The sequence below is a fragment of the Anguilla anguilla genome, chromosome 2, assembly GCF_013347855.1.
Source record: "Anguilla anguilla isolate fAngAng1 chromosome 2, fAngAng1.pri, whole genome shotgun sequence".
In the NCBI taxonomy this organism is placed as follows: domain Eukaryota; kingdom Metazoa; phylum Chordata; class Actinopteri; order Anguilliformes; family Anguillidae; genus Anguilla; species Anguilla anguilla.
Window position 1 is genome coordinate 59,741,683 of NC_049202.1, and position 144,179 is coordinate 59,885,861.

At 39.9% G+C, this 144,179-nt stretch overlaps 7 protein-coding genes and 1 long non-coding RNA gene across 15 annotated transcripts in view; 4 read left to right on the top strand and 4 right to left on the bottom strand.

Annotated features, from left to right (window-relative positions):
- Positions 1-1,558: 1,558 nt before the first annotated feature.
- Positions 1,559-22,508, bottom strand: LOC118219860 (trichohyalin-like). Its single transcript, XM_035403351.1, has 8 exons — positions 22,202-22,508; positions 20,083-20,133; positions 15,998-16,171; positions 9,321-9,425; positions 4,829-4,933; positions 4,285-4,504; positions 4,056-4,110; positions 1,559-3,662 (listed from the first exon to the last, which is right to left on the bottom strand). Exons 2-8 carry the CDS (start codon positions 20,091-20,093, stop codon positions 2,701-2,703), a joined length of 1,632 nt encoding a protein of 543 aa, XP_035259242.1. The 5' UTR covers positions 20,094-20,133; positions 22,202-22,508; the 3' UTR covers positions 1,559-2,700.
- An 8,775-nt stretch (positions 22,509-31,283) lies between these two features.
- LOC118219872 (vicilin-like seed storage protein At2g18540) lies at positions 31,284-38,673 on the bottom strand. 3 transcript variants are annotated; one of them, XM_035403376.1, is made up of 8 exons: positions 38,419-38,673; positions 37,352-37,442; positions 37,111-37,245; positions 36,816-36,912; positions 35,919-35,985; positions 35,453-35,509; positions 34,696-34,776; positions 33,192-33,321 (listed from the first exon to the last, which is right to left on the bottom strand). In XM_035403376.1, exons 2-7 carry the CDS (start codon positions 37,431-37,433, stop codon positions 34,750-34,752), a joined length of 465 nt encoding a protein of 154 aa, XP_035259267.1. In that variant the 5' UTR covers positions 37,434-37,442; positions 38,419-38,673; the 3' UTR covers positions 33,192-33,321; positions 34,696-34,749. The 3 variants fall into 3 exon arrangements, with proteins under 3 accessions (XP_035259266.1, XP_035259267.1, XP_035259268.1); XM_035403377.1 differs by lacking the exon at positions 38,419-38,673 and adding an exon at positions 38,046-38,362; XM_035403375.1 differs by lacking the exons at positions 34,696-34,776; positions 35,453-35,509; positions 35,919-35,985; ... (2 more) ...; positions 37,352-37,442; positions 38,419-38,673 and adding an exon at positions 33,999-34,193 and having other exon boundaries at positions 31,284-33,321.
- Positions 38,674-39,296: 623 nt separating this feature from the next.
- LOC118219854 (uromodulin-like) lies at positions 39,297-56,150 on the bottom strand. 3 transcript variants are annotated; one of them, XM_035403334.1, is made up of 14 exons: positions 56,005-56,149; positions 50,342-50,428; positions 49,075-49,163; positions 47,802-48,656; positions 46,915-47,001; positions 46,505-46,819; positions 44,846-45,160; positions 44,181-44,377; positions 43,795-43,949; positions 42,930-43,178; positions 42,335-42,494; positions 41,544-41,610; positions 41,001-41,039; positions 39,297-40,011 (listed from the first exon to the last, which is right to left on the bottom strand). In XM_035403334.1, the coding sequence occupies exons 3-14, from the start codon at positions 49,133-49,135 to the stop codon at positions 39,995-39,997; spliced, it is 2,517 nt and encodes an 838-aa protein (XP_035259225.1). In that variant the 5' UTR covers positions 49,136-49,163; positions 50,342-50,428; positions 56,005-56,149; the 3' UTR covers positions 39,297-39,994. The 3 variants fall into 3 exon arrangements, with proteins under 3 accessions (XP_035259225.1, XP_035259227.1, XP_035259226.1); XM_035403336.1 differs by lacking the exon at positions 50,342-50,428 and having other exon boundaries at positions 56,005-56,150; XM_035403335.1 differs by lacking the exon at positions 56,005-56,149 and having other exon boundaries at positions 50,331-50,449.
- A 4,988-nt stretch (positions 56,151-61,138) lies between these two features.
- Positions 61,139-68,398, top strand: urad (ureidoimidazoline (2-oxo-4-hydroxy-4-carboxy-5-) decarboxylase). Its single transcript, XM_035403378.1, has 2 exons — positions 61,139-61,570; positions 63,851-68,398. Exons 1-2 carry the CDS (start codon positions 61,396-61,398, stop codon positions 64,225-64,227), a joined length of 552 nt encoding a protein of 183 aa, XP_035259269.1. The 5' UTR covers positions 61,139-61,395; the 3' UTR covers positions 64,228-68,398.
- A 3,005-nt stretch (positions 68,399-71,403) lies between these two features.
- Positions 71,404-89,984, top strand: LOC118219856 (deleted in malignant brain tumors 1 protein-like). Of its 4 annotated transcripts, XM_035403339.1 has the most exons (15): positions 71,404-71,501; positions 71,616-71,720; positions 73,695-74,009; positions 74,390-74,704; positions 75,336-75,650; positions 78,788-78,967; positions 82,399-82,713; positions 82,972-83,007; positions 83,458-83,669; positions 85,498-85,652; positions 86,429-86,677; positions 87,654-87,813; positions 88,683-88,749; positions 88,898-88,935; positions 89,904-89,984. In XM_035403339.1, exons 2-14 carry the CDS (start codon positions 71,657-71,659, stop codon positions 88,924-88,926), a joined length of 2,412 nt encoding a protein of 803 aa, XP_035259230.1. In that variant the 5' UTR covers positions 71,404-71,501; positions 71,616-71,656; the 3' UTR covers positions 88,927-88,935; positions 89,904-89,984. The 4 variants fall into 4 exon arrangements, with proteins under 4 accessions (XP_035259230.1, XP_035259232.1, XP_035259234.1 ...); XM_035403341.1 differs by lacking the exon at positions 82,972-83,007; XM_035403343.1 differs by lacking the exon at positions 75,336-75,650.
- A 10,213-nt stretch (positions 89,985-100,197) lies between these two features.
- LOC118219871 (CD209 antigen-like protein C) lies at positions 100,198-113,598 on the top strand. Its single transcript, XM_035403373.1, has 7 exons — positions 100,198-100,477; positions 101,504-101,602; positions 101,889-101,978; positions 111,502-111,564; positions 111,860-111,999; positions 112,581-112,684; positions 113,031-113,598. Exons 1-7 carry the CDS (start codon positions 100,411-100,413, stop codon positions 113,155-113,157), a joined length of 690 nt encoding a protein of 229 aa, XP_035259264.1. The 5' UTR covers positions 100,198-100,410; the 3' UTR covers positions 113,158-113,598.
- A 2,729-nt stretch (positions 113,599-116,327) lies between these two features.
- LOC118219883 lies at positions 116,328-118,569 on the top strand. Its single transcript, XR_004763870.1, has 3 exons — positions 116,328-116,649; positions 117,687-117,785; positions 118,073-118,569. It is a non-coding gene; the product is annotated as an uncharacterized LOC118219883 (long non-coding RNA).
- Positions 118,570-120,780: 2,211 nt separating this feature from the next.
- The window catches only part of LOC118220377 (deleted in malignant brain tumors 1 protein-like), a 60,374-nt gene continuing 36,975 nt past the window's right edge, over positions 120,781-144,179 (bottom strand). Inside the window, exons 25-40 of the mRNA XM_035404244.1 lie at positions 143,660-143,839; positions 142,107-142,421; positions 140,973-141,152; positions 139,421-139,735; positions 138,287-138,466; positions 136,170-136,484; positions 133,755-133,934; positions 132,202-132,516; positions 131,068-131,247; positions 129,516-129,830; positions 128,382-128,561; positions 126,830-127,144; positions 125,696-125,875; positions 124,144-124,458; positions 121,752-121,889; positions 120,781-121,143 (exon numbers count right to left, since the gene is read on the bottom strand). Coding sequence (XP_035260135.1) covers positions 120,800-121,143; positions 121,752-121,889; positions 124,144-124,458; positions 125,696-125,875; positions 126,830-127,144; positions 128,382-128,561; positions 129,516-129,830; positions 131,068-131,247; positions 132,202-132,516; positions 133,755-133,934; positions 136,170-136,484; positions 138,287-138,466; positions 139,421-139,735; positions 140,973-141,152; positions 142,107-142,421; positions 143,660-143,839 — 3,947 coding nt within the window. The 3' untranslated portion in view covers positions 120,781-120,799. The remainder of the gene's footprint in view (positions 121,144-121,751; positions 121,890-124,143; positions 124,459-125,695; positions 125,876-126,829; positions 127,145-128,381; positions 128,562-129,515; positions 129,831-131,067; positions 131,248-132,201; positions 132,517-133,754; positions 133,935-136,169; positions 136,485-138,286; positions 138,467-139,420; positions 139,736-140,972; positions 141,153-142,106; positions 142,422-143,659; positions 143,840-144,179) is intronic.

Consider the following 144,179-nt stretch of genomic DNA (forward strand, 5'->3'; position numbering starts at 1 on the left):
TTAGAGTAATTAGAAGATGTATCATTTTTACAATCTCCCGACCACTGCTAGCCTTTTTGAATGCTAGTAATAATATGCTAATTACAATATATTGTTGTAAGCATAGATATACGGGAAAAAAAAGTATCTGAACTTCATTTGATGAGTCTGGAACTTTATTGGTGTTGTTCACTATCTGCTAACTTATACAAATGAACCTGTGAGTAGATCAGAATATTCTATCTATATTGATAATGTGGACGATTCTGTATGGCAAAGGAGTGTTTCGCTCAGACTCAAAGGCTCAGAGGCTGTTTTAGTGGGAGAGAATATTATTTTATTTGCCACAAACTATGGGAGGTCACATGCAATGAGACATTCATCAATCCATCCATCCATTATCTATACCTGCTTATCCTGGGCAGGGTGGTTGGGGGTGCTAGAGCCTATCCCAGCGTGCATTGGGCGAGAGGCAGGAATACACCCTAGACAGGCCGCAGGGCGTTACTAAAACATTTATTGACAATTACCACAGGTCCTTCTTGACATCATGCAGGACCTGGACTCAATGGCTCAGAGCTCGGTATTAAATTGCACTCCCCCAATTAAATCTGCACATAGGTACTGATGGAAATGTTTAGATTAATATAAGCCCATACTGCAATGCAGTTGATTTATTGTACTGTTGCTGATGCTTAATACATACGATACGAACCCCACACAATGTAGTCTGAAGTCATTCATGGATTTACCTTTACAGTCACTTCAAAGAAATTCCTTTTCCTGTTTTGAAATCCTGTTTATGCAAAGTGAAACCACTGTATATTAAATTTTTCTGTGATATTTCATCAGTGGTCAGTGATCCATTTTCATACATTCTATATTACTTCTAACAACACAGTCCCTGAAGGGTTTTTTCATGGACTATTAAACTGAGCAAGAATGAATGTTTGCAAGTGGAACTTAAGTGTGGTTCCTGTCTTTTTTCTGGGTTATCTTCATTGCAGGGACGAAGAAATTACTGGTCTGATAAGCTTGCAACAAATAAATTTGAATGTCCAAATGAGTAAGTCATGTGTTGTCATTATGTTTGCTGGACAGTCATTATGGTACCACCATGCCATTGAGTTGAGTGTGTGTGTGTCCTTTTATTTGTCCTCTATGAAACCAGGAATTCAGTTAAAAAATAAAATAAAATAAACATTTTTTCCTGAGACCTGGCCATGCCAGCAGATCCGTAGTTCTGCTCCACGAAGAATCAAAATCACTCAAAAGTGGAATCCAGTTAAGCTGGTTTCAACGGGCCGCCATCTTTCCCCCGTGGCTGCGGCGGCTTGGTATCTTCAAATTCCAAGGAACCACACACTCCATTTTGGCTACAGGTCAGTGCCCGATCAGTGTTTAAAAGTTAACACCTTCAAAACCCTTTCTCATCTCTAGAAAAACAGAGTGTACAAAACAGTGTGTGTGTATGCGTGTGTGTGTGCGTTTATGTATGTGTGTGTGTGCGTATGTGAGTGTGTGTGAGTATGTTATTTTATAAAAAAAATACAAATATTATTTTTCTGACTGTCAAAGGTCAATAAAAAATCTTTTAGAGACTCTTCACTCATAATGCAGCAATAGTCCACCCCCACAGTTGGGCAAGAACTTTCATGGCACTTTAACATGAGGTCAATAGAACGGCATAATATACCCAATACCCTTTACAAATCAGATACCCATATATTTACCAGTAGACGTTTTATTTTTACCCATATCCATATGTCACCAACACCCACATTTTTACATGATTTTCTGTACTTGAACCTGTAATACATGTTTAGCACAACAGAGAAAAATATACTCATGCAATGGTTAAGTAAATTGTGAGTGATAATATCGTCAGGCAATGGGGGCCAGGACCCAAATGCAGAGTGCGGAAAAACTCAAGGAACTCTAAAACGCAAATCCATTACATTACATTACAGGCATTTGGCAGACGCTCTTATCCAGAGCGACGTACAACAAAGTGTATAACCATAACCAGGAACAAGTATGACGAAACCCCTAGAGAGAAGTACCGGTCCAAGTGCAGGGAACAACCGCATAGTTCAACTTGGACCCTGAAGGTTAAACTGATTAACACTAACAACGAGAACGGCAGCAACGCAGTCTACGGAAAAAATACAAGTAGTCGTTAAGACAGTTAATGCACCTAAGTCACCTACGAAACAGCTGCCTAGTTACAACCCTAAGCTTACAGTCATTTACAGGGGGGTAGGGAGGGATGGGGAGAGGTGCAGCCTGAAGAGGTGAGTCTTCAGTCTTCTTTTGAACTGAACTTAGAAATCCAAACAAAGACTTTATTTTGCAACAAATAACAAAAGCTGAGCCTTTGTTCTGGCTCCTGCCTCCTTTCCCTCTATTCCTCCCTTATCTTTAGCCGCGTTTCCACCCAAAGTACCCAGAAATTTCAGTCCCAGGAACTACTTTTCAAGGAACTAAAGGGTTCCTTCAGCCCACTTGTTGTCTGCGTTTCCACCGCGGTCTAAAGTCCCGCGACAATTAGGCAAATTAGTCCGCTGACGTATGAAAAAGCGACGCCGTCGTCGGTCCATCAAGGTTCCTAGTTCCTGGGGAAAGTTCCTGCGGTGGAAACGTGGCTTTTCTCTCAAGTTCCTCCCTCCATTTCTCCATCTCTACTCTGAGCCTTTGTTCTGGCTCCTGCCTCCATTCCCTCTATTCCTTCCTTATCTTTCTCTCAAGTTCCTCCCTCCATTTCTCCATCTCTGCTCTGAGACTTTGCTCTAGCTCCTGCCTCCTTTCCCTCTCTTCCTCCCTTATCTTTCTCTCAAGTTCCTCCATCTCTGCTCTGAGACTTTTCTCTAGCTCCTGCCTCCTTTCCCTCTCTTCCTCCCTTATTTTTCTCTCGAGTTCCTCCATCTCTGCTCTGATCTTTCTCTCTAGATTCTCCATCTGCATTTCCTGCCATGCTTTAATCTCTTTCTCAGACTCTTCCAGCATATTTTCAGCATCCTGCAAATTCAACATGCCTGGATCTGGAAGTTTGAAGAACTTTTTCAAAAAAGATTTTTGTACCTTGTATCTCATTTTTATAGCGCTCATTTGTACCCTTCTCAAAGCCTCCATCCTCTTTTCTCTGTTCCTTCTCTCAGCCTGCTCCCTCTGTACTCGTTCCATTTCCGAGCTCGGGTACTGGTCCGGGTGCGGGCTCCAGTCCTGGTCCGGGTCCGGGCTCAGGTCCTGGTCCGGGTCCGGGCTCAGGTCCTGGAGGATCGAGTCCGGGAGCGAGGGCAGGCGCGGGCGCGGGCGCGGGCGCCTGTGCCTGTACTGGTCCGGGTGCGGGCGCGGGCACTGGAGCGTTGAGGGGAACTCAACTGTCCAGAGCAGGCAGCCCCTGCTGGACTCTGGACTGGGCAGGTGGCCCCCGCTGGACTCTGGTCTGGGCTGCAGACTCTCTTCTTCTGCATTGATATATCTCTCTAGCTTCCTCCTCTTTATCTTCTCTTCCTCTCCGATCTTCCTCTCAGTCTCCTCCATCCTTCTCTCTTCCCCTGCCTCTGCACTATGTGCCTCACACTCTGAAGTTCCAGATACAGGGGAAAACCCCCCATTAAACTCCCGTTTCCCCAGGACGGTGTTTCCAGTTGCACTCTTTCTCGCAGGTCTCCTTCCAGTCTCTGTGGAAAAATCCAGTCCTTACAATGCAGGAGTCATTCACCATATTTCACAACTGAGATTAAAGTGGCCTGTGGCTGTACATTTCTGCAATCATACTTTCAGACTATGGAACATCCTGCCTGAACAATTTCAGTTCAATTTAGTAAATTAATTAAAAGTAATCCCTTTAGAGTTGTTGAACACATTTCTGTCCTGCATATGTAAATAAAATATGTAATCTCAATGTTGTAAAAAGGGCCCAAAAATGTATTTATGGGATAGTTCAAATTTTTGGGGTATCTTGATATTTCAGTTTTAGTGTAACATAGTCATGTTAGCTAGTACTTCATAGCTACGCTTACACATAATAAAGTGTGTTCCCTGATTTTTTTCTTATGGCAGACAATACTTACTCCATTCTTGTTTCCAACTATTTTGGCGCAGAGCTTGAGCATCAGTCACAGATGACTGCAGTAAAATACAGAAACACATACATTCACCATGGCCACTAGAGACTAGTTACATGAATACCACTGGTAAAGAGGAGTGACTGGGTTTGAACAGATAAATCTACAAATCAGGTGAATGTGTGACTACCTGACAGGCACAGACACCTTCAGGAGAATAAGTGAGGTCTCTTACCTGTGTCTCACCCTGCTCTGTCTCCACAGAGACTGAAAAGTGTTTTGCCTCTTCCTGCTGGCAGTACAAGTTGTCAGTGATGTCCACTAGTTTATGCTCCTGCAGTTCAAATTCAGTGTAATGGTCTCTGATGTGGACTTCACAGTATAAGGCAGAGCAAGTCAGACAGGACTTCACAGCTCTGACCCTTCCATCACTACAGACATCACAGGGCTGGTATCTGTCAATGATGAGAGTAAATTGTTTAGTAGTAAATATAAAAGTTGTGACCTATGAATATATGAAATGAGGGCGCCCACCAGTGATCATTTAAACTAGATTTGAAGTTGCCTGTCTAATGATATGTGAGCTAATAAACGGAAAAGCCAAGTGGTGCAAGCCTGCAGTTATACAGTCTGTGCCTACATGGAATAAATCTTTATATTATCTGATTTATACATGGAATATTTAATGTGTATAGTAACTGTGGTACCTAATTTAACTTCAATAGATTCTTAATTAAGCAGAGCCACATCACACGCTAGACCAGGTACAGTGACCTCACCTTGATTCCATGGGCTGAGTCCTAAAATTTGGAGGATCATGAAGACTGGTAAGGCTGGTCTGCATTGACAAAACACTGGATACAGGTGAGACAGATCCCCGTACCCTGAGAGGAGCATATGAATATGAACTGCAAAAACTAAATAGTTTAAAAATTCTCAATTCAAAGATCAGATAAATAGAGATTTACTTAAAAATCCCACATCTTGTTCCCAGCTCCAGCTTGTTTCCTGCTAGTGGCTTTTCAGTGGTTTAGGGTTTAATTTGATGCATTTGCCTCTGCGGTAGAGGTTACGCGGGCCAGAGGGAAATGCTTGTTTGGTTCTGACATTAGGTGGCAGCAGAGCGTAATTTTTCACAAAAGAATTGCTTCCATCATTTTGCATTGTACTTGACATCACGCTGCCTTGCATTTCGGGTGATTCGCTATCTTTAGATGAATGCTTAGCTCTGTGATTTGGAGATCACATTTATATTTGGTAAAAATAAAGCCCTGGCTAATATTGGGCTGGTATCAGTGTAGCTGTCATTCAAATATTTGCATGGATTCGGTAACTCTCTTGCCATATTATAACAGTTTGCAATGTAAAACCCATGCAAGACCCTAATAGGGAGGTCAAACCCGTTTTCGCAATTTTTCAGAACTGGTACTGTTTAATCAAATAACAACATATAAATAGCTAACTTGTCAGAAAATATCAGCCATTTTCTTTAATACAATTTAAAAAATAAGCCGCTTCCCTCTTCCTGTGTAATCACTCTAGTTGCAGAAGGAGGTGGCACATACTGCCCACAATGTAATCGCAGGCGTTCCACACACAAACATAAAACAAAATTGGCATCTGGGCTCACTTTAACAGGTCATTTAAAATGTAAATATATATTACATATAAAGCTATTATATTGTTTCATAAATACACTCACAGTTCAACAATGTAACTTTTTAACTTTAGAAATGATTATGCTAATTTGACTTTGTTTACAAGCATTTATGCCTGCACTGAAACCAATGGGGACATTGTAAAAAAAATCTAACCTCAATGAAGGCATTATTACACATTTCGCTACAAGAAAAACTCACCGTGAAATGTTTTACATGTTATTCGGTTACTATGTTAAGCTGCCAGTATCCGGAGGGACATAGAATTTCATTGAATTTGCGGATCAAAATTGGTTTGTAGGCAGGTGAACAAAATTTGGGCTGGTTTGGGATCAATTTGGCGGTTTTCAAACATTATACATTTTATAGGCTAAAATGGAGAAGGGGCTCACATTGGTCTTTGCCTGGGGCCTCCAAATCACTAAAACTGCCCCTGTCCATAGGTCTACCATGTGGAACAGGCCTGAAACATTTTAGTTTCACAAATGGATGTTTTCTTAATTACGGTGAAAAGGGAGCTGTGAGTCTGGTCAATTTGAGTCCCTGACTGGAATTGAATTTTGACAGCTTGGAGCCGCTAGGTTTAAAACTGAGACATTTTGGCACTTAGTGTTTTGAGAGTACATATTTCATTAAATGTCGCATCCCATAACAATATATTTGATAAAATGCACTCAGTATATTAGTTTTACGAATACCACAAAATATTGGTTCATGTTGCTGAAGAAAAACAAATTGGACAAAATGATGATGTCTTTCCCTCAAATTATTACGTGCTGAGGGAAGCGGCTCATTTTCAACATCGTATTTAAGCAAATAACTTATTTTCTGGCAAGTCAAATTTATATACTGTAATTTAATTATCCTGCAACATTTACAAAAACCAGCAAGAAAACTTGAACATCTTAGCACAGAAGTTTCCTGGCTTCAGAGAACGCGAGATAGGGATGTTGAGCATTGAGTGAGTTAATGAACTCCTGAGGAAGCCCAGACAGTTCTTCTACATCCAATGACATTTCATTTAAAAGACACTTTTGTTTTATATACCCATGCACTTTTTTACTGCAATTTTTTGTAATGGCTTTGTCTATAAACTGTGGCGTGTGCCAATGGTCCCTAATTAGCATTCTCATAAAAGGGCATGACTGCAGGGCTGTGTGCGCACACAGAAATCACGCACAGAAATTGAAAAGAAAAGTTGAGAGAAGTCAAGAATGCCCAAACGAAAATCTAAAGACGATGGAGTACCGAATGCCAAACGTAAGAAAAACTTCAGTAGTTCTGAAGTGAAGGTACTGCTGCAGGAAGTGAAGAGCAAACGACCTGTCATATTTAGTAGCGTCAGTAGTGGATATAAAATAACACAAAAAAAAAGATGCATGGGATGCTATTACTCGTTCAGTGAATGCTGTATCCGGAGAAGGTCGCGCAACTGATGAAGTAAAAAAAAAATGGTTTGATGTCAAATCTGAGGCAAAAAAAAAATGCTGGTGGGAGTGGGCGCAAGGAATTGCGTGTTATGCATTCAACCTACAAAGCGCTTCTCGTCACATTAGTACCGCTAATTAAATCAACCGGCAGTAAACTGCATCAGAGTAAACCCGTCGCTGCACAAAAAAATGTATTTCCAGTCATTATGGTGTCACCCCCCTAGTGACGCCTCTGAATAAGTGTTCTCTTTTTAAACATGTCCATGTGTTTAAAAAGTGTTACCTAAGTGCTTAGTTTGTATTCAAAATTTAAACATTTTCTTTTGCAGTATAGACCAAACATTGCATAATTGAAACCCCCAAAAATAAAAGGTCACTGGTTTGATTTTTATCATTTATTTACAGATGAACTTCCGCTGAGGCAACCACCCTCTGAGGTAGAACCTGGCACCTTAATGCTTTGTAAAATAATGAAAATAATTATAAAAAAATATTATGAATGATAAAAATATTATTGTAATTTAAATCCTATAATATTATACAACTGTAGAATTGAAGAAAACGCAATAACCAATTATTTTGCACAAACATGTCAGCACTCAAATGTGCGTAAGTGTGCGCTTGAGTGTGCGTAGATTATGTTCTTACCTAAGAACAAATCCCAAATAAGAAAACATTGGTGAATGTCAGAATCTTCGTGAAAACTGTGTAAGTGGGTTTTAAGAATAAAATTCTTCTTAAGAATGGTTGGTGAATGAGGCCCATTACCAGGTAGAATGGCAGATTAATTCAAGTAACAGATGGTTTTAGCTGTTAATAGCCTAGACATATTGAACTTTAAGAACATGCAATGAATGGAACAAACAGTGTGACAATGAAGAGAAAAATGCTTAGTTTATGGTAGACAAACCAGATATATACACAGCTTTGTTAACCCCTTTACACACATGCCAAATCTGGTCAATCCTTGCCCATTTAGGGAGTTTATTTAAAGCTCTAGAGACTTGAAAAATGCCTTAAATGAAGCAAGACATTTGTACAATTTACAATACTAAATTAGATGAGTTTATATCCATAATTCAGGAAGAAATAAATTGCCACAAATGCAATTGTCTAGGCAAAATTCAAAAATGAATTTTCTATTTTTAGTTTGCAATGAAATACTGAGAGATCCCATATATACAACAGGTTAAACTATATATGTCCTGGATCAATAACTCCGTGACCAGAAGTGAATAAAATCTAAGGGTGGATATGTAGAACTACAAAACATCTATGAAGCAAAAAGCAAGCAGTATACCCAGTGTCTCCAAATCTAAATTATGCACTGCTGTAAATCACAACATAATCGTGTACTTACAAAGCGCTGTCTATAAGTCTATTTAAACTTACAGAATCTAGGCCTGCCATTAAAAGCATTAGGCCAAGTTACAAGAAACAATATTGGCCATCTTAGCTCACACAAATAGCGAAACAAGCTGTATTCAGAAACAATGCTGCCCAATGTTTCACAAATTATTGAAAGTAACTTGGCCCTGTGTTTCTTCATGAAACCATCTGAAGAGAAAATGGTCAATCAAACTTTGTGTCACATCTAAGTGTCAAATAACAAAAATTATCTTATGGAATTTTTCTGTAGTGTTCTCCAGAATTATTTGCACCCTCACAAACTCACAACTAACACTTTAATGTTTATCATGCATTTTCAATGCTTAGCGATATGACCAAATTATATAATCTTATTGTGAAACCATTGCACAGAGAGAAAACATTAATTTAAGATAAAAAAACATTGTTATTATGAAAACTGGTTCATCACAATGATTGCCACTCTTGCACTTTGTCCACCCTTCCTACAACATAATACGTACAAGTTATTAATGCATCTATGCACTTGTGAACTGAGGATGACTACTAGTGACCTATGAGTTAAAACTGTGTGTGCATTGACTTGTAATGGAATTCTATACACAAATTTATTTATCATTTATTGCAAGCTTGGATTCTTCAAGCCAAAGAGTCAAAGCATCAGTCAGTGCTAATAATGTGCAAACAGGGAAACATTTTTAAATATTCAATGTATAAATAAGCAAATATAATGTCTACAGTACTTGATTTAACTTAAGTTGAATCTTAGTTGAGCAGACCCATGTCACACTGTAAAGCAAATACATTAACCTCACCTTGATTCCATGGGCTGAGTCCTTAAATTTGGATGATCATGATGATTGGAATGGCTGGTCTGCATTGACAAAACACTGGATACAGGTGAGATAGGTCTCTCCACCCTAGAATAAGCATATGAACATAAACTGCCAAAATCTTAACTGGCTCAAAAAAGTGCTTCTTGAAACATACATTATGCATAACTTAGTGCAGAACATTTAGCAGTAATATAAAATCACTCGTTGAGGTGTAATTGTTGTTTACCCTCAGGAAGATTTTACAAATTCTTCTCATCGACATGGCTAAAGTGAAATTTGGCCTTGCTGCCATGAATTTGGTGAGTGGGTCAAAAGAGGAAGAAGCATAAAGTCTAGCCAGGATACATACAGTACAAACGTGAAGATGTACGTATTACTACTTGTAACATTTCAATCATTTTAAGTTGTCATATTTTTTATATAGTTATATCTGCACTGGTCATAAGAGATAACCGTCAGCCTTTGCTATTGATGCTCAGCTCATATGCAATGGGGGCTAAAAAACTGTTAGTACAGAGGCAATTGTTAGCATAGCCGAGAAGTGTTATCGTAGTGGTTTATAGTTGCCTGCTTTGTTAAAATTCAAAGAATTCACAATGAAACGGAGTGCCTTTCAAGAGGTTTGGGCTATTCCCAAATGTGGACATTTCACATACTGTAGTGTAAGCCTTCATAGGTGGCTCAGTCAAGTATTATGTTTGCTACCATAACATAACGACCTACAGCTGCAGTTTCTTGCTGCAATTACTAATATTGAATATAAACAAAAGACGCAATTTATGCTGTAGTCTGCCAATGTATAAATAAATAATACGGTCCATTTGAAGACAATTTCGGGTGAGTTCGTTCAGTCTTTAAATCCGTCATTATGCTGAGAGAAATCGTATTCTCAATTTCATCTCTAAATTGACTGTAAGCTTAGGGTTGTAACTAAGTAGTTGTTTTGTAGGTGACTTAGTCTTAACTCGTCTTAACTATTGCTTCTATTTTTGCATAGACTGCGTTGTTGCTGTTCTTGTTTGTGTTAGCGTTAATCAGTTTAACCTAAAGGGTCCAAGTTGAACTATGCGGTTGATCCCTGCACTTGGAACGGTACTTCTCTCTAGGGTTTTCGACACACGTTTCTGATTTTAATTATACACTTTGTTGTACATCGCTCTGGATAAGAGCGTCTGCCAAATGCCTGTAATGTAGTGTTATGTAATATTTCGTAGCAACAAGATAAACCCGACATTAGCCCTAAAATATGCCAATGCAGCAGTGACAACGCTGCTCACTGAATAACGAAATAAACGAGACAATTATTTTTTTAATTATACCATGTCATTCTACAGTCAATATCTGGGACTAAACATTGAATAAATAAACAATCTTACCATTGGTTTTACGCATAGAGATGTCCCTTTTGTGAATGAGTGGTCATATATTGTCTTGGACAATCCGTTTGAGAAATATATGTGCATCTGTGACGCCTGTGTCTGCTATCTTCAATAATAGCTGTGCGTAATCCCACACCTGTTGCTTACGGCGTTGTCGCCCTTTTCAGTGCAATTTGGCTTGATTGACAATTCATTTATTCCGTAGGTGAGAGTATAAGCTTTCTAACGATGTATAACATGTCTGGTTTTGCTTTTGGAATAGCGTTTTATAGGTCAGCGTAACCGAAAATTTTCTCATCTGCCAATGTCTAAATAAATTAAACGGTAGGCTGCTCTGTGCGTAGGTCGCGACTTGATATCTTGTCTTTTGTTTCGTTTTTCTCTATGTCGTATTTATTATTTGAAATGTGTATTTATGTGTTATTATTCTATCTGTCTCTGTGGCGCTCTGAAATGTGCATTCTCTGCTAAGCTGAGCAATGGATTGGAATATGTGTCTGACGTAGTGTTGCACGGTATACCAAAACTTCAGCACTTTCTCGGTACTTAAAAAAAAAAAAAAGAAACGGTTTGGTATTAGAATATTCCGACGTTCGGTAGTTTTGAGTCAAATGTAAAAGCCAGAGAAAATTGTCTCCCGCATTACTGATTGAGAGGATGAAGTGTAATTTGTCAGAATCTTCGCTAGATGGCAGTAGCAACTAAGTTTGCCAAGTGAGGTGACCTGCGCTTGTGCATTCACTTCCCTGATACAGCGCAAGCTTCCACTCAGTTGACTTCAGTAGCAATAGGTGTTCTAATTTGTAAATATTTTATTATAGGAAGATGCTGTATTGTTATTAGAATATGCTCTTTTTAGATCTATTTAAAAGTGAAAGAGCTGTTTAAAGATTATTTAGTTTACAATAGTTACATTTCTGAAATTTATTTAATATATTTTTCTATTGTTTAGTGTTGTAACACGATAGGCCTATGCTTATTAATATGTTGAACAGGCTTCAACTTAAAGGTTGTTCATAAACCAGGTTTTTAATAAACTGTGAATTCGTAAATGAGGTTAACCCTTTTGGACATTAGGTTTCTGATCTATGAAGGTATTTTCAGTATTGTTAGGTACCGAATATTGAATCAATATTGTTTCAGTATTGAGTATCGTGATACTAAACCCGGTATCGGTATGACAGTCAAAATTTTGGAATCGTGACAACGCTAGTGTGACGCCTTTTTTAGTTACAGCATGGAAGCGCTGCAGCTGTACATACACGCCGGGCCATATATGTGTTACGACATCCCATCTAAGTGTTACGACATAGTAAAGGCCTTTACGGGAAGCAGCCAGGACACATCTATGGCGACGCAACTAAGTCATCCAACAGCATCTCTTAGCACAAAATTGGCCATAAGTCATCAATATTTTATACGATCATCATGATATTCAGTAGATATGTTGGGTGACGGCATATGATCATGAGGACAAAGCCTTTTTAAAATCGCTCCATAGGGGGTGCGATGGTGCCAATGCTTGGACCCCTCCCAACGCCGCTTGCGGCTTTAATTTCTAATTATATCTGTATCTATCTGATGATGCATCCGGCGCTGTGAGAGACGGCAGCCTTTCCAGTTGCTCCACAGCACCGTGTTTGTTTTGTTCAGTTTTTGCTATTACTGCTATTTCTTTTTATTTTAAAATTTTATCGTAAGTTTTCTGTTATCTTTGCTATCCCTGCTCGTCTCTGTAGTGTGTTTTTTTCTATATCCTGTGGATATGTGTAACCTATCAACACATCCAAGAACCAGCTCGCTTGTGTATTCAAGAGAGGAACTGCTGGCTCTGAAGATGTCGCAAGCCGGAGTAAGACACCACATTCCGGCATAACTAAGGAGGAAATACTGAGGTTGCAAGGCTGGCGCGAAGGTTAAGGCTAGGCTAACGGACAAGCGAAGGCGTTTTAAACCATCGATCCCCTCCATAATGATGGGGAATGTTAACGCACTGGCGAATAAGATGGACGAGTTGTCAGCGCTCATCAACCACCAGCGGATTTATCGGGAGAGCAGCTTGTTTCTCTTCACGGAGACGTGGCTAACCTGCTGCACACCAGATACTAACGTGGACTTGCCGGGTTTCAGCTCAGTGAGAGCCGACAGAGACACGAAAGCCTGCGGAAAAAGCAAAGGTGGGGGTCTCATTTTATACATTAACAACCGATGGTGTAACCCAGGACATGTTAATACGAAGGTGATCTTATGTTGCCGGGATCTAGAGCTGCTAGCTGTTAGCCTGCGGCCATACTATCTACCGAGGGAGTTCAGTCACGTGATTGCCATCTGTGTTTACATTCCTCCGAGAGCTGACGCAGCCACTGCCTGTGAGAAGATACATTCAATCACAGCTAGGCTGCAGACACAACATCCAGAGGCGTTTATCGCCATTTCAGGTGACTTTAATCATGTCACCCTGGAATCCACACTGACTGCATTCCACCAGTTTGTGGATTGTCCCACAAGGAACAACAGGACAATAGACATACTTTATGCTAATGTGAGAGAGGCATACAGGGCCACCCCCCTCCCCCCACTGGGGAAATCTGACCACAACCTGGTTTACCTGCAGCCACAGTACACCCCCCTGGTGAAAAGACAACCAGCCACAAAACACACTTGTAGGAGATGGTCTCCTGAAGTGGAGGATGCCCTAAGAGACTGTTTTGAAACCACGGACTGGAGTGTGCTACAGAGTTCGCATGGAGAGGACATAGAGGGACTGACACACTGCCTGGCGGATTACCTTAATTTCTGTATGGATGTGGTTGCCCCTGCTAAAGCTGTGCGCTGTTTCCCTAATAATAAACCTTGGGTAACACGTGAGGTGAAAGCGGTCCTCAACAAGAAGAAGGTGGCCTTCAAAAATGGGGACAAGGAGGCAATAAAGTCAGCACAACGCGAACTGAAGCTGTGCCTGAGGGAGGCGAAAGAGAGCTACAGAGGGAAGGTGGAGCAGAGACTGCAGGCAAACAACATGAGGGAGGTCTGGGATGGTGTGAGAACCCTCACAGGCTACAAAGCGAAGAGCAGTGTAGAGGGGGGGACAGTGGAGAAGGCGAACAAGCTCAACAATTTTTTCAACCGGTTCGACCGGTCCCCTCCACCCATCCCCCACCCCCCTCTAACCAACTCCAGAGCTGACCCCTCTTCCCTGCCCCCCTCCCATCCCCCTCCCTGCATCACTGCGGACCAGGTCAGGAGTGAACTGAGGAAGGTTCGCCCCAGGAAAGCAGCTGGCCCGGACAGGGTGTGTCCCAGGCTGTTAAAGACCTGCGCCGCTGAACTGGGGGAGCCTCTACAGTACGTCTTCAACCTCAGTTTACAACTAGGGAGAGTGCCCACCCTGTGGAAGACATCCTGCATCGTTCCGGTTCCGAAAAAGAACCGGCCAAGTGAGATTAATGACTACAGACCGGTGGCACTCACATCACACATCATGAAGACACTGGAGAGGCTCTTCCTCAACCTCCTCAGGCCTCAGGTGCAGCATGCTCAGGACCCGCTACAGTTTGCATATCGGACAGAAGTTGGGGTGGAGGATGCTATCCTCTACCTCCTGCATCAGGCTTACTCGCATCTGGACAAGGGAAGTGGCACGGTCAGGATTTTGTTTCTGGACTTCTTGAGTGCCTTCAATACCATCCAGCCCCTTTTGCTTCAAGACAAACTGGCTAGGATACGAGTGGACCCCCACTTGGTGTCATGGATTACCAACTACCTCACAGACCGGTCACAGTATGTCAGGTTGAAGGACATCACATCTGACACTGTGGTCAGCAGCACAGGAGCACCCCAAGGGACTGTGCTGGCTCCTCTACTCTTCACCCTATACACTTCGGACTTCAGCTATAACTCTGAGTTGTGTCACATTCAGAAGTTTGCTGATGACGGCCATCATGGGGTGTATTAGGGGAGAACGGGAGGAGGAGTATAGGAGTCTGGTGAGGGACTTTGTCATCTGGTGCCACCCTAATCACCTGCAGCTCAACACCTCAAAAACAAAAGAACTGGTCATAGACTTTGGAAAGTCCAGACCACGCCCCCAACCAGTCCAAATTGAGGGGGTTGAAGTTGAGGCTGTGGGCAGCTACAGGTACCTAGGGCTGGTGTTGGATGACAAGTTGGACTGGTCCAACAACACTGACAATCTCTATAAGAAGGGCCAAAGCAGAGGCTGCGATCGTTTAACGTCTGCAGGAAACTCCTGTGGATGTTTTACCAGTCGGTAATAGCCAGCGTCCTGTTCTATGCTGTAGTGTGCTGGGGGGGCAGCACATCAAAGAGGGACTCCTCCGATCAGGTGGGCCGGCTCTGTGGTCGGCGTGAAGCTGGACTCCCTGGTGACAGTGGCGGAAAAGAGGACACTAGAAAAACTGCTGGCAATTCTGGACAATACCAGCCATCCCCTGCACACTGTCATCAGCAACCAGAGAAGTATGTTCAGCGACAGGCTGCTGCTCCCGAGGATCAACACGAACAGACTGAAAAATTCCTTTGTTCCCCGTGCCATCAGACTGTACAACTCCAAAGTTGGAGGGAGAGGAGGGGGTGGGGGAGGATAGGTTAGGTCTGAGGTCTGAGGAAGTAGAGTTAGGCCTGATCACCTGAACATCATCACACTGAACAGTCTCATTATTTATTGTTTACTACCTATTTAATTAAACTGGAACAACCGCTGCTACTATACTACTAGTTAATTAATTAAACTGACACAACCGCTGCTATTTTATATAACCGCTGCTACTTTATTCTTTATTTATTTTCTTTATTTATTTTATGTATATCGTTACTATCTCTATGTTTGATGTGTGATGTTTAACTTGTTAACTTTTTAACTTATGGTGCTGTACTCACTGGAAACCTGAATTTCCCTAAGGGAACTTCCCTACGGGATCAATAAAGTTTTTATCCATCTATCTATCTATCTTTCTGTCAAGGCATTATCTGTATAGTTAGAATAATGTAATTCCTGTGTCCGCGTGTTTCCTCTGGGTACTCCGGTTTCCTCCCACAGTCGAAAGACATGCAGGTTAGGTTAACTGGACAGTGTAAATTTCCCCTAGGTACGAGTGTGTGAGTGAATGGTGTGTGGGTTCTGTGATGGATTGGCTACCTGCCCAGGCCGTATTCCTGTCTTTCACCCAATGCATGCTGGGACTGGCTCCAGCACCCCCTGTGACCCTGACCAGGAATAAGCAGGTTAGATAATTGATGGATGAATGGGTTTCTCACCCATTGTTCACAAAGTCTGTGGCTTCATCATTTGTTTTCTTTTCAGAGTCCTTTTCATCCTCCTCTTCCTCCATATTGTTCTCAGAGTTTGTGGCCTCCCCCCGTCCATTCAAAGATTGGTTCTTTTTATGGAGAGTAGTAGTAGTTCCTGGAAGGTACTCTGGCAATGACTCACTGGTAATGAAAAAGCACAGGCTTATTTTTCCATTTTTACCCATACAATTACAATTACAATATGGTATTTAGCAGATGGAATACATTAGTTACTGAACACATAAAAAAAGACTGGAACTTTTCCAGCCATTAATGAATGCGACATTGTGATCCAGCAAATAGTCAATGGGCCGCAGGTAAAACACAGGTAACACAGTCTTGCTTCAGCCAACTACACAGCCTTCAGAAAGTTTACATTGTTGTCAAATGTGCATGTGTGTGTGTGTGTGTGTGTGTGTATGTGGGTGTGTTCCACCTTAAAGGAGTACCATGGTGGTTGAACGTGACACTTCCCAGTTGTCTTCAGGCAACAACAAAACAAATGTGCATAATTTTTTTATTCTTCAGTCATTTCAATGTACTTTAAAACATATTTTTCTAAGCCTAAATTTCCCACTATAAAAATTCACCCGAACCGTCTGGGCGTGGTAATGAGAACTGTCAGTTAGCTATGATTGACAGACCGTTCCCCGTTACCATAGCTACCCCCATGATACGCGCTCTCTTTGGGAGACTGAATTTTCACAAGCTAGCTAGCTTAGTAGTATATCAAGTATCGATAGATAGCTAAGGTAAGGACGTTGACTTGTATACAGTTACAATTTTTGCTATCTAGCTAGCCAAGTTAAGATAAAAGCACAACTATAACGTCCTCATAAAAGCGAACTAGCAAGCTAACGTTATCGATAACATTGCCTTATGAAAGCAAACCTCCTAGCTAGCTAACGTTAGCTAGCTAGCTAAATGAATATAACCAGAAATAATCTAAAGGAACTCTAATTTAAGTGAACCTAACGTTAGTCAAATATTTGCATTGTCTGAACAGCAGGACGGTGTGTCCTGTCAGATTTCTTTACGGGGCGTGGAAATAGGAGTGGTTACTGTATTCGTGACGTAGAAAAATGACAACTTTCTCAACCGGTTGAAAATGGGACGATGAATTTAAAACGCATATTTCTCCAAAAATACAGAACGGACATATTTAATACTTTGCTCATTGTGTTTCTTCAATGCCTCTTGTGCAAATAGCACATAAAACAGAGAAAGTGTGAAAATCACCATGGTACTCCTTTAAAGGTGCTGTTTCATGCCACCGGCTTCATTCAGGGTGCCGAAATGTAAAGGATGTTTGAACATGGATACCAGATTTGACAAAATGTTAACTAGCTAATGAAAAAGTTAAATAAGTTAAATTAATAAAGTTAAATATCCAGATTCACTGTCTTTTGTATTGTTGTGTCTGTGGCTAATTTAGCACAGCAACTGAAAATTTACAGCATGGCTAGCTTGTTAGCTAATGTAAATAGCCAGCACAAGCTGGCTAGCTTTCAGGGTAGTGAGCTAAACATATTCACCAACCACATTTCAAAGACCGCCCTCACATCATGAACTTGCAGCAGAAGCATGTCTCATGTTTGTGTTATGTATATAGAATGAGAGGTGCATCGGACTGAATTTTGTGATTATATGTAAAGAACCTTGACAGTGATTCCAAAAAGATAGCTGCATCTGATCCAGTCATGTGTAGGCAATCCTCAGCAGTGCAGTGTTGCATACATAAACATCTATCCTGAATCTCCTGTATAACTGCTGCAAAGTCACATACCTCCTGCCCCCTAATGGTATGGATGAGGGCATCCAGAGAATGGTAATAAAGCAAATATCCACAATTTAATAAAAAATGGGCCACAAACATGATGCAAATTCAAGGTCAGCGCTTGCAAAAGACTCCTTTCTGGCCAACAACGTCATTCATACCAGGGCAATAAAAAGCATTACATTAAATGGAGCCTCCCCATCACTTATTACACAGTAACCCAAATCATAAAACTTTTTTTTGTACTTTACTGATCTAATTTATTTTTGCGATATTTTCAACTCAATCCAACAAGAATCCATCTAGAACATGGCTGGTTGATCTGACCACCTCAAGTTCTCTTAATTTCTCAGCATGTGTTCCACTTTATATTGTGTCTGACTGAGGCTCTCAGCTCATCTCTAGGTTTTGGAAGGCCTTTGCCCGCTTGATGAAAAAACACAGGGCCAAGTTACTTGAAATAATTTAGGAAACATTGGGTAGCAGCATTGCCTTGGAATACAGCACATTTAATTTGTGTTAGCTATGATAGGCAATATTGTTTCTTGTAACTTGGCATAATTTTGATATCAGCACTTTTAATGGCAGGCCTAGATTTTGAAAGTCGTAATGACTTCTAGTGCTTTGTATATGTGAGTAACTTGGCATTTTTGTATGTTGAGAACATGTTTTTCTTCAGATATCTTTTTTTTTTGCACCATGTTTGTTTTGAGATAACAGTAATGCATATAAATGTAGACTATGAGAGGTATGCATACACATACATACATGCAAACACACATACATTGTAGCCAGTCCCAGATCTAGACTGCTGTGATTGAAAGGCAGACAAGTGATTTAGGGGGGAGGGGGCAAATTTATCACATAATTCGTGATTAATACTGTTTTTAAGGGCATACCTGCCCTATATTGAGTTGCAAAAACATGATTTGCTATTTGGAGGAGCAAGCCACAATACATGGTCAAAATTATGTGGACATCCCTTCTAATTAGTTGGTTCGGCCACATCAGCCATTGCTAACAGGTACATAAAATCAAGCATACAGCCATGCAATCTCTATTGACAAACATTGGCAGTAGAATGGATCACACAGAAGTGACTTTCAATGTGGCACTCTCATAGAATGCCACCTTTCCATCAAGTCCGTTTGTATAATTTATGCCCTGCTAGCGCTGCCTAGGTCAAATGTAAGTGCTGTTACTGTGAAGTGGAAACGTCTAGGAGCAACAACAGCTTATCCGCGAAGCTGTAGGCCACACAAGCTCACAGAAGGCAACCCCCAAGTGCTGAAGCATGTAGTGCATAAAAACCGTCTGTCCTAGGTGTCAACACTCACTAAAGAGTTCCATACTCCCTTTGGAAGCAACATCAGCAAAAGACCTGTTTGTCGGGAGCTTTGTGAAATTGGTGTCCATGGCCGAGCAGCCGCACACAAGCCTAGGATCACCACGTGCAAAGCCAAGCATCGACTAGAGAGGTGTAAAGCACACCGTCATTTGACTCTGAAGTAGCGGAAATACGGTCTCAATACCTCTGAAGGGAAATTTTAATGCTGCAGCATACAATGACATTCTAGAGAATTGTGTGCTTCCAACTTTTTGGCAGCAGTTTGGGGAAGGCCCTTCTGTTTCAGCATAACAATGTCCCTGTGCAAAAAGTGAGGTCCAAAAAGAAATGGTTTTGTCGAGTTCGGTGTGGAAGAATTTGACTGGCCTGCAAAGAGCCTTGACCTCAATCCCATCCAGCACCTTTGGGATCAATTGGAAAGCCAACTGTGAGCCAGGCCTAACCAACTAATCAACGTCCAACCTCACTAATGCTCTTCTGGCTGAATGGAAGCAAATCCTTGCAGCATTGCTACAGTATCTAGTATAAAGTCTAACCAGAAGAGTGGAGATTATTATAGCGCAAAGGGTGGGCAAACTCCATATTAATGCCCATAATTGTGGATGAGATGTTGGATTTCAGGTGTCCACATACCTTTGGCCATGTATATATACCTGACATCCGACATCTCATCTAAAATTATTTTAGAATGAACACAAAATACGCCAAGTATTTATTCTCCATGCTGCATGAATAAATATTTTACCAGTTTTGATTTCACCATTCTGAACCTGAGTTATACAGCCAGTGCAAACAGGGTATAAATCCTTAAACATTCCACACATAATCAGCAAATATAATGCGTATAGTAATTGTGGTACTTGATTTAACTTAATTTTTAGTTGTGCAGAGCCACATCACTCTGTAGACACGGGTTAGTGGTCTCACCTTGATTCCATGGGCTCAGACTCCTTGTGGCTCACTCTTGGAATAATCAGTCTGCAATGACAGAAAATAGGACACATATAAGTCAGATCTCATCACCCTGGAAGGAACACATGAATTCAACAGAACTGAAAAAAATGTACTGTTCCAAAAATCACAAAACACCTCTTTCAGTTTACTGACAAATCTCACTGTATTTTGAAATTATGTTTTGCCCTGTTAAATAATAGCCAGTGCACCCCACAGTATACATGATGATGTCAAACGGAAAACATGCACTGTCTGAGCACAAATGTGTCAGTAGATCCAAATGAAATGTTCAACTGATATCTTGAATGTAGCTGTCAAACATAACCAAAACTGTCATGGAAGTTGGTGCTCATGAAGTGGTAGACCATAATTCATTTTCTTTTATTACAGTGCATGTTTGCATGGGTCAGCACTATGGGTCCAACAACACGCCTCCAGCGCAGCCGTGTTGAATTAGGCATGAACAATCGAATCAAGTCGATGCACCAATCAAAAAACAGTACTCGCTAGAGCCCGCCCTCCCAACTTCGATGGGTGAAAGTGACGTTTTTAATTTCAAACCCTATTTCATGTCGCACACGTAGTGTCATTGAAATAAATAAAAGTGGCGGTTTTAATTTTAAGCCTTATTTCATGTCGCATGTAGCGTCATTGAAATAAATAAATAAATAAACAGGGACGTTTCGTACCACATTGAATGATTTACCCTCACATTTCATGATGTATTTATTTATTTATGCTCACATTTCATAATGTATTTATTTAATTTTGTCCGAAATTTAATCCATAGTAGTATTTTGTTCCCGCATTCAAAATATGTGGTTTGTTAAAATATTTTACGTTTCGGTCGTGAGCTATTGAGGCCGGAATCCGAATATCCCCAATATCAATATCCCGCAATCCGAAAAACACTTCCGGTAAATATAAATTAATAAATAATTATAATGTACCTATAGCCAAAACAGACTTTTGGCAATATCTCCCGAAATATTGAACTCTCCTGCCGTTTGTTGAAGACAAAGAGATGGACTAATTCTGCGTATTTAACCTGAAATACGTAGTTCAAACTCGATGCATCCACCTAAAAAGAGCGTGTTACATTTTACCCCGCGTAAAGTTTTGCCCCGCTGTCCCCGATCTACAACAAGTATATTTAGTACATTTTTTGTAACTGTAGGCTACTTAAATTATAATACACCTGTCGCTCCAAATGTATTTCATTCTATTTAATAATAAATTTGATGATTTTATATGTATTGCATTGGATAAAACTGCATTACCGTTCATCAGTTTTACAAAGAGAACACTTCCTCCACCACAGTTTCTCCCTCGCTCAATCCCGAACTACCGTCTTGCTACTACTGGTCAGCGCTCGGTACACGTTTACCCAGCGTGCCGTTCGCTGTAGACTCCGCACCAATCAGAAGCCAGAACACAGTGTTGTCAGGCAGCATTTCGATTTACAGGTTGTTAAACAGCTTCTAGCACTGCAGAAAAGTGTAAAAAGTAATAACGCTGAGGGATCTTTGTCGAACATCATAATCACATTAATATTCACCGGAATATTACAAACCACTGAATTTGATATAGTAATGCTTCACGAACTTATCAGAAAAAATAAAGCAATAATTAACCTACCACTTCTTTTAAATAAATAATGCATTTACACATAGCCTAATCTTGGAACCCCTTTCAACTGTTAGAATTGTTCTGTACTGAAACGGCATCGTTTAAAGACAAATTTTGTTAATTTTTTGGTTTTAGTTTTAAATAAACGTTTATCACAGTTTAAATTCCGCCCAAATGTATTTCATTCTGCTTAATAACAATTCTGTTTAATAATACATTTACTGATTTTATATTTATTGCATTGGATAAACTGCATTACCTTTCATCAGTTTTATAAACAGAACACTTCTTCCACCACAGTATCGTTTAAAGACAAATATTGTTAATATTTTGGTTTAGTTTTAAATAAACGTTTATCACAGTTTAAATTCCGCCCAAATGTATTTCATTCTGCTTAAGAACAATTCTGTTTAATAATACATTTACTGATTTTATATTTATTGCATTGGATAAACTGCATTACCTTTCATCAGTTTTATAAACAGAACACTTCCTCCACCACAGTTTCTCCCTCGCCTAATCCCGAACTATCGTCTCGCTACTTCTGGTCAGCGCTCGGCACACGTTTACCCAGCGTGCCGTTCGCTGTAGACTCCGCACCAATCAGAAGCCAGAACACAGTGTTGTCAGGCAGCATTTCGATTTACAGGTTGTTAAACAGCTTCTAGCACTGCAGAAAAGTGTAAAAAGTAATAACGGTGAGGGATCTTTGTCGAACATCATAATCACATTAATATTCACCGGAATATTACAAACCACTGAATTTGATATAGTAATGCTTAACTAATTTATCAGAAAAAATAAAGCAATAATTAACCTACCACTTCTAAATACAAAATACATTTACACATAGGCTAATCTTAGAACCCCGTTCAACTGTTAGGAAAATTTGTCTGCCACTGAAACGGCATCGTTTAAAGACAAATATTGATAATTTCATGACAAAGTAGATACGTCGTTGCAATCAAGCTCAAAGATCAGTAAGCATTGTCTGAGGCCACCTGGGACTGAGTTCTAATTTAGCAACGCAACCAAGGCATACCGTCTTGGCAAGAATACCTCACAGATGGAGTTGAAATTCCTTTCAAAACAAATATTATGTGCAAAACATAGGCTATGCCTAACTGACTGATTCATCTTATGACTTATGATGTGAGTTGTCAGCTGACAAGGTTAGATTTTCTTTGTGCAAGCCACATGAATGCACATACTTCTGCCATTTCATATGTGGGCAGATTCTACATTCCATCCATGTCGCAATCCTTCCTCTCAACCAATGAAGTAGGCAGTATGGGTGCGGTGTCCTGCCGCACCCAGATCAACAAGTAAAGAACTGAGTGATGTAGGCTACAACATGTTACATGCTGTAGTCTACCAAAACTAACTTTAATAAATTTAAACGGACACACGGTAACCCTGTTTTATTTGTAATGCAAATTTCGAAATGAGCGAAAATGCTACATTTCTCCAAGGGCACAGTGACAGATCATCCAGTGAGTTACAGATGAAAATCAAAATAACATCCCAGAAGAACATCCAAATATCTACATGCCTCTCTAGCCTCAGCTAAGGTCAGTATTCATGATGCCAGAATAAGAAAGAGTGCTATATTTGAATAATTAGACAGAACACTGGTTGCACGCTACTCAGTCTTGCTTTTATTGTTGTAGTAAATACCTCCCAACGCCATGCCCATTAAGCAGATGCCATGTAATTACAACATTCAACAATCACTAACAATATCCGACATTACGGGGAAAGCTTAGCGCATTAGAATAATATTGAATAATGAAATTATATAACTGAACAAAGCATCTTATGAACTGATACAAGAAGAGAGAGTTAATTTTTGAATTAATGGGAAAGCAGCAAGGCGCAAACCCCTGCTAACCAAAAGAAACATCAATGCTCATCTCACATTTTCATAAAAATTCTTATGTAGAATGTCTAAAAGTTTAGTCATCTGTCCTCGAGCTGAAGCAGAAGCGTAATTGGGTTATGCAGAAAGTCAGTTAGCCAAAAACACAAAACAAGTCCACTTCTGTATGGCTGAAAACAAACAAAGTTGAAGTTTTGTAGTCAAATTCCTGACTTGAACCCAACAGAGATGCTGTGGTAGCACCTCACACAAGCAATTTTTCCAAACAAGGCACATAAAGGTCAATTGAGTTTTTCTAACTTTGTGCATGGGGGTTTCCATTTGGATGAAGTCAAAGCAAAAGTTTCTTTGAAATAGAACAGTACATAAATAGGTGAGGATTGGCCAGATTTGTTATCTGTACAAACAGGGTTTAAAATGAACTTTCATTTTCTCTTAATCCAGATTTTCATGCACACGCAGATACGCACACACACAATCACACTTGTTGAGAGACGTTGCTCACTAGTGCCACTGTGGCTGGCTCCAGTATAGGTGTTTCAGCCACCCATTTCAATGTTAATGTTAATGTTAACAAATACACTCAAAATACAAAGTCAATCTTTTTTTTTTTACCATGAATCAGGAACAGTTTGTGTCACTGACGGGTCACTGTATTTAATGCAATTAGTGGACAACCAGACTTGCCATATAAGTGTCCCCGTTTTCCCATCAGTGCAGTCTCTGGCTCCAATTTGTATAACACGGCAGCGCCCAAACTGAAATTCCTGGGCTTCAAAACATGTTTCACCAAGCCCATGGAGAAACAATGGATGACGTAACAGTGACTTTGTCCATATTTTTTCTACAGTCTATGATGGTACAGGCTGGTAGGCTTGCAAGAAGACTGCAGTGAACTAGAAGGGAGATTATGATGGCCTGGACAAGTATTTGGGTAGAATGTCATGTAGGACGAACCTGTAGGCTCGTCATTTAATCCATTTCCCAAGTCTCTGTGATGCTCACTTTTGGAGTGATAGGTTTGAACAATTAAGTTGCTTTCTGTGTCTTAATTTCATTCTTAATACACATTCTCACACTCACACTCTGTAACTGCTTCCCATTGTTAGAGACAAATGGCCACAAATAGAGTTCAATCACCTGTTTCACGGTACAGGCAACTGCATCTGTAATTTTTGCGGCCAATTAAGGTAGGCTACACAGTGTTGGTAAGACATTTTCTATTTTGATGTAACTGATTTTTGTTTTTAAAAAAAAATAAAATGTGCAAAGCATAACTGCCTGACTAGTTTGTGACCATAGATATGCCATCAGCTGAAACGACCTGCTTTTCATTATGCAGCCGCTACACATAGCCTACTTCTGCTATTTCGTACACATTCAAAATGCTCACAGCATTTTCAAATGGATTGTTTTCACTCAAAAAACTCATCTGTCGGCTGCTCAATTCTGTTTTTGCCACCTACACGCTTCCTTCTCTTTATTTCAGAGCTCGATTAATGTTTTATTTGGTGTAAATATTTGGGTGTCATTGTTATTATTATTATTGCACCTGTATGCTGTAAACTATGCAAAATATCCAGTGTGCCCAGTGCACCAAGAGGGTGTGTTGCACCTGGCTACATACATGGTATGTTGTTTGCCATCCAACATTCCTTCTTCTCACGCAATGACACGGATGTATGGGTGCAGGAGGTGTGGCAAATGGACAGAAAAAATCCAAGAAAACTGAAACACATATAGAAATTTTACTAGATTTATTGATAAAACATAGCACATAACATGATGGAAGACTTTTGAGTTTGCAATATTGATTTTTATGGCCTTGGGTAAGAAATGCACTTCAAATAAACACAAGAGACCACACAAAAACAATAACTATACACAAAATAATCATATCAGAATTTAGCTATGCCACTGCTCAATACAGTTTCTGTCCAACATGAGCTTAGCCCATGGAGTATATAATAGCCTATGGCTTAGCCACTGCAGACAGTTTATATTATCTCATAAAAAAACACGTTTTCAATGTACAAAAATGCCAAGTTACTCACACAAGACATACACCATCTATAACTCATTCATTCAGACTGCCAAAATCCAGGCCTGCCATTAAAAGTATTGATATCAAAATGACGCCAAGTTACGGTACTACAAACAATATAAGCTATCTTGCCTCACCGAAATTGAATAAGATGTATTCCAAAGCAATGCTACCCAATATTTCCTCAATTCGTTCAAGTCACTTGAAGCCTGGCTTCCAGCTCAAATCCTCCCGCCTGTTCCAGAGCCAGCAAGACGCTCTTTCCACTGCCTCCCCCAACCTGCGAGCAGCTGTCTTCCTTCCCTTCCTGCTATTTCCAGAGCTGTGAGGGTCTTCCACACAGACCGCGCTGGGAAACCCCTGCAGCCATCCTCAACTGGAAACCCTGCCACCCTTTGTCCCTGCATTGTTGGACCAGGTCCTGGTACTTGGTGGCTTTCCTCTCCGAGGCTGCAAGACAGAATATTCTATTTTCCTGCATTATAAATTGGAGTTCAGCAGCATACAGTAGACTCCAGATAAGGTACAGTAGAGGTCAAAAGTTTACATGCACCTTTCACAACTCCACACACTTCATGTTACTATACATTTCCTGTTAAGTCAATTAGGGTATCTACTATATTTTCATAAGAGGTCATTTCAAAATAATAGCTAGGAGACAGATTTATTTCAGCTTTTATTACATTACATTACAGGCATTTGGCAGACGCTCTTATCCAGAGTGACGTACAACAAAGTGTATAACCATAACCAGGAACAAGTGTGTTGAAAACTCTAGAGAGAAGTGCAGGGAACAACTGCATACTTCAACTTGGACCTTGAAGGATAAACTGGTTAATACTAACAGTTTATCTGTATCAGATTTTCAGTGGGTCAAAAGTTTACATTTGGCAGTGCCTTTTAATTGCTTAACTTGAATCAAACACTTGGGGTAGCCTTCCACAAGCTTCTCACAATACTTTGCCAGAATTTTTGCCCATTTATCCTGACAGAACTGGTGTATCTCAGTCAGGTTTCCAGCAAAACACCCCTAAAACATGATGCTGCCATCCCCATGCTTCACACCTGGGATGGCATTCTTCGGATTAAAAGTTCTAAAGCTTTACACAGGACAGTACATAAATGGGCAATGGTTGGACAGATTTGGCATCTGTACAAACAGGTTTTAAAATAAACTTTCATTTTCACTTCATCCAGATGGAAACCCCCATGCGCATGCACACGCACGCATGCACGCACACAGCTTTATAAATAACCATGAGGTGCAGTCAGGTGAGATAAGGACCCTTTTCTATAGCCTGTACTGGATCTTTGTCGCAGGGACCCAAATGCAGAGGCAGACTCAGGAGGCACGAGTGAAGTAACAAAAAGGGTTTTAGTAAAACACAGGAAAAAAACAATAAACCGGCATGTTTAGGTTGCTTATTTTTTAATTTGTAAATGACCTTGTGCTTTGTGCTTGAAAGGTGCTAAATAATTATTTAATATTATTAGTATTATTATTATTGTTGTTGTTATTGTTGTTGTTGTATCATTGTATGAGAAATTTCTCTCTATATGCTAAACATGTATTACAGGTTCGCAAAATCATGTAATCATGTGTGTGTGTGTGTGTGTGTGTGTGCCGTGGGGGTGTAATTCACACAGACATGCTAAGATTAAAAAATATATAAAAAACACAGAAAAAGATAAACAATGAAAATACAATCTACTTGTCTCTATATAATACACACATAAAAATACATAAAGCACATCTCAGTAATCACTTAACATATATGCAAACGTGAAATATTATGCATATAATTCATTTTTACAAAACAGATTGCCTTGCAAAAAGAAATTGTGCCTACTCATTTTCACTTTATTTTTATTTAAAACTGGAATCCTCAAACTGAAGACTTTCATGCATGAAACACTAAAAGCAAACAAAACTGAAAATAAAAGAAAATCAGAACTTGCTCTTTTGGTGTGTGCTCCCGGTCTTGGCCTCGAACTGTGGAGAGCAATACACCTTAAAGCACCAGGGCTGATTAGCTAATACAACCCAGGTGCGTGTGCTCTGCCCACCAGCCGGCACAGCCAAGACCAATTTGAATGCTACACTATGTATACAATAAGGAAAATGTAACAATATTAAAATAAAAAATCCTCCCTCTTTCTATCTTCCTCTACTCTGATCTTTCTGACAGACTCCACCCTCTTTCTCTTCTCAATCTTCTCCAGCAGCTCTGTAACCTGAGCGCGGTTGTTCTTCTCTTTGTTGTTGAAGACGTGATATCCGCTGAGAGAGAGTGTCGTGTCTAGGAATCGACAGAATTCAAAGTCCAATCTTTAATTTGTAGAAAACAACTTCACGAGGGAAAAGACACCACAGCAGCAAGCTCTTCATAAAAGTCAGACTTTATTCGCACAGATGCACAAAGCCGGATCAACTCTGCAGAATTGAACCTCGATTGTCAGTTTTACATCCATTTTATACACTGTGCTCCCCATAACTCCCCCTAACACATTCCTTAAAATACCACCTGACCTTCTTGGCACCACAATGATTTCCTGTTCTTGGGTGATAACATCATTGTTGAAAGTTACCCCAACTTTCCCTTAAAAAATATTTGTCTTTATTCTGTAATTTTCCATTAAGAATACAAGTCACAGCCTCCTGTAATTTTCCATTGTATTCAGGTTACATAGGGGTCACTGTAAAATATTAGTCTTCTAGCACATTTATTAGCAGTTGATCAGTTTGAAAATAAAGCGTATGGTTAGTATTTGATTAATGTTTTCTGCTGAGTAAGTGTGGTTTTTTAAAGCCTTCTGCATTCTCTTGCTTTTTCTCTACAGTTGATACTGTGGTTTCTTGCGTTTCCATAAGCTCAGCTGCAACTAATGGGGTCAGATCTTATGGCCCCGAATGACTCCCCTCGTTGTATTCTTTTTGACCTTCTCAATCTCATTATTGGAATTATCATGTCATCATGGTCATGCATTGTAAGGACCATGGGATTCCCCAGGCTATTGGGCACTGTAGGTGAGTAATCATTGTCCGATTCAGGAGAGGTAGGGGATTGAGGAGAGGTAGGGGAAGGGACTGGGGAAGAATTCCGAGAGGACCCCTGAGGGCTCTCTGCTGTTTCAATTTCTGCCATAGGGGCTGCCATAGGGGCCACAACTGAAACTGGGATAAAAGGAACCCCTTGCCTGCCTGTTGTCGCAGCTGTGGCCTGCTGCTGAACGGGGGTAGGAAGAATTAGAGGGGCGGCAACAACAGGGACCGGCTCCCTCGCCTCCATGGTACAAATGGGACAGCCGGGGTCCAGTACGCAGGGTGGTGATCTTGGGCGTTGCTGGTTTTGGCTCGTCTCAACATACACCCGGTAGGCAGAGGGGTTACTTGCCCAGAGGACCTCACTTCCTTGTGACATCACCACAATTTCCTCTTTTATTGTTGCAAAGAAGGTGGCTTGCGGAGCCTGAGCCTTCTGACTTACAAGCTCAGCTTCGCATGCGAATTGGATTTTTGCCATGGTGATTTCCCTTCGGTCTGTAGGTTAATTATTTACTTTATACCAGGGTATAGTGAGCTTTTTCACTTGCAGCTTGGTCAGCTGCACATTATTCTGCACATCGTAGTAGGATAACAGCCACAAGGTCGGCATTGTCCATTGGCCTGGGAATGGAAACACGGATGTCACCTGGGCTTTGGCTGACGACATTCTCAGCGTCAGACAGTGTCGGGTGTGCCCCACCACATGTATACTACGTTGGGTGCCTGCACATCCCATGCTGCCATAGCAGCATCCAAATGTTTCAGATTCCTCAATGTAACGTTGTTCCCATGGTTCCTCCAACAATCTCTGCAGTCGCAAAATTTGATTAAACATATCAAAGCTGTAAGTGACCCAACAAGGTTATCATACACTCCTTTAATTTTCTTAACACGTTGATTCGTAGCACGATGAGTTGCCGCATTCCTCGTAGTTGGTGGGCTCCTGGTATATCTTCCAACCAGAGTACGCGGTCTGCACGTCACTCCACTGGAAAGCCGGCTTGCGATTCTCGTACTGGACCCGTAGGGGCACTGTGGGTGCTGTTGCTCCCTGGACTAGTGCTCCCTGGACTGGTGTCCCCCCTTTGCCAGTTTCTCCAGCAGTTTCATGCTGTCACTTATGCACTGTTCTTTTGTATCTGCACATCTTCTTCCTCGTCTAACTCCTCCTGTTCTTCTGCCTCATTATTACTTGCCTGGCTTGCCTCACTGTCGCTTGCCTCGCCTTCTGCTGGGGGGCACTCCTCCTCCCCTTATTATATTCTAATTTATATTCTACTTGGGGGATTTGCTCTTTATTTGCTGTGCCTTTTGCTAAACTTGGCTTATGCTTAACTCGGAAATCTGTTTCCTTGGTACTTTTTGGCTTTGCTTTTTTTCTCTTCCCACGTGTTACATGGGAGTTTTTCCCATTTAGTGTTCCCCCACCCCGCAGTTTCGCGTCTTTTACGTATTTCCCTGTCCCTTTTTGACCCCACCTCAGGTTTTTGGCGCACTCTAGACGTTTTTTCTGTGTCCCTTATCTCGTGTGCCTTTTTTATTAGCCAAATTATTAGTATTCCTCATACTGTTTACATTTTTCCCTTAACATCTCTTCCAATCCCTCCACTTCCCTGTATTCTCCCCTTAGCCTTTCTGCCCTTTTTTCTATCTCCTCAGGTTTTCAGTTTGCACTGACAAATTAAACCCCACTGCTGCAGTATGTGCTTGGAGGGAAGTGGGTCATATTGTGTTTTTTTTTTTTTAAACACATATTTCCATAACAACAGGTTCCAGCCCCTATTTGAGTCACTGGCCTGAGGTTTAATCACTACATTACATCCTATATTCATTTAACATTTAGCAGACTCTATCATCCAGAGTGACTGGCAATATAGTAAGTCAACAGAGTGTATTCAACTGAGTTACATGAGCAATAGTGCCAGACCTGGCTAAAAACATTCCCAAATCAGGGAGTAAAGGCACACTAGTGCATGCTAACTCTGCTAACCAAGAATCCCATGTACAAATTTTACCAAGTACAAGAACATGGACAAAAAACACAAAGTAACTTTATTCCCTTTGTCCCATTGTGTGTGTGTGTGTGTGTCTGTGTGTATGTATATAAATATAACGGGCAGTGGATAGCACTGTTGCCTCACAGAAAGAAGGTCCTGGGTTCGAATCCGGCCCGATACCTTTTTGTGTGCAGTTTGCATGTTCTCCCTGTGGCCGCATGGGTTTCCTCTGGGTGCTCCGGTTTCTTCCTACAGTCAAAAGACGTGCAGGTAGGCTAATTGGAGACTCTAAATTGCCCATAGGTATGAGTGTGTGACCGTATGGCGAGTGAGTGGCGTGTGTGTCCTGCGATAGACTTCCGGCATGTCCACGGTGTATTCCTGCCTCTTACCCAATGCACACTAAAATAGGCTCCAACCAACCACCCCCCCTACCCCCGCGACCCTACCCAGGATACGCAGGTATATGTATATACATACTGTACTAGTATGTTGCATGTACAGTACATACAATGTGTTCCTCTCTGTGAATGTACATGTATCTACCAGGAGACCAAAGACATGATTGAAATAGCCTAATAGTTTTCAGCTAATTTGTTTAGGCCAGTCCAGATCCAAAATAACATTTTATTAAACAGAACAATTTAAGTTATCCCTTATTCTTTAAAAGTTACATGATTTCCCTTAAGTAAATAATAAAAAGAAATATACTCACAAATAAAAGTGGTGGTTACATCTTGATTATTTAAGCAAGCTTTTATACATCCCTACCATCTTTCAATAGGGAGGTCACTTTGCATGTTAGCAAACTAACAAACTACATATTAATGAGAAAAAAAAATCAAAACTGTTCTTCTCGCTTCATTCTTATTTAACAGACTTCAACAAAAGCAGGAAAATACAACACTGTTTAAAAAAAAAAAAGTACAAAAATAAGCACTGACCTTTAATAAAGGCACAACCTCGGTTTTATGACAGAATAAACGTTTTAAAAATGTTTTCTTAAAGGCCAGCAGCAGGGCGACTCACTCAATGGTTCTACTGGTTCCTCCTCAGAGAGGGAGTGGGAAGTAGAGCTGGACTCTTAGACGAAGTAGAGAAGCCTCTAAATGGCCATTTTTCTCCCACTGTGTAGCATAGATCCACAATGTAACAGAGACTACTGTTCACTAAGGCCTTCATCAAACATTAAGATTTTTTTTTTTTTTTACAGACTCAAATGGTATTGATCGAATGGTGAAAACTCTAAATCGGGTCGAGTGAAGAATAAATGAGCGTAAAAAGAAATGAAGCGGTTGCGCAGAGGCACTGAGGGAGTTAAAGAATTAGAGCGGCTAGCTCACAGGATCGAGCACAGGCACGGTTACCTTCAAAGCATTGGTTTAAAAACAACGCTCCTCTTTCAAAGGTACCGAGATATCACCTTTTGCAGCCATGCTAGAGGCTTGTCTAGCATTTGTGCACGTGACCATTAGTAAGTAAATGCCTGGATTGCACATGCTTTTAAACAAAGGGTGACAATATCTCTGCTTAGCATTTGCTTGTCATTCATTTAGCAAAGATATGACATTTTTCTGTTGATTGCCTTACAAGGAGTAACACTACAATATCAATCAATTTAATACCGCATTCATATAATTTTCATGAAATGACACAAGTTTCTAGGATTTTTTAGGATGTTTTTAGGATTTTTTACATGTACACTCCAGGATTCCCCCCAATATCTTTTATTTTGCCTTAAGTCCCATGTATAGAGCTATAACATTAACTGCCACTTCAGCAAACTGAATTAGACTGTAGGTGGACTCCTCCTTTTTCTCCTCCTCTGCTCTGATCTTCCTCACAGACTCCTCCCTCTTTCTCTCTTCCTCTGCTCTGATCTCTCTCTCAAACTTCCTCAGCCTCTCCTCCTCTTCCCTGATCTTTTTCTTGGCTTCCTCCCTCTTTTTCTCCTCCTTGGCTCTGATCTTTCTCTCAAACTCCTCTCTCTTTCTCTCCTCCTCTGCTTGTATCTTTCTTTCAGCCTGTTGGATCATCATAGCGGCATGATGGTAACCTGTCATTTTGAGCAGCACTGCTTCAATCTTCTCCAGCAGCTCTGTAACCTGAGCGCGGTTGTTCTTCTCTTTGTTGTTGAAGACGTGATATCCCCCGCCACATCGGTTGACGACTTCCTGAAGATCGATGCTTTTTCTCAGAAACTCCTCCACTGGTGTACTCAGCTCATCTCCTCCAGTGAAGAGCACCATTGAGTACCGCAAAGATTCTGCTCCAAAATGATCCTGCATCCATTTTAGAGTGGCCCTCACCTCCTCTGTGAATCTCCCCAGCCTGATAACTATCAGGAAGAAGTGGTTACTGCTTTCTACCATTTGACATTTGATTTGATTATCAGAAAGAGATGTGTCAAAGATCCCAGGTGTGTCGGTAACAGTAACCTCTCTCCCAGCCACCACTCCACTATGTGTCTCGCATTTTAAGGTCAGGCCTATAGGGGAAAGCCCCTCTTTAAACACCCCTCTCCTCAGGATGGTGTTTCCAGTTGCACTCTTTCCTGCCCCAGTCTTTCCCACCAGCAAAATCTTCAGATCAGGAAGTGCTGGACTCCCTCCAGACTCTGTGGAAAAACACAATCATTACAGTGCAGGAGTCATTCATCACATCTCACAACTGAGATTAAAGTAGCCTGTGGCTACACACAACAAAACAACATTGTCAATTACAATTACTGTGTGAGAGAGAGAGAGGGGGAAAGATTATCATTATAAAATCCAATGATTAAACTACTACCACTGGCACAGAGATCATTTTTTCATTAAGTAGTATTACTGAATCAGCTGAATAATTGATCCAAGTAAAACCTGGAACTGCTCTTTTTACTTCAGTCCATGTTCCAGATCTAGAGGGGTTCTGGGTTTCCAGTGCATTTATCCAACTAACTCGGTAATCGTGCTTTGTGAACCGGGACCCATATCGGACTAAAAGCCTTAAAGTTATTAACTAGCTTGTAGTATGCGTGCTGAACTCAGTGTCGTGCAGCATCTGCACTGGATCTATAGACCCAAACCCATGTAAGTTCTATCGGGTAATCCAGATCGCAAATATAGCCATTCCAGACATGAAATTGAACAATACATGTACGTTGTTTCAGAACTCTAAGGGAAACACACCCCTAGTCCTGAAAACCATAGCTTTCACAAGTCAAATAGACCCACTAACCTAGTACTCTCAAAAATAAATGTGCAAGTGTTCCTGATTGTGTCCAGGTCAGAGAGAGAGAGAGAGAGACCTTACAGGGGTGCATCGTGGCATGTCACAGTCTCATTCGGTCAGGGCGGGTGCAGGAATGGACCCAAACGCAGAGTGAAAACCCAAAAGTCCAGAAATGGGGAAAACCAAAAGACTTTAATACAAAGCACGGGGAACAAAGGGAACAGAAAGCCTCGCAGGGCGCTAATAACAAACAAAGGGAAAAACTCAAATTGCGGGAAAACAAAAAATCCAAAAATCCAAAAACAGAGAGAACAGAGCAGGCAAAACACGTACAGAAACAAACAGGCAAGGCAGGCAGGTAGCAAACCGGAAAACAAACCACAAACTGGTACAGAAACAAAAGGAACCAGCGCCTGAGTGAGGGAGAGGGAGACTTAAATAGGAGCGACGCAGACGAGACACAGGAGGGCACAATGAGCAATCAAGCCACAGAGAGGGAGGGGAACACGAGACAAAATGCAACTAATAATTGGATAATGGAAAACAATAAAACAATTAACTGAACACAAACCGCGGTGCCGCCATCTGGCGGCCCAACAGAGAAACAACACAGGGGGAAGACACAGAACCCTGACACATTCCCTGTACATAAGTATCAAACATTCTGTACAAAAGTATGAAACACAAATTTTCCAAAATGACATTCACTTAACACACTGATTTACCCAACCATGCAGCCCTGCTCTTCTGAGCCCCCGTGGTACAAATTCATAGTTACCTTTGAAAGCCATGGCCAGGACACACACACAGATTGTGAAAATCACTGAGCCTGTTATCCACAACCCCTTCTGAAAGATAGCTGGAAAACAGAAGCAAGCATTAGATTACATTTTTGATATGGACAACGATACATTGACTTTGAAACGTGTTCCTGAAAAATACTTCAAAAGATGAATTTTGTTTATTAATTAAATCATTGGATACATGAAAGGCAAGCATAAGCAATATCTAAGATTACATAGGTCCCAGTTGAAGTCATTACACTACTAAGAATATGAATTTATACAACTGTGCGAGGCGACTAACGTTACAAGTTAGCCAACTGTTTACGTTAGCTATCTGCTAAAGTCCCAGTCACAGTGTCAACCTCAGCAGTCTCGGATTCTGAAGCCTGCGTAGGTAGACATGAAGGCTGAGAGGACTCCCTCAGCTGGCTGTGGTCCGGTGGTCTTCTCAAAATCAAACACTGTGCTGCTGTCTGCTCATAAACTTATGCTGGGTGCAATCAAATGCTTCAATAAATAATAGGAGCCAGATTTGCGCGCACAAAAGTTTGCAGCAGTGCAGATTTGCGGGCTGACGAGGGTACGCAGGTGCGTTTGCAGTCTGCCTGAAATTAACATCTTATTTACTAAGGCCACAACTACTTCTGTACAACCTACCATTCGCATTTTGCGTATTTCCAAAAGAGAACAGTGTATTCCCAGATTTTTCTTTTTAAAAAAATAATAATAATATTGGCAGACAGTACTTACTCCTTTTTTGTTTCTGACCATTTTGGTGCATTTTGATTTAGCATCTGTCACTGGCGACTGTGGGAAAATGCAGAAACACACTGAATCACAGTAAACACTAGACGCTGCAGTTACATGGATATGACTGGTAAAGAGGAGTGAATGGGTGCATAACAGAAGAATCTACATTCCAGGTGAATGTGTGACCACCTGACAGGCACACACCTTCAGGAGAATAAGTGAGGTGTGGAGAAAAACGACTGGCTTTGTTTAAGTATGCAAAAACAACTTTATTCGAGCAGATCGCTCTGGAAAACATACAATCAGACTGCCACGTCAGGAAGCTCTCCACTCCCTCGCTAAACCCCCGGCTTATCTCTACCTCCCGGCTGACACGTCACCTGTCAGGTGAGTCTGAGAACGTGGGCGTGTTGCCACAGGGAATTCTGCCTCTCTCCCCCCAGTGCTCACTACAGAGGCCTCTTACCTGTGTCTCGCCCTGTTCTGTCTCCACAGGAACTGAAAGGTGTTCTCTCTCTTCCTGCTGGTGGTGTCTATTGGGGGGAGAAAGCATCTATTGGAAAAAAGCATCGGAAATCTGCTGATGGAACTCCTGGGCAAAAGAAATCCCTGGGTTTAGCGTCACCATATGTAAAGAAAATGCAATACAATTTTCAAATGCCACTTTTTTAAACATTCAGGGAGAAGTTCATATAAAACATTGGAATCACTTTTCCAAGAGCAATGTTCTACATTAATGCAAGACTGAAAAAATGTCATATATAAATATAAATGTTAAATGTAGAAACTAAATGTTTGTTAAATATGCTTCTTGGCGACAGCCTTTATGTGAAACATCAGTTTTTTTGCCTGGAGGAGGCGGTGGTCAAGCTACACAGAAAAAGAGCCAAAATGGTGGTGAGAAATGTGTGACATTTCCACCTAAAAATCATGCTTGTCTTAAAATAATCAAACCATATTCTGTACTTGCACTGCCAATATACAGTCTGCAAACTGACCACTATTTCAGCAAAATAACTGTACAAATGATCATTAAACTACCAGGCCCCTATGCATTACACCACAACCACAACAAAATCTTAAAACATGAAATCCCTAACTGCAAACATTGTATATTCATTCCTAAACGTATCACAGTATAACATACGATAAGAAACTCCTAAGAAAGGAACACCAACACCAATTCCTATGACACCCGATTCTTTATTCTCAGACAGGAGGTAGATTGTCACACTTAAACATGCCAATTTCATAAAAGCAAAGAACAATCCATTATATGCCGTTAAGCCTACGACGTTAACATAAATCTAGTAATACAACCCTCTGTAGTAACATGAAAACATCAAAAATGTAGGATACTTACGTACGGCGACCCTGCCAACCCAACGGTGTGAGCGGCGAAAACTCAGGGTGGTTTGAGCTGTCAGCCTGGTTCATTGATGATTCGTCCAGCGGGAAATCTGAAATACACGTTACATTACACCGCTGAGCGCTAAAATACACAAGCGTTTGTATAAATATATTACACATCACTTTTATGAGCATCGCAGTAATTAGCACGTTAGAAAACATGGACAATCTCTCTCATTTGGAATCAAAATATAAAACTCAAAAAGTTATATGCTTAAAAGTAAGAGTTTTACGCATAACCCACTTACTATCATCAGTGTGGATAACGAAGCACATGTCTTCGACTGTTGCAAGTTCTGGAAATACATCCTCATCCACCTCTGTGCCCAGATCATCGGTGACTCTGACCACTTTATCCTCTGGGACAGAAAACTTCCGTTTCACTGAAGCATAAAAAAACAACATTTAGTGACAGACAACTAGTGACACACAATAAATTTTAATATTATGAAAACATCCCCCTAATGAATTTGCACAAAACATACATACCTTCGTTGATGAAATTTGAAAAGCTCAGTTGGCCGAGTTTCATATATTTCTTTCGGACTCCACGTTTTACCTTTATTATCATCTTCAGCACCTAGAAACCGTTTTGAGAATCATTCTTACTGGAATTAAATGTTAAAAATTGTTTACATTGGTTGCTTCATTCTTATAGAATTTCAACATTGTGCCAACCAAATAACGTGAGCCAACCAGCCCGAATATTTATTTATAGCTGAGACCTTAACTTTTCATTAGCTACTGGCTAGAATATTCTAATATGAATTATGCCACATTATGCTCTCAGAATCCATCATCTCTGAAAATTCGACTCTGCCATCTGGTTCTTTTTTTTTGCAGTGAAATAATCTGAACTGAAAAGGAAGACAATAATATCTGGCATAAATATAAGACAGCAATATTTTCCTTGCTCTATCGAGCTCCTCACAAGCGCCATAGCAACTTTCTGCTAGGACAATACTTTAGAATCTGTTTGTCATCTCCCACGAACTGGTCACCTTTTCAGAAATATCTTGGTCAAATGTCATTCGAGTGCCTAATTGCATTCGGCATGCATCCAGCCTTTGCCAATGATTTAATTGAACGAGACCTTAATAGCTTTCAATAGCTCCTGGTTAGAATGTTCTAATATGAATTATGCCCGAGAAATACGCCAAAAGTTAGAAGTGTGGCAACCAACCCCGTTCTCCAATATTGAGTGATCTCCACCGAACGTAATTGTTTAACTGAATACTGCAAACCACTTTGATTGAACAGCCTAATGCGAATGAATTTCTATGAAAAATAAAACACAGCCTACGCCTATGACTACGCCTACTTACTTACAAATTAAAGACAAAACGTGGTTTAGACAATAGACAATCCCCTAGTCCTGAAAACCATACAGACAATATTCTCATAAGCCCGAAATCAATACTATTTCATTGTAACAACTGAATGTCTCGTTCCGGAAAAGGTTTGTTCGAACTGGCTTCGTACATAACAATCGTAATCAATCTAAAACAAACGGTTGATTGAACCTACTAAATAATTTCTCATTCCGACCATTTTACCTTTAATACTGCTTTGAAAAAATTAATGGCAGTCTTCTCAATGAACACTTGCAGATAATGACCTCTGACAAGGTAACTTTCGTTTTCACTTCACCTACGGAGATGGAAATCCCCACGTGCCGGAAAACCTTGCAAAATATTCACGTTTAATTAGCTACCTGGTCTGGAGCCCACTGCATGCTAATAAACAAGGAATATGGAAGTACAAATAAATCAAAGTGTTGCAGCATAAAAAGTACTGAATACTTCAGCAATGTTGCTGAATAATTGTGCAGTTTTACTAATACGAGTGAATAGTCTGAACTGAAGAGAAATGTCATGGTTTTGTGTTTCTGTCTGTTTTTCCTTGTTGGGCCGCCAGATGGCGGCACTTCTGTTTTGTGTCCTGCTCGTTCCCCTGTTAATTGTATTATTGCTTTCAATTATTTTATTATTGTTTCTGATTGTGTCTCGTTGTTCCCACCTGTGTCTTGTTATCCCCTACTTTTCTGGTTTGATTGTTCTTTGAGTTCACCTGTGTCTTGTTACCCCTGTCTATTTAAGTTCTTTGTCCCCTTTGTCATGTGTTAGTTTCTGAATATATGTATTCTGCCTGCTTCGGTCCTGCTTGTGTGTTTCTGTGTTTGTTTTTGGCTTTATGTACCTGCCCGCTTTGTCCTGCTTCCGTTTTGTGTGTGTGGTTCTACCCGTGTACTCTGCCTGCCTGTGTTCTGCCCTGCCCGTGTTTTGAGTTCCTCTTTTCTGTTCTTAGATATTTTGGAGTTTGTGTTTTTGCCTGTCATGGCCTTTTCTGTTCCCTGTTTGTGTTTGCCTTTTTTTGTAGTAAAGTCTTTATTTTCCTTTGTCTCGAGTTTTGTGTTTCACATGATGTTTTCACATGATGTCAACACGCAGTCATTTATTGAAACATATATTTCAAAGTACATTTGTACAGTAAATGCAAAGAAGAAGAAAAAACAGTGGCATAGGACCAACATCCCAAATAGTAAGTGATATTGTTCAGTGGTTTCTTCATGAGCATTGTTCAGACTTCTAAAGGAGGTGACTTCCTTTTTTGATACGTAGAATTAACAGATCTGTAAGACGACTGTTTAACTTCCGTTTAAACCGCCGTATTGGTTTTTTATGTAGGCTGAGGCATTTCTAGATTTTTCTTTTGGTTCCCTGAAGGCTTGTCTTGTGATTACAAATTGGGGATTTTGCCTACAATTGAAATAGCACACCGTGGGTAATGAGCTTGAATCTCACGGACTGCTGAGGGTTTATTTTAGACGACAAGCAGACCCTCCGTGTGCTTTCAGAGAGGACTGTTCATGTAGTTTCTAAAAGAGTACAACGTTTAAAGGGCAAAAAGCCATCCACTGTACTAATGATCTATGTGGATGTAACGGGTCAGCTTGATCCTGATAGTCTGCTGTGACCAATAAGACCTGGAATATATCAGACTGACAGGCATGTGACCAATTAGAAAACGGAGAAGAAAAGGGAAGGGCAAAAAACAGATCTAATGGCTGAAATCCAAGTGACCAATCAAGGCAGGTACAAACAAAGAGGCGGCAGGACACGGGACGCAGATTCATTCATCTGATGCTCCTGAAAACAAATAAAAGCAGAAGCATTTGTGAGACCTGCTGTTATTTTTATATGAATTAAGAAGTAACCAAGGACACACTGACACATTGAAATATTTAGTCAATTTTAGGAGCAGAGCCCTGTCAGCAGGAGAGCAAGTCAAACACGGCACCCAGTGGAATAAGAGCAGAGCCTCACTTGGGACTGCAACCTGTTATTTTAAGATCTAAATCTGCTTCACTAAATACAGCTTTTTCCACCTCATACCCATATTTTTTCACATTTTAGCCATTTAGCAGGTGCTGTTTTCCAGAGTGTAACTTACACAGCTTACACTCTTTTTACATACAATCCTGGATATTTACTGAAGTAATGCAGGTCGAGTACTTTGCTCAGGGGTACAATGGCAGGGCCACACCTGGGATTGATACCAGATCCGGTTCTGTTTGGGCGGCCCTGGGCTGGGGAACCAGCCCACGGAGCATTTACACCAGCAGCCGACTCTGACTCAAACCTTCAACCTCGGTGCCGAGAGGCCAGTTCCTTAACCATCATACTACACTGCCCCCCCCCCCCCCAACACTGTCTCTGCGTGTGCTGCTGGTGAGGGGGGCACAATGCGGGCCGTCCTGTTTCAGGATTTCATGCCAATTTCTTCTCTCATGTAATCAGCCCATTTGATTCCTTGAGATGATTTATTTATAAGGTTATGAAATATAGCTGCAGACTGCACGTGTGTTCTTGCTGCAAGCATTTCACTGTGGCCTGATATAAGAACGGAACCAGTGCCGGTGTATAACGGTGTTTTGAAAACCCAGGATACACTCCTGCCCTCCAGGAATTAAGTTGTGCCTCTCTGTTTCAGTAAAACATATACTGTTCCATGGCTGCCCCATGGTGAATGTTACTGTGATTAGCTGACTGGTCATGACATGGTAATATCAATAATTGCCCACTGTAACATTGTTCTGTGCTCTACAGCGACTGAGTGAGAAAGTGTTTGTGCTCACCCGCGAATGCTAAGGTGTCCTCTCTGGCCACCTTCTCCCCTGAAAGGTAAAAACTGAGTGTTACTGGTGTGTTTCACTGTGAAAGCACCTCACAGTTCACTGTGATTGAGTTTCCTCAATATTTGAGGAGGAGAGTGTACAGATATCCAAACAGGATCAATTAGACCAATAAATCATTCAATCAATCAATCAATGAAATGCTTTTATATATATATATATGTTTGCTGAAGAAATTTTTTTTAAAAACAATAAAATGCTCAGACATCAACAAAATTTGTTTTATGAAGTCTGAAAACATCAAGAGAAATCATATGAAAAATATGTATCCTCCAGTATTCCTAACCAAAGTACAAATTACAGTTACGCTAACCTCAAGCGCATGCATACTACAGCAAGCCAAACCCAGCGACATATTACATACAGCAAGCCAAACCCAACGACATACTACAGTAACAGGCCCAAAGTACATAAAGTACAAGCCCAATACATTTTCAGGTTTGTCTCCAGGTGAAATGAAACCCGTAATTCTGAGCGGAGGCTTACAGGAGATGGGTCCAATGGTCAGGGGATTCTCAAGGGAGATAGAACGGGACACTCTGGACCTGCATGCCTGTGAAGAGAGAGCAACAAAATTTAAGAAAATCTGCACACTGGGACTGTTAGGTCAAGTTCTCTGTACTAGTGGTCAATCTCTTCCCCTCTTCTCTTCACAATATGTAATGGTGGTGGTGTTGAACCCAATAACAGAGAAAGGCAGCCGGAGGCTTGGATTGAGTTGCAAAAAATAATACAGCCTGAGTCAAAACTAATTAGCTCTCGAATTGCCAAAAGGCGAACACATAATCAGAGTTTGTGATGATTATGTCACCCTCTGGCGACCAAATGGAGGCGATGCAGCTTGAATCCTCACACAATACAGGAGGAATACCATTTAGCCACTGCTAACAGTTCATATTTTTCTCAGTGATGTAAGCAGCAAATTCCTTGTTGTAATTGCATTTTCTTTCTGTAATAGAAAGATGACACCTCAGCTCCATGAGGAACTAGGGTTGCCAGATTTACAATTTGTCTAAACCGGACAACATGCGCAGGTGTAAGCTTAATTGCAAACAAGATGGGGAGCTGGGGCTGTTGGAATCAATGGCAGACCGGGGATGGGGAGGGGTGGTTTTGAGACACAATTTTTTTGCGGATTTTTTTCAATCAGTTATTCTGACTGGACATTATATTGTATGATCGGGGCCACAAACTGGACCTGTACAAACAATTTGAAAACCAGACATTCTAGTTGAAAACTGGGCACCTGGAAACCCAAAAAGGAACACAGAACTCACCTGGGAGCAGCCGGCCTGTGTGGGGTCGCACATGCTCAGACTACAGTGCAGGTAGATGTTGTCATAGTCACCAGAGAATAAGTTCACCAAGGCAGTGAAACGGCCGGGGAGAGAGGGTCCGCTGTCCTCCACCTTCACCAGGCGACTGTTGCTAGGACACCTGGCCGGAGGGGCACGAAGGTGGGAAAACGACATTTACAAAACACACACGCACACACTCATACACACATACACACTCTCACACATACACACTCACACACACACAAGCACACAAACACATACACACGCACATTTGCACACACTCACACACACACATGCACACACACATACGTATATTTCCTCATGGTAACATACTTCATATTCCGATTTCACATGCTGAGCTACGCAGACAGTGACTGAGCAACTTTCTGATCTCGCGCAGCTGACACAGACGGATGGCAGATGCCTAATCGACGTGATGTCACTACAGCACCGCAAGGTGGTGGTTTCCCTACTTTTCAAGATGATGCTACAGGAAATTACCCATCACCCCAACCCAGCACTCCTGCAAACACCCGTTTATAATGACCAGGATGACCTGTTGATGATGACTGACCTGTTCTGAATCAGGAAGAAGGGCGCAGGGTGATTTGAGTCAGCAGAGGGCGTGGAGTAGCAGTTTTCCAGAACGACAGCAAACCTATCTGAAGCTGCCTCCTCCACAGACACGCCCACATGGAGGGCGGAGCCAAGGGGCAGGACGACCGCGCCCGCGGAGTAGGGGTCTGTGTAGTTGTCGTTGCGGTAGAGAGCCATGGCTGCGCTGGACCTGGGGCCCACCCCCACCACTGCCCCCTCCACTGACCTAACAAGCACCATGGAATAAAACAAACTAGTTGCATTTCCCCCTGAAAACACGAGCTTGCTGAACTAGACACATTTACTAAAGATGCTCACGAAAAGGGCTCATCTGTAAATAACTTATGAAAACTTTACCTGTCATTATTATTTTGCACAGAAAAAAGGACCACACACAAACGGGGCAGAAGCTTAATTGATACATTATCTACATTGTGAGATTGTTCACTGAGATTCGGTTAATATGGCAATTATTTATTTATTCATTTATTTATTGAGTGCAGTAGTAGTACCAGTAGAAGTAGTAGCTGTAGTAGTAGTAGCAGTAGCAGCAGCAGTAGTAGCAGTAGCAGTAGGAGCAGTAGTAGCAGTAGCAGTAGCAGCAGTAGTAGTAGCAGTAGTAGCAGTAGCAGCAGTAGTAGTAGTAGTAGTAGCAGCAGTAGTAATAGCAGTAGTAGTAGTAGTAGTGATAGAAGCAGCAGCAGTAGCAGTAGTACTAGTAGTAGCATAAATAGTAATAGCAGTAGTAGCAGTAATAGTAAAAGTAGTAGCAGTACTAGTAGTAGCAGCAATAGTAATAGCAGAACAGTAGCAGTAGTACTAGTAGTAGTAATATTGCTCACAAATAGGGACCGACGGCCACATCCAGGCTGGCCTCTGCATCCAGAGGATACACGCAGGAGAATGGAAATCTCTCTGGGATGGAAAAGTTTACACTTCCCACGGCAACAGGGTAAACAAATAAACTGTTGGAATAAATGGCATGGGTGCTGTTTGTCTGTTGGAAAAGGAAAAGGCACGTAATAAGAAGGACTGAAGTAGAACAGTCACGTGAGAGATTTATTTTTTATGAAAACCAAGCAATTAATGTGAGCGATTAAAGCACATATTGTGTGTATATATATGCATACAGTATATTGCCACTGCAAAGAAAAGGGTTGTAGCACATATTCTTTGCTCTGTTGAATTTGTTTCACACCAATGATTGGCGGTAAGGGCATGGCCTTACCCTCAGCTGGGTCCCGCAGCTCCCCACTCTGCGAACCACCGAAAACCAGAAAATGCCGTTGTGGTGCACATACGCGGTGCAGCGGAAGTTAGCCAGGTGTGCGCTCGACGGGTCCAGCCCTGCATCTTGCAGGTGAGCTCTGCGTAACCCAAACTGCATGGTGCTCTGCCCACACACCAGCTCTGGGGTGTGCGACTCTGGACGATGAAAAGAGATGCTTTTTTTTTTTTACATTACATTTCAGGCATTTAGCAGACGCTCTTACCCAGAGCGACATACACAACTTTTATTTTTTACATAGCATTTATATTGTATCCAATTACACAGCTGGATATATATATTTGTAAGCTAACATTGGAATTTCGCTATGGGATCACTGAAGTATCTGTCTATCTATCTATCTATCGATCTCTTTTTTCTGAATCTCAGCTTTTTAGTTTACTAATAAATAAATAGATAAATGAATTGATGGCTGTGTGAAACATGGAAACTGGATATTTAATTACAGCTTTTTTTGTTGATAATTTTGAATATAGACAGACAGCTTAAGCAGGTGAAATTAACAGCAACAAAAAACTGAATTGCGGGGCAGTTTTGTGCCAAGCACACAAGTCCCATTTGTAACAGGCAGCAGTGAAACTAAAATGTTTTCATTTTCCTCTTACCTGCGCAAACCACACCAGCATCTTCATTGTGACCACAGTTGTGTACCCCAAACCCAGGGTGTGGGCACTCTGACAGAGAGGATTCACTCCCAGAGCACATCACATCATCCAACCAGATGGGCCCGCTGCCCTGTCCAAAGTGGGCGAAGTTTGGAGCAGCCAGAGCTCTGCCACAGCCCACCTGTCTACACACCACCTCAGCGTCGTTTATGTCCCAGAAGTCATCACACACCGTTCCCCACTGGCCATCATGGTAGATCTCCACTCTGCCAGAGCACTGATTTTGCCCATCCACCAATCTGATCTGGGAACTGTCTGTATAAAACATATTTGTAAAAAGGAAAATAAATAAGAAAGAAGAAAACCCATGAAAAGATTCGCATCCTTGGGTGATAATGAAGACTTTCCTTTACATCAGCAAATAAATTCTACGGTTTCCCATTTTTCTTAAGCAAATGTTTCTTCGTCCATTTTTTTTTTTCAGAAAAATATGACGATATAATAAAATGCTTAAAAATATAATCAGTAATCATATTGAGCTGACATCGAGCTTTATTAAAAAAAGGGGTAGATGTAGTTTTGCAAAATAATTTTAATATATAATTTTGCAAAACACAATTACAACTTAAAGAACAAAACAGCAAAAAGTAAAGCAACGTTTGTCAGTACAAATTAACAAATGCAATAATGCAAAAAACCGTGAATAGGCCTACAACGAAAGATTCCAGTACTTTTGGTCATTCAGATTGACAACAATTCTGTCCAATCAGGAACGAAACGGTCACTACCTACTTTCCCGGTTTGTGGAAGGTTGACTTGTTGAGTGTTACAGTTTGTAGTCCTAAAACCCGAAAGTAAATTCTTATTTTTGAGTCATGGGTTCCCTCGGCAGATTTCTAATGCTTTTTTCCTCTTAGGGATTTCGTTTTCTGCCGAAAACAAGGTAGCCTATTTGATGAACGTAAGCCTAAGAGAGTTTCACGTTTTGTTCTACGGGATAAATTACATCCATTAATATCTCAAACGTGAATTTCGAAGCTGTAATGTGCTTTTAAAAAGTAAGTTGCTAACAAGTTGCTATATTGAAATTACAACAATGGTCGCATTTTTGCAACTGCCTTAACGGTTTCGAAATTCACGGTTGAGATATTAATGGATGTAATTGGATGTAAAACGTGAAATTGTTTTAGGCATACCTTACCCACAGACCTTATTTTCGGCAGAAAACTAAGTCCCTATGGGAAAAAAATTATTGGAACTCTGCCGAGGGAACCAGTGGCGGAACAAACCTCCGGGTTAACCTACAAAAGGACGTCATGACTAACACTACTGCGGTTTTTTTGTGTGTGAATTTTTCCATTTCTTTCGACAAATGTTATTTTGTTTTACCTTTTGTTGTTGTGTCTCTAAACTGTAATTGTGTTTACTAAATTATATTGTGGTTTCAGATGTGTTTCAGATTTTGTTTTGTGAAAAGTCATTGTGTTTCTAAGTTTGTTGTGTTTTTTGAGTTGAATTTTTAAAATGTATTATTTTTGTGTTCTTGTCAGATTTGCTAATTTGTCTTGCCCTTCATGGCCACCGAAGGTATGTCCTCTTGTTCATCTTTATAACAGTCAACTGAAGGTAATTAAGAAAACGTGACAGACGATCTCCTACCTGAGCAAACCACACCAGCGTCTTCATTGTGAACACAGTTGTGTACCCCAAATCCCGGGTGCCGGCACTGTGCCAGGGTGGATTCATTTCCAGAACACCTCACATCATCCAACCAAATGGGCCCACTGCCCTGTCCAAAGTGGGCAATGCCTGGGGCAGCCACAGCTGTGCCACAGCCCACCTGTCTACACACCACCTCAGCGTTTTCTATCTCCCAGAAGTCATCACACACCGTCCCCCATTGGCCATCATGGTAGATCTCCACTCTGCCAGAGCACTGATCACTTCCATTCACCAGTCTGATCTGGGCACTGGCTACAACACACAGGTGAAAAGACCAAACTTAGAGGTGTTTTTTTTTTTTTTTTAACTGCGAGATAGATTCAGATGCTCTGAGCTTTTTCACCCACCCTGTATCTCACACCTCCAGTTCACTTTGTCCTCACTCACACAGGTTTCACCTTCTCCACAGGTACCACACACTGCGGTGTTGACATCTAAAAGAGGACAGATTGCATTTTAGGCAGTGAGCAGTTAGACATTTAAGACATTGAGCAGTCACTTATGTAGAATGACTTATACAGCTTGGATTCTTTTTCACATACAGTTCATTTATAGCTGAATATTTACTGAAGGAATTCAGTGAGAGGCAATGTCGGTTTGTACTGTGGATTCAAATTAACAACTGTAAAATAGCATTTTTCCTAATGTGCTTTTCGTGTTTGAAAATACAATGTGGAATTCTGTGTGTCTTCCAGAAAAAGTCTACACACCACCTCAGCGTTGCTTATGTCACCAGAAGTCATCACACACAGTTGGTGATATCCTGTGCTTCGTACGACAAGATAATGGAACTTGTGCTGGCTAAATTCCAAACCTCTGTCGTCATGTTTCCACTGTTTACCATAAATGGACTTCCAAACCATGAATGTTCCAAACCAGCCAAAAGCAATACTACCTCAACTCAAATTGCAAAGCAAGACATCATCACCATCAATTATTCTTGTATTAGGAACTAGTATCCAAATGAATTATTGGAAAAGAACATATAGACCCCATATATTCTGTTAGGTGTTTCGCTGCAGTAAGATATAATGGGTTGTTTCGATAATGGATGCTGATTATGCAATATGCTCATTATGCAATAACAAATAACACATCTATGAATCTGCTTGATCTTGGGTAAAGTTTTACCTTAAACCTGTTAACACGATACCACTGGATGTTTACTGAAGAATGTCTGCTGAATTGCTGTGCTCAGTAATTTGTTTATCATTCCATGCACAAGTAACCATACCTGCACAGTAGGCCAAAGAACAGGCAGATGTGTCGACAAACTTATAGACAAAGAAATTTCCAGGACAGGCCTTGACGTGGATCTGGTTGGACTGAAACCAACAACAGTCATGGTTCCACTTCCCGCAGACGCGGCTCCTGACGATTCCATCCGTCAGTTCTGGGTGGCGGTCTGGGAGCCAGAGCGGAGCGTGGGTCCCGCACATGCTCATCTCTACGCACCTCTCCGGCATCTGCACGCTGGCATTCCCCAGGAACAGGCGGTACCAGCCTTGCCAGTTGCCTGTTCTGTCACACGACGCCCTGCCTGACATCCTGTGGTCAGTGGCTCGCCACGGATCATCCAACACCGAGTAGTGCCGGCAGGGGTCCAGGCATCGGCGGACGCCATTAATGAGGAGGCAGTCCTGTCCCGCGGGGCAGGTCACGCCGCCGCAGCCGAACGACACAGACCGCTGGTCCGAGCTCGGGTCGGAACCGGGGTCGGAACGCTGGTGGGAGTCCGGGTCGGAATCGGGTCGGGCGCTCGGGTCCGCGCCGGGCTCCTGGAGTTTCCCCTCCCTGGGCATCACGCAGCCGAATGAGCCGGGCGTGTTCTCGCAGACCAGAGGGGAGGTGCAGGCCTCGGGGGAGGTGCACTCGTCCGTGTCCACGCATCCTTGCTCCGAGGACCAGCGGTAGCCGGGGTGGCTGCAGCACGCGGCGGCGCCGTCGCAGGCCGTGCGGTTGTAGCAGGAAATGCCGTCTCCCACGAAGCCGGCCGCGCAGCTGCATGTCGGGGTCACGTTTTGGGCCCCCTGAGAGCTCTGGCATGCTGCGTCCATGCTGCACGCCTCGCAGTCCGTCACCAGCAAAGCTGCAAACGCAACGACAGCCCTGAACATCACCTGTATCAAAGACTCACTTAGTAGTGGAAAAAATGTGTTTTTAAACATTTTCGAAGTCTGGAAACCTCTAATGTTGACGTTCAAACGCTACAGTATATATGTTAGTTTGGGAGCGTTACAAAACACGACTATGAGATGGTACCAATCTCGGTCCATATAACTCGAACAGGAGCAGACAACTGGAATTCAAATGAGAGTAAATTGCTCAGATTGCTCAGCTTCATTTTTCCAAAGTTTGTCTATTTTCGAGGTGACTACAGAGCTGTTTTTCATCACCCTGTTCACAGCCCTCTAACAAAGAGCTGACTGACGACTCTATTTTCTTTGCATGTTAGCTGGAAGAATCTGATCATGTAAAGGCAGAGGTGAGATTCTGCATTACCATACCAGTGCTATCAGCCGTGATGGCCAATATCAAGAAGAACAGCAACGCAGCTCTTGAAGTCATCGTTCCAAGACCAGTGACTCAGCAAAACCTTTCAGAAAACAAAAACACAAAGGTAACTGAATGTAACTAAAATGTCCAAAGAATATATTGTAAATAATATTTTGTACATAGTCCCTGAAATTTACTGGAGCAAAAGTAATTGGTCAGCTGGCTGCTCAGCTGTTTCTTGGCCAGCTGTGTGTCTTTTCACACAGAAGAAAACAAACAGAAATTCAGGAGTTGATGCTAGGTGTGGAATTTGGTTTTGGAGTCAGTTATTGTTGCTCTCAACTCAACAAAAAAAAGAAGTGTCGATTCTAGTAAAGCATCATGAGGCTGAAAAATAAGAATAAATTGATCAGAGACATACCCAAAATACTGGATGTGACAAAATCAACTGTTTAATACATTGTGAAGATGCAAAAACACACTGGTGCTCAGTATGCTCAGTAATAGCAAATAACTGGTAGACCATAGAAGGCCACTGTAATGGATGACCAACAGATACTTTCAATTGTTAAGAAGAACCACTTTTCAACTGTTGAACCCATCAAACCACCGAACCCCCGCCACCCTCATTTGTGAAACACAGTGGAGGTAGTGTTATAACTTGGCCATGTATAACTGGCTCATTTGTCTTCATTGTTGATGATGTGACTGCTGACGGCAGCAGAAGGATGCATTCTTGCATGTAGAGAAACATCTTATCCATTCAGATCCAATTAAATGCCTCAAAACTTAATGGACGGCACTTCACCAGCAAAATTGCCCCAGAAACAAATGGGAACTGAAGATTTTAAGCTTATATGCATTGTTTCATTTGTACAACAATTTGCTGGTGTACAGACCCAAAACAACAAGAACTGTGTCATCGTCCCAATACTTCAGCATTTAATTATATGTACATATTAAAGTGCAGAAGTATTGGGGCAATGACACATTTCTTGTTGTTTTGGCTCTGTACACTTGCAAATTGTTATATATATATATATAAACAGCAATAATTTCTACATACTGTGAAGTGATGCAATATTTATCTATTTTAGTTATCTATTCAATATCTATTTAGATTATTTCATTTCTGCAAGGATAAATGGGTTTCATTTCACTTTGTTTTTGTGTTCTGAATTCTAACTACTCTAATTTAACTTACACATTTTCCTATAACATATCACTAATCCCTTGATACAATTTGTAAAGAATATATGATGATTACCATTCACTTACCAATCGGTTGCACAAGGTGATCTGATGTGTGATTTAAAGCTTGGGTTTATATACCTCCTGCAGTCGATATAAAGGTTGAGGACATTTCTAGGAAGTAATCAGGAGATGCAAGCCATCATAAACATTCACTGAGCATGATGTTGGTCATATAGTTATTGATCAACATACCTCATAGTGTAATCTACAGATCCTTTTTTTATCCAACTGAAATTACACAAAAAAATCTAGGTTACTCAAATCCATAAAACAAATGTCTTACTGGAAAGTCTAATAAAAAATTAAACATTATAAAGAGGTTAGACGAGTGTTTGAACTCACAGCTTACATAACCAAAAGGAGCAGAGAAGTGAGTTTTGGGAATGTACCTATTCTTCTGTCATTCTCCTCTGACCTCTGCCATCAACAAGGCATTTTCGCCCAGAGAACTGCCGCTCACTGGATATTTTGTCTTTTTCAGACCATTCTCTGTAAACCCTAGAGATGGTTGTGCGTGAAAATCCCAGTAGATCAGCAGTTTCTGAAATACTCAAACCAGCCGGTCTGGCACCAACAACCATGCCACGTTCAAAGTCACTTAAATCACCTTTCTTCCCCATTCTGATGGTTTGAACTTCAGCAGATCGTCTTGACAATGTCTACATGCTTAAATGCATTTAGTTGCTGCCACGTGATTGGCTGATTAGATATTTGCGTTAACGGGTGCAGTTTGCAGTTGAACAGGTGGACCTAATGAAGTGGCCGGGAAGTGTGTATATATATATATATATATATATATATATATATATGATTTATATTGGATCGCGCAGAAATCTACTGGATTTAACTGAAATTAAGAATAGTTATTCAATCAAATGCTCTATAAACTGGATGGCTGTCAATGTTATAGTTCATATCTGATCACCCCAGCCGCAGACTGTTTGCCCTCCTTCCCTCTGGGACGCGCTACAGGAACCTCCTTTCTAAGACCAGCAGGTTTAGGACCAGCTTTCTCCCCTCAGCTGTCACCTTGCTGAACACTGCACCACGGTGACAGCCCCCCCACCCGGGATACCCCCCCTGGACCCCCCAGCCCCCCAGCCCCCCCCCCCACTCAATTTACTCCAATGGCTGAACCTTGCACTGCCGCACCTTGCTGATAATATATTTAATATATTTATACCTATCCACTGTCTAGACTGTTTATAACTGTCTATACTGTTTATACCGCATTGCATTCATATTTATCATATTGTATTCATATTTATTCACTGTCATACTCTATATACCTTATCTTTTCATTCCATATTCTATATTTATATTATACATATGTACATACACCTTACTGCACTTTACTGCTTCTTTTGCACTTTTGGTTAGATGCTAACTGCATTTTGTTGTCTCAGTATGTGTACGTGCAATTACAACAATAATAAAAACTATTGCTAACCCCAGGCAACTGTTTTCAATTTTCTCCTCTCTCCTCAGTAAACCCTCACCTCCAACTCAGACCTCCCTTACTGCTGAAGACTTCGCAGCCTTCTTCGAAGCAAAGGTCACACTCATCCGCAGCTCCCTTGACCCTCCCGACTCCCCACCCTTCCCTCCCCCCATCCCCTCTATGACCCTCCCCACATTCTCCACCTTCTCCCCACTCTCTCTCCCTGATGTCTCCCAACTCTTGCTCTCCCACCGTCCCACCACCTGTGCCCTTGATCCCCTCCCCTCTACCCTCCTCCAGCTGATCTCACCAGAGATCATCCCCTTCATCGCCCACCTGATTAACTCCTCCCTGACTTCTGGCACCTTCCCGTCATCTTTCAAAAGAGCCCACATCACCCCCATTCTGAAGAAACCAACACTGGACCCCTGCCTCACCCAGAACTACAGACCGGTATCCCTTCTTCCATTCCTATCTAAAACTCTCGAACGTGCTGCGTCCAACCAACTTTCCTCTTTTCTTTCTAAACATAACCTCCAAGACCCTCAGCAGTCTGGTTTCAGACCCGGTCACTCGACGGAGACTGCCCTGCTCTCCGTCACTGAGTCTCTCCACGCAGCACACGCAGCATCCCGTTCATCTGTCCTAATTCTTCTTGACCTCTCAGCTGCCTTCGACACCGTTGACCATCCTACACTTCTGTCTTCCCTGACAGAATTGGGAATTTGCGGACCAGCCCTCAACTGGATTGCGTCCTATCTCTCCGGCCGCTCCTTCCAGGTTGCCTGGGCCGGTGCAGTATCAGCTCCTCGTCCCCTCACAACTGGGGTCCCTCAGGGCTCTGTCCTTGGTCCCCTCCTCTTTTCTCTGTATACTAGGTCCCTTGGCCCTGTTATTGCCGCCCATGGCATGTCATATCATCTCTATGCAGATGATATTCAACTTTTCTACTCTTTCTCTCCCACAGACACTCAGGTCTCCGATCGCATATCCGCCTGCCTGAGTGACATCCAGAGCTGGATGACCAAACACCAGCTCAAGCTCAACACAAGCAAAACGGAACTTCTCCATATTCCTTCTCTTACCTCTCCCACTTCTCATCTGCCCATTTCTTTAGGAGTCACTCCCCTACACCCTTCGCAGAGTGCCCGAAATCTTGGAGTTGTGCTGGACAACAGGCTGGCACTCTCTGAGAATATCGCGGCAACCACCCGGTCGTGCAGGTTCATCCTGTACAATATCCGCAGAATAAGACCACTCCTCACCAATTATTCCACACAGCTCCTGGTCCAGGCCATGATACTGTCACGTCTGGACTACTGCAACTCCCTCCTGGCTGGCCTCCCAGCATCAGCCACCAGACCCCTTCAGCTCATCCAGAATGCAGCAGCACGTCTGGTTTACAACCTCCCTCGTGACTCCCACGTCACTCCCCTCCTCATCTCCCTCCACTGGCTACCAGTGCAAGCTCGCATCCGGTTTAAGACACTGGTGCTTGCTTTCCAAGCAGTCAAGGGGTCAGCTCCTGGTTATCTGCAGAAGATGATCAGACCCTACAAGCCGGCCAGATCGCTCCGATCGGCTACTACAGGGCGGCTGATTCCTCCCCCTACACGAGCAGCAACAAGGTCTCGACTCTTTGCAGTTCTGGCCCCACGATGGTGGAACGATCTTCCAGTGGAGGTCAGAACAGCAGAGTGTCTGAGCACCTTCAAACGGAAACTCAAGACGCACCTCTTCTCTGTATACCTCTCTCCTCTTCCCTAAACCCTCTCCCATAACTATTTAAAAAAAAAAAAAAAAAAAAAAAATTTTTTTTTTTTTTGGTTCAGACTATCTTGTTTTTCCTTACTGTATGCTACTATAGTAAAGGCTTTTATCTGCATTTTATTCAATGGACTTAAGTGGACTTGATCCTGAGTTTGGTTACACTGTTGTAAGTCGCTCTGGATAAGAGCGTCAGCTAAATGCCTATAATGTAATGTAATGTAATGTACAATAAAGTTGAATCTAATCTAATCTAATCTAATCTGAGTAGCACTATTGACAATAAGGCGTCACAGGATCATCCTATACATTCAGAATTTCTTAATCCATTTTGAGGAAGGGAACTTAGCCATTTTAAAGTGTTCTGAAAACTAGAGACAAAAGAGCAAATTAAATTAAGTTAGACAATAGCTATTGCATGGAGAGCAGTGTGGTTTAATGACTGGGCTTGTAACTCAGTGGTAGTTGGTTGGACTGCCTTTGTATCTTTGAGCATGGTAGTTAAGATGAATTGCTTTAGTAATCCAGTTGTATCATTCAATTTTATGTCAAATGCAATCTGAATGAGTCACTCCAGATAAGAGTGACTGCTAAAATAATGTAATGTCATGCGAGCCATACACAGACCTGCCAACCTGCACCCATTTTGTGTACCAACCACGCAATTCTTGGTCAAAATACGCATGTACGAAATGCCAACTGAAACACCGCAACAACAAAAAAAATTCTAATTTAATTACGGAAAACAATCAATCAATACAAAACAATACCGTACATTTATTCGGTATTTAAACTACATCCCTCGGATTGGACCAGATGCGACCTTGTGCTTGTGGTTCTGTAACCCCCTCCCCGACCCACTCAACATCCACTGATACACAGCGGTACGTGATTATCAACCGAGGCGTAACGCTGCATTGCTGAGGTGAAATGAGAAGTGGGAGAGTAATAATCAAGCACAAAAATGTGACCGTAATGTTAACATATAAAACGTTAAAACATGCTCGGTAACTTTACGTGATGATGCATTGAAAGGGGTATATCCTAACGAGATAAATTTGTGTATATAGTTAGCCGTAGTAGTAGCTCGCATACGATTTAGCCTCGTTACGAGACGGCTACGGTGTGAATAACTGATGGAATTATTTAGCTGCAGTAACTCAAACGCCACGGAGACCCCCTGTTCTAAATTTGAATCGCGCACACTCTGTTGGAGCAAAAATTATCAGGCGCAATGGCCGTACCTCCGCCTCTCAAAACTTCCGCACCATGCATTTTGCACATTGTGCATTTATGATTTTGACATTAGCCACCAAGAAGCTTCATGTAATAATTTAGCTAAATCTCTAGTTACAAAGGCCTACATTCCTAGATAATTTTTCAATTGAATACTTTTTTTCATTAGCCCTATATGATGTGTGCCTATATAAGCTGATTCAATTATTTAATTATTAAATAAAAATGGAAATCGTGAACAGAAACTTGGTTTTATTCATAAATGACAGTGTTTTACATCTCAACATAAGTTTTTTTTTTTTTTTTTTTACATTACAACATAAGTTTCTGTAAATATTTGAAAATTAAAACGTTACAATATACAAAATAAATTATTTCCATTTTTATTAAATAATTAAATGCAATTCACTTATGGTTATCAGTTTGTATAAGCACACATATCATATAATGCAATATTAATCATGAAAAAAATGGTTTTAAGCAGGTGTACTCAAACTTTTGACTTGCAAGTATATCATAATATAGCCCAGTGCAGTGCAAGTGATATTTTAGAATCAGGTCAAATTATACAATTTTGCCTGATCACTTCTACATTCAAAACTAGAATTATGAAGAAAGGCGTGTGTGTGTGTGTGTGTGTGTGTCTTGCAGACTGTCGTGTGCAAAGCGAAGTGGTGTGAAAGCATGTGAACTAAGCATTACACTGACTATTGTGGTACTCAAAATATTTTCCCAAGGTGGTCAGGTTACATTTCCACCTGTTACGTCCCAAATCTCCCCCCCCGACAGAATAACAAGCACAACAAGAATGGGAACAACATAACATCCCTTGTGCCCATAACAAAACAAAGTGCAAAAGAAACTTCCCCCAACATACTATAAACAAATCATGTTATTATAAAGACACAAAAACTAAACTAGACTAACAAGTCTTCCACAGGTTTCCTACTGTGACATAAAACCCGACCAAAACGTCCACATATAAAGAAACTGAACATTCTCCATCCTAACACTGGCAAAATCCCAATCAGACATAAAGAATGCTCTGTAAAGACACAATGCAACATGAGTAGTGTTCAATGTCCACCCCTGGACCAGAAACTTACAATCCATATCCTGAACTCGAACGAACATACCACCTGTGATTTTAACAATAGAGATTAGATTACAGGCAGGGGGAGGAAAAGAGATTTATCTACATTTCATAAAAATAAATTTCATCACATATTATTCAGAAACCCACCTTCAAACATTGATAAGGATTTTTTTAACAGGCTACAGCACAGTTTGATGGGAATGAAAATAAACAAACAAAGTCCATGCAAGTTAAAGGGGCACGCAATCTTTTCATATGCAATAAGTGACCAATTAGGTCCATACATACAATAAATGATGTGCAATATACAGCTGCAATAAACAATAGTTTATAAAATGCATTCTATCCCAGTGCCCACACACATATCATTTAATAACTCTGCCAATCATTTATTTATATAATCCATGTGAGGAGTGTAAACAATGGTTCATAGATAGTATTAGAGCATTTGTTTTTTATGAAACATATCATTTATGTAAATAGTTTCTTTTTTTAAAACTTACAAAGTGCAAGAGTGAAAGGATTATCACTGAAGACTAAATTTAAAAATTTAAGGCAGAATTACCATGCATAGTTTAATTTTGGTTTCACTTATTCCTTTTTCAAACTGCATACAGTGACAAAATTTAATTATACCTGTAATTCTGACAGCTAGATTGACCACCTATCACGCATTGGGAAGATGCTCTTATTCTCCGCAGTTATTAGCCTTCAATGGCCACAGGCAGTGGCCACTTTTGTCTGACTATGCCATCCAGGTCAGAGGTCCAAACGCTTAAGTTTCACAAGGCAGGTTAGCACTAGTGTGTCAGCATTGCATAACTACGATGACCAGACACTGCATACAATAAAGGATGTTTATAGCAATATTGGATAAGACAGCAATGAACCATACAATAAAATGCTGTACATCTGGGTAAAGTATAACCCCATGAAAGTGAAATAAAAAAGCAGTGGATTTAAAAGTAAAGCCACACACACACACTATCTGCTGTGGATAGAGCCAACAACATCTCCCCATAGCAAGACAAGAAATAGTTTTGAACGCAAGGTCTTACCTGTGACTTTTAGGTTACAAGACCAGCTGCTTACCCATTATACTACACTGCCGCCCAAGCCAGTATAGTATCTGTTGGCCATAAATCCTCTTTTCTTGAAATAACTAAAGGAGTCCCTCAAAGCTCCATCCTGAGTCCTGTGTTACTTTATTTACAATTTATATTAATAATTGTTCATATGTTTAATCCACTCAAATTGTAATTTTTTGGAAATAAATGTATCATTAGAAATGGCATCGTATTTCCTGGTACATTTAAAACATGTACAAATGTGTTCAAATAATCCACTTATATACTGATGACACAATTCTTTAATGCCATGCCCCCACCCTTGCCAAACCTTTTGAATGCTTCAGAATGCTTTTAATTATATTCAGTCATGCCACACTTTTTCATCTGCAGCCGGTCCTTAATGCAGGCAAAACTAACTGCCTAGTGTTTCTCATTCTCAGTCCATTGATGATTTGAAAATCACCACTCTTGATGGTATGCATTGAAACAGTATTTGGCTATAAATACCTTGGGATCAGGCTTGATGATACGTTTAGTTTTAAATTGCATATAGATAAATTAATCACTTTTATTTCAGGAATAAATGTTTTTTTAGTTATAAAATCGAGAGGAAACTCATTTTAGACACTTTTGTCCCCCATTTTATATTATGGAGACATACTTTACATGCATGCTTCCTTCTCTACATTACATGTCTTGGACACAATTTACCATAGCGACTTGTGCTTAATTTCTGGTGCGAAACTATTAGCCCATCATTGTTTGCTATATAAATGGTCTGGGTTAACGTCATTACATCTGTGTAGATTGATCTACTGGTATATATTTATTTATAAAACAATAATTGGTCCATTTTCTTCATACTTCAACTGTCTGCTGAATAGACATACACATAGTTATCACCTCCGCTCTAGTGATGTGATACTCTTTAAAGTCCCTCGTCCCTCTACTGAATTTGTTGAAGAGTGCAAGTTAGGTATCAGATATTTTGCACCTTACAAGTTTAAAGTTTAAGTTCTTAAACTTGACAAACTACTTTTAATTGCTGTCTTTAAACAGACAATGCAAGACTCAGTGACTGAAATATGCTCCTGCTTTTAACCTCTGTTCTGCTTTTTACTTCCTGCTACACTGCTGTCTCACTCTCCATCTGCTGTTTGGAACTCATTTGTCTGCTGTCTTGGGTAACTTTGTGTTTTATGGCAGGTCTTCCTGCATGTGAAACATCGCTGAATTCTGAAAGCAATCAAATTTTTCACGTTTATTTCTGGTAATATCATGAATGTTTGGAATGTTGTATGACAGTATAACATGGTCCAAAATGTTGCTGGTTTCTCATAATCCAAATCTGTCGTTTTCCAGAAATGAAGCTGCTTAGTTTCAAAAATCAAAAAAGAATGTTCCTAAACTGGTTATGATCATTTTTCAAATAAGCATGTTTACATGTACCAGGAAATACAATGGCATTTAAAATAATTAATTTATTTCCAAAAATTACGTTTAAAAATATTTCACACCCCGTTTTCAGTTTTTTTGCCCATTCTACTTTTGCAAGGCTAACGCTACCGAGTTGTGATACCTGTGAAAATCTGGGGGGATATTTGATAATGCCTCCAGAGAGAATCTTTCAAGGTACCACAGATCGCTCAGCCTGTGCATATGGACTGACCTCTAATTTAAACCACAAATGTTTGATTGGGTTAAATGCATATAGCTTCGCTGTCCATTAAATACAGCAAAACCTCTTGCTCCCCCTGAAACGTGGTACCAGACTGCTTAGCAACATCGTTGTTTTGAATTTGAGGGTTGTGTCACCAGAGTGTGTTGTCGGTGTGACCTGCTACAAGGCCTTTGCTTTACGACACCTTACTGTGCTTCACTAGAGAACTAGCCACTATGCCACATGCTAAACATATGGATTAAGGAGAGAAGTGCACTTTGAGATGACTCACATAGATGACATCTAAACTCCACTTCCAGCCCCGTGCGCCTGTTTGATACATAGCACGTGCATTTATGGGGCAGAAAACCTCATTCTACCTGTGTCTGAAACAAGTCACAAAAGGCTCAATACGTCAGGCCTAGGTTTCTGTGTTTAGCTTGAAAATAGACATAGACATTGATATAATATGATTTCAATATGTACACATTTGGGGTGGATGGAGATGACACTATTTGTATTTGAACCTGTATTTGTTCAACCAACAAAATTATTTGCATTTGTATTTGTATTTGGATAGAAACCGGAAGTGGGCGTAACACAGAAGCTGTATTAAATGCCAAGATTTTTACCATGATGATCAATGGCACTGCTATGGTTGAGAAATTAAAGCATTAAAGTGATGGTTCTACAATGACGTCAAAAATAATTGAGTTTAACAACTGGTGGGGGGGAGGGTTATTACCAAAGGGGGGCCAGATTGAAAAAGTATGTGATAGGTAATTTAATGAATATAAAGGTGTCACAATTCTTCTTAATGAAAACTGATATGTTGTAGGCTTTATTACGCAGCAGCTGGTATCATGGCAAGCATTTCAAGCGTTGGAGTAATTTCAATTGTAAAGTCCCCAAAGCCTGGTGGTGTCGCTGTGGCCTATCTAGTGATAAGGGAAATGGTCACTCGCTGTCTCTCTGCAGGTGTGAGAGTGTGTGTGTGTGTGTGTGTGTGTGTAATTGAGAACCTTGATGCTGACTTCTGAGTGAATGGCATCAAAGAGATGAGAAAAAAAAAGATCTGAATCCGAATAATATCGGCCAAATTCAGGAGGAGAAAATATTTGGACAGAACACCTTATTCAAGTGTTGCCGAATATGGTATTTGCATTTGGCACCGTCCGTAGTACATACACACATGTGAGTTTCGTACTTTAATGCATTTAAAATAAGTCACACAGCACATTTAAAATAAATAACACAGCAAACCAGACTGCACATTTCCAGAACCACAACCTCCTGCATTCATTGAGAAGGCCATTCAAATAGAGGTCCTGCTCAGCGGGTCTTAAAAAAAGTTACTTAGCACATGGTCTGATTGTCAAAAAATCCCCAGTTGAAAGGGTAAAAATGTTACGTAATCTATCATTCATATGCTGATAATGGGTACCCACTACACCCCTCAGTTGGTCTGGAGCTCCATAAATCTTGAGCACACTGTGAAATAAACTGTAGGCCACATCTATTTTATGGGGCGACATAGCTCAGGAGGTAAGACCGATTGTCTGGCAGTCGGAGGGTTGCTGGTTCAAACCCCGCCCTGGGCGTGTCAAAGTGTCCTTGAGCAAGACACCTAACCCCTAATTGCTCTGGCGAATGAGAGGCATCAATTGTAAAGCGCTATATAAATGCAGTCCATTTACCATTTATTTTAAAACACACATCTAGTCCCCTCCCATCATGGAAGAGGATTAGTGATGATCTATCTGTTTATAGAGGGGAGATGGAGCCAATTCTGTTAACTTTGCAGTGTGTAGAAGAAATAAGGCATTAGAGAATAATTGTATACTCATATTTAGGTTCATCTCGGATCATAATTAAAATATCAGAGATTTTATTTTGAATTCAAATGATGGGATTGAGGGTTCGCTTTCTATAGGTACCTGTGCATGCAAGAGTAAAGGTGAACACGTTAGAAGATACGTGTGTAAAAGAATCAGTAAATAAGAAATTGTGTATATAAATGTGAGCCATACCAAAAAGAGTTTAAAAATGTGATTCAACAGGAAAAATCGTAAAAGCAGTGGGTGGAAGATAGAACAGGGCAATATTTATACAACATTCAAAGAGCAGTTGGGCACATGAGATGCATAAGGAGGAACAGAAGCGAAAAAACAATAATATCAAGACTAAGATCTGGACATACTGAGTTTAAGAGTACCTTACTTATAAAAAACAGAGAAATGCTATTTTTGCGATCCGGCAGAAACAATAGATCGTGCAATAGCTACTCCACTGCCCTAGATATTCTGTAGAAGGGAAAGATTTGATATCAAGGTTAAGAGAGAAACAATAATTTAAGGGGAAGATCAGGAGATTTGTCTTTTCATTTTTACCTCAGTATCGTCAAAGAACTAAGTTAATTAATGGAATCTGAGTTTTTTGTAAATACATTTAGATTTAGTATTCGAATCATCCCTGCCCATACTCCATTCCAGTCGGTGGCGGTAATGCAGCTTTTTGTTGTTTACTAAAACACCATAAAAGGGCAAGATGAAGAAGAAGTTCAGTTCACTGTGTTGTTATAAATATTTTAGGATTTTATGGCAAGCCAGTGGATACCCATTATTAATTAGCATATGAACGGTGGGTTTCGTAACAATTTAATCGCGGACTGTTTGACAATCTGGTGCGCAAACACACCAGCCGGTCAGCAGTCCGTGCTCTGCCACAGGTCTTTCGGTCATTCACCCGAGAACCTACTGTAGATTGCAATACGGTTCTTGCCTGCAGAGCCTACTCACAGCCGCAAAGATGGACATCGGTGAAGTCAACTCCCTCTCCTGTGAGGAATTTGTAGAGATTTTTGGCAACGTGGTGGAGAAATGTTCCCTTGTTGCGGCCGCAGTGTGGTCGCGGAGACCCTTCAATTCTGTCAGCGACATCGAGGCCGCGATCGCCGACTTCATCGACAGCATGCCCAACTCAGGTAGGCCTACAGCAGGGAATGAAAAATTAATACGCTTATGAAAAAAATAATACAGCTTAATACACTTATCATATCTGCTAATGCAGTACAGGTGTGTTATTGTTTCTTAAATTGTGCGAGGAAAATGAAAGGTATCCAAAAACGATTATGGAAATTTAGTCTCAACATAAAACGTTTTGAAAGTACAAAAAAGTTTTTTCAGGCACAGAAACCACTGTCTGTACGCCATTAATTAAAACGAGCAAAATCTAGGCCCGCTGTTAAAAGCATTGATGTCAAAACGAGGCGAAGTTTCAACAAACAATATTGGTTATTTTCGCTCACACAAATTAAAGAAGCTCTTTTCCAAAGCAGTCGCTACCCAGTGTTTCCTAAATTATTTAATGTAACCGGGCCCTGTGGTTTTTCATCTTACCATCTTGAATGGAGAGAATGTGCCATTCAAAGTTATGTGTCACGTGGAAGTGTGAAATTCAAATCATTCATAGTGGAAATAATCTGCAATTCAGCCTTCACACTTAAAAATGGTAAAAAATGACTAGCCGACATTATATGTTTGAACAGACATATGTCTTTTCTCTTGTGAAAATGTTTGTTTGTTTGTTTGTTTGTTTCTTGGTATAAATCTTAGTTTGTAAATGTGCATGTTATATGCTGCTAGAAAACTTTCCCTATGGGGGAAGTGTTCCATCTATCTATTTATCAATCTATGTACACTATATATTTTACAATCAGTTTTAAGTTGCAAATATACGAAAACTTGACAACCAAGTACAGTTGAGGCCAAAATGTTACATACACCTAGACTAAAGTCATTCAAACTCAATTTTTCACAACTCCACGCATTTCATGTTACCATACATTTCCTGTGTTAAGTCAATTAGGGTATCTATTTTATTTCCATAAGAGGTCATTGCAAAATGATAGGAGACAGATTTATTTAAGCTTTTATGTACAGATCAGATCAGATTTTCAGTGGGTCAAAAGTTTACATACACTTTGTTAGTATTTGGTGGCATTGAATTTTAATTGCTTAACTTGAATCAGCTGCTTGGGGTGGCCTTCCACAAGCTTCTCACAATACTTTACCAGAATTTTTGCCAATTCTGATATAGTGAATTAAAGCTGAAATAAATTGGTCTCGAATCGATTGTTTTAAAATGACTTCTGATGTGAACAAAGTAGATGCCCTAATTGACTTGCCAATAGAAATGTATGGTAACATGAAATGTGCGGAGTTGTGAAAAACTATAGTATATACAGTATATAATATGTAGAGACAGCGACACCGATAGAAACCTATGGGGAGCGCATCAGAACCAGGAAGTACAATTTTTTCGCTGAATAGACATGCTCAGTTGTGTCCTTGGTCACATGCCTATAACATGTTTACAACCAGGATAGAGCGGACATTGGCTAAAATAAATAATACATTCAAAATTCATATCTTTGTTTGTGTGGTAGAAGAAGAAAAAATTTTACCTCTGAAAAATAATACGTGATTTTTCTTTCTTCCTAATTTAATGCATGGAGTTAACATCAATATTTGAGTGGAAGTATTTTATTTTTGCTGTCAAAAATGAATGGAGCTCAATGGGGAAACCTGCTTTTTGAGGGAAAATCATAGGTATCAGCAGGGGGTGACATTACATCTGGTGCTGAGGTTGAGAACCGAAAGCTGACCCTTTGGTAGGTACGGCTCTTAACCGGATAACGCCTGGCTACGTCCTAGACGGCTAGAAAACTTGCATGGTAAGGGGATGGGCATGTATTCTTAGAATTGCTGTTTGTAGATAGTTGATGCACTGTTTTTATGTATGTATGTATGTCTGTATGTCTGTATGTATGTATGCAACTTTGACCAAATTAATTTCCTACTTGGATAATAAAGTTAATCTTGACTTGTTACATTCTTATTACATTCTTATTACTTATAACATTTCTGTCTTAATAATAGAAATGTTAGGAAATAGTAATATCTCTGATAAAATTTTCATAACCAATGAAAAAAGGAGATCATTTGTATTTGTGATGTGCATGCAGGTGAAGATATGGTGCTGAGATCTTTAGGACTTGTATGCAGGTAGAGATATGGCGCTGGGGTCTTTGTGGTGTATGTGCAGGTAAATAAGGGACCCTGAGTTATTAGTGATTGCATGCAGGCAAAGACATGATGCTGAGGTCTTTGTGAACTGCATGCAGGTAAAGACATGGTGCTGAGGTCTTTGACTTGCATGCAGGAAAAGACATGGTGCTGAGGTCTTTGTGACTTGCATGCAGGAAAAGAAGGGATCCTGAGGTGTCACCCAGACTTGGCGGGGCGGGACCTCCAGCGAGGGACGCTGACGCGCGAGTCGCAGGCGGAGCAGAGCCAGGTCGGCCTGACACAGCTGGACCCAGCCGAGGCGGCGCACATCAACGCGCTCAACGCGCAGTACAAGCTGCGCTTCGGCTTCCCCTTCGTCATCTGCGCCCGCGCCAACGACAGACCCGCCATTCTGCGGCAGCTCAGCCAGCGCCTCGGCAACCAGCCCGCCCGCGAGCTCCCGCTCGCCGTCGAGGAGGTGAAGAAGATCTGTCACCTGCGCCTGCAGAACCTGCTGTGCCCCGTCTTGCCTGGGCCTGCCCAGCTCGGTTCCACCCCTCCCAAACTGTAACGCAGCTGTCTGACCCGTCTCTGCCTGAGGCAGCATCTGCGGCGAGGCCTTCTGATCTTGGGGAAACTCTTGGGTCGGTTTGTCTAAAGCCGACTGTTACATCAGAATTGGTCGGAAGTTTTACGTAACGTCGTTGTGATCATCACCGCCGTCAGGAGTCTCATTCCTGCCTTATTATTTAGGAGTCCACCCAATCTGAATACACTGTGTCTTTAATTTACTTGAATATCTTCAATTACAAATACGAATTTTAAAAAAACATAATGGTAGTGTATTTGTTGCCCTTTTGTCAGCATCAATGTTAGTGTAAATTCCTCCCTGATGCACACAGTACATAAAGAAACCTGAATACTTTAGGCCCAGCCTGTAAGAAGCTGTGACCTTTAGTTACCATTAGTGACTTTAAACTTCATCTGATCTATTCTCATATATCAGCTGAAAAGCCTGATCCTCTGAAGCAAGACCATTTTAAGCAAAAGCAGTCAGCCTGCATCCTTTTTCCAGCTTCTCAACAGGACCACAAGGACAGCATGAGATCTCATTGCAAGATTTTTTATTAAGAGCGCAGACTAGGAGTGCTATTGATTTACTGATTGATTGATTGATAAATATGTTTGATCACAACATCATGAACAACGGCACACACGGAGTAAGTATTTTAATTAAATATGTGTATGTTGAAATTTAAAAAGAAAGGTTGCACACTCTTCCCTCCGATGCAGTTTTTAAAAAATTACCAATGCTTTGGCAGCAGCCCGTCTTCATCAGGGGTTTAACACAACAAATATCTCACACATGCATACAGATTACTGCCATCAAATTCACCTGTGAGACAAGATCATGTGATCTACTCGCAGAATTTATTTGAGTGAATTGACACCAAATGTTGAATGGGTAATCAAATGTCTGAATTTATCCTGCCAAGTGTCTGAATTGATCTGAAGAAAGGATTGATGCCAGCCCAGAGGTGAATGGTAATTAAATTATCGATCTTAAAAGAGAGTCAGCTCATTTTTAAAATGCACCAGCCACGGAGGCCAACTGCGAAGACTTCAACAAAATTGGACGTTTGAGGCCCCTCTGCTTGTTTTGGGCCCCTCTGCTCATTGGGGCCTGTTTCATTTGAAGCTCTTGTACCTGCCACGCCATGCTTTTGCTTCATTCACAATTCAAATCCATTCCAGAGGTTGGGAAAAGCTGAAGTTGAAATGCAGTCTCCACAGTGGATGAATTAATATTTATGGGAGAGTTTGAGGAAGAAGAATAAACGCTATTAGACATACCGTATAAACAATAAGAGTACAAAGAGTAATAAGGCTGAATATTGTAATATGCGTGCTAAGGTTAAAAAAAGAGTTAAAGATAGCTAAGAGGCTCTTTGAAAGGTAAGTTGCCCAAGATGCAGAAGTAATCCTAAACAGATCTTTCAATATTGCAGCAAGGAGTGGAAAAATAAGGAGTCAGTGCAGTGCGAATAAAGAAGAAGCTTTACTTTTTAAGAATAAGGATGTTGCTGATGCCTTAAATAGTTAGTTTATTGAGAGTTTTACCAAAGAGGAGGTTATTGATAGGCTGGAACAATAGGCCTGAGAATATCTTCTCAGATACTGAGATAAGGGATAGAGAAGTACCAAATAAAGTACACAAACCAAAGACAAGTAGAGCCATTGGCCCTGACGGCATATACCCAAGGGTACTCAAATTTTTGAATATTAGCTATGGAATTGCACAGGATGGCATTCTTTGGCCACTTCTCTTCTCATTGTACATGCTTCCACTTAATAGCATCTGTCAACATTGCGCTAATTTTCATTTCTATGCAGATGACACGTAACTGCATATACTGTATTTGTGGACCCAAATGACCCCAATGCTCTCAGTACATCGACTACCTGCTTGCCTGCCAACAATGAGAGGATGGCAAATCATTTCCTGAAATTTAATGAGAATAAGCCTGAAATACTTTCAGTTGGCCCCAAATCAAAAAGAGATTGAAAATTCTGGCTCCACCCAGTGAGAAGGGAAATTCAAAATAATATCTCTTCCTTATCCCATTTACTTCTCCGTGACAGAAATGAGCTCCATTCAACACCAGCGGTGTTGACTATTTTCTCATATTTCTCAAATTCTGCTGCAGAGAAATGACCCTTCACCTCTCACACAGAGATAACAATGTAAGCTCTTACAATGTTCTCCATTTACTCTCATTTCAGAGCTTTCTATTTGCCTGAAATGAATGAGATAACCACAAGATCCAAGAAAAACCCCTGAGAAATAATGAGAACTGCGTTTTTCTTATGGTTCTTCTTTGTTCACTGTTCACTGTTTGAAGCAGCTGATTTTTCCTCTGAGTACGGACAAAATCAGTAGTTAGAAATCTGGAAGCCATTTTAGATTCGGACCAAAGTTTTAAACCTCACATGAGCACACTGACCAATACTGCTTTCTTTTAGTTTAAGAAGTATTGCTAAACTTATTCAGAATGCTGCAGCCATAATTGTACTTTTTTATATTTTTTATATTATTTCTATCCTGTCTGTATTACTTTGGCTCACTGTGTCTGTTAGAACTAATTTTAAAGTTGTTTTTCTATAAAGAACTAATGGGCTTCACACCTACTTACACACTATTAAAATCAACAGCCTTTTTTAGTCATTGCGGCATTTGTTCCGCCGGAGAGGCGGATTGGTATCGGCTGCGCCGGCTGGTGGAGAGAGCACACACACCTGGGTTGCATTAGTTAATCAGCCCAGGTGCTTAAAGGTGTGCTGCTCTCCACAGTTTGGGGGCGAGACCGGGAGCTAACGCCAAGAGCAAGTTTCTTTATTTGAGTTGCGTTTAATTTCAGTTTTGTTTCTTTTAATAAGGCGGGGAGCAGTGAACCCCCACTGAAGACCAGTGGAGCTGGTGTGCTGGATAGCAGTCCAGCTAAAGAGCGGGGAACTGAAATGGTTATATTTTTTTATTTTATTTTTCTTTTTTCTTTTAGTTTATCGTTTTATTTTCTTTTGTCTTTGTTATTTTAGCTCTTGTTGTTTTAGTTTATTGTTTTTGCCCGGAACCTGTGAGGGTCAAGGGTGAAGGTGTCCGTTCATTTTATTTCATGTTTGTGTGGATGCGCTCTCTCTCTCTCTCCATGCGACTGGCAACGGTGTTCCCCGTCACTGCCGCATCTCCCTCCCAGGAGTTTCACACTGGCATGTGATAGTCATGTTCACTTGTTTATTCTCCTCACCTTAATGTATCATGATAATTCTTGAATATGTAACTCAGGTTTTTAAGTTTTCAAAATGTGAACTCAAAATCATCATTCATTAACGTTACTATATGAGAACTGTCATAGTTGAGTCAATGTCCATTCAGCACAGTTTTGTTCATTATCTGATAAATCTATGCAGGGAAAAATAAAAATTGAATTGCACTTACTAACAGTTCAAGTGTTACAGTAGTACATTATGCTGAGGAATAGCATGTAGAGTGTTTATTAGCACCATGGAGAGAGAGAGAGTTAGGTGGAAATGACACTCTTTGCAATGAACTCCATAATGTCACTCCTGTTGAAAGATGGTATTTTTGACAATAAAGTACCCAAACAAGAAGGACAGCTATATAATTCCTCCTTAACTGTTACAGTATATGATAACCAACAAGAGACCTTTATCTGATCCAATGCAATTTTTTTCACATGAGCAATGTTAAATCATGTTAAATCATTCTTTGTTCTAAATCAGCGAATCAAAGTTGAAACAAAAATGGTCCATTAGTTAGACTAGATTTACTTTATCAACTTAAAACACAACATTTTAAACAATGAAAACTTTTCCAATTTGATTTTAAAAGTGGAACCAAAGTTTATTTTCAAGTGGAGTTTACTCATAATTTTAAGGCAAAAGTTTTCTTGTTTTCCTGATTCTATGCACCACAATTGTGGCAAATATTAAAGAAGCAGGCTTAGTTGGTGTTTGCTTCAAAAGCAAAGTTTATTCTGACTTTTAATTAAAATTTTGTCTGATGTGCTGTTCTTACAATTTTTTACTTTATACTTTATATAATGTAATTATTTTTTATATTTTTGCTGCATATATGCTGCATAACTGTAATTATTATATTGTGTTCTTACTGCATGTTAGTGTAAATTAAATTTCCTCAAATGCCAAAAATTTGTTGAATTCCATAAGCCATCCAGTTGTCATTCTTTTTGTCACCTCATGACTGAAGCGAACCAGGAAGCAGACACGTGGAAAAACTGATATGAGGATGTGCAACTTGAACACCAGTTTGACGGCCTTCATAAATGAACATAAAGCTGAAAGTTTGGGACATGGCATGTGAGCATAACTTGCACGCCAAATTTTTCAGTTTCCATGGAACCCAGATCTGTTGTTTTCCAGAAATGCGGAAAACTTCCTGTGAGTCTAAAAAGAACGCTCTTATCCTGGTTACAATCAGATTTAAAAGCTGTTTACTTGTACAAGTAAACATGAAAAACATTTCAAATGATTAATTTAACGTAAAAAATAAAAGTTTCACATATTGATACACCCGTTTCCAGTTATTTGTGCGTCCTGCTTTTGCAAGGATAGCACTACTGAATTGACTATCGAAGGTATGACTTTCTTTTCAGCTTCTGACTTCAGTGACCTCCTTCCAACAGCAAACCCACCACCGGTGTGTGTGGCCAAAAAGCTCCATTTTGGATTCAAACAGCCACAGTATCCAGTTCCCATCAAAGTTACGATGCTACTTAGAAAACTCTGGACACTTATTTTTGACTGTCGTACACAGAGGATTTTTTTTTTTGGAAACCTTACTAAACAACCTATTTGCATGGTGACGCATAATAATAAACATGGAATGTATATGTCAAATTTTCTAACTTGCTGGTGGCAATTTGCTTGTACGTTTCTGTGATACATTTCACAGTATGTTTGCTGTAATAGCGATTACAGTACTTACATGGGTATGTAATTGTATTCATTGAATCATACTGTGAAATTTATTAAAAGTCAAGCATCCAGGCCTGTACCATTCTCTTGGTGTATACTACACATATGCACTCTCCCACTTGTCGAGAATATGGTGAAGGATGACTCATCTGACCACATCACATTTTTTCACATCTCTGTAAACCAGTGCCCATGGTTTTTGTACCACTGAACTCTCAAATGTGCATTAATCTTTGTAATGAGGGGTTTATACACTGCAAGTCTACTATAATATCCCTGTCTATATAGTTGTCGATGGACTGTTCTTGCTGACAAAGTCTGATCATGTCCTGAATATACATTCTCAGTTACCTTAGGAAGAGTTGCTCTTCTGTTTTTCCTTACATATCGCACTAATGCACAAACTCCACGATCATTGAATGTACGCTTTCGACCACAATTTCCGATCCTATTTACTGATGTCTTTCCCATAGATCTAATGGCAGATGTCACTTTAGTCACTGTTCCTATTGAAACACTAGCCAGTTGAGCAGTCTTTGTGATGGAAGCACCTGCCATCTGTGTCCCAATAATGAACCCTCTTTAAAAGTCACTTAGACCTTTTTAATTTGCTATCTTGATCTGAAATCGAGGTCAACTGGACCTGCTCAGCATTTTTATACATGCCAAAGAGCATGATAGGATGTTAATTGCTTCATTGTATCATGTAGTACACTTGTATGGAAACATCTGCTTTTGTTATGTTTCTTCACTTGTTTATTCAAGTTTTTCCTTTAATTTGTCATCTGTCTGTATATATATTTTGTGTGTGTGTTCAGCACACTGGGTTGCAAATTTTTATTTAATATGCTTTATAAATAAAGCCAGATTGATTTTGAAAACCATCTAGTTGTCATGCTTTTTCTCACCTCATGACCGAGGCTAACCAGGAAGCAGAAACCTGAAAAACTTGACATCTGGAAAAACTGATATGAGGATGTGCAACTTGAACACTCGCTCCACAGCCTTCATAATTTAACATTTACTCAATATTTGGAACATTCTATTCTAGCATAACTTGTGTGCCAAATTTTGCAGTTTCCTTGGAACCCAGATCTGTTGTTTTCCAGACATGAGGCTGATTTCTTGCAAATCTAGAGAGACTGCCCCTATCCTAGTTACAATTATATTTCAAAGCTGTTAAAAAGTGTGATGGTATTTAAAATAAAATAAACAAGTTTTCAGTTATTTGCGCATCCAGCTATTGCAAGGATGACACAATCAAGTTAACTATACCCGCTTGTCGTGGGCAGGTCACAGGGGTGCTGGAGCCTATCCCACTGTAGATTGGGTGAGAGGCAGGAATACACCCTGGACAGGCCACCAATCTATCGCAAGGCACTCACACAATTCACTCACACACTCATACCTATGGGAAATTTAGAGTCTCCAATTACCCCAATTAGCCTACCTGCATGTCTTTGGACTGTGGGAGGAAACCGGAGTACCTGGAGGAAACCCACGTGGACACGGGAGAACAGTCTAACTCCACACAGAAAGCCCCCAAGCCGAGATTCAAACCCGGATTGCTGTGAAACGACAGTGCTACTCACTGCACCACCGTACCCTGAAAATATTGGGGGGGATATTTAACAAACAGATTCTTTCAGGATACTGGAGATCTTTCAGCCTGTTCATCTTGGTAAGCACAGGCTACATCTGTATGGTGTCCTCATGAGTTTACAAAATGGTGGGTTTAGGATTGTCCAATCTGGGCAGTTCCATACAGTTTTCCACTGCTCCCCATGATCATAGCACTGCCTCTGTTCTACATCAGACTCAGCCTTCTCATCACTCCTCCAGGATTTACAGTTTTCTTGGCCTTTTTGGGTTTGCTTCTTCACAGCAATAGCCAGGGCCTTCAGGAAGATATAAGATGTGTGGCAGTTGCTTTGTGATGGTTCCCACAAACTTCAACAACTGGTCTTGTTCTCACCTTCCTGTAGCTTGCAGTGCTCAACATTTCATATGGCGGGACTGTTGGAAATCAATCGAAAACCATCTTCTCAATGACAGAGGGCTTCTCCTCGTTGACCAACAGCCACATTTCAATGCTCTGGAGAAGGACAAACATTTCTGGCTTTTTTTTTCAGGTTTTTAAAAAATCATTTTCAAATAGTCCTTCCTGTATATGACCCCTTGAACTACATCTGAGACAGAAAATTCCAAAGAGGTGGAGCCATAGTTGAAATGCCAATGGTACCTCGCTGAGGTATTGCAGCCAACTTCTGAGGAGCTATAAATCCATGTGTTCAGAGGAGACTGACATACCACCTTGAAGATTGACTGGTAAGTACATAATAATGATTGCTCATTTCTTAAGTCCAAATAATTGCAAAAGCATAACTTCAGTAAAAAAATAAACACATATATACCATTAATATGAAACCTTGATTTTCCCAGTACATTTTGCATAGTCACTGGAAACTCAAGAAGTCTGAAGAATGATGATCTCAGGAGCAGCACTGTTACTCCTATGGATATCTATATTCTCAACTAGTGATACAGGTAAAGCATAGAGTCTCTCTGCTTTCATTTGTGCTTCACTGCCCTGTATTACAGTACAACATGGTGTCTTACAGATGTGCATGTGTACTACAGTGTAAAACTGTCCAGGTATGATTTCTTCCAACTAACGCTGTTTATACAATCAGCGTCAATTTTTCTAGGCTCTATAAATGACAATAAATGGAGGTTTTATAGATAGCTTAAAAACAACATATAAATTGATTCACCTTGGTGTACATTACCAGAACCATAAATAATAGAAAATTGAGTAAAAAGAGGATAACAAATTATAATTTAAAAAAATACATATCAAACGTCTCTTTTCATGACAGTATCTCAAGGATGTGTTTTCAAAGTAGTACGTTTTGGACCACTTGTTTAAAAAATCTACTAGTTATCAATAGCTCGTTGCTACTGCCCCACTGTTTTCTAGGGTTAAATGGATAGTTAAATGCCAGTATGTTGTTGTAAAAGTGATGGGACATTAATAACGGCATAACTAATGAAGTACGGCGTTTATTTAAAATAGTGGGAGTGAGCAAGTTCGTGCACAGTGTGGTACATATTTACAGATGGTAAAACTGAGCAGGAAAGTTGTGGGAGTCTGAACCAGGGAAAAGAACCATCAGTGGTGTCAAATCAAAGAATGTAACATAACAAAACTTCAAACTAACTAATACAAGGTAAAGTCTAGTAAAAAAAGAACAAAAAATAAAAACCTTTAAAGGCATACTATGCAGGATTTTCACTTTCAGTTAGAAAATTTTTTTTTTAATAACCATGCTAAGGAATATCTATGATGCATTGGCAATCTCTGACTTTACGGATTCTTGTTGAATTTGTGCACCTATACCTGTATTTGTTATTCTAAAATATGTTTGGGATGCTTCCAGACCTGGTGCTCTTTTCTGTGTGGGGAGTGGTGGGTGTGGCTATAGACCCTGTGGTTTGGGATCGTATTTCAGTGGAGTGTTTGTTGCTACAGCAAAGCAAAAAGACAAGCTGAGAGGACTCATTCATGAACTAGAGTTAACCTTGGAATTGCTTTTTCTTGGTGGCTTCAGCTGAAGTTCACCAATGGGGTGTAAGTAACATTACCACTAGATATCAAGCCTGCTGTATTAGGGTACTCAATGTGAGTGGGCTGAAGACAGAGGAGACTTTGATTGTCAACACAGGACCACAGCAAGGCTACATAATACTGCATTAACGACCTACCCAAACAAAAATGCAAGGGGTGGTATTCATTTCTAACCTGTTGTTTCCAACATGTGCAAATGTACACAGTATCTTGACTTACTTTGTCCTTTTCCCCAAACCGCAAAAGGTTTACAGCACACAACACAAACAATCCAATACCACTGTAAGGGAAAATTTGTCCTTATTTATTTTAGTTGTTGGTTAGACAGGGATCAGGGACCAAATACTCAAACTCTGCATCGTGGTGTCCAGCAGCATACCTGCACCTCGGAGCTCTAGTCCCCTTTAGCTAGAAACAGAGAAATTGGCAATGACCAGTCAGAAAGGCCAATGAGTTGTGGGAGTCAGGTATTGGACGGCGCTGGAACCAATGGTAGGACACTTGAGGCAGATGACAGAGAATAAGTGAAAAAGTGAAACGTGCCAAAACGGAACAAGCACCTATGCAAGGCGTAAATAAATCTAATTCATCTAGCCGGCAAGCTACATCCGTCCAAGCAACGGATGTTCTCATTTTCTTTATGCTGTTCAAAGATATGTTTGCTTTCATCTTTATGCAATGGGCTGAAATATATAGCTAGCTTGTCAGATTAGGTAGCTCACTAAAGCCTGCAAACTCTACAGCTTGCAAATATACAGATTGCCCCAAATTTCAAAATCAGAAGTTTTTCTGTGCAAAGAAAATATAAATCTTTAGATCCCACATCATATTTTCAGTGGGGTGCTTGCATTTGTGAATTTTTTAATGAGTAAAAGAAAATGTTTTTCATATAGCCGGTGCCCAGATCAGACTGGTGAATGGAGGAGATCAGTGCTCTGGCAGGGTCGAGGTCTACCATGATGGCCAATGGGGAACTGTGTGTGATGACATCTGGAACATAAACAACGCTGAGGTGGTGTGTAGACAGGTGGGCTGTGGCAGAGCTCTGGCTGCTCAAAGCAGTGCCCACTTTGGACAGGGCAGCGGGCCCATCTGGTTGGATGATGTGAGGTGTTCGGGAAGTGAATCCTCCCTGACACAGTGCCCACACCCTGGGGTTGGCTCACACAACTGTGGTCACCATGAAGATGCTGGTGTGGTTTGCTCGGGTAGGAAATCTTCTCTTATGTTTCTATAATTGCCTTATGCTAGCTAGCCACTTTCAGTACATCACCATTGCTTGGAAACTTTATAGCTTATAAATATACAGATTGCCCAAAATTATGAATCAGTAGTTTTTCTGTACATAGAAAAAAAAATCTTTGTAATCTACATATTTTCAGTGGGTCAACATAAAGGGTGGTTGCACATAGAAAGCAACTGTTTAGTTAGCCAGTTGAACAAATCTTTTAGCCAATGAGCTTTTAGACCTGCAGTGTCTGTTAGCAGCCAACATTAGCTTGAGAAATATGATCTTGTACTTAGTTGTTATCATCACCCAAGATTGTGAATATTTTAATGAGTTTTATTAAAAATGTGTTTCATATAGCTGGAGCCCAGATCAGACTGGTGAATGGAGGTGACCAATGCTCTGGCAGAGTGGAGATCTACCATGATGGCCAGTGGGGAACGGTGTGTGATGATGTCTGGAACATAAACAACGCTGAGGTGGTGTGTAGACAGGTGGGCTGTGGCAGAGCTGTGGCTGCTCCAAACTTCGCCCACTTTGGACAGGGCAGCGGGCCCATCTGGTTGGATGATGTGAGGTGTTCAGGAAGTGAATCCTCCCTGACACAGTGCCCACACCCTGGGTTTGGGTCACACAACTGTGGTCACCATGAAGATGCTGGTGTGGTTTGCTCAGGTAGGAAATCTTCTCTTATGTTCTCATAATTGCCTTAAGTTGACTGTTACAAAGATGAGCAACAGGTCATATCCATTCCAGTTTGGAAAAAAAAATCTCAAAGCATAGTGTGCATTTTAAGTCAATGTAACAGCATAAAATTCTTTATTGAATTATTATTTCTTGGCTTACTTGATTGACACTAAGTGCCTGTCAACCCAACATATAAATATAATTGTGTGAAAAGGGGCACACACCTTTTTTTATCAAATACTTTTATTTGGCAGATGCAGCTTGTTTTCATTCCAAAACAAAATCACTCCTTTAAAATAAACCTTGATCTCAGCCTGTCAGCGTAAGATGGTTACAGCCACGGTTTTCCTCTGAAACACACTGATTTGTAAACCGGTAAAAGTGCTTTAAAACCAATCCTGAAAGATACCGAGAATTAGTGCAAGGCGGCCAAAACAAGAGTGATGTGTTCAGATTTCCTTGTTTTTGTTAAAATTCTAGTAGCAGCATTTTTTACAAGTTGTAATCTACCAATCAGCTTCTTTGCTATCTATAACAGCTCATCAAACGAATTATGGCATCAGGGCCAATTAAGCCCAGAACTTTTCATGATTTTTGTTTTTAAATGTGTTTTGTATAGCTGGTGCCCAGATTAGACTGGTGAATGGAGGTGAACAATGCTCTGGCAGAGTGGAGATCTACCATGAAGGCCAGTGGGGAACGGTGTGTGATGATGTCTGGAACATAAACAACGCTGAGGTGGTGTGTAGACAGGTGGGCTGTGGCAGAGCTCTGGCTGCTCCAAACTTCGCCCACTTTGGACAGGGCAGCGGGCCCATCTGGTTGGATGATGTGAGGTGTTCAGGAAGTGAATCTGCCCTGACACAGTGCCAGCACCCTGGGTTTGGGTCACACAACTGTGGTCACAGTGAAGATGCTGGCGTGGTTTGCTCAGGTAGGAAATTTTCAGTTTGTTTTTTTAATTGCCTCAAATGTTACAGAACATTACAAAACTGTTACAAAGATGAACATGAAAACATATGCAGTGTTCAGTTTAAGTGCAATTCACATGTCTGTGTTAATGTTCGTAATCATTATTAACTGTAAGCCAATTTTATTATCAATGTCGAGTGATATCTTTTGCGGGAGGCAGCCAATTCAGATATGTTTTCCTGAGTGTGGTTGAGACTGCCTTCCATCATGCAAAATACTGACTTTACACAGGAGGTGTAGCCAATTAGTATATATTCCAAATATGTAGTTTATACATTTAACATTTAAATTTAACAATTATGTTGATGTTTAAAAGGTACATTTATATGTACATTTATGTTTAACATTTGCATTTATATTTACATTCAATCTTAATTTTTATGTATAATATATCCTTTTTTAATCTCACATTAATGAAAAACGTTACTCTTGAAAAAGTGATTACAATGTTTTGCACTAATTTCTCTCTAAATGTTTAAAAGTAACATTTCAAAATTGTAGTACATTTTTTTCATTTTGCGATGGAAAATGAGGAATAATTGAGAAGGATTTCAGAGTGTGAGACTTTTTTCAAATGGCACCCAATAGTGTGAATATAGCAGGATTTGCTTCTTTAGTCTGCAAGCTTGTGCAAAGTTGATATCAATACTTTTCATTGGCAAAGGTGACATGGTCTAATCTAGCTAGACTTAACATGCGATGCTCATTTTATCTACAGAAGTTTTTAATATTCTGTACAGGATAACAGCACTACCATTGCTATTAACCAACCTAACTGAGTGCTAACATTATAGAGACAGCTAGCTAGATAGCTGTGGGGTGTTTGTGAGCTAACGTATGTAGTTTTTGGGTATGGAGCATTTGGAGATGAAACTGAACCTAACACAGGGTTGCACCTCATCCAGTGATTAAATCATAAAGCTACTAAAGGGGATTTAAGCCTCGTCATGTGACACATTTGTTAATATCATGTTTGTTTTTAACCAATGAGATCAGAACGTTGTGTTTCTTGTTTCATATAGCAATCAGACTGGTGAAATCTACCATGATGATGAGTGGGGAACAGTGTGTTTTAGTTAGTTTTATAGCCTGCTCTTATTTATAGCCTGCTCTTATTTACAGAATAAATTATCTTTTCCAAGAGTCATAACTGTAAATGTTTCTGAAAGAAAGTAACAGAAGCTCAAACACAGTGGTTTTTTCACAGTGGATGTTTTTTCTCACCAAAAAGATTATTCTTTTTTGAAAGGATACCAGATGCTTGTGGCCACCGCCACAATGCTGGACAAATAAAGGTTCTAATTTGATGACAATATCACCAGAAATTCAGCATTATTTTTTCTGAGCTATGTCTGGTCAGGTTTCCAAAAAGGCTATTTGGAGACTTGAAAAGGACACTTGGTGTAAAATGTTAGTGGCGTAAAATGTTATATATTGTATACCATATGCTAGTGGAAGAAGTGTTGCTGAAATTAGCTTGCTTTCCCCTGCCTGTCACCCTCACCCTCCGTCCTCTCATTCCCTCTACCCCCTCCCTCTCCACTTCCCTCTCCTTGCTCTCCCCTTGTCACCTCCGGCAGCAGCAGGTCTAGAAGACTGTAGAAAATAACTACATAAGCTGTCTAGCTTACCAATCCATTGATTGAGGTCCACTGATTGAAATTTTCGTCAAAATTACCCCATGCCCATCAACATGTCAAACATGTCCTGCAATTTCACGTCATTTCACATGCCACATTTATTGCTTAAAATCTGACCTTCTTCTTAATTATAAGCATACTGAATAACAATAAATGTATTTTGAGAATGTGTTTAGGTGCTCACCAATATAAAACAGGATCAAGTCTTTCATTGAACATGCATCCTCTGCTGTGAAGTCAAAGCTCAGACGATTTCTTCCAAGGCTTCCGAATTTAAAGCTTTCTGTTTAGACTCAGACATTGCAAAATGAATGTCAATACATTTTTGTGAAAGAACAATCTTTTTTATGCAAAAAACCCTCAAGAACCTTTCTTGCCAGGGCATAATGTTTTCAGCATTCGTACTGAAAAAGTTATGGTTTGTTTATGCAGGAGAAACAATATGTCTCCTTTCGTGCAAGCCTAACAAACCATACTGTTATACACTTATAGAATCTCACTGGTTAAAATGCTTCTCAGTTGTGATTATAATAGCTCACCACTGGCTGGCTGTATAGTTGGCAGAACTTATACTGTCCAGGTCGAGTCATTGCTGGCACACTGTGGGTCCCATTGGCTATACCGAGGGACTGTTTAGCCAGTACTTGTCAGAAAAGCTTGTAGGTGGGCTCATCTTGTTTAAGAGAGTCTATACAAACCAGAAATATTAACATTCTAATGTACACAATACTTTTGGTGTGTATGTCATGACGAAACGGATAACAATGACATTTCCTCAGGAGAATTGCAAACAGTATGAACAATGGACAGTCTTTCGATGTTTCTCTAAGTTTGCACGTTTTAGGACAAAAAATGACAGTGGATTTTGTTCACTGGATCCTTTCTGTGATAAAGACACCTACTTAACCGAAATTCATGTTGTCATTTCAAAAATGCATAGAAGATGCACCCCCCCCAAGCTTGTTTTGCCAACCCACATTACAAAATAAGGAACCATTGTTGTTAAAACATTGGCATCATAAAATAGCATATACAGATATAATTGTGAGTTTTAGCACTTTCAAGTGGTATAATGTGTGACCAGATTGATTAATAATTTCACTGTAAAAAAAAAAACTGAATGGGCAGGTAAGCATTAAGAAAAAAGAACTAAGGTTCTAAAATAACTAAATGGATAACCAATAATGAAAAAGTAGATCTCTCGATTGTGACAGCAAGCATCTCAGGGTTGTGTGGTCTTGCTATTGATGAGTGAAAAGACAGCTATTTCATAAAAACAAGCAATGTTATAGACCAAAAAACTAAAGAAATAGTGGGAAGAGAATGCAAGCTAGCTGGCAAACTAAATCTAAGCAAAAGATGTTAAAATTTTCTTTATGATGTTGCTACGAACTTCAAGGCGTCAAGGCCTTGACACTGATTCTTAACTACCACATTATTGCTTTGTGTTTTGTTGTAGGGAGTAGGTCCATAAATGCAAGTTTGGTGAATACAACACCAGCCCTAATACCTGGTATCAACGTCAGTTCAGAAGCATCAAGCTCAACAAGTTCCAGCGGCAGTATCACAACATCATTTCCCGGATCCAGCCTTACCAGTGCTGCCAACAATGTCACATTTCCAGTGACCTCTTTAACCAGTAAGTCTGTATTATGTCTTTAGTAAATTGAATCCCAAACTGGCCACTCTGTTCCACCGAAAAAGAAAGAAATAAAGATGTCCAAATCGGAAATATGTTTGTAAAATTGTTTAAAGTTGCGTGAAAAAATATTGGAAACATTGGGTAGCATTGCTTTGGTATACAGCTTGTTTAATCTGCGCAAGCTAAAATTGTCAGTATTGTTTCTTGTAACTGGGTATAGTTTGGACATCAATACTTTTAAAGGTAGGCCTAGATTTTGCCAGTTTGAATTAATGACTTATAAACAGTGCTTTGTATGTGTGAGTAACTTGTAATGTTTGTATGTTGAAAACTTGTTTTTCATCAGATACACATATATAGCCACAAACACTACATTTTCTGTATTTAAGTAGTTCAGAAAAAGTGGTAGCATGAAGCAATTCCCCCTCTATCACACCAGTTCCATAATAAGAGAATTTCCGTACTTCCGTTGCCAAAATGTGCATGTAAATTTTTGATGACTTAGGCCATGAAGGGGTCTATATTGTGTATTATAGCATGGCTGGCATGCCGTTTATAATATCAGTGGGCACCTTTAACAAGAGATTGTACCATTGGCAATAGGTACGTTATTAAGAAAACACAGGTGATATAGTTGTCTATGGATGATTTCAAAACACACTAACAAAATTTATGGTGTGTCTTTTGAGCCAAAAACTGCACTGTTTCACCCATTTATCACTTATGTAAATGACAACATACAGATGAATATACCCTATGCAAAAGTGATGATACTTAACTAGACTCTTTCTAGGTTTTTGTCATCTTATAGAAGTGGAGTGACTGACAAGTTAGCAAGGTGTAGGCTAACATTAATATTACTAGTTTAGTTTGCGTAACTTGGTAGTCTATGTGAACGTGTAGCATAATGTTACTATTGTAAAATTCAAGAGAAGTTACATTAGTATGCTAAAATGAGTAACCAAGCATTTTAGCTAGCTAATGTTAATTAATAGTTAATATTATAGGTTATCTCCTAACTTTATTTTCTGTGTGTCTTTCAATAACCACACAAAAGATAAAGGTTGGCTCCATGTCTAGGGATCAGACACAGGCTAAAATGTTTCAAATAAGCTCACGTTAACTGTGTAGCAGTCAAAACTTTAGCTAGAAAGTGGCTCTATTCACTGTACCACAAATAGTTGATAGCAAATTAACTTGTGTCAATATTTCATTAATTAATGAATTAATTAATGATCACATGTATTGAGCATTTGAGTATTTTTATTTGGCTATAACATTAATGATATTACCCCCATTTTATAAAAGCAATAAGGCACTAATTGAGGCTGTGGTAAATTGTGAATATAGTTGCGACTAAATGGATTGCAGGCACTCCTCTTCACATTGTGCCTAACAACCCACATTATCCATGACTATATCTACAATATAGCATGGCCTCTTGTGCCTTATTGCTTAATTATAAAACAGATAGTTCTGGTCCTAGATGCTGATTGGTCAATACAGCGTTCCAGCCATGCTATGATACATAATACAGTAACAGCTATGAGGTTACACAATAATAAGAATATTTTGGTTACACTGACCTATAAAACGCTATTCCAAAAGCAAAATTAGACATGTTATACATTGTTAGAAAGCTTATACTTTCACCTACTGAATAAATGAATTGTTAATCAAGCCAGACTGTACTGAAAATGGTGACACCACCGTAAACAACATGTGTGGTATTACGCACAGCTATTTTTGGAACCTCTGAACCTCTTTAGCAACCGAGTCGGACTCTGCTGCTGCCGCCATAAAAACTGTAGCGTTGACTGGAGCCGACCAATGACTGGAGCCAAAAACGACTAATGTTATGTAGCAATTACGTAGTGATATTGAAGAAAAACCTTTGTTACAATGAATTGAAGCATTTTAGAAATCAAAAAGGTAAATTCATAAAAATAAAAAAAAAACGATGTGTCGGTTTAAAATATTTAAGTCGATGCATTTTCAGCATCAACGTCGTCGATTACGTCGACTAATTGCGGCAGCCCTACAATACAGTAACGGCTATGAAGCGACACACCCGTTCGCGTTATCACAGTGCACCTTTAGGAAGAGACTGGCCAGTGGCATAATGTTATTGGCCCAACATCTTTGGATAAGCTACATTTAAGAGAACCCACAATAGAAAAATACAGTGCAAAAAAGCAGGCCAATAATATGAACAGTTTTAACATTGCTTTTAATAAGAAACAAGAAACAGAGTGCTGTACGCCACATTGTGGGATGGCAGGTGTGCTGTCCGGCAAGTTACAGCTTGGCGGGGCATGCCCCATACCTATACAGCACTGCGGCACTTTCCAGGGTTTCCTACAGAAATAACCCCAATGACCACAAACTCGCAACCCTTAAGAAATAGCCAATATTATTTATTCTACCTTGGCCTCATTTTCTACTGATTACCATCAGAAAGTGAATTTTTGGCGCGCAAACCTGCACCTCAATGGCACGTTCAGTGAATTCAATGAATTGTGTGACATTCGTAGGAAAGAAAACACAAAACTCATTGGTCTGTTCATATGATTGTTGTAGCCAGTGACCAGATCAGACTGGTGAATGGAGATGACCCATGCTCTGGCAGAGTGGAGATCTACCATTGTTATTTGTTGGCATACATGACTGACACCAAGCGGCTGTCAACCCAAGATTTAAATACAATTGTGTGAAAAAACTTTATCCTTCAGATCAGGCTTGTTTCATTAAAAATGAAAAAAAATACAATTTTTTAAAAATAAACCTCTCAGTTTAACATGATTACAGGTAACATTTTGAAACATTTCATTATATCTCTCCCTTTTTTTGAAAAAAAGGATGTAAAATAAACTCTTCTTTTTGAGGAAAAAGAATTTGCTGCCAGTGTGGGATCATAGATCCTTTTGTGACCCCAATTTGGAATGTACAATCTGCAACCGCAGCTTGTTCATAAGCGCAAAACCTACTACCGATTCGCAAGAATGTAGGCAACCATGGTTCTCATCCGAAACACGTGGTGTCGTCAGCTGCTTGTTTTCACACCGTCCACTACAGCCAAGCTCACAGAGAGTGCTGTCGAAAGAAGACATTTCAAACGCGACTTTGATATACAGTACTTGGGTATCCCAATCGAGCAGTGGGGTTCACTAGAGAGTGATGAACGTAGACCCCTAACGGAGTGAACCTTCTCGCCAATGCAATAGCCAACTACGCATCGTCCTACAGATCTATCGGCCACAGTTGGCACTGGCATGGTCTGGATTCAACTCGAGGCTGTGACGCTCAACCATGCACCACAGCATGCTGGTTTAACTGAATAAGCCACCCAGCAACCCCAAAGAAAATTTGATATAATCACCCACGAATGCGAATCTTTTCATGACAGTTTTTACATGTTTTTCATATAGCCGGTGCCCAGATCAGACTGGTGAATGGAGGAGATCAGTGCTCTGGCAGGGTCGAGGTCTACCATGATGGCCAATGGGGAACGGTGTGTGATGACATCTGGAACATAAACAACGCTGAGGTGGTGTGTAGACAGGTGGGCTGTGGCAGAGCTCTGGCTGCTCAAAGCAGTGCCCACTTTGGACAGGGCAGCGGGCCCATCTGGTTGGATGATGTGAGGTGCTCTGGAAACGAATCCTCCCTGACACAGTGCCCACACCCTGGGGTTGGCTCACACAACTGTGGTCACCATGAAGATGCTGGTGTGGTTTGCTCAGGTAGGAAATCTTCTCTTATGTTTCTATAATTGTTTTAAATTGACTCTCAAACATGAGCAAGAGAACATATCAGTCCTATTTGGAAAAAAAACTGTAAGCATAGTGTGCATGTTAAGTCAATGCATCGGCATAGAATTCTTTATTCAATATTTAATTGTTGGCTGACTTGACTGACACTGGAGGCCTGTCAACCAAAGATTGAAATAAAATTTTATGAAAAGGAGTACTTAACTGTTTATCAAATGCATTATCCAACAGATCCAGCTTGGGGGGCCAGGCAGTTAAGCTTCGGAGGTAACAGGAAACATAACAGCCAGTTTATGTTTTACCCAACCATAAATTTATTTTTAAAAATAAATTACAAAGCTGAGATTCAGATATGAGTCATGAGTAGAAAAGAAAGATCAATCAATATGTTTTGTCTAGAATCCATAATTCATGCAACCATCAATTTATTTATTGTAAAGTAAACTAAAAAGCTGAAATTCTGATATGAGAAATAATTAAATAAGAACAGTCTGTCAGTATGTTTCTTTGAGATAGGATCAAAAAAGTATCTATCTATCAGGAAATTGTAGTGTTACAGCAGCTTACAAAAATATATGAGAAGATATTTACTAAAAATTAAAATAAAATGAAGAATAAAGAAAAGAGAAAACAACATATGGATGTCAGTGGAGAAAGGAGTTGGTGAATCAGTGGAATGCATGGCTTGAGAACTCTCATGTCCTTTTTATCGTTCAGAGTCGCCAATCCAGGTGTTGCAAACCCGGGAGCTGGTGTGTGAGAGTAGCTTCATGCAGGCGGGGTTAGACAGAGCTCACCTGGAGGCTGTAGGTCTGGACCCATCGAGCGCACACCTGGCCGACTTCCGCTGCACCGCGCACCAGGAGAACAACGGCATGTTGTGGTTTCGGGTGGAGCGCAGAGGGGGGAACTGTGGGACTCAGCTGAGGGTAAGGCCATGCCCTCACCACCATTGGTGTGGAACAAATTCAACTCAAAAAGAATATGTGCTACAAGCCTTTTCTTTGCAGTGGCAATATACTATATGCATATCTATACACAATATGTGCTTGCTTGGTTTTCGTGATACATCTATTGGTTTTCTCAAATGGTAAAATACTCATACTTTATTTTTGATCCTCTGTTGCCTTTTTTGCATCATAATACATAGAGATTACATTTACTGAAAGTCTTCATAGTATTAAATAAAGCATTCAAAGGGCTATATTTTAACACTATTAGCACATAGCCTAAAGCACAATACGCAAGTATATTTATGGTGTGACCAGAGCGTAGAATATAATATGTAGAGACAGCGACGCTAATAGAAACCTTAGACTACAGTATATATGTAGAGACAGCTCCTCTTCCTCTGATTGGCTGTAAGTACCATAATTCTGATTGGTGCATACACGTGTGGATTTTTTTCCATTACTACACGGAAAAATAATGCCAAAATGATTTGTATTTTTGTGTCCACAGCTTGAGATTTTTATTTTGCAGTTTGTAGTTTGAGATTTGTAAAACAGGATTTGTAGTTTTGTGATGCGTAAAACACGTTTTGTGTGTCCACAACTTGAGATTTGTATTTTGCAATTTATAGTTTAGGATTTGTAAAACAGGATTTGTAGTTTTACAATGCGTAAACAGGTGTGAATTATGGTATTGTGCACAAAACAAGCGTGAGTTGTGAAACACGTGTAAATAATATTGGCACTAAATTCACTTCATAATACATTTTTAAAAAATGTATCTTTGTCTGTGGTCGGAAAACAATATTTTACCTCGGAAAAATAATGTGATTTTCTTCCGAATATAATGCACGTACAGTTAATATCAATATTTGAGTGGAAATATTTTATTTTTGCTGTCAAAAATGAATGGAGCCCAATGGGGAAACTTGCTTTTTTTTAAATTTTAATTTGCGAAAATATCAACAGGGTGCATTACATACGGTGCTGACGTTGAAAACCGAAAGCTGCCCCCCTGGACCAGACCCACTTTTGCTAGTTCAAGCTCAGAGTAAGGCACAGGGTCCAAAAAGATTTAGCCGCTTAATTAATTCATACGTGTCAATTTGCTGCATATGACATCTGAGGGGAAGTTTTTGCAGATTTGTCGAGCAGTCACAAGTATTTTTTAATACTTGTGACTGCTTGACTTCTATGAATGCAGCCATTGCTGCATTTTTGAAAGAGTCGTGATTTTGACAGTCCGCAATGCGATGTTATGAATACGATGTCCTCAGACACGTCTTAATTGGATAACCATTGTCCCAAAATTCCCCATCGGCTAATTGTATTCATCATTACTGCAATTGTCTAATTTGGATTAACATCCATTATGAAATGTTGTATGTTTATTCTGTATTTTTTATATACACAAAACACAATGATAAACTTTCACATTGTAATCTTGATATTTTATGCATGTTTGTGCGTGACCCTGAGTGTTGCGCATCCGCCTACGTAGGCAGGTTACTGTCTTAATATTGCGTCCTTGAAATAACAAAGAAACTGTGATATAACTTTAGACCAGGTGTTGGCTGGTCATAGTACGAACTTTCAGCTGCATCAAAACGGGAAAATAACAATGTCGGTCAGAAACTAGCGGAGACACTTGCGTTTGTGTTATTGACGTGTTGCACCAAATGCAAGATGAAAGCTTATTTCGAACATAATCTTTGTGAGAGATCAGCTGTTCAAGCAGATCCCTCAATTTACATACACGCATGATTGTTTTACTCCAGTGTTTTTTGCCTTTTATTTTTTCCAACAGACAAACAGCACCCATGCCATTTATTCAAACAGTTTATTTGTTTACCCCATTAACGCGGAAAACGGAAATTTGTCAGTCCCGGAGAGATTTCCATTCTCCTGCGTATATCCTCTGGATGCTGAGTCCAACCTGGATGTGGCCGTCAGACCCGATTTGTGAGTATTATTACTACTGCTACTGTTACTATTTTTGTTTGGAGGGGTGGTGTGGTTAGGGCGCCATCTGCAGGCGGAGTTGGTCTGTAACCACGGCTGTCTGCAATTAGGTTTGATTGGTAATTGTTTATATGCTCTGCCTGATGTGAGACCGGCGCGGTGGATTGAGAGATGCACGGGGGTTGACGTACTGTGTAATCCCCTTCCTTACCGTGTGTGTTTTATTTTATTTTGTTTTATTTGTGTACCAGCGTACTTGTAAAAGGCGACAATAAAACCCGTATGCGTCCCAGAATTGAGAATTGTATGGTTTGTGGGGAGAAGGACTGCAAAACCTGTTACATACTACTACTACTAGCTGCTACTACGAGCTAATACTACTACGAGCTACTATTACTGCTAGTACTACTATTACTGCTGCTGATACTACTACTGATACTACTACTTTTCCTATTACTGCTGGTACTAATACTGCTACTGCTACTATTACCATTATGACTACTACGACTACACTAAATAAATGCCATACTACATGAATTTCAACTAACAATCTCAATGTTTTATTTACACCACACAATGTAATTACCCTAAAGTAGTCTATTAAGCTTCTGTTCTGTATGTGTGTGTGCTCTTGTTTTTTTCTGTGCTAAATCACAATCTTTGTTCTTTTCAGATGAACCCGTTTCATGAGCATCTTTTGGAAATGTGTCTAGTTGGGCTGGCCTGTGTTGTCAGTGGGAAATACATAATTTGCCTTATTTTATGGTATTGGTTAGGTCAGTGGAGGGAGCAGTGGTGCAGGCAGGCTCCAGGCCCAGGGCAGCCATGGCTCTCTACCGCAACGCTGACTACACAGACCCCTACTCCGCGGGCGCGGTCGTCCTGCCCCTTGGCTCCGCCCTCCATGTGGGCGTGTCTGCAGAGGAGGCAGCTTCAGACAGGTTTGCTGTCGTTCTGGAAAACTGCTACGCCACGCCCACTGCTGACTCGGATGGCCCCGTACGCTTCTTCCTGATTCAGAACAGGTCAGTACCTGGTCATCATCAACAGGGCTATCAGCAGGAGAGCTGGGGTGGGGTGATGGATAGTTGCCAGCAGCATCATCCAGAAATGTACGGTTTTGGTCGTTACCACCTCGCGGTGCCGTAGTCACGTCAGTCAGGAGTCTGGCGTCTTTCTGCGTCAGCTGCACAAGATCTGAAGGATGCTCAGCGATCTGAAGGATGCTCAGTCACAGTGTCTGTGCAGCTCAGCTGGTGGGACTGAGCAACAGTATAACAACAACATCATCAAAAACAGCAAAACAACAAAACATAAAATCAACGGGGTTCATAAGAGAGTGAGAAAAAATGTGTTTTAAGTTTACTTTTTAAAATATTAACAGAACTTGCATGTCAAATTGATGGGGGAAGAGCATTCCAAAGGTAGGGAGCACGATATTGGAATGCTCTGCCCCCTGCTGATTTTTTTTTAAACCTAGGAACTGTTAAAAGTCATCTTGGGAGCGTAGGGTGCGTGCTGGTGTGTATGGTGTAATGAGATTGGTGAGGTACGACGGTGCCGATCCATGCAGTGCTTTATAAGTTAACAGTAGTTTGAAATCTATGAGTAGTTTGAAATCTGATCTAGTGTGAAGTGGTAGCCAGTGGAGTGAGAACAGGATGGGAGCTATGTGGCAATATTTTCTTGTTTTTGTAAGAATTATGGCTGCAGAATTTTGAACAAATTGGAGACAAGTAGAGACTTGAGAAGTAGCAATGGGATGAAGGACACACATTGGGGGGCGTGCGCACTGGTCTGCTCTATGGGACTGGGGGATAAAAGATAAATCAGCATGTGAAGTATGTTAGAATGAGGAAAGGTCTGTGTGTCTGTTTGTGTGAGTGTGTGTGTGTGTGTATATATATATCTGTGTGTGTGCGTATGTGTGTATGTGCGTGAGTGTGTGCATGTGCGCTTTTTGTAAAATGTTGTTTTCCTGCCTCCGTGGCCGTCCTCCAGGTGCCCTAGCAACAGTCGCCTGGTGAAAGTGGAAGAAAGTGGACCCTCTCTCCCCGGCCGTTTCACTATCTTGGTGAACTTATTCTCTGGTGACTATGACACCATCTACCTGCACTGCAGCCTGAGCATGTGCGACCCCACACAGGCCGGCTGCTCCCAGGTGAGTTCTGTTTTCCCTACAGTGCTGGGGTCATCTTTCGCCAGCAGAATGCCCTCTGCCTAGGTTTGGCAAAAACCCAATTCTGACCAATACTGCAGACATTACATTATATTTATTTGGCAGACGCGACGTACAATAAGTGCATATGCATACCGAAAGTAATTGGAAGGACTACAAAACGATAAGGTACAATACTTATTATGTTACAGTTATCCATAGCCATGAATGCGTTAAGTCTCTTTCACACTAAGCATAGGCTAGGTCAGAAAGTTATTGTATGTCAAACTAGGAGGAATGACAACGAGCTACAATATCAAGATAACAATACAAGTGCAATATAAGTGTTGGATGGAGATACAAGTGTGATATTAAAGTGCTGCAGGAACAAATTATAAGGATTCAAGTCATAAGAACAATCCTAGGTTGGGAGTGCCCTGCATCTCTTCAGACTGCACAGTCAGAAGAGATGTGTCTTTAGACCACAGCGGAAGATGGGCAATGACCGAGTGGTTCGTAGAGGAATGAGGAGTTCGTTCCACCACTGGGGAACTCGGGTGGAAAAGCTCTGTGGTCGGGACAAGTTAGAACCATTCAGCCTGATAGCAGGGAGCGCGAGTCGCCCCACTGCAGCAGAGCGGAGTGGTCGTGCTGGCAAGTAGGGTTTACTCATGTCCTGTAGTTAGACGGGGCAAATTAAAAGACCAATTTTATACCATTAATATGTCCAATTTTATGCTGTGTTAAGTATTTCACCATGTTTTGGCACAATGAGAGAGACAGATGTAATTGTAATTACCTCATTGAGATTAATGTACACTGTTAGCAGCAGCTAACAATCTTTTATTCATTCAGTAATTCTCTTTTCACAGACATGCAGGTCCAGAGTGTCCCGTTCCATCTCCCTCGAGAATCGCATGACCATCGGACCCATCTCCTGTAAGCCTCAGCTCAGAATTACAGAGTTTCATTTTACCTGGAGACAAACCTGCAAGTCTGGTGTGGATGTGGCTCCTGTTTGGGTATCTGAACTGTAAGGAGCTTTCACAGTGAAACACACAGGTAACACTCCATTTTTATCTTTCAGGGGAGAAGACAGCCAAGAGGATGACTTAGCATTCGCAGGTGAGCACAAACACTTTTTCACACAGTCGCTATAGAACAATGTTACAGTGGACAGTTGTTGATATTAGTATGTCATGACCAGTCAGCTAATCAAAGTAACATTCACCATGGGGCAGCCATGGAACAGTATATGTTTTACTGAATCAGAGAGGTACAACTTCATTCCTGGAGGGCAGGAGTGTATGCTGGGTTTTCGAAACACCATTATACACCGGCACTGGTTCCGTTCTTATATCAGGCCACAGTGAAATGCTTGCAGCAAGAACACACGTGCAGTCTGCAGCTATATTTCATAACCTTATAAATAAATCATCTCAAGGAATCAAATGGGCTGATTACATGAGAGTAGAAATTGGCATGAAATCCTGAAACAGGACGGCACGCATTGTGCCCCCCTCACCAGCAGCACACGTAGAGACAGTGTTGGGGGGGGGAGGGGGCAGTGTAGTATAATGGTTAAGGAACTGGCCTCTCGGCACCGAGGTTGAAGGTTTGAGTCAGAGTCGGCTGCTGGTGTAAATGCTCCGTGGGCTGGTTCCCCAGTCCAGGGCCACCCAAACAGAACCGGATCTGGTATCAATCCCAGGTGTGGCCCTGCCATTGTACCCCTGAGCAAAGTACTCGACCTGCATTACTTCAGTAAATATCCAGGATTGTATGTTAAAAGAGTGTAAGCTGTGTAAGTTACACTCTGGATAAGAGCACCTGCTAAATGGCTAAAATGTTAAAATATGGGTATGGGTATTTACTCTTTCTCCTGCTGATAGTACTCTGCTCCTAAAATGTACTACGTATTCCACTGTGTCAGTGTGTCCTTTGATAAGGACCTCTGTTGTGTGACTAAGTAGTGTAACCATTTGCTGTGCAATTAACTTGTGGTAAAAGTGGCTTTACTAAATCACAGTGTTTAATTCATATAAAATTCACAGAAGGTCTCACAAATTGTTTCGCTTTTTCTCTCTTTTCAGGAGCTTAAAATGAACGAGTCTTCGTCCTGTTCCTGCGCCATCTTTGTTTCTGCCTGTTTTGATTGGTCACTTGGGTTTCAGTTATTGGATCTGATTGTTCCTTTCATATTTACTCTCTTTGTGCGGATTGGTCATTCATGTGTTTCATCACTGAAAAATTCTAATCCTACTTATAGAATATTATAAACACTGGGAGTCCCTCAAAGCCACTAATAGATTTGGGCTCTCCAGCACATTTACTGTCATTCATGTCTTCTTTAAACCTGTTTTATGAGCAAATAAAAAATAAGAAAAAAAAGTTAATTATTTATCATTGTCTACTTTACATCTAGAGTAGTCTGTCCTGACATCTCTGACAAAATGTACGAAGCTATCAATAAGGCCAAGTGTGACACTACCAGGCCTACAATATAATTTGGTAAACTGGTGTAAAATGCCCCCCTTTATTATTGAGACCCAAGAACAATGGACCTCATTCATAAAACCTTTCTTACATTATTCTTACATTTGTTCTTAAAAATGTTCCTCCGAAAAACCAATATGGGATTCATGACATATGTGCAGAACTTCGTATTTGTGCATATCCCAGGTTTATGAGATGAAGAATGCTGATTGTTTGTAAATTTTATGCACAATCCTGTTTTTGTGATTAGCATAAGGAAACAGCCATGAACAAATACAGATAAGAAAAACGTTCTTGGAAACGTTCTTACACACAATTTACAATCAAATGTGATCGTACACGTTTTGTGAATGAGGCCCAATGTCTATTTTTAAATATACATGATTTGATCAATGTAATATGTACACTAGAAGCATGTTTAAGTAAAAAACATATATAAGGTAATTAAATTGCAACAGACTACAGCTTTGTTATTATAAAGCAAATATAAAATTTAGTAAAGATGCCCCCCTACCTGGGGAAGAAGCCCCTGGTGGACATTTTGGCTCATGGGGCATTTTGAGTTATAAATAAATGCCAAGTATGTGTGATTTTTTTCAAACTTTACTCTTACTTTAATCTCAACATGAATGTAACAACATATACAAAAATTATTATTTTTTAAATAACTGATTGTATCAATCATACTTATGGGCCTAAAAAGGAGTTCCCTATTCAGATTTTAAAGACTTTTTAAGGCCCCCCCATCCACCCACAGACATGCACACAACCATATCCACATGGGCAGTGAGACTGCACTTTTTCACATTACCACAGGATGCTTACACAAGCAAAAATTTAAGAAAGAGTGCTAGCTTGAACGTTATAACAAAGTTAGCAGTTAGCTTTTCTAACTGATAATCGCATAAAAAAACACGTTTTCAACATACAAAAATGCCAAGTTACTCACACATACAAGACATACTCTGTATATAACTCATTCATTCAAACGGGCAAAATCTAGGCCTGCCATTAAAAGTATTGATATCAAAATGACGCCAAGTTACTGTACTACAAACAATATAGGCTATCTTGCCTCACCGAAATTAAATAATCTGTATTCCAAAGCAATGCTGCCCAATGTTTCCTCAATTGTTTCAAGTCACTTGGCCCTGTTTTTTTTAATCTTACCATTTTACAATGTCATTCAAACTTTGTGTCAAATATTTCTAATTGCCTCATGCAACACATTTAAATTCATGTACAAAACTGCTGGGGAATAACTAGAGGAAGCACATTTCTCCAGAAAACATATGTTCATACTTGCTTGTAAAATTATTTTTACTAAATGTACAAGTTCTTCTATATTTGCTACTTATAATAAATACTGCATGTAAAATACATATTGTACATACATATATAGAAAACTTCTTTATCCCCATGGGGACATTTTCCTCGCAGCATTTTACGTTCACATTTACGAACAGACATGGCGAGGTAACATGAATGTAGAAACGTGTCATTTGCTGATAAGAATGTTTTGTACAGTAGCCATGTGAAGAAATATAGTTAGTAGAAATGGCACAGTGGTCAACTGGTGTAAGTTTTTAAGAAAATCAATACATTTGCCGTCATGCAATGCATATAGGTGGCTGTGAGTGACTTTTGATAAAGCAAATACAAGCGTAAGAAAACATTAGTCTAAAACATGAAAATATCTACCTGAGGGTGAAATGGGATTTGATCCTTCGACCTCTGGCTTTCCAGTGCGTAACTTTGGCAGTACGCCACCACGACATAACTACACAACATAACGACATGTGAAGTTGTTTATGAATTCTGTCTGTTGAAATGGGGTCAGAATGTACAGAATTTAATGTTTTTTAAGGGCTGAGTGTCTGTGGCTGTTGTGCTTATTTCTGTGGGGAACCCTGAAAAGTGCCAAACTCTCGGTGCTGTATAGGTATGGGGCATGCCCCCGCCAAGGCGTAACTTGGCAGGATGGCATACCTGCCATCCCAATGAAACAAACTTGCCAGTATTTTTTCTGTATTTTTTAAATTGCCACATCACTGATTTTTCTATTTTGAACACGAGTGAAGATTATTGATTTGTTTTTAAGAATAAACACCATAGCTGTAACTTCAGACATAAATTATTAACTTTGCTGATGCAAGATATTATCACAATGTTTTTAGTGCCTTCCTCTGTTAAACTGAATTTCATTTTTTTTGTCCGGTTATTTTTTGGAATTCTGAAAAGATCCCTGGATACATAGCTCACGATTTTGACATTATGATTTTAAGGTTTTGTTTAGAATCATCATGCATTGATAATATTTTTAACATTTTTTTTACCCTGCATACAAGTAATGAGGTTCAGGAATTCTGAAATGAATAACATAAACATCAATGTCCTAAATTTCGTACTTGAACTGAAGTATAAAACACTCTGGGGTTAGACTAAACTGGGTATATATATATATGACCATGTCACACATTAAATCCCGCATGTATTAACCCCACAGCTTAATAATAGTCTGTATGCTGCACCAGCCCTGCAGTTTAGAATTCATTCTAAATCTACATCTAGCGTGTTGTGACTCACACATGGATATCCCTGCACACACCCCAGCGATCAGCAGCACCACACAGATGGTGCCCAAGATATACAGATAGCAACATGCTGTCCCCTGACCTGGGCAAGGAATACAAAATGGGAAAAACAGTCACAGAAAATAAATTCCTTTTTCAGACAAAATGATGTGCAAATCATTTCCAAGTATGCAGAACACCCATCTATTTTTACTGCACTGGTATTTCCCACTTCCCACATGCAAAAGTTTTCAGTTCCCTTTGTGTCCAAACTTATTGCGTAGAATTTGTAAATAATTAAAAAATACAGGCATACAACTTCCCACAGAGGGATTTAGTGTCTTAAATGTACATTCAGTTAAACGTACAGGTACTTAGCATGGGTTCGAACTGCTTATTTTTTACATCCTTGCTTCCTTTCCTAGTCTCTTTTCCTAGTATGGAAGGCAAAACGGGTCAGAAAATACATGAAATTGACATCTGAAATCAAGCGTTATCAACGTGGCTGCATTCCAATTGTTTATTTTATTCGTCCTTTGTCTCCAAGGTCCTTGACTGACCTGGAAATTGATTGAGGTGGGCCATTCATGAAGACATTCCAACCTGTTAAATGCCGCTTCAAGAAGCTAGGAGTTAGGTAGTATATTTACTACCTATATATATTTTTTACTGAATCAGAGAGGCACAACTTCATTCCTGGAGGGCAGGAGTGTATCCTGGGTTTTCTAAACACCTTTATACACCAGCACTGGTTCCGTTCTTAAATCAGGCCACAGTAAAATGCTTTCAGCAAGAACACACGTGCAGTCCGCTGCTGACTTTATAAATAAATCATCTCAAGGAAATGACTGGGCTGATTACATCAGAGTAGAAATTGGCATGAAATCCTGAAACAGGACAGCCCCCATTGTGCCCCCCTCACCAGCAGCACACACAGAGACAGTGTTGGGGGGGGGAGGGGGCAGTGTAGTATAATGGTTAAGGAACTGGCCTCTCGGCACCGAGGTTGAAGGTTTGAGTCAGAGTCGGCTGCTGGTGTAAATGCTCCGTGGGCTGGTTCCCCAGTCCAGGGCCACCCAAACAGAACCGGATCTGGTATCAATCCCAGGTGTGGCCCTGCCATTGTACCCCTGAGCAAAGTACTCGACCTGCATTACTTCAGTAAATATCCAGGATATTGTATGTAAAAAGATTGTAAGCTGTGCAATTAAGTCACACTCTGGATAACAGCACCTGCTAAATGCCTAAAATGTTAAAATATGGGTATGGGTATTTACTCTTTTTCCTGCTGATAGTACTCTGCTCCTAAAATGTACTACGTATTCCACTGTGTCAGTGTGTCCTTTGATAAGGACATCTGTTGTGTAACTAAGTAATGTAACCATTTGCTGTGCAATTAACTTGTGGTAAAAGTGGCTTTACTAAATCACAGTGTTACTTTAATTCATATAAAATTCACAGAAGGTCTCACAAATTGTTTCGCTTTTTCTCTCTTTTTAATAGCTTAAAATGAATGAGTCTTCATCCTGTTCCTGCAGCATCTTTGTTTCTGCCTGTTTTGATTGGTCACTTGGGTTTCAGTTATTGGATCTGATTGTTCCTTTCATATTTACTCTCTTTGTGTGAATTGGTCATTCATGTGTACCTGCGGTGTGCTATTAATGTGATTGTAACCACTAACACCTGTGTAATTAAGAGACAGGCTTTCAGGAAATCAAAAGAAGAAGCTAGAAATTTAAAAACCAGCTAAACAACAATCCTACAGATCTGTTGATACTAGATATCAAAAAAGAAAGTCGGCTCTGGAGAACAACTTTTTGTGTAGAGATCACTGGGTGATTTTGCCAAGTTTCTGTTATCACTGAAAAATTATAATCCTACTTATAGAATATTATAAACACTGGGAGTCCCTCAAAGCCGCTAATAGATTTGGGTTCTCCAGCACATTTACTGTCATTCATGTCTTCTTTAAACCTGTTTTATGAGCAAATAAAAAATAAGAAAAAAAAAGTAAATTATTTATCATTGTCTACTTTACATCTAGAGTAGCCTGTCCTGACATCTCTGACAAAAGGTACCAAAAGCTATCAATAAGGCCAAGTGTGACAATACCAGGCCTACCATATCATTTGGTAAACTGGTGTACAACGCCCCCCTTTATTATTGAGACCCAAGAACAATGGACCTCATTCATAAAACCTTTCTTACATTATTCTTACATTTGTTCTTAAAAATGTTCCTACGAAAAACCAATATGGGATTCATGACATATGTGCAGAACTTCGAATTTTTGTGCATATCCCAGGTTTATGAGATGAAGAATGCTGATTGTTTGTAAATTTTATGCACAATCCTGTTTTTGTGATTAGCATAAGGAAACAGCCATGAACAAATACAGATAAGAAAAAAATGAATTCCGAAATATTCTTGGAAACGTTCTTACACACAATTTACAATCAAATGTGATTGTACGTTTTGTGAATGAGGCCCAATGTCTATTTTTAAATATACATGATTTGATCAATGTAATATGTACACTAGAAGCATGTTTAAGTAAAAAACATACATAAGGTAATTAAATTGCAACAGACTACAGCTTTGTTATTATAAAGCTAAATATAAAATTTAGTAAAGACGGGGAAGAAGCCCCTGGGGAAGAAGCCCCTGGTGGACATTTTGGCTCATGGGGCATTTTGAGTTATACATAAATGCCAAGTATGTGTGATTTTTTCAAACTTTAACTTTACTCTTACTTTAATCTCAACATAAATGTAACAACATATACAAAAATTATTATTTTTTAAATAACTGATTGTAGTGTATCAATCATAATTATGGGCCTAAAAAGGACTTCCCTATTCAGATTTTAAAGACTTTTTAAGGCCCCTCCATCCACCTACAGACATGCACACAACCATATCCACATGGGCAGTGAGACTGTACTTTTTCACATTACCTCAGGATGCTTACACAAGCAAAAATTTAAGAAAGAGTGCTAGCTTGAACGTTATAACAAAGTTAGCAGTTAGCTTTTCTAACTGATAATCGCATAAAAAAACACGTTTTCAACATACAAAAATGCCAAGTTACTCACACATACAAGACATACTCTGTCTATAACTCATTCATTCAAACTGGCAAAATCTAGGCCTGCCATTAAAAGTATTGATATCAAAATGACGCCAAGTTACTGTACTACAAACAATATAGGCTATCTTGCCTCACCGAAATTAAATAATCTGTATTCCAAAGCAATGCTGCCCAATGTTTCCTCAATTGTTTCAAGTCACTTGGCCCTGTGTTTTTTAATCTTACCATTTTACAATGTCATTCAAACTTTGTGTCAAATATTTCTAATTGCCTCATGCAACACATTTAAATTCATGTACAAAACTGCTGGGGAATAACTAGAGGAAGCACATTTCTCCAGAAAACATATGTTCATACTTGCTTGTAAAATTATTTTTACTAAATGTACAAGTTCTTCTATATTTGCTACTTATAATAAATACTGCATGTAAAATACATATTGTACATACATATATAGAAAACTTCTTTATCCCCATGGGGACATTTTCCTCGCAGAATGTTACGTTCACATTTACGAACAGACATGGCAAGGTAACATGAATGTAGAAACGTGTCATTTGCTGATAAGAATGTTTTGTACAGTAGCCATGTGAAGAAATATAGTTAGTAGAAATGGCACAGTGGTCAACTGGTGTAAGTTTTTAAGAAAATCAATACATTTGCCGTCATGAAATGCATATAGGCGGCCGTGAGTGACTTTTGATGAAGCAAATACAAGCGTAAGAAAACATTAGTCTAAAACATGAAAATATCTACCTGAGGGTGAAATGGGATTTGATCCTTCGACCTCTGGCTTTCTAGTGCGTAACTTTGGCAGTACGCCACCACGACATAACTACACAACATAACGACATGTGAAGTTGTTTATGAATTCTGTCTGTTGAAATGGGGTCAGAATGTACAGAATTTAATGTTTTTTAAGGGCTGAGTGTCTGTGGCTGTTGTGCTTATTTCTGTGGGGAACCCTGAAAAGTGCCAAACTCTCGGTGCTGTATAGGTATGGGGCATGCCCCCGCCAAGGCGTAACTTGGCAGGATGGCATACCTGCCATCCCAATGAAACAAACTTGTCAGTATTTTTTTGTATTTTTTAAATTGCCACATCACTGATTTTTCTATTTTGAACATGAGTGAAGATTATTGATTTGTTTTTAAGAATAAACACCATAGCTGTAACTTCAGACATAAATTATTAACTTTGCTGATGCAAGATATTATCATAATGTTTTTAGTGCCTTCCTCTGTTAAACTGAATTCCGTTTTTTTGTTCGGTTATTTTTTGGAATTCTGAAAAGATCCCTGGATACATAGCTCACGATTTTGACATTATGATTTTAAGGTTTTGTTTAGAATCATCATGCATTAATAATATTTTTAACATTTTTTTTACCCTGCATACAAGTAATGAGGTTCAGGAATTCTGAAATGAATAACATAAACATCAATGTCCTAAATTTCGTACTTGAACTGAAGTATAAAACACTCTGGGGTTAGACTAAACTGGGTATATATATATATGACCATGTCACACATTAAATCCCGCATGTATTAACCCCACAGCTTAATAATAGTCTGTATGCTGCACCAGCCCTGCAGTTTAGAATTCATTCTAAATCTACATCTAGCGTGTTGTGACTCACACATGGATATCCCTGCACACACCCCAGCGATCAGCAGCACCACACAGATGGTGCCCAAGATATACAGATAGCAACATGCTGTCCCCTGACCTGGGCAAGGAATACAAAATGGGAAAAACAGTCACAGAAAATAAATTCCTTTTTCAGACAAAATGATGTGCAAATCATTTCCAAGTATGCAGAACACCCATCTATTTTTACTGCACTGGTATTTCCCACTTCCCATTTCCCACATGCAAAAGTTTTCAGTTCCCTTTGTGTCCAAACTTATTGCGTAGAATTTGTAAATAATTAAAAAATACAGGCATACAACTTCCCACAGAGGGATTTAGTGTCTTAAATGTACATTCAGTTAAATGTACAGGTACTTAGCATGGGTTCGACCTGCTTATTTTTTACATCCTTGCTTCCTTTCCTAGTCTCTTTTCCTAGTATGGAAAGCAAAACGGGTCAGAAAATACATGAAATTGACATCTGAAATCAAGAGTTATCAACGTGGCTGCATTCCAATTGTTTATTTTATTCGTCCTTTGTCTCCAAGGTCCTTGACTGACTTGGAAATTGATTGAGGTGGGCCATTCATGAAGACATTCCAACCTGTTAAATGCCGCTTCAAGAAGCTAGGAGTTAGGAGGCTCTCGAAGAATTCATCCTTTGCAGAAATATTTTTTTTTAATGAGTGATGTATAATGATCGACCTGTGTATCCACCTCTCATCTGCCATGTTTGTAATTGATGTTGCTTCAAACTGACGGTTGAAAGAGCAATTGCTTTAAACATGTTTCCTCAATTCCACCATCCTCAAGTCCTTTCCTTGCATCCTTCGATAGGTGGAGCTGGGAGCTAGAGGCACTAGGAAAGGAAGCAAGGAGATAAAGTAAGCAAATGGAATGAGCTGAAGTTTTTCAATTTTCATGTATTTTTGACCCGTTTGGCGTTCCATACTAGGAAAGAGACAAGGAAATGAGGAAAAATAAGCGGTTGGAATGCATCCCTATTTTCTAATCTCCCAGCTTGTTCTTCATGGTCACAATGGACATTCATCTCCTGGTCACAGGGGGCCATTGCAAAATTATAAAACTCAGCTGAAACAAAATTATGCCTTTTTGTTGCCGTTTTTTTTAGATGTACTTAGGTATAACTGAACATTCTCTGCCACTGTGGAATGTCTAAAAATACTGTTGGCAAAGTATTTTTATATTTCACTCACCTCACCCCCAGTCCTATAAATACAATTCTGAGACTGTCAAAGTTACACATTTATGGAACAGTATATTTTTTACTGAATCAGAGAGGCACAACTTCATTCCTGGAGGGCAGGAGTGTATCCTGGGTTTTCTAAACACCTTTATACACCGGCACTGGTTCCGTTCTTAAATCAGGCCACAGTAAAATGCTTTCAGCAAGAACACACGTGCAGTCCGCTGCTGACTTTATAAATAAATCATCTCAAGGAAATGACTGGGCTGATTACATGAGAGAAGAAATTGGCATGAAATCCTGAAACAGGACAGCCCCCATTGTGCCCCCCTCACCAGCAGCACACGCAGAGACAGTGTTGGGGGGGGGAGGGGGCAGTGTAGTATAATGGTTAAGGAACTGGCCTCTCGGCACCGAGGTTGAAGGTTTGAGTCAGAGTCGGCTGCTGGTGTAAATGCTCCGTGGGCTGGTTCCCCAGCCCAGGGCCACCCAAACAGAACCGGATCTGGTATCAATCCCAGGTGTGGCCCTGCCATTGTACCCCTGAGCAAAGTACTCGACCTGCATTACTTCAGTAAATATCCAGGATTGTATGTAAAAAGAGTGTAAGCTGTGTAAGTCGCACTCTGGATAAGAGCACCTGCTAAATGGCTAAAATGTTAAAATATGGGTATGGGTATTTACTCTTTCTCCTGCTGATAGTACTCTGCTCCTAAAATGTACTACGTATTCCACTGTGTCAGTGTGTCCTTTGATAAGGACCTCTGTTGTGTGACTAAGTAGTGTAACCATTTGCTGTGCAATTAACTTGTGGTAAAAGTGGCTTTACTAAATCACAGTGTTACTTTAATTCATATAAAATTCACAGAAGGTCTCACAAATTGTTTCGCTTTTTCTCTCTTTTTAGTAGCTTAAAATGAATGAGTCTTCGTCCTGTTCCTGCGCCATCTTTGTTTCTGCCTGTTTTGTTTGGTCACTTGGGTTTCAGTTATTGGATCTGTTTGTTCCTTTCATATTTACTCTCTTTGTTCGGATTGGTCATTCATGTGTACCTGCAGTGTGCTATTAATGTGATTGTAACCACTAACACCTGTGTAATTAAGAGACAGACTTTCAGGAAATCAAAAGAAGAAGCTAGAAATTTAAAAATGGGTTAAACAACAATCCTACAGATCTGTTGATGATAGATATCAAAAAAGGAAATCAGCTCTTTCCAAAGTCAGACTGGAGAACAACTTTTTGTGCAGAGATCACTGGGTAATTTTGCCAAGTTCCTGTAATCATTGCAAAATCAAAAAGCATCCGTCTATGGGTAACTGATTGATACACAAGGTCCACACTTAGCCCACACATGTACAGTACTGGGATCTTCACTCCATATTTACTCCCCACTTAAACTACAGAAGACGTTGACACACGTATCGCGTGGGCACCTGCTCCTCCAAGGCTTTTCATCACTGTTCCATCACATCAAAAGCAGAAGTGAGGGGCTGAGGGCCACGCCCACAGAGAAGGGTCATATAGAGACAGAGCTCACAGACCCCGGAGGAGAGGCCAGCAGATGATTAGCCGAAGTGACCTGCAAGAACCTGCAGATGCATCATGGAGAAAAAAATTTCCAACGTGCAAAAGGAGATGCATAAAATCCAGCAGCAAGGCAGCTTCCCAGGTACTGCTTCTACACCTGAGACAAGTCCTCTGATTTTACACACATCAGATCTGAGCTTTTGAATCATGTGGCTTTTGAGTCATTTGATCTCGTGAAAATGTGTTATTCAGGTTGATGGACAGTGTGCCAGTGGTAAAGAACAAAATTATTTTTTAAACCTACCTTTAAAAGAGGGTTAAGGCAAGTGACATTCATTAGCACAACAGTTGTATCACTGTGGACTATGTGAGGAGTTCTCTGGAGAATGTGTGCATTGTGAAGGGAGTGATAGAGTTAATCATCATTGGGCTGCATTATGAATGTTTAGAGCCAGTCCTTCTTCAGTTCAGTGTGCAATGTTTGTGTGGAGTCCAAGTGAATTTTAAGTGGATTGCATGTGTTGGAGGCGAATATATCTGCATGGTCATTGTGTGGGGTTTGTGTAGAATGAACTGTAGAGTTACTTGCTGTGCCCTGTTAAGGTTAAATTGCACTGTTCAGGATCTCTTGCTGTCACATCAGGGTATCGGTAAGACATTCAGACATCCAGTTTAAATTTTTATGATACACACAACACAAAATTATGAGCACTGGACCTGGGCTATGACTGTATTTGAAGGTGTGATTGATTGGTATTGAGGCACATAACCCTTGGGAATTGTCTGTGCTGTTTCAGTAAATTAACAGTTCTGGTCTAGGTGGGGAACTGCCAATGGGGAGGGGTACAGTTACCCTATACTGTACCTATGTCCTTAACCTCATTGGCCTTAAGGTCAGTGGACAGCAGTGATGGACAGATCAAAGGACAAATCATGACCTGTAGTCTAATTATATGGATGTGGTCTTGGTGATTTATGGCTAGCATTGATGTAATATTACTTCACAGTAGGAGTTGAAATTAGGGGGGATGGTCAGCACAGGAACCAGCACAGGAAACAGACAATGAAATCTCAAACATGTGGCCCTTTTATACAGACAGAGATGTGTTCAGTTATACTTACATACTTGTAAGAAAAACAGCAACATGAAGAAATTATTTTGTTTCAGCCGAGGTGTTTAATAGTGGGATGGCTCCCAGTAACCGGGAAATGATAGTCCAGTGTGACCTTGAAGAACAAGCTGGAAGACAGACCCCCCAGAAAGCAGGTACCTGTACTATTAGCTGGACCCTAAATTCCTGTGTGGGAGGCTGTGACCCGTGTATTTTTGAAACGTCTGGTTAACTGATTAAAATTAAAAAATAATGAATAACTAATCCTACAAACTCCGGTAGTCACAAAGGGAATTGAAATTTTTGCCTGGAGAAGCGGGAAATATCAGTTCAGTAAAAACAAATGAGTGTCCTGCATACTTATAAAGTATTTGCACACCACCTTTATCTGAAAAAGGAGCTTTCTGTGACTGTTTTTCATGTTTTGTTTTCCTTGCCCAGGTCAGGGGACAGCACGTTGCAATCTCTATATCTTGGGCACCATCTGTGTGGTGCTGCTGATCGCTGGGGTGTGTGCAGGGACATCAATGTGTGAGTCACAACAAGCTTATTATTTATAGATGTAGATTTAGAATGAATTCTAAACAGCAGGGTTGATGCAGCATACAGACAGTTTCTTAAACTGTGGGTTTAATACATGTGGGATTTCCGGTGAAACCCCAGAGACTTTTATGCTTTAGTTCAAGTAGCAAATTCAAGCAAAAATATTTTTTTGTTGGTGTTCCTGTTATTCATTTCAGAATTCCCAAACCTTATTACTTGTGTGCAAGGTAAAAAGTACTAACTAAAATGTTTAAAATACTATTAAATGCTTGAGGATTCTGAACCAAACCTTAAAATCATAATGTCAAAATCATGAGTTATGTATCTGGTGGTCTTGAAGGGCTGACCTGGGAAACCCCATGCTGGCATTCCGCATACTTGTCAGATTCTGTACTTTACGCATTAGTTAATATACATAAAGGTGCTATATTTGACATTCTGGACATGCCATACCAAAATAAAGTGGAAGTCACTGCTGACTTTGTAACTTGGTTTAATTATTGTTTGATCCAGTCTGTCCACGTAGTAGCTCACAAACATTCCCATAATAACCAAAGCTGTCCCTCCCAAAAAGATATGAAAATCCTTAATATGTAATGTCACCATAATTCTCACTAGGGGAGATGGTTAATTTACCTATAACCTTAAAAATATGAGATGTTATTGTAGATTGACCTAAACCAATAACTTCCTAAGAGAAGATATCAGTACTCCTTGGCTCCTGCCTGATCATTAATTCAGTATGCAGAAGTCAGGAGTAGAGGGGGTGTCTTTCACTACATGAAATATGTGGCTTTTTTTTAGTTTGTAGTCAGTTTAGGCAACCTGGAAAGAATTCCATTTGTAACAGTTAGCCGGAAGTGGGAAACTGACTCCTGCATCTAGGTCTGGTTCTATGTGTCATTTCTGTTTTTTTTGGAATATTCTGCTGTCTTTTGGTTTTTGATTTTTGCTCTCGGCAAATCCTTGGATTACTTTGGGACAAAAATACTGTGGTTTGGTTATCTTCTTTCATTCATTTCCTCCATGACTGCAACCTGTCCATGTTTGTAACATTTGTTATTTTTTTAAGGTAGTTGAACCTTGTCTGTAGATAAGATGTGAATATTTGTTTTAACTTAATAGAAATATTACTTTAATCAGGTTTTGACTTTCGTACATTTTGATAAAGGTTGATTCAACTGTTTGACTTGCTTATCAACAAATTTGGCGATTTAATTGAAAATTGATATTTTTGATAATAATTCCCAAATTAAATCAAATAAATATAATTTACATGTTGGATATATATATATACACATGTGTGTGTGTGTGTGTTTACACAGACTGGTGACAAACTAAAGGAAAAACCTGAATAAGTGAAAAAACAACAAATGCATTTTCTTCCATGCAGGTGTTCTGCATGGTACAGTTACGCAATTAACATTCTATCATACACTGTGGCATGTATAAAAATGCTGAGCAGGCCCAGTTGACCTCAATCAAGAGGAAAAGATCCAAATTACTTTGAAAGATGGTTCAGTGGTGCAAAAACCATAGGCACTGGTCTCCAGTCATGTCGAAAAAGTGATATGGTCAGATGATTCATTCTTCACTATGTTCTTGACAAGTAGGCAAGGTTTACACCAAGAGAATGGTACAGACCTGAATACTTGACCCCTACAGTGAGGGGGTCCAGTGGCACTGTTACGCTGTTGGGGCATTTTCCTGGCGTGGTTTGGGTCCACTTGTCCCCTGAGAGGGAAAGGTCACTGCAAATCAGCAGAAAGTATTCTGAGTGATCACCACTATCCTGGGAGTGGTCTCTTTCAGCATGACAATGCCCCCATTGACAGGGCAAGAGGGGTCACTGAATGCTTTGATGAGTATGAAAATAATGTGAATCATATATCATGGCCTTCCCAGTCACCAGATCTCAAGCTAATTGAACACCTATGGGAGATTTTGGACCGACATGTTAGACTGGGCTCAACACCACCATCATCAAAAGAAAAAGAGGGAATATCTTTTGGAAGAATGGTGTTCCACCCATCCCGTAGAGTTCCAGAGACTTGTAGAATCAATACAAAGGTGCATTGAAGCTGTTCTGGCAGCTCATGGTGGCACAACACCTTACCAAGACACTTTATGTTGGTATATCCTTTAATTTGTCACCCATCTGTATCTCCCCTTTGGTGCTATAACAGCCTCCACTCTTCTGGGAAGGCTTGCCACTAGATTTTGGAACATGGCTACGGGGTTTTGCTTCCATTCAGCCACAACAGCATTAGTGAGGTTGGGCACTGACGTTGGGCAATAAGACCTGGCTTGCAGTCGGTGTTCCAATTCATCCCAAAGGTGTTTGATGGGGTTGAGGTCAGGGCTGTGTGCTGGCCAGTTGAGTTCTTCCACAACAAACTTGGCAAACCATTTCTTTATGGACCTTGTTTTGTGCACAGGAGCACAGGAGCATTGTCTTGCTGAAACTGGAAGGGGCCTTCCCACAAAGTTGGAAGCACACAATTCTCGAGCCTAGCTCAAACTATGGATAACAACCCCAGATGATTATTCCTCCTCCACCAAACTTCACTCCACTTAGCACTTTTCATTTGGGCAGGTAGCATTCTCTTTGCATTCGCCAAACCCAGATTCATCCATCAGACTGCTAGATAGTGAAGGGTGACTTGTCACTCCAGAGTGTTTCCACTTCACCAGAGTCCAATGGCAGTGTGCTTTACACCACTCCAGTTGAAGCTTGGCATTGCGCATGGTGATTGTTAGGAGCGGTGAGAAAATCAACGCACATTCTCATGTTCTCAATGTCATGACTTTGATTGAACGACAAACCGAAAATAAAATACAGCTGCGAGCAGCAATGCAGGGCCCTACGAACATGTCCAATTCGGGTAAATACAAGGCAAAGTAGAAGAGTCCAAGCGGCATAGATTTCAGGATTTTGGACAATCTACATACCCATGCGTGAGACGATCCAACTTCCGGTTCATGAGAAATATTACTTCGAAACATGAATGTGCATTAGCATAAAGTGCTAACTTTGTCACGCCACAAATCACGCAGTTTTTAACGAAACAACTTTCCCTTATCACCCTTGATGGAGAGAATACCCAAGAGTACACATGTGCGATGGTGACGGAATGAGAAGTTTATGAGAAGATGAGTTTTAACACTTGAACCTCTGTTTCAATAAAAAAAACTCATGTCTCCCAGTCCTTGACTTTTCCTAAAATTGAGTTATTAAGTACCTCCTAATGTAAGAAAGTTACAGATAAAAACAGAAATGTTTGAGGCATTTATACCTAAAAGCGCAAGCGGGTAAAATTTACCCACTATAGAAAGCATTTATTTCCGGCGTATAACCATAAGCATTTATTTTCGCGAGGTTTGTGTTACATACTCATACAATTTACAATACATACTCATCTATGGGCATATGTACAGTACTTGCGCAAGGTAGGCATAAACTTGGTACATTCACTCTCAATGTAGCTTGTTATCGATAAGGTAAATCTCAATAATTCAATTGCATTGATGTCTGTGTTACGGGCACCAGACCTAGGGGAAATCTGGACTGGCAGCAAGGGTTACACAGGCTAGGAAGCAGGCTAGGTTACACAGGCTATGATGCACTGTGTAGCCTATATATTTAAGCAGTAGCTCACGACAAGCCGTGGTATATGGTTATTATATCACAGCTAAGTGGTGTTGTTCGGCCCGACGCGAATTGATTGAGCTACCCGTTTTACAAAAACAGTTTATAAAACTACTGTGTGAAACTGAAGTTCATGGAAAGAACTACTCAGCTTGACGACGCTCGTCGGAACAATTAGCTACAAAATAAAGCTTGCTACACATAACACACATCTCAAAATCATGTTAAAACATTACAAAACAATTAATACTGCATTCACATTAGATCATGAACCAAGCTAAAGGTACAAAAACAAGTTTTGCAGTACCTGTGGATCGACAAACAGAGGACCAAAGCTAGCGTCATGCTCAAGCCAGAGCTTGTTTATTTCTGAGCTGCGCATGAGCCGAGCTTGTAGCTACGGTCTCCTAGTGGATCCACAGCAGCACCAGACCACCATCTACTGATATGAAAGTGTATTACCTTGATGTAAAGACTGCGTGAAGTATTAGAATATGACTTTGTTCATATGCACGTTTTAATGCTTGGTTAGGTCAAAGTTTGAGTATAATATCAATGCATCTAATGTTGCAAGGTGAAATAATCTGTTAACGCAGTTGTTTATATAGTCATTTAAATATACAAATAGGTTAGTTTCTTCATGGGCTATTTCAGTATATGATGGATTTAGTTTTGTTATAATATCATACCACACAAATATACATATTTTTCTTCTATATTCTGCATTTTTTGTGACAACTTGTAGGCTTTACTGACTTACGCAATCCGACCATCGCTGCACTTAAATGTAGCCAAATAGGACTAAAACACAACGGATGATTAAGCATAGTCATTTTGTGATATTAGACATCCCCTTGTGAAACAAGTGCTTTACTACAGTGATAGAATACATTTTTGAGCAATATCAATGCAAAATAGATGTGCGGGTAAATTTTACCCGTTGGCGGTTTTAGATATACAACGAATCCTGGCGGTTCTAGTGTTAAAGCGTTATATTAGCATTAGCTTTCCACCAAAATTTAAAATGCCTGTAATTTCCTAGTTTTTTTTAGATATCTGCAACTGTGCCAACATGGTACAACATGGTAGTGTCCTCTTCATGCCCAGTCCATTTCAAGTCCCTAGATTATTGTTTTAAAAAGTTATAAGCACTTGAAATTTGCATTATATTAGCATTAGCATTAGCTTCCCACCAAAATTTTAAATGCCTGTAATTTCCTTGTTTTTTGAGATATCTGCAACTGTCCCGACATGGTACAACATGGTGGTGCCCTCTTCATGCCCAGTCCATTTCAAGTCCCTAGATTATTGTTTTAAAAAGTTATAAGCACTTGAAATTTGCATTATATTAGCATTAGCATTAGCTTCCCACCAAAATTTTAAATGCCTGTAATTTCCTTGTTTTTTGAGATATCTGCAACTGTCCCGACATGGTACAACATGGTAGTGCCCTCTTCATGCCCAGTCCGTTTCAAGTCCCTAGATTATTGTTGTAAAAAGTTGTAAGCGTTTGAAATTTGTGGCCAAATTTTGTTTTTTTAAAATACCAGTTTCTCCGCTTTTGGAATGGATCTCTTAGCTGTTAACACCAGAGACTGTAAAAAATATGGACAAAGCTACTGTGACGTCACCCATTGCCTCTCCGTGGGTCTGTAAAACACGTTTTGAAACTCAATGGCGGGCGCGGCCATGTTCTCGATTTGGAGCCAAAACCATAGAGTTAAGCGGTCTTGTGATTTTTACAATGTGATTGAGAGTCCGGTGCGGAAAAGCCCATCAACCTGAACGAACGATTGCAGAACGAACTTGAGGCTAGCTGACTGTCCGCCGTTATGTTTTAAAATATATGATCAAATGTTTACGGAGTTTAATTTCCATCCGTGACTGTACTGTGTCATGTAATCACGTTATATGCATGACATTAATAATACAATTATGTTCAGTTATCTTCAATTTATGTTTCTCGGCAAAACGAATATGCTTAGCTAGCATATCAGCTTGCCAGTGAGCTAGGTAAGCTATCCGTGGTTAGCTCACGCATTAGCAATATGAACTACAGGGGAAGAACATCGACTGCACTGATGGTCAATCAATCAGAGATGTGTAGACTACTAGTGATTTGACTAGGCTAATTTTCATATAACTGTCTGGTAGACCTTCTGTTAACCAAGCAAGTTATCGTCGTAGGTTTTCGCCAGTCAGTTAATGAGCCATTAACTGCTACTACTCCATCGCCGTTTGTGGTGTTTACTTGCTGTCAGGGTTCTGTGTCTTCCCCCTGTGTTGTTTCTCTGTTGGGCCGCCAGATGGCGGCACCTCGGTTGTGTGTTCTGTTAATTGTTTTATTGGTTCTCATTATGCAATTATTAGTTGTGTTTTGTCTCGTGTTCCCCTCCCTCTCTGTGGCTTGATTGTTCATCGTGCCCTCCTGTGTCTCGTCTGCGTCTCTCTATTTAAATCGCCCTCTCCCCAGACTCAGGCGCTGGAACCTTTGGTTTGGTTTGCTTTGCCTTGCCTGGTTTGTACCTGGTTTGCTACCTGCTCGTTTTTTCCCGTTTACCTGTTGTTTGCCTGCCTGTGCCCTGCCTGCCTGTGCCCTGCCTGCCCTGTTTTCCTTCGTTTTTGGGTTTTTGTATTTTTGTTTTTTGTAAATTGTTTGAAGATTTTCGTTGTTTGTTTGTTTCACCCTGCAAGTCCCTTTGTTCCCTGTTCGTTTATTAAAGTCTTGTTTTCCCCAGTTTTGGACTTTGTTTTACTCTGCGTTTGGGTCCATTCCCGCACCCACTCCTGACACTTGCTGGGTGACGCTAGCTGACCGATCGTTCGCAAGTCACTTTTTACCGAATAAAGATTAACACTGTCAGCGGTGATTAACAAATCTACCAAGTATTTTAATAACTGATCTACAGGCGTGTAAATATGACAACGCACTTTGAAGAGCAAGTTTTCCACCTGTTGCATGAAGACAAAAATAACGTACATTGAATTTCTAATTATTATTTTCTTGCTAGCTTCTAGCTTTGTCACATTCGTGCAGCCTAGCCCAGGTAGACATTTACGGAATGTACACGACTGACAAGCCGTCAAACACGTTTGACAGATGGAATATTTGCCGGTTAGGGTTAGCTAGCTAGTCAAATGGCTTGGTAGCTGAAGTTGCGAACTGTTTTAGCATAGGCTACTGGACTACCACATATAGCAAATAAGAGTTAGCTGATTACGCTTTCTGCCAACTAATTATTTGGTTAAGTGGGCTAAAGGAAATAGTAAAAATGACTCGGCTACCGCAAAACTTCAGAGGAGGATTATTTTATGGTCGTCTAGTGCAGCTGTAAATAGCACACGCTATAATAAAACCACTACAAAATGGGATGCCTGCATTTTCTGACTTCGCACAGGTGGACCGTGGTCGCAGCCGCAATGTCAAGGCCAAGAGACGCCACCTCCCACCCCAGTGACCACAGATTGTAGCCCCTACTGTAGCTCAGTCCTCAGCAGTAATCCGGAAGTGACGCAAGCTGTACCTCATTGGTCCAGAACAAATATTGGCACTGTGCCCAAATGACGCAATAAATCATGAAATCGACCCATGGACAGTCATAAGACGAATAAAATACACCTATTATGACTATTTGTTCTTGTGAGAAAAAATTATTGACTTTGTATTTTGATCGCATTTGTACCGTAGACTTACATGGAAACCGGATATGAAAACACCTATACTGAAGCCATCCGTAGTGGCGCTAGTGAGCAACCAGGAAGTACAACACCAGGAAATAAGCTTCAAAAACGGAGTCTGGTTTTGGCCGCTTGGTTAACACCCTATAGGGAGACATGCACCGTACATGTACATGCGCAATTTCGGACCAATCGGACTTGCGGTTTATTAGAAGAAACTTTTTATAGGTTTTGCCAAATTTTCAATCTGCAGACAAATCCATCATGGCGGACTTCATGGTTTCTTGAGGCACATTTGTTCCTCATGAGGAATGACACAAGAACACCTGGTTCCATGAATTTTCATCAAACGGGGTGGAAATGCCTGCATTTTGAAATCTGCGTTTTGAATCGGTTACTATAGCGCCACCTATGGACGAGTCATGGTCATTCTATCTGGCATAGTTACTCATGGTCTACATGGTCTACATACTCTAGTTTCAACCTGGTAATTTATTTTTGGTCATTTTGGACATTTTGAGTTATTTGACCATTTCCAGGAAAAGAATAATAATAATAATAATAATAATAATAATACCAACTAAAACAATAGGGTTCCTACTTCGTAGGACCCCAATAATAATAATAATACTAACAAAAACAATAAGGTTCCTACTTCGTAGGACCCCTAATAATAATAATACCAATGAAAACAATAGGGTTCCTACTTCGTAAGACCCCTAATAATAATAATAATACCAACGAAAACAATAGGCTTCCTACATCGTAGGACCCCTAGTAAATAAAGTCAACTTCAAACAAAAGGATTCGTACTCTGTCTAACAATTGAATTTGCAGTTGTGCGGTTGAAAATTGTTTGCCCTTCCTCTTCCTTCGCCAACTGTTCACCTGACCTAAATTAAAGGGCACCCCACACCTCCAGATCACCTCACGCTATCAGACATCATAATTATCACAATGGCAACAACAAAAAAAAAACAACAAAACCTCAACACAGGACATTCCAACACATAATCAGCATAATTCACATCAGAAAACGCAGGATGTCTCAGCATAATTATTCATCAATAAGGCAAATCTGCAAAATGGCTTCAACAGTGATCTTAGGGTTGTGTTCAGCTGCTCGGCCATGAAAACCCATTTGATGAATCTCTTGACGAACAGTTCTTGTGCTAACATTGTTTCCAGAGGTAATTTGGAACATGGTAGCAAGTGTTGCAACCGAGATGATTTTTACACGCTACGCATTTCAGCACTCAGCGTTCCAATTCTTTGAGCTTGTGTGGCCTACCACGTTGTAGCTGAGCTGTTGTTGCTCCTACACATTTCCACTTCACAACAACTTGCAGTTGACCAGGGCAGTTCTAGCAGGGATGAAATTTGAGGAACTGACTTGTTGGAAAGGTGGCACCCTATGACAGTGCCATGTTGATAGTCACTGAGCTCTTCAGTATGACCCATTCTACTGCCAATGTGTGTTTCTGCATGGCTGAATACCTGTTTTATTATTCACCTGTTAGCGATGGTTGTGACTCATGTAGCCGAACCCAATAAATATTAGGGACAGTCTATATGTATGTACATATAGACTGCTCAAGGCACCTTTTATAAGGCTAATAATTGAGAGTGAGTACCATAATATTTGGGAGACATATTTTTATTGATTTGTTCTGTACTCCACAATTTTATATTTGTAATCAAACATTTCACATGTGGTTAAAGTGTGCATTCTCATCTTTTATTAAAGGGTGGTTTATGAATTTCAGTTTCACCATGTAGAAATACAGTACTTTTTATAAATAGTTTCTGCATTTCAAGGTGTCATAACATTTGGGACATATGGGGTCACTGGTATTTATGATTAGTCAGGTGTGTTCAGTTGCTTCCTTGGTGCATGTATAAGAGATCTTGTTTTGATTCTAGCATTTAGCTTGCCTTTGGAGTCTGTTATTGGCATTTGTCAACCAGAGGACCAGAGTTGTACCAATGAAAGCCAAGGAAGCCATTGTGAGGCTGAGAAATAAAATTAAAAACAATCAGAGACATAGGTCGAATCTTAGGCTAAAAAGAACAAGCTGGATCTCCTTCAGAAGATCCAGGACGTTGGTCAGTGAAACTCACCACACATTTTATTTTTTCTATTTTCCTGAATCTAACTTGATTTTTTTTTTTTTTGGGTTTCAGGGAAAAATATCAGCTCCAAAATTGAGGAACAAATGAACAACCTGAAAAACCTTCAGCAGTTTGGTCAGTCAGATGAGTATAATTGGTTGTTCCAAACAGAAGAACCATGCAGATCCACAGATAAATCATGCCATAAATTAGCCATTATTACAAGATATAATTATGTTGGTTGGGATTTAATCAATAAAAGATCACTAAAACTAACTTGGCAAACTAAGCTTGTGAAGACATTGCTTGTTCATTGTTACGATTTTTACCATGTGGTTGTGACTCATTTTCTTGTTAATGTAGTTTCACACCCCTGTCACACTTTCCTCTCTTTTGATGCCTTCTTATTCCCCTTTCCTAACTCCTTTAGTATTCGAGATTACAAGATGGAGGCAGTTTGGCAGCAAATTCTACTACTTTTCCGAGACTAAATCCACCTGGGAGAAGGCAAGAGAGCAGTGTGTAGCCATGGGCGCTACTCTCGCTATGGTGAAAACAAGGGAAGAGATGGTGAGAGTGTGAGAGATTCTCAGTCTCTGTGTCGTGTGTCAATGGTCTATTATTATACTTCCTTTCCAATCCTAAATCAAATATGTTACTCTAGCACATTGTTGATTTTTACTTGTGTTGTAGCTATGCCTTGTTGCTTTGCGTGTATTGCAAATTTGTGTCTCACAAATGTATGGGAGAGCATGGGTAGAGAATGGTCCTTGGTTGTTATCCTGTTTGTTAAGCTTGTGCTCTAGTTGGATAATGGTCTTTGCTCTGTAAATATAGCTTGCTTCATAAAACTTAAGCTAGCAAGCCAGTTACGCTTACATTGAACAAACAAAAAAACAAAAAAAACAAAACAAATTAAAGTGATTAGAAAAGTTGATGGAAACAAAATTGCTCAAAAAATTGCAGAGTACATGGTCGTACACAAATACTTAGCTGTCACCTTTGTCTGGCGCTGACCTGTGCATGACCATTTTCAGTTCTTCCCTGGGGGACCACCGTAGACAGATTTCACTGTATTTTCATTTTTACTAGGTCATTGGCTCTGCAGTTCAGTGCAGAATCTGTCTCGACATATTTATTTTGGTCTTCAGGAATTCCTTGCAAGAGTAAATACTGGACGTCACTGGCTGGGACTGAGTGACACTGGTGCTGAGGGAACCTGGAAGTGGTTGGACGGTACTTTTCCTGCCAAAGAGTGAGCACTGACCAGCAACACTGACCAAACATACCTACCAAATCTAATTGAAAGACAGCACAAACCCCGAATTGACCACATACAGATTTTGAATTTGAAATCTCTCAGTTTTAGTTCTGATACCACTAGGACAGGCTTCAGAACAATTCAGTTAATTAACCATTTCAAGAGTAAGTTGTAAGTCTGTTTTCTATAACTCCATTACTTTCAATTACCAGTAGTGATAGTCACATTAGTATTAGAATGTTCAGTTTAGAACATCCTGATCATATATTTGTTATCTAACACCTTAAGGTTAACTGTGATCATGTCATTGTAATTGACAGGCTTTTATTTTCTATCCTAGGCTGTGGCTTCCAGGTGAGCCAAATAATGATCGTGAGGAAAACTGTGGCGAGATGCGCGGACAGCTGAATGATGCTCCGTGTAACATCCAGAAACCCTGGATCTGTGAAAGGAGTGCAGTAATATAGGATACCCAGCATGCATGTCACCGTATGAAATGCAAACTGAATGAGACCCCCAGAGTTCTTTCCATTCGTTGTTTTTTTTTTGTTTTACTGATGAACGCTTAGTGAATTTCATTTATGTATTTTCATTTAATCTGTCACCATACTGCTTCTTCTCACACCACTGGCTACAGCTAAGCTTGCACAGAGTGGAGTTAGAGGAGGACCTTTCACATGCAGGGTATGACGTGTCGTTTTACAGGCACCTGATAAACCAGCATGGATCAGAAGAGAGTGATAAAATGTGGGCACTTAACCAATTGAACCTTTCTATACCCTGGGCAATGAAATCACCAATTGTGCATCTCCCTATGGAGATAAAGTACAGAGTCAGCATTGAAACTCATGATGAATTTGTCAACATATGCATATTTATAAAAATACTTACTCCATGTTTGTCCTATCTATCACCGAATGGTCAATCATGTTTCTCAATCAATCAAATATATTATTAGAACCTAATTCCACTGCTACAGCATCCCCCATTAAGAGAGCTGAAAAAAGCGCATTCTACCAGCCACTGCTTTCAGTTACTCTGCAATCCACCAGCAAAGGTGTGCAATCGTTGCATTGAATTATTTCCTTCTTACGTGCAAAAACTGTGACAATCCCACCAATGAAACCTCGCCCTCTGCCTTTCTTCCTGGGAGAGGCTACAGCCAATCACATACCACACTGCAAAACTGTGGGCAGAAGTCAACACTGGCACAGCTGGGAATTGGGTCCAGATCATCAATGCAGTGAAACTTAGTGACCTCCATTCAATCAACATTTGCCCTGAAATTTGACTTAAAAGTAAATACAAGAGTTACACTTTTTATCAGCAAACAGTTTGTTGAGATTTAGTTTAGTTCATGACACTCTGCAAACTGTTTTTGGGAACAAAGAAAGATTACTGATTTGAGTTGTCTTGTAAGGACAAATATCTCTCAGACCAGACCAGTGTTTCAGCAGGATAAACTGCCTGAATATGATTTTGGCTTACAGTTGAGGCCAAAAGTTTACATACACCTAGGCTGAAGACATTCAAACTCAGTTTTTCACAACTCCACACATTTCATGTTACCATACATTCCCTGTGTTAAGTCAATTAGGGTATCTACTTTATTTCCATAAGAGGTCATTTCAAAATAATAGCTAAGAGACAGATTTATTTCAGCTTTAATGTACTATATCTGATTTTCAGTGGGTCAAAAGTTGGAGCATCCTGTTCATGTAAATATGAACGATTCTTAGTGACCACCTTGTTAGCAAGCTAAACATGAGTAAGTGGGACGGTTTCCTTTTAAACATCTTTACAGATGCCAGCTTGTCAAAAAAAGGAACAAGTACATTTACATAAGGAATAAACCCCTCCGGGCTGTCCCGTTATTGGAAAATAATGTACGACGGGGGTGGTGATGCGGATGAGCTGGGAGCTAGAGGCACTAGGAAAGGAAGCAAGGAGATAAAGTAAGCAAATGGAATGAGCTGAAGTTTTTCAATTTTCATGTATTTTTGACCCGTTTGGCGTTCCATACTAGGAAAGAGACAAGGAAATGAGGAAAAATAAGCGGTTGGAATGCATCCCTATTTTCTAATCTCCCAGCTTGTTCTTCATGGTCACAATGGACATTCATCTCCTGGTCACAGGGGGCCATTGCAAAATTATAAAACTCAGCTGAAACAAAATTATGCCTTTTTGTTGCCGTTTTTTTTAGATGTACTTAGGTATAACTGAACATTCTCTGCCACTGTGGAATGTCTAAAAATACTGTTGGCAAAGTATTTTTATATTTCACTCACCTCACCCCCAGTCCTATAAATACAATTCTGAGACTGTCAAAGTTACACATTTATGGAACAGTATATTTTTTACTGAATCAGAGAGGCACAACTTCATTCCTGGAGGGCAGGAGTGTATCCTGGGTTTTCTAAACACCTTTATACACCGGCACTGGTTCCGTTCTTAAATCAGGCCACAGTAAAATGCTTTCAGCAAGAACACACGTGCAGTCCGCTGCTGACTTTATAAATAAATCATCTCAAGGAAATGACTGGGCTGATTACATGAGAGAAGAAATTGGCATGAAATCCTGAAACAGGACAGCCCCCATTGTGCCCCCCTCACCAGCAGCACACGCAGAGACAGTGTTGGGGGGGGGAGGGGGCAGTGTAGTATAATGGTTAAGGAACTGGCCTCTCGGCACCGAGGTTGAAGGTTTGAGTCAGAGTCGGCTGCTGGTGTAAATGCTCCGTGGGCTGGTTCCCCAGCCCAGGGCCACCCAAACAGAACCGGATCTGGTATCAATCCCAGGTGTGGCCCTGCCATTGTACCCCTGAGCAAAGTACTCGACCTGCATTACTTCAGTAAATATCCAGGATTGTATGTAAAAAGAGTGTAAGCTGTGTAAGTCGCACTCTGGATAAGAGCACCTGCTAAATGGCTAAAATGTTAAAATATGGGTATGGGTATTTACTCTTTCTCCTGCTGATAGTACTCTGCTCCTAAAATGTACTACGTATTCCACTGTGTCAGTGTGTCCTTTGATAAGGACCTCTGTTGTGTGACTAAGTAGTGTAACCATTTGCTGTGCAATTAACTTGTGGTAAAAGTGGCTTTACTAAATCACAGTGTTACTTTAATTCATATAAAATTCACAGAAGGTCTCACAAATTGTTTCGCTTTTTCTCTCTTTTTAGTAGCTTAAAATGAATGAGTCTTCGTCCTGTTCCTGCGCCATCTTTGTTTCTGCCTGTTTTGTTTGGTCACTTGGGTTTCAGTTATTGGATCTGTTTGTTCCTTTCATATTTACTCTCTTTGTTCGGATTGGTCATTCATGTGTACCTGCAGTGTGCTATTAATGTGATTGTAACCACTAACACCTGTGTAATTAAGAGACAGACTTTCAGGAAATCAAAAGAAGAAGCTAGAAATTTAAAAATGGGTTAAACAACAATCCTACAGATCTGTTGATGATAGATATCAAAAAAGGAAATCAGCTCTTTCCAAAGTCAGACTGGAGAACAACTTTTTGTGCAGAGATCACTGGGTAATTTTGCCAAGTTCCTGTAATCATTGCAAAATCAAAAAGCATCCGTCTATGGGTAACTGATTGATACACAAGGTCCACACTTAGCCCACACATGTACAGTACTGGGATCTTCACTCCATATTTACTCCCCACTTAAACTACAGAAGACGTTGACACACGTATCGCGTGGGCACCTGCTCCTCCAAGGCTTTTCATCACTGTTCCATCACATCAAAAGCAGAAGTGAGGGGCTGAGGGCCACGCCCACAGAGAAGGGTCATATAGAGACAGAGCTCACAGACCCCGGAGGAGCGGCCAGCAGATGATTAGTTGAGGTGACCTGCAAGAACCTGCAGATGCATCATGGAGCAAAAAATCTATGAGACAGTTTCCAACGTGCAACAGGAGATGCATAAAATCCAGCAGCAAGGCAGCTTCCCAGGTACTGCTTCTACACCTGAGACATATGCTGTGGCCAGTTTCCTGCAAGTCCTCTGATTTTACACACATCAGATCTGAGCTTTTGAATCATGTGGCTTTTGAGTCATTTGATCTCGTGAAAATGTGTTATTCAGGTTGATGGACAGTGTGCCAGTGGTAAAGAACAAAATTATTTTTTAAACCTACCTTTAAAAGAGGGTTAAGGCAAGTGACATTCATTAGCACAGCAGTTGTATCACTGTGGACTATGTGAGGAGTTCTCTGGAGAATGTGTGCATTGTGAAGGGAGTGATAGAGTTAATCATCATTGGGCTGCGTTATGAATGTTTAGAGCCAGTCCTTCTTCAGTTCAGTGTGCAATGTTTGTGTGGAGTCCAAGTGAATTTTAAGTGGATTGCATGTGTTGGAGGCGAATATATCTGCATGGTCATTGTGTGGGGTTTGTGTAGAATGAACTGTAGAGTTACTTGCTGTGCCCTGTTAAGGTTAAATTGCACTGTTCAGGATCTCTTGCTGTCACATCAGGGTATCGGTAAGACATTCAGATATCCAGTTTAAATTTTTATGATACACACAACACAACATTGTGAGCACTGGCCCTGGGCTATGACTGTATTTGAGGGTGTGACTGATTGGTATTGAGGCACATAGCCCTTGGGAATTGTCTGTGCTGTTTCAGTAAATTAACAGTTCTGGTCTAGGTGGGGAACTGCCGATGGGGAGGGGTACAGTTACCCTATACTGTACCTATGTCCTTAACCTCATTGGCCTTAAGGTCAGTGGACAGCAGTGATGGACAGGTCAAAGGACAAATCATGACTTGTAGTCTAATTATATGGATGTGGTCTTGGTGATTTATGGCTAGCATTGATGTAACATTACTTCACAGTAGGAGTTGAAATTAGGGGGGATGGTCAGCACAGGAAACAGACAATGAAATCTCAAACATGTGGCCCTTTTATACAGACAGAGACATGTTCAGTTATACTTACATACTTGTAAGAAAAACAGCAACATGAAGAAATTATTTTGTTTCAGCCGAGGTGTTTAAAAGTGGGATGGCTCCCAGTAACCGGGAAATGATAGTCCAGTGTGACCTTGAAGAACAAGCTGGAAGACAGACCCCCCAGAAAGCAGGTACCTGTACTATTAGCTGGACCCTAAATTCCTGTGTGGGAGGCTGTGACCCGTGTATTTTTGAAATGTCTGGTTAACTGATTAAAATGAAAAAATAATGAATAACTAATCCTACAAACTCTGGTAGTCACAAAGGGAACTGAAAATCTTTGCCTGGAGAAGTGGGAAATATCAGTTCAGTAAAAACAAATGAGTGCTCTGCATACTTATAAATGATTTGCACACCACCTTTTTCTGAAAAAGGAGCTTTCTGTGACTGTTTTTCATGTTTTGTTTTCCTTGCCCAGGTCAGGGGACAGCACGTTGCTATCTGTATATCTTGGGCACCATCTGTGTGGTGCTGCTGATCGCTGGGGTGTGTGTAGGGATATCCATGTGTGAGTCACAACATGCTTATTATTTATAGACTTAGATTTAGAATGAATTCTAAACAGCAGGGTTGATGCAGCATACAGACAGTTTCTTAAACTGTGGGTTTAATACATGTGGGATTTCCGGTGAAACAGGCATAAATCTGCCCAGTTCAATCTAACCCCAGAGACTTTTATGCTTTAGTTCAAGTAGCAAATTCAAGCAAAAAGATTTTTTTGTCGGTGTTCCTGTTATTCATTTCAGAATTCCCAAACCTTATTACTTGTGTGCAAGGTAAAAAGTACTAACTAAAATGTTTAAAATACTATTAAATGCTTGAGGATTCTGAACCAAACCTTAAAATCATAATGTCAAAATCATGAGTTATGTATCTGGTGGTCTTGAAGGGCTGACCTGGGAGACCCCATGCTGGCATTCCGCATACTTGTCAGATTCTGTACTTTACGCATTAGTTAATATATATAAAGGTGCTATATTTGACATTCTGGACATGCCATACCAAAATAAAGTGGAAGTCACTGCTGACTTTGTAACTTGGTTTAATTATTGTTTGATCCAGTCTGTCCACGTAGTAGCTCACAAACATTCCCATAATAACCAAAGCTGTCCCTCCCAAAAAGATATGAAAATCCTTAATATGTAATGTCACCATAATTCTCGGCAGATGACACACACATAGCATCAATCAATCATTCTTTATTTGTATAGCTCATTTCATACCACTGAATGCAATGTGCTTTACATTGTAAAAAGTGACATTTGCATGGGGTTAAACTGTACATTCTCAGCTTTTATTTAAGAGTATTTTTATATATAGTGGTTTCACCATATAGAAACTTTTTATCCACAGCCCCCATTTTAGGGCACCATAATGTTTGAGACATATTAATGTTATGTAAATGGAAGTAGTCCTGTTCAGTACTTTGTCACATATCCTTAGCATACAATGACAAATTTAAGTCTGACCCATAGACATCACCAGCGGCTGAGTATAAAGTTGAGCTCTGCACCCAGCCAGTCAACCGCAACAAAGCCAACCTTGTGTTATTTGGATGGACCGATTGCAGACAGGGGGAGTTCAGCAAACTGGTAGGATGTTTGCAATCTGCTTACAAACAGTTTGCATTTGGGCTTGGACACACTGCACCATACCAACTCAAAACAGCACCTTTTTTCGTTCATCTTTTGTTTGAAATGAATTCTTGGAAACAAAAAGATTTTGTTTAACGGCAGTAACAGACCCCAAAAAGAATCAAAAGGCTAAAACTAGAGATTGAAAAGATGCTCCTTTCCTTGCACTAGTAAAGCAATTGAGCACACTAATCAGAAACACCTATGATGCCATTTGTCCCAAATGTTATGACACCCTGAAATGAAATTTAAAAAAGCTGAGAATGTGCATGTGAATTGTTTGATTACAAATCTAAAATTGTGTACAAAGACAAACCAATAAGAAAATGTCAGTCCAAAACAGTATGGTGATCACTGGCAATCAGGCCAAGATCAGACTACTACAGATGTGAATTAATAAATGTCCAGCCATTTATATTTTATTTTTCTTTATTTTATTTTTTCATTATACAAAAGTGAAAGAAAAGACATAAATGACAGCAAATGCACTAGAGACTCCACCCACATCTATTAGCAGCTTTTCAAAGGATTATAAGGGTTGCTGGTTTATTATTTATATGGTTTAGAATTTTGCAATGATAACAGCAACTTTGTGGTATCAGGAAAAGTTAGAATGTTGCTCTGGTGTCTTCCTTTTTTAATATGTAGTGTTAATAGGTCTGTAGGATTTCTGTTTAAACCACTGCATTGGTGTTTTACATAGATTGAATCATTTCTTCTAGGCTTTCTTTGGGTTCCCCGAATGCTTGTTTTATGATTATACAGGGGGCACTGGCTACAATCACAATAACAAACTACAGGTATATGACCAATCAGAGCAAAGAGAGTGAAGAGGAAGGAGCAAACAACAGATCAATGACTGAAAGTGACTGATAAAAGCAGACAGAAACAGAGAGTCCAGAAACAGCATGCAGATGGGGACCTATTCATTTGATGCTCCTTAAAAGAGAGAAAAAGTAGAATAATTTGTCAGACTTGCTGTAATTTTCATTTGAATAGAAAAGTAAGCCTATAATTTAAAAAAGCTAGTTCTAGCACAAACCAGTTGCACAACAAATGGTCGCATTTCTTCTATAATCATTGTGCATTCAATTAGAATTCAGTTAAAATAAGAGATATACTTTATAGAACCCCGTGGGGTAATTTGTCCTCTGCATTTTGACCCATCCTAGTTACTTAGGAGCAGTGGGCAGCCACAGTGCAGCGCCCAGGGACCAACTGCAGTTCTGAGGCCAGGGCCTTGGTCAAGGGCAACTGCAGGAGTGCACCTAACATGCATATCTTTGAGTGTGGGAGGAAACCGGAGTAAACCCACGCGAACACTGGGAGGGCGTGCAAACTCCGCACAGAAAGGCCCCAAGCCGAGATCTGAACCCACGACCTTCTTGCTGTGAGGCGACAGTGCTAAACACGGTGCCACCGTGTCCGCCCAAATACACACCGTGATTTGCGTTTTTTCCCCCTCAATAGGAATGGACATATTAATCTTTGCAACAGTCAATTTAAGGCAATTATGGAAACATAAGAGAAGATTTCCTACCTGAGCAAACCACACAAGCCTCTTCATGGTGACTACAGTTGTGAGTCCCAAACCCTGAGTGCTGGCACTGTGTCAGGGAGGATTCGTTTCCAGAGCACCTCACATCAGTCAACCAGATGGGCCCACTGCCCTGTCCAAAGTGGGCACTGTCTGGGACAGCCATAGCTCTGCCACAACCCAGATGTCTACACACCACCTCAGCGTTGTTTATGTTCCAGGTGTCATCACACACTGTTCCCCATTGGTCATCATGGTAGATCTCCACTCTGCCAGAGCACTGATCACTTCCATTCACCAGCCTGATCTGGGCACTGGCTACAAAACACAGGTAGAAAGACCAAACTTAGAGATTTTTTTCCAGTGAGTGTTCCAAAATAATTCAAGTGCAATATGCGTGCCAAAAGCTCACACTATGGTAATCAATAAAAACAGGCAATAATATTTTACATTTTTCCTGGATCCAAAAAAATTTGCAAGCTGAATATAAGAGAAAAACAATATTAAAAAAATCAGTGGATTTATGCTGACATGACAACACCCAAATTCACCTGGTAGCTGGTCATGGAAAGGCAGAGACAGCGGTTAGGTAGCCACCGCCTAGACTACCATCAAACTATAATTTAAAATTTTATATTTTGTTTTAACCTTTATGTTGCTTAATGCCAAGATTATTACCTACAGTGGCGGAAATATTCAAAAGATTTGATGAGCCAATTAAGTCTACCATAAGCAGAGCAGTAACGATTGATAAAGGAATGGAATAACGGCACTTTTTATTATAGCTATGACGTTAATACATACCCACATCAAATGGATTACAAGAGGTAGCCACAAACTTCACGTGGCACTAACATCAAAGAGTATTATAAATACAGCCTCCCACAGAAGATACATCTTGACATTGATTTAAAAACTTGGCTTACAGTTAATAATGAATAGGGACATAAACGTCATTATGTCCCTGATGTCATCACACACTGTTCTCGACTGGCCTTCATTGTAGATCTCCAGGCTTCCAGGACATTGATTATCCTCATTCACTGGATTGGTCTGGCCACTGGCTACAAGATACAGATGGAAAGACCAAACTTGGAGATGTGTTCTGTGATTTATTTCCTACGAGTGTTACACAATTCATTGAATTCATTCAAAGCGCAATGCAGGAGCAAAAAGCTCAAACTATGGTCATCAATGCAAGCAGGCAAATTATTTTAAATGATTATAATTTTTCAATTTTTCGGTGATCAAAAAATGTCCAGGCTGAAACAAAAAGAGAAAAACACGATCAAAGAAACTCAGACTGCTGTTGGCATAGATGTCGTGGTCTCCGGTTGAGACCAAACTGAAGAGATTTGTAACGGGGTCATGTGGCAATGCCTAAATCTTCCAGGATCTTCACAGCTTCATCATGTGAGGAAGCCTAGCTTCATCTTTGTCTCCAAACCCCCGTACTACATAAGTTAGTTCAAAATGGCTCCCACTGAACTCGCTAGTTGAATAATGTTAGCAAGCAGTTAAGAAGTTCAGTAGCTTAGCTAGCTAGCAGCAATTGTATTTTTATCTTATGTATAATAATTTTTTTCAAATGGATTGATGCATTTAATAGCCTATTTTTGAGGACAGGGTTAACATCTCAAGTAAAGTGTTGCTAAGTTAGACTATGAAGCCTGCGACAAAGAACAATATTGTAGTTGATATTTTTAACTCTTGAGGGCACAGCATCTAGCTTGCTGGCTAAAGAGGTTAAAGCTGGTTTGTACACACAGCCTGTATGACCAATGTAATGGGGAGCCATTTAACCGGATAAATAAACTGAACAGTCTAAGTGATCTAGTTAGCTAAGGCGTAATTTCAGTGACTATCCACAGCTCAGAGAAGTAAATAAGCTGCCACCCCTTGCAGTTTCACGTCACAGTTTATTAATGAAATTCTCCAGTTTCACAATGACATTTAGAATAAAGGCTGCATTGAACACTTATGATGTCATCCGAACATACCAGTCATATAGTCTGTCTCTCTTCCATTACTTGAATGTGTTAAATGGGTTGGCCTGGTCAAAATCAGCCTTATGGCAATTTACACAGCAAAAATTTCCCGTGTGAAAAAAGTTTAGTGTTGCTACATTATACTAATGTAGCCTATGATGAATAGTATTATAATGATATTAACTTTAGGAGCACATCTACCTTACTGGCTAAAAGCAGTTCAGCCAGCTATGCTCCTACAGCCTTTACAACCAATAGAACAGGCCATATAGCCTAATAGCTGAGCAGCTGGTTAAGAAAGCTGGATGACTAAACGTTCATTTTAGCAGCGATTCGCCCCAAAATAAGAAGAAAATGAGATGCCACCTTTAGCAGTTTTTACCTGTATTTCACCTTGGTAATTATGAATTTCTCCAGTTACGTGATAGCATTTAGAATAAAGGCAACACTGAAAACGAATGATGTCATTAGAACCAACGAGTCATGAGGCCTTTCTCTCTTTCGTTATATTAACGCGATGAATGGGTTTGCCTGGTCAAAATAAGCTTCATGGCAATTAATACAACTGAAAGTTCCCCATGTGAAAAACGTTTAGGCTATTTCACTTTTTAAAAGGTAGCAATATATGGGTTAGGCTACCATGAAAACGTGCGTGCCAGTCAAAATTGCATTCAAAGTAGATTGCAAGATTATTTCAAGATAGCCTTAAGCAATCTGTCTAAAAATCATAGTTTATTCTGTCAGTAGCCTGACCGTGACATTATGGGCATGATATACCTGCAAAATAGGCTAGCTTTTTCACCATGGGAATTTCCATCACAGATTCTCATTAATAATTAGATAGCCTTGCATGTAGGGCCAGGCAGGTCCACGGAAATCCTGAGACAGCGGTAAGGGCCTACAGCTACTGCCAAGCACACTGTCAAAAAATTATTTTAAAATCACATCATTTTGTTTAATTCTCTATGATACATAACGGACTAGATTATTACAATAAAGGCGAGACTGATGGACAGGTGATGTTTGCCATAGGTGGGGAAGCAATGACCAGGAAAGGAATAGATACAACTTTTATTAACACAGTGACAGTAACACTAAAACTGGCTTACGGTTGATACTGAATAGGAACATTACCATAAAAATAAACTTTTTCCAAAAAGGAAAGGATGTGCTCTATTGTTCATTGTAACAGTCAATTTAAGGCAATTATGAAAGCATAGAAGATTTCCTACCATAAAAATAAACTTTTTCCAAAAAGGAAAGGATGTGCTCTATTGTTCATTGTAACAGTCAATTTAAGGCAATTATGAAAGCATAGAAGATTTCCTACCTGAGCAAACCACACCAGCATCTTCATGGTGACCACAGTTGTGTGACCCAAACCCAGGGTGCTGGCACTGTGTCAGGGCAGATTCATTTGCAGAGCACCTCACATCATCCAACCAGATGGGCCCGCTGCCCTGTCCAAAGTGGGCACTGTTTTGAGCAGCCAGAGCTTTGCCACAGCCCAACTGTCTACACACCACCTCAGCGTTGTTCATGTCCCAGAAGTCATCACACACCGTTCCCCACTGGCTATCATGGTAGATCTCCACTCTGCCAGAGCATGGGTCATCTCCATTCACCAGTCTGATCTGGTCACTGGCTACAACAATCATATGAACAAACCAATGAGTTTTGTGTTTTCTTTCCTACGAATGTCACACAATTCACTGAATTCACTGAACGTGCCATTTTCCAAGGCAAATTGAAAAAAGTACTACAATTTTGAAATGTTTCTTTTAAACATTTTTAAACACCAAAACAATGGAAATATTGACACAAGCTCATTTGCTATCAACTATTTGTGGTAGAGTGAATAGAGCTGCTTTCTAGCTAAATTTTTGACTGCTACACAGTTAACGTGAGCTTATTTGAAACATTTTAGCCTGTGTCTGCTCCGTGGACATGGAGCCTACCTTCATAGCAACATTATGCTACACGCTCACATAGACTACCAAGTCATGCAAACTAAACTAGTAATATTAATGTTAGCCTACACCTTGCTAACTTGTCAGTCACTCCACTTCTATAAAATGACAAAACCCTAGAAAGAGTCTAGTTAAGTATCATCACTTTTGCATAGGGTATATTCATCTGTATGTTGTCATTTACATAAGTGATAAATGGGTGAAACAGTGCAGTTTTTGGCTCAAAAGACACACCATAAATTTTGTTAGTGTGTTTTGAAATCATCCATAGACAACTATATCACCTGTGTTTTCTTAATAACGTACCTATTGCCAATGGTACAATGTCTTGTTAAAGGTGCCCACTGATATTATAAACTGCATGCCAGCCATGCTATAATACACAATATAGACCCCTTCATGGCCTAAGTCACCAAAAATTTACATGCACATTTTGGCAACAGAAGTACGGAAATTGTATTATTATGGAACTGGTGTGATAGAGGGGGAATTGCTTCATGCTACCACTTTTTCGGAACTACTCAAATACAGAAAATGTAGTGTTTGTGGCTATATATGTGTATCTGATGAAAAACAAGTTTTCAACATACAAAAATTACAAGTTACTCACACATACAAAGCACTGTTTATAAGTCATTCATTCAAACTGGCAAAATCTAGGCCTACCTTTAAAAGTATTGATGTCCAAATTATACCCAGTTACAAGAAACAATACTGGCTATTTTAGCTTGCGCACATTAAACAAGCTGTATACCAAAGCAATGCTACCCAAAGTTTCCAATATTGTTTCACGCAACTTTAAACAATTTTACAAACATATTTACAATTTGGACATCTTTATTTCTTTCTTTTTCGGTGGAACAGAGTGGCCAGCTTGGGATTCAATTTACTAAAGACATAATACAGACTTACTGGTTAAAGAGGTCACTGGAAATGCGACATTGTTGGCAGCACTGGTAAGGTTGGATCCGGGAAATGATGTTGTGATACTGCCGTTGGAACTTGTTGAGCTTGATGCTTCTGAACTGACGTTGATACCAGGTATTAGGGCTTGTGTTGTATTCACCAAACTTGCATTTATGGAACTACTCCCTACAACAGAACACAAAGCAATAATGTAGCAGTTAAAAATCAGTGTCAAGGCCTTGACGCCTTGAAGTTCGTGGCAACATCATAAAGAAAATTTTAACATCTTTTGCTTAGATATAGCTTGCCAGCTAGCTTGCATTCTCTTCCCACTATTTCTTTAGTTTTTTGGTCTATAACATTGCTTGATTTTATGAAATAGCTATCTTTTCACTCATAAATAGCAAGACCACACAACCCTGAGATGCTTGCTGTCACAATCAAGAGATCTACTTTTTCATTATCGGTTATAGTTATTTTAGAACCTTAGTTCTTTTTTCTTAATGCTTACCTGCCCATTCAGTTTTTTATTTTTTACAGTGAAATTATTAATCAATCGGGTCACACATTATACAACTTGAAAGTGTTAAAACTCACAATTATATCTGTATATGCTATTTTATGATGCCAATGTTTTAACAACAATGGATCCTTATTTTGTAATGTGGGTTGGAAAAACAAGCTTGGGAGGGTGCAGCTTCTATGCATTTTTGAAATGACAACATGAATTTCGGTTAAGTCGGTGTCTTTATCACAGAAAGGATCCAGTGAACAAAATCCACTGTCATTTTTTGTCCTAAAACGTGCAAACTTAGAGAAACATCGAAAGACTGTCCATTGTTCACACTGTTTGCATTTTGTTCACAATGACAGTAACACATACCCACCCACATTCAGTGGACTTCTAGAGCATGTCACAAACATTACCCAGCACTAAAATCAAAAGTGGATTATAAATACTGCCTCCCGCCAAAGATATCACTCAACATTGATTATAAAACTGGCTCACAGTTATTAATGATTACGAACATTAACACAGACATGTGAATTGCACTTAAACTGAACACTGCATATGTTCTCATGTTCATCTTTGTAACAGTCCATTTGAGGCAATTAAAAAACAAACTGAAGATTTCCTACCTGAGCAAACCACACCAGCATCTTCATGGTGACCACAGTTGTGTGACCCAAACCCAGGGTGCTGGCACTGTGTCAGGGCAGATTCATTTGCAGAGCACCTCACATCATCCAACCAGATGGGCCCGCTGCCCTGTCCAAAGTGGGCACTGTTTTGAGCAGCCAGAGCTTTGCCACAGCCCAACTGTCTACACACCACCTCAGCGTTGTTCATGTCCCAGAAGTCATCACACACCGTTCCCCACTGGCTATCATGGTAGATCTCCACTCTGCCAGAGCATGGGTCATCTCCATTCACCAGTCTGATCTGGTCACTGGCTACAACAATCATATGAACAAACCAATGAGTTTTGTGTTTTCTTTCCTACGAATGTCACACAATTCACTGAATTCACTGAACGTGCCATTTTCCAAGGCAAATTGAAAAAAGTACTACAATTTTGAAATGTTTCTTTTAAACATTTTTAAACACCAAAACAATGGAAATATTGACACAAGCTCATTTGCTATCAACTATTTGTGGTAGAGTGAATAGAGCCGCTTTCTAGCTAAATTTTTGACTGCTACACAGTTAACGTGAGCTTATTTGAAACATTTTAGCCTGTGTCTGATCCCTGGACATGGAGCCTACCTTCATAGCAACATTATGCTACACGCTCAAATAGACTACCAAATCATGCAAACTAAACTAGTAATATTAATGTTAGCCTACACCTTGCTAACTTGTCAGTCACTCCACTTCTATAAAATGACAAAACCCTAGAAAGAGTCTAGTTAAGTATCATCACTTTTGCATAGGGTATATTCATCTGTATGTTGTCATTTACATAAGTGATAAATGGGTGAAACAGTGCAGTTTTTGGCTCAAAAGACACACCATAAATTTTGTTAGTGTGTTTTGAAATCATCCATAGACAACTATATCACCTGTGTTTTCTTAATAACGTACCTATTGCCAATGGTACAATGTCTTGTTAAAGGTGCCCACTGATATTATAAACTGCATGCCAGCCATGCTATAATACACAATATAGACCCCTTCATGGCCTAAGTCACCAAAACTTTACATGCACATTTTGGCAACGGAAGTACGGAAATTGTATTATTATGGAACTGGTGTGATAGAGGGGGAATTGCTTCATGCTACCACTTTTTCGGAACTACTCAAATACAGAAAATGTAGTGTTTGTGGCTATATATGTGTATCTGATGAAAAACAAGTTTTCAACATACAAAAATTACAAGTTACTCACACATACAAAGCACTGTTTATAAGTCATTCATTCAAACTGGCAAAATCTAGGCCTACCTTTAAAAGTATTGATGTCCAAATTATACCCAGTTACAAGAAACAATACTGGCTATTTTAGCTTGCGCACATTAAACAAGCTGTATACCAAAGCAATGCTACCCAAAGTTTCCAATATTGTTTCACGCAACTTTAAACAATTTTACAAACATATTTACAATTTGGACATCTTTATTTCTTTCTTTTTCGGTGGAACAGAGTGGCCAGCTTGGGATTCAATTTACTAAAGACATAATACAGACTTACTGGTTAAAGAGGTCACTGGAAATGCGACATTGTTGGCAGCACTGGTAAGGTTGGACCCGGGAAATGATGTTGTGATACTGCCGTTGGAACTTGTTGAGCTTGATGCTTCTGAACTGACGTTGATACCAGGTATTAGGGCTTGTGTTGTATTCACCAAACTTGCATTTATGGAACTACTCCCTACAACAGAACACAAAGCAATAATGTAGTAGTTAAAAATCAGTGTCAAGGCCTTGACGCCTTGAAGTTCGTGGCAACATCATAAAGAAAATTTTAACATCTTTTGCTTAGATATAGCTTGCCAGCTAGCTTGCATTCTCTTCCCACTATTTCTTTAGTTTTTTGGTCTATAACATTGCTTGATTTTATGAAATAGCTATCTTTTCACTCATAAATAGCAAGACCACACAACCCTGAGATGCTTGCTGTCACAATCAAGAGATCTACTTTTTCATTATCGGTTATAGTTATTTTAGAACCTTAGTTCTTTTTTCTTAATGCTTACCTGCCCATTCAGTTTTTTATTTTTTACAGTGAAATTATTAATCAATCGGGTCACACATTATACAACTTGAAAGTGTTAAAACTCACAATTATATCTGTATATGCTATTTTATGATGCCAATGTTTTAACAACAATGGATCCTTATTTTGTAATGTGGGTTGGAAAAACAAGCTTGGGAGGGTGCAGCTTCTATGCATTTTTGAAATGACAACATGAATTTCGGTTAAGTCGGTGTCTTTATCACAGAAAGGATCCAGTGAACAAAATCCACTGTCATTTTTTGTCCTAAAACGTGCAAACTTAGAGAAACATCGAAAGACTGTCCATTGTTCACACTGTTTGCATTTTGTTCACAATGACAGTAACACATACCCACCCACATTCAGTGGACTTCTAGAGCATGTCACAAACATTACCCAGCACTAAAATCAAAAGTGGATTATAAATACTGCCTCCCGCCAAAGATATCACTCAACATTGATTATAAAACTGGCTCACAGTTATTAATGATTACGAACATTAACACAGACATGTGAATTGCACTTAAACTGAACACTGCATATGTTCTCATGTTCATCTTTGTAACAGTCCATTTGAGGCAATTAAAAAACAAACTGAAGATTTCCTACCTGAGCAAACCACACCAGCATCTTCATGGTGACCACAGTTGTGTGACCCAAACCCAGGGTGCTGGCACTGTGTCAGGGCAGATTCATTTGCAGAGCACCTCACATCATCCAACCAGATGGGCCCGCTGCCCTGTCCAAAGTGGGCACTGTTTTGAGCAGCCAGAGCTTTGCCACAGCCCAACTGTCTACACACCACCTCAGCGTTGTTCATGTCCCAGAAGTCATCACACACCGTTCCCCACTGGCTATCATGGTAGATCTCCACTCTGCCAGAGCATGGGTCATCTCCATTCACCAGTCTGATCTGGTCACTGGCTACAACAATCATATGAACAAACCAATGAGTTTTGTGTTTTCTTTCCTACGAATGTCACACAATTCACTGAATTCACTGAACGTGCCATTTTCCAAGGCAAATTGAAAAAAGTACTACAATTTTGAAATGTTTCTTTTAAACATTTTTAAACACCAAAACAATGGAAATATTGACACAAGCTCATTTGCTATCAACTATTTGTGGTAGAGTGAATAGAGCCGCTTTCTAGCTAAATTTTTGACTGCTACACAGTTAACGTGAGCTTATTTGAAACATTTTAGCCTGTGTCTGATCCCTGGACATGGAGCCTACCTTCATAGCAACATTATGCTACACGCTCAAATAGACTACCAAATCATGCAAACTAAACTAGTAATATTAATGTTAGCCTACACCTTGCTAACTTGTCAGTCACTCCACTTCTATAAAATGACAAAACCCTAGAAAGAGTCTAGTTAAGTATCATCACTTTTGCATAGGGTATATTCATCTGTATGTTGTCATTTACATAAGTGATAAATGGGTGAAACAGTGCAGTTTTTGGCTCAAAAGACACACCATAAATTTTGTTAGTGTGTTTTGAAATCATCCATAGACAACTATATCACCTGTGTTTTCTTAATAACGTACCTATTGCCAATGGTACAATGTCTTGTTAAAGGTGCCCACTGATATTATAAACTGCATGCCAGCCATGCTATAATACACAATATAGACCCCTTCATGGCCTAAGTCACCAAAACTTTACATGCACATTTTGGCAACGGAAGTACGGAAATTGTATTATTATGGAACTGGTGTGATAGAGGGGGAATTGCTTCATGCTACCACTTTTTCGGAACTACTCAAATACAGAAAATGTAGTGTTTGTGGCTATATATGTGTATCTGATGAAAAACAAGTTTTCAACATACAAAAATTACAAGTTACTCACACATACAAAGCACTGTTTATAAGTCATTCATTCAAACTGGCAAAATCTAGGCCTACCTTTAAAAGTATTGATGTCCAAATTATACCCAGTTACAAGAAACAATACTGGCTATTTTAGCTTGCGCACATTAAACAAGCTGTATACCAAAGCAATGCTACCCAAAGTTTCCAATATTGTTTCACGCAACTTTAAACAATTTTACAAACATATTTACAATTTGGACATCTTTATTTCTTTCTTTTTCGGTGGAACAGAGTGGCCAGCTTGGGATTCAATTTACTAAAGACATAATACAGACTTACTGGTTAAAGAGGTCACTGGAAATGCGACATTGTTGGCAGCACTGGTAAGGTTGGACCCGGGAAATGATGTTGTGATACTGCCGTTGGAACTTGTTGAGCTTGATGCTTCTGAACTGACGTTGATACCAGGTATTAGGGCTTGTGTTGTATTCACCAAACTTGCATTTATGGAACTACTCCCTACAACAGAACACAAAGCAATAATGTAGTAGTTAAAAATCAGTGTCAAGGCCTTGACGCCTTGAAGTTCGTGGCAACATCATAAAGAAAATTTTAACATCTTTTGCTTAGATATAGCTTGCCAGCTAGCTTGCATTCTCTTCCCACTATTTCTTTAGTTTTTTGGTCTATAACATTGCTTGATTTTATGAAATAGCTATCTTTTCACTCATAAATAGCAAGACCACACAACCCTGAGATGCTTGCTGTCACAATCAAGAGATCTACTTTTTCATTATCGGTTATAGTTATTTTAGAACCTTAGTTCTTTTTTCTTAATGCTTACCTGCCCATTCAGTTTTTTATTTTTTACAGTGAAATTATTAATCAATCGGGTCACACATTATACAACTTGAAAGTGTTAAAACTCACAATTATATCTGTATATGCTATTTTATGATGCCAATGTTTTAACAACAATGGATCCTTATTTTGTAATGTGGGTTGGAAAAACAAGCTTGGGAGGGTGCAGCTTCTATGCATTTTTGAAATGACAACATGAATTTCGGTTAAGTCGGTGTCTTTATCACAGAAAGGATCCAGTGAACAAAATCCACTGTCATTTTTTGTCCTAAAACGTGCAAACTTAGAGAAACATCGAAAGACTGTCCATTGTTCACACTGTTTGCATTTTGTTCACAATGACAGTAACACATACCCACCCACATTCAGTGGACTTCTAGAGCATGTCACAAACATTACCCAGCACTAAAATCAAAAGTGGATTATAAATACTGCCTCCCGCCAAAGATATCACTCAACATTGATTATAAAACTGGCTCACAGTTATTAATGATTACGAACATTAACACAGACATGTGAATTGCACTTAAACTGAACACTGCATATGTTCTCATGTTCATCTTTGTAACAGTCCATTTGAGGCAATTAAAAAACAAACTGAAGATTTCCTACCTGAGCAAACCACACCAGCATCTTCATGGTGACCACAGTTGTGTGACCCAAACCCAGGGTGCTGGCACTGTGTCAGGGCAGATTCATTTGCAGAGCACCTCACATCATCCAACCAGATGGGCCCGCTGCCCTGTCCAAAGTGGGCACTGTTTTGAGCAGCCAGAGCTTTGCCACAGCCCAACTGTCTACACACCACCTCAGCGTTGTTCATGTCCCAGAAGTCATCACACACCGTTCCCCACTGGCTATCATGGTAGATCTCCACTCTGCCAGAGCATGGGTCATCTCCATTCACCAGTCTGATCTGGTCACTGGCTACAACAATCATATGAACAAACCAATGAGTTTTGTGTTTTCTTTCCTACGAATGTCACACAATTCACTGAATTCACTGAACGTGCCATTTTCCAAGGCAAATTGAAAAAAGTACTACAATTTTGAAATGTTTCTTTTAAACATTTTTAAACACCAAAACAATGGAAATATTGACACAAGCTCATTTGCTATCAACTATTTGAGGTAGAGTGAATAGAGCCGCTTTCTAGCTAAATTTTTGACTGCTACACAGTTAACGTGAGCTTATTTGAAACATTTTAGCCTGTGTCTGATCCCTGGACATGGAGCCTACCTTCATAGCAACATTATGCTACACGCTCACATAGACTACCAAAGTCATGCAAACTAAACTAGTAATATTAATGTTAGCCTACACCTTGCTAACTTGTCAGTCACTCCACTTCTATAAAATGACAAAACCCTAGAAAGAGTCTAGTTAAGTATCATCACTTTTGCATAGGGTATATTCATCTGTATGTTGTCATTTACATAAGTGATAAATGGGTGAAACAGTGCAGTTTTTGGCTCAAAAGACACACCATAAATTTTGTTAGTGTGTTTTGAAATCATCCATAGACAACTATATCACCTGTGTTTTCTTAATAACGTACCTATTGCTAATGGTACAATGTCTTGTTAAAGGTGCCCACTGATATTATAAACTGCATGCCAGCCATGCTATAATACACAATATAGACCCCTTCATGGCCTAAGTCACCAAAACTTTACATGCACATTTTGGCAACGGAAGTACGGAAATTGTATTATTATGGAACTGGTGTGATAGAGGGGGAATTGCTTCATGCTACCACTTTTTCGGAACTACTCAAATACAGAAAATGTAGTGTTTGTGGCTATATATGTGTATCTGATGAAAAACAAGTTTTCAACATACAAAAATTACAAGTTACTCACACATACAAAGCACTGTTTATAAGTCATTCATTCAAACTGGCAAAATCTAGGCCTACCTTTAAAAGTATTGATGTCCAAATTATACCCAGTTACAAGAAACAATACTGGCTATTTTAGCTTGCGCACATTAAACAAGCTGTATACCAAAGCAATGCTACCCAAAGTTTCCAATATTGTTTCACGCAACTTTAAACAATTTTACAAACATATTTACAATTTGGACATCTTTATTTCTTTCTTTTTCGGTGGAACAGAGTGGCCAGCTTGGGATTCAATTTACTAAAGACATAATACAGACTTACTGGTTAAAGAGGTCACTGGAAATGCGACATTGTTGGCAGCACTGGTAAGGTTGGATCCGGGAAATGATGTTGTGATACTGCCGTTGGAACTTGTTGAGCTTGATGCTTCTGAACTGACGTTGATACCAGGTATTAGGGCTTGTGTTGTATTCACCAAACTTGCATTTATGGAACTACTCCCTACAACAGAACACAAAGCAATAATGTAGTAGTTAAAAATCAGTGTCAAGGCCTTGACGCCTTGAAGTTCGTGGCAACATCATAAAGAAAATTTTAACATCTTTTGCTTAGATATAGCTTGCCAGCTAGCTTGCATTCTCTTCCCACTATTTCTTTAGTTTTTTGGTCTATAACATTGCTTGATTTTATGAAATAGCTATCTTTTCACTCATAAATAGCAAGACCACACAACCCTGAGATGCTTGCTGTCACAATCAAGAGATCTACTTTTTCATTATCGGTTATAGTTATTTTAGAACCTTAGTTCTTTTTTCTTAATGCTTACCTGCCCATTCAGTTTTTTATTTTTTACAGTGAAATTATTAATCAATCTGGTCACACATTATACAACTTGAAAGTGTTAAAACTCACAATTATATCTGTATATGCTATTTTATGATGCCAATGTTTTAACAACAATGGATCCTTATTTTGTAATGTGGGTTGGAAAAACAAGCTTGGGAGGGTGCAGCTTCTATGCATTTTTGAAATGACAACATGAATTTCGGTTAAGTCGGTGTCTTTATCACAGAAAGGATCCAGTGAACAAAATCCACTGTCATTTTTTGTCCTAAAACGTGCAAACTTAGAGAAACATCGAAAGACTGTCCATTGTTCACACTGTTTGCATTTTGTTCACAATGACAGTAACACATACCCACCCACATTCAGTGGACTTCTAGAGCATGTCACAAACATTACCCAGCACTAAAATCAAAAGTGGATTATAAATACTGCCTCCCACCAAAGATATCACTCAACATTGATTATAAAACTGGCTCACAGTTATTAATGATTACGAACATTAACACAGACATGTGAATTGCACTTAAACTGAACACTGCATATGTTCTCATGTTCATCTTTGTAACAGTCCATTTGAGGCATTTAAAAAACAAACTGAAGATTTCCTACCTGAGCAAACCACACCAGCATCTTCATGGTGACCACAGTTGTGTGACCCAAACCCAGGGTGCTGGCACTGTGGTCAGGGCAGATTCATTTGCAGAGCACCTCACATCATCCAACCAGATGGGCCCGCTGCCCTGTCCAAAGGAAAAATATCAGCTCTAATCATCTTGCCCAGAGAAGGTGAGTTCAAGCTACATTTAAAATGAGTAAAGATTCAGGTTTATCATAAAACAAGATGGACCTGATGGATAAATCATTTGATAATACAGTCATGTGCTCTGTTTCATACATCTACATGTAAATCTTGGTTTGACAGACACTCAGTATCAGGTATGCAAACAATTAAAAATTCTGCCAAGAATTCTGTGCTGTTACATCAACTGAAAATGAGCACTGTTCTTTGAAATTTTCTTTCCAAAAAGGAATAGATATTTTCTCTTGTACATCTTTGTAACAGTCAATTTAAGGCCATTATGAAAGCATAGAAGATTTCCTACCTGAGCAAACCACATGAGCATCTTCATGCTGACTACAGTTGTGTGACCCAAACCCAGGGTGCTGGCACTGTGTCAGGGCAGATTCGTTTCCAGAGCATCTCACATCATCCAACCAGATGGGCCCACTGCCCTGGCCAAATTGGGCACTGTTTTGAGCAGCCAGAGCTTTGCCACAGCCCAACTGTCTACACACCACCTCAGCGTTGTTCATGTCCAGAAGTCATCACACACCGTTCCCACTGGCTATCATGGTAGATCTCCACTCTGCCAGAGCATGGGTCATCTCCATTCACCAGTCTGATCTGGTCACTGGCTACAACAATCATATGAACAAACCAATGAGTTTTGTGTTTTCTTTCCTACGAATGTCACACAATTCACTGAATTCACTGAACGTGCCATTTTCCAAGGCAAATTGAAAAAAGTACTACAATTTTGAAATGTTTCTTTTAAACATTTTTAAACACCAAAACAATGGAAATATGTTAAACGTATAACTACATATTTGGAATATATACTAATTGGCCATGCCTCCTATGTGTAAAGTCAGTATTTTGCATGATGGAAGGCAGTCTCACCACACTCAGGCAAACACATCTGAATTGGCTGCCTCCCACAAAAGATATCACTCGACATTGATAATAAAATTGGCTTGCAGTTAATAATGATTACGAACATTAACACAGACATGTGAATTGCACTTAAACTGAACACTGCATATGTTCTCATGTTCATCTTTGTAACAGTCCATTTGAGGCAATTAAAAAACAAACTGAAGATTTCCTACCTGAGCAAACCACGCCAGCATCTTCATTGTGACCACAGTTGTGTGACCCAAACCCAGGGTGCTGGCACTGTGTCAGGGCAGATTCACTTCCTGAACACCTCACATCATCCAACCAGATGGGCCCGCTGCCCTGTCCAAAGTGGGCAGAGCTTTGAGCAGCCACAGCTCTGCCACAGCCCACCTGTCTACACACCACCTCAGCGTTGTCTAGGTCCCAGATGTCATCACACACCGTTCCCCACTGACCATCATGGTAGATCTCCACTCTGCCAGAGCATGGGTCATCTCCATTCACCAGTCTGATCTGGTCACTGGCTACAACAATCATATGAACAGACCAATGAGTTTTGTGTTTTCTTTCCTACGAATGTCACACAATTCATTGAATTCACTGAACGTGCCATTGAGGTGCAGGTTTGCACGGCAAACATTCACTTTCTGATGGTAATCAGTAGAAAATGAGGCCAAGGTAGAATAAATAATATTGGCTATTTCTTAAGGGTTGCGAGTTTGTGGTCATTGGGGTTATTTCTGTAGGTAACCCTGAAAACTGCCGCAGTGCTGTATAGGTATGGGGCATGCCCCGCCAAGCTGTAACTTGCCGGACAGCACACCTGCCATCCCACAATGTGGCGTACAGCACTCTGTTTCTTGTTTCTTATTAAAAGCAATGTTAAAACTGTTCATATTATTGGCCTCTTTTTTGCACCGTATTTTTCTATTGTGGGTTCTCTTAAATGTAGCTTATCCAAAGTTGTTGGTCCAATAACATTATGCCACTGGCCAGTCTCTTCCTAAAGGTGCACTGTGATAACGCGAACGGGTGTGTCGCTTCATAGCCGTTACTGTATTGTAGGGCTGCCGCAATCAGTCGACATAATCGATGACGTCGATGCTGAAAATGCATCGACTTAAATATTTTAAAGCGACACTTCTTTTTTTTATTTTATAAATTTACCTTTTTGATTTCTAAAACGCTTCAATTCATTGTAACAAAGGTTTTTCTTCAATATCACTACGTAATTGCTACATAACATTAGTCGTTTTCGGCTCCAGTCATTGGTCAGCTCCAGTCAACGCTACAGTTTTACAGTTTTTATGGCGGCAGCAGCAGAGTCCGACTCGGTTGCTAAAGAGGTTCAGAGGTTCCAAAAATAGCTGTGCGTAATACCACACGTGTTGTTTACGGTGGTGTCCATAGCAACATTATGCTACACGCTCACATAGACTACCAAGTCATGCAAACTAAACTAGTAATATTAATGTTAGCCTACACCTTGCTAACTTGTCAGTCACTCCACTTCTATAAAATGACAAAACCCTAGAAAGAGTCTAGTTAAGTATCATCACTTTTGCATAGGGTATATTCATCTGTATGTTGTCATTTACATAAGTGATAAATGGGTGAAACAGTGCAGTTTTTGGCTCAAAAGACACACCATAAATTTTGTTAGTGTGTTTTGAAATCATCCATAGACAACTATATCACCTGTGTTTTCTTAATAACGTACCTATTGCCAATGGTACAATGTCTTGTTAAAGGTGCCCACTGATATTATAAACTGCATGCCAGCCATGCTATAATACACAATATAGACCCCTTCATGGCCTAAGTCACCAAAAATTTACATGCACATTTTGGCAACGGAAGTACGGAAATTGTATTATTATGGAACTGGTGTGATAGAGGGGGAATTGCTTCATGCTACCACTTTTTCGGAACTACTCAAATACAGAAAATGTAGTGTTTGTGGCTATATATGTGTATCTGATGAAAAACAAGTTTTCAACATACAAAAATTACAAGTTACTCACACATACAAAGCACTGTTTATAAGTCATTCATTCAAACTGGCAAAATCTAGGCCTACCTTTAAAAGTATTGATGTCCAAATTATACCCAGTTACAAGAAACAATACTGGCTATTTTAGCTTGCGCACATTAAACAAGCTGTATACCAAAGCAATGCTACCCAAAGTTTCCAATATTGTTTCACGCAACTTTAAACAATTTTACAAACATATTTACAATTTGGACATCTTTATTTCTTTCTTTTTCGGTGGAACAGAGTGGCCAGCTTGGGATTCAATTTACTAAAGACATAATACAGACTTACTGGTTAAAGAGGTCACTGGAAATGCGACATTGTTGGCAGCACTGGTAAGGTTGGATCCGGGAAATGATGTTGTGATACTGCCGTTGGAACTTGTTGAGCTTGATGCTTCTGAACTGACGTTGATACCAGGTATTAGGGCTTGTGTTGTATTCACCAAACTTGCATTTATGGAACTACTCCCTACAACAGAACACAAAGCAATAATGTAGTAGTTAAAAATCAGTGTCAAGGCCTTGACGCCTTGAAGTTCGTGGCAACATCATAAAGAAAATTTTAACATCTTTTGCTTAGATATAGCTTGCCAGCTAGCTTGCATTCTCTTCCCACTATTTCTTTAGTTTTTTGGTCTATAACATTGCTTGATTTTATGAAATAGCTATCTTTTCACTCATAAATAGCAAGACCACACAACCCTGAGATGCTTGCTGTCACAATCAAGAGATCTACTTTTTCATTATCGGTTATAGTTATTTTAGAACCTTAGTTCTTTTTTCTTAATGCTTACCTGCCCATTCAGTTTTTTATTTTTTACAGTGAAATTATTAATCAATCTGGTCACACATTATACAACTTGAAAGTGTTAAAACTCACAATTATATCTGTATATGCTATTTTATGATGCCAATGTTTTAACAACAATGGATCCTTATTTTGTAATGTGGGTTGGAAAAACAAGCTTGGGAGGGTGCAGCTTCTATGCATTTTTGAAATGACAACATGAATTTCGGTTAAGTCGGTGTCTTTATCACAGAAAGGATCCAGTGAACAAAATCCACTGTCATTTTTTGTCCTAAAACGTGCAAACTTAGAGAAACATCGAAAGACTGTCCATTGTTCACACTGTTTGCATTTTGTTCACAATGACAGTAACACATACCCACCCACATTCAGTGGACTTCTAGAGCATGTCACAAACATTACCCAGCACTAAAATCAAAAGTGGATTATAAATACTGCCTCCCGCCAAAGATATCACTCAACATTGATTATAAAACTGGCTCACAGTTATTAATGATTACGAACATTAACACAGACATGTGAATTGCACTTAAACTGAACACTGCATATGTTCTCATGTTCATCTTTGTAACAGTCCATTTGAGGCAATTAAAAAACAAACTGAAGATTTCCTACCTGAGCAAACCACACCAGCATCTTCATGGTGACCACAGTTGTGTGACCCAAACCCAGGGTGCTGGCACTGTGTCAGGGCAGATTCATTTGCAGAGCACCTCACATCATCCAACCAGATGGGCCCGCTGCCCTGTCCAAAGTGGGCACTGTTTTGAGCAGCCAGAGCTTTGCCACAGCCCAACTGTCTACACACCACCTCAGCGTTGTTCATGTCCCAGAAGTCATCACACACCGTTCCCCACTGGCTATCATGGTAGATCTCCACTCTGCCAGAGCATGGGTCATCTCCATTCACCAGTCTGATCTGGTCACTGGCTACAACAATCATATGAACAAACCAATGAGTTTTGTGTTTTCTTTCCTACGAATGTCACACAATTCACTGAATTCACTGAACGTGCCATTTTCCAAGGCAAATTGAAAAAAGTACTACAATTTTGAAATGTTTCTTTTAAACATTTTTAAACACCAAAACAATGGAAATATTGACACAAGCTCATTTGCTATCAACTATTTGTGGTAGAGTGAATAGAGCCGCTTTCTAGCTAAATTTTTGACTGCTACACAGTTAACCTGAGCTTATTTGAAACATTTTAGCCTGTGTCTGATCCCTGGACATGGAGCCTACCTTCATAGCAACATTATGCTACACGCTCACATAGACTACCAAGTCATGCAAACTAAACTAGTAATATTAATGTTAGCCTACACCTTGCTAACTTGTCAGTCACTCCACTTCTATAAAATGACAAAACCCTAGAAAGAGTCTAGTTAAGTATCATCACTTTTGCATAGGGTATATTCATCTGTATGTTGTCATTTACATAAGTGATAAATGGGTGAAACAGTGCAGTTTTTGGCTCAAAAGACACACCATAAATTTTGTTAGTGTGTTTTGAAATCATCCATAGACAACTATATCACCTGTGTTTTCTTAATAACGTACCTATTGCCAATGGTACAATGTCTTGTTAAAGGTGCCCACTGATATTATAAACTGCATGCCAGCCATGCTATAATACACAATATAGACCCCTTCATGGCCTAAGTCACCAAAAATTTACATGCACATTTTGGCAACGGAAGTACGGAAATTGTATTATTATGGAACTGGTGTGATAGAGGGGGAATTGCTTCATGCTACCACTTTTTCGGAACTACTCAAATACAGAAAATGTAGTGTTTGTGGCTATATATGTGTATCTGATGAAAAACAAGTTTTCAACATACAAAAATTACAAGTTACTCACACATACAAAGCACTGTTTATAAGTCATTCATTCAAACTGGCAAAATCTAGGCCTACCTTTAAAAGTATTGATGTCCAAATTATACCCAGTTACAAGAAACAATACTGGCTATTTTAGCTCGCGCACATTAAACAAGCTGTATACCAAAGCAATGCTACCCAAAGTTTCCAATATTGTTTCACGCAACTTTAAACAATTTTACAAACATATTTACAATTTGGACATCTTTATTTCTTTCTTTTTCGGTGGAACAGAGTGGCCAGCTTGGGATTCAATTTACTAAAGACATAATACAGACTTACTGGTTAAAGAGGTCACTGGAAATGCGACATTGTTGGCAGCACTGGTAAGGTTGGATCCGGGAAATGATGTTGTGATACTGCCGTTGGAACTTGTTGAGCTTGATGCTTCTGAACTGACGTTGATACCAGGTATTAGGGCTTGTGTTGTATTCACCAAACTTGCATTTATGGAACTACTCCCTACAACAGAACACAAAGCAATAATGTAGTAGTTAAAAATCAGTGTCAAGGCCTTGACGCCTTGAAGTTCGTGGCAACATCATAAAGAAAATTTTAACATCTTTTGCTTAGATATAGCTTGCCAGCTAGCTTGCATTCTCTTCCCACTATTTCTTTAGTTTTTTGGTCTATAACATTGCTTGATTTTATGAAATAGCTATCTTTTCACTCATAAATAGCAAGACCACACAACCCTGAGATGCTTGCTGTCACAATCAAGAGATCTACTTTTTCATTATCGGTTATAGTTATTTTAGAACCTTAGTTCTTTTTTCTTAATGCTTACCTGCCCATTCAGTTTTTTATTTTTTACAGTGAAATTATTAATCAATCTGGTCACACATTATACAACTTGAAAGTGTTAAAACTCACAATTATATCTGTATATGCTATTTTATGATGCCAATGTTTTAACAACAATGGATCCTTATTTTGTAATGTGGGTTGGAAAAACAAGCTTGGGAGGGTGCAGCTTCTATGCATTTTTGAAATGACAACATGAATTTCGGTTAAGTCGGTGTCTTTATCACAGAAAGGATCCAGTGAACAAAATCCACTGTCATTTTTTGTCCTAAAACGTGCAAACTTAGAGAAACATCGAAAGACTGTCCATTGTTCACACTGTTTGCATTTTGTTCACAATGACAGTAACACATACCCACCCACATTCAGTGGACTTCTAGAGCATGTCACAAACATTACCCAGCACTAAAATCAAAAGTGGATTATAAATACTGCCTCCCGCCAAAGATATCACTCAACATTGATTATAAAACTGGCTCACAGTTATTAATGATTACGAACATTAACACAGACATGTGAATTGCACTTAAACTGAACACTGCATATGTTCTCATGTTCATCTTTGTAACAGTCCATTTGAGGCAATTAAAAAACAAACTGAAGATTTCCTACCTGAGCAAACCACACCAGCATCTTCATGGTGACCACAGTTGTGTGACCCAAACCCAGGGTGCTGGCACTGTGTCAGGGCAGATTCATTTGCAGAGCACCTCACATCATCCAACCAGATGGGCCCGCTGCCCTGTCCAAAGTGGGCACTGTTTTGAGCAGCCAGAGCTTTGCCACAGCCCAACTGTCTACACACCACCTCAGCGTTGTTCATGTCCCAGAAGTCATCACACACCGTTCCCCACTGGCTATCATGGTAGATCTCCACTCTGCCAGAGCATGGGTCATCTCCATTCACCAGTCTGATCTGGTCACTGGCTACAACAATCATATGAACAAACCAATGAGTTTTGTGTTTTCTTTCCTACGAATGTCACACAATTCACTGAATTCACTGAACGTGCCATTTTCCAAGGCAAATTGAAAAAAGTACTACAATTTTGAAATGTTTCTTTTAAACATTTTTAAACACCAAAACAATGGAAATATTGACACAAGCTCATTTGCTATCAACTATTTGTGGTAGAGTGAATAGAGCCGCTTTCTAGCTACATTTTTGACTGCTACACAGTTAACCTGAGCTTATTTGAAACATTTTAGCCTGTGTCTGATCCCTGGACATGGAGCCTACCTTCATAGCAACATTATGCTACACGCTCACATAGACTACCAAGTCATGCAAACTAAACTAGTAATATTAATGTTAGCCTACACCTTGCTAACTTGTCAGTCACTCCACTTCTATAAAATGACAAAACCCTAGAAAGAGTCTAGTTAAGTATCATCACTTTTGCATAGGGTATATTCATCTGTATGTTGTCATTTACATAAGTGATAAATGGGTGAAACAGTGCAGTTTTTGGCTCAAAAGACACACCATAAATTTTGTTAGTGTGTTTTGAAATCATCCATAGACAACTATATCACCTGTGTTTTCTTAATAACGTACCTATTGCCAATGGTACAATGTCTTGTTAAAGGTGCCCACTGATATTATAAACTGCATGCCAGCCATGCTATAATACACAATATAGACCCCTTCATGGCCTAAGTCACCAAAAATTTACATGCACATTTTGGCAACGGAAGTACGGAAATTGTATTATTATGGAACTGGTGTGATAGAGGGGGAATTGCTTCATGCTACCACTTTTTCGGAACTACTCAAATACAGAAAATGTAGTGTTTGTGGCTATATATGTGTATCTGATGAAAAACAAGTTTTCAACATACAAAAATTACAAGTTACTCACACATACAAAGCACTGTTTATAAGTCATTCATTCAAACTGGCAAAATCTAGGCCTACCTTTAAAAGTATTGATGTCCAAATTATACCCAGTTACAAGAAACAATACTGGCTATTTTAGCTTCGCGCACATTAAACAAGCTGTATACCAAAGCAATGCTACCCAAAGTTTCCAATATTGTTTCACGCAACTTTAAACAATTTTACAAACATATTTACAATTTGGACATCTTTATTTCTTTCTTTTTCGGTGGAACAGAGTGGCCAGCTTGGGATTCAATTTACTAAAGACATAATACAGACTTACTGGTTAAAGAGGTCACTGGAAATGCGACATTGTTGGCAGCACTGGTAAGGTTGGATCCGGGAAATGATGTTGTGATACTGCCGTTGGAACTTGTTGAGCTTGATGCTTCTGAACTGACGTTGATACCAGGTATTAGGGCTTGTGTTGTATTCACCAAACTTGCATTTATGGAACTACTCCCTACAACAGAACACAAAGCAATAATGTAGCAGTTAAAAATCAGTGTCAAGGCCTTGACGCCTTGAAGTTCGTGGCAACATCATAAAGAAAATTTTAACATCTTTTGCTTAGATATAGCTTGCCAGCTAGCTTGCATTCTCTTCCCACTATTTCTTTAGTTTTTTGGTCTATAACATTGCTTGATTTTATGAAATAGCTATCTTTTCACTCATAAATAGCAAGACCACACAACCCTGAGATGCTTGCTGTCACAATCAAGAGATCTACTTTTTCATTATCGGTTATAGTTATTTTAGAACCTTAGTTCTTTTTTCTTAATGCTTACCTGCCCATTCAGTTT

Coding starts and splice junctions, on each gene's coding strand:
- LOC118219860 (XM_035403351.1), bottom strand. Junction 4,934..9,320: donor ACTCAGCCCATGGAATCAAG/GTGAGGTTAATG, acceptor TGCTCCTCTCAG/GGTACGGGGATCTGTCTCAC. Junction 4,111..4,284: donor CAGAGCAGGGTGAGACACAG/GTAAGAGACCTC, acceptor ATTTTACTGCAG/TCATCTGTGACTGATGCTCA.
- LOC118219872 (XM_035403375.1), bottom strand. CDS start 33,076: ATGGTAGAAAGCAGTAACCACTTCTTCCTGATAGTTATCAGGCTGGGG.
- LOC118219854 (XM_035403336.1), bottom strand. CDS start 49,135: ATGACTTCAAGAGCTGCGTTGCTGTTCTTCTTGATATTGGCCATCACG. Junction 44,378..44,845: donor TGCTGGTGTGGTTTGCGCAG/GTAAGAGGAAAA, acceptor TTCATCGTCCAG/AGTCGCACACCCCAGAGCTG. Junction 41,040..41,543: donor GACCATTGGACCCATCTCCT/GTAAGCCTCCGC, acceptor TTTACCTTTCAG/GGGAGAAGGTGGCCAGAGAG.
- urad (XM_035403378.1), top strand. CDS start 61,396: ATGGACATCGGTGAAGTCAACTCCCTCTCCTGTGAGGAATTTGTAGAG. Junction 61,571..63,850: donor CGACAGCATGCCCAACTCAG/GTAGGCCTACAG, acceptor ACTTGCATGCAG/GAAAAGAAGGGATCCTGAGG.
- LOC118219856 (XM_035403339.1), top strand. CDS start 71,657: ATGATGATCTCAGGAGCAGCACTGTTACTCCTATGGATATCTATATTC. Junction 71,721..73,694: donor ATTCTCAACTAGTGATACAG/GTAAAGCATAGA, acceptor TTTTTCATATAG/CCGGTGCCCAGATCAGACTG. Junction 82,714..82,971: donor TGCTGGTGTGGTTTGCTCAG/GTAGGAAATCTT, acceptor ATTATCCAACAG/ATCCAGCTTGGGGGGCCAGG.
- LOC118219871 (XM_035403373.1), top strand. CDS start 100,411: ATGGAGAAAAAAATTTCCAACGTGCAAAAGGAGATGCATAAAATCCAG. Junction 100,478..101,503: donor GCAGCAAGGCAGCTTCCCAG/GTACTGCTTCTA, acceptor ATTTTGTTTCAG/CCGAGGTGTTTAATAGTGGG. Junction 101,979..111,501: donor GTGTGCAGGGACATCAATGT/GTGAGTCACAAC, acceptor TTTGGGTTTCAG/GGAAAAATATCAGCTCCAAA.